This window comes from Rhinolophus sinicus, chromosome 18 (assembly GCF_057876585.1).
Source record: "Rhinolophus sinicus isolate RSI-liver-muscle chromosome 18, RSI-T2T, whole genome shotgun sequence".
NCBI classification, from domain to species: domain Eukaryota; kingdom Metazoa; phylum Chordata; class Mammalia; order Chiroptera; family Rhinolophidae; genus Rhinolophus; species Rhinolophus sinicus.
The window spans coordinates 80946529-81090707 of record NC_142518.1 but is presented as its reverse complement, the minus strand read 5'-3'; the positions used below and the strand labels follow the sequence as shown (position 1 = coordinate 81090707).

The 144179-nt window shown below is 39.5% G+C and overlaps 2 protein-coding genes across 3 annotated transcripts; both read right to left on the bottom strand.

Annotated features, from left to right (window-relative positions):
* Positions 1–23652: 23652 nt before the first annotated feature.
* ZCCHC12 (zinc finger CCHC-type containing 12) lies at positions 23653–26889 on the bottom strand. Of its 2 annotated transcripts, none has more exons than XM_019717019.2 (4): positions 26667–26889; positions 26259–26310; positions 25924–26070; positions 23653–25501 (listed from the first exon to the last, which is right to left on the bottom strand). In XM_019717019.2, exon 4 carries the CDS (start codon positions 25388–25390, stop codon positions 24170–24172), a length of 1221 nt encoding a protein of 406 aa, XP_019572578.2. In that variant the 5' UTR covers positions 25391–25501; positions 25924–26070; positions 26259–26310; positions 26667–26889; the 3' UTR covers positions 23653–24169. The 2 variants fall into 2 exon arrangements, with proteins under 2 accessions (XP_019572578.2, XP_074179828.1); XM_074323727.1 differs by having other exon boundaries at positions 26494–26847.
* A 42278-nt stretch (positions 26890–69167) lies between these two features.
* Positions 69168–143820, bottom strand: IL13RA1 (interleukin 13 receptor subunit alpha 1). The gene is made up of 11 exons (XM_088794732.1): positions 143415–143820; positions 137337–137476; positions 131348–131486; positions 129748–129868; positions 111429–111616; positions 108847–108998; positions 102631–102678; positions 102214–102346; positions 92985–93081; positions 90674–90758; positions 69168–71773 (listed from the first exon to the last, which is right to left on the bottom strand). Exons 1-11 carry the CDS (start codon positions 143491–143493, stop codon positions 71681–71683), a joined length of 1275 nt encoding a protein of 424 aa, XP_088650858.1. The 5' UTR covers positions 143494–143820; the 3' UTR covers positions 69168–71680.
* Positions 143821–144179: the final 359 nt, after the last annotated feature.

The following is a 144179-nucleotide window of genomic DNA, read 5'->3' as shown; positions in this document are numbered from 1 at the left end:
AATGAAGGACTATATGCCACCAAATTCAATAACCTAGAAGAAATGGACAAGTTCTTAGAAACATATAGCCTTCCTAGACTGAACCATGAAGAACTGGAAAATCTAAACAGACTGATCACCAGTAAAGAAATTGAATTAGTCATTCAAAACCTTCACAAAAGCAAAAGTCTGGGACCACATGACTTCACTAGTGAATTCCACCAAACCTTCAAAGAGGCTCTAATACCAATCCTGCCCAAACTCTTCCAAAAAATTGAAGAAGAGACAGTACTCCCTAACTCATTTTATGAGGCCAACATTACCCTGATACCAAAACCTGGCAGGGACAACACAAGAAAAGAGAACTAGAGTCCAATATCTCTGATGAATACAGATGCAAAAATCTTAAACAAAATTCTAGCAAATCGAATGCAACAATGTATTAAAAAAATTATTCATCATGACCAAGTGGGGTTCATCCCAGGGGCACAAGGATGGTTCAACATATGAAAATCCATCAATGTGATACATCACATAAACAAAATAAAGAACAAAAATCATATGATTATATCAATTGATGCAGAAAAATGATTTGACAAGATAAAACATCCAATTATGATTAAAACACTTAATAAAATAGGTATAGAAGGAAAATACCTTAACATAATAAAGGCCATATATGACAAGCCCTCTGCTAATCTCATAATTAATGGAGAAAAACTGAAGCCCTTCGCTCTACGTTCAGGAACACGACAGGTCTGTCCCCATCACCTCTGCTTTTCAACATAGTGTTGGAAGTCCTTGCCAGAGCAATCAGGCAAGAGAAAGAAATAAAAGGCATCCAAATTGGGAATGAAGTAATTAAATTATCACTCTTTTCAGATGACATGATGCTACATATAGAAAACCCTAAAGACTCCACCAAAAAGCTATTAGAAACAATCAACGAATATAGTAATGTGGCTGGCTACAAAATCAACATGCAAAAGTCCATTGCATTCCTATATACTAGCAATGAAATCTCAGAAAAAGAAATACAAAAAACAGTTCCTTTTGCAATTGCAGCAAAAAGAATAAAATACCACGAATAAACTTAACCAAGTATGTGAGAGACCTATGTGCTGAAAACTACAAGACATTTTTTTTTTTAATAATTGAAGAAGACACAAAGAAATGGAAAGGCATTCTGTGCTCATAGATTGGAAGAATCAACATAGTTAAAATGACCATATTACCCAAAGCAATATACAGATTTAATGCAATCCCCATCAAAATTTCAATGGCATTTTTTAAAGAAATATAATAAAAATCATCAGATTTGTTTGGAACCACAAAAAACCCTGAATAGCCAAAGCAATCTTAAGAAAAAAGAATAATACTGGAGGTATCAGACTCCCTGACTTTGGCTTGTACTACAGGGCAACAATATTCAAAACAGCATGGTATTGGCAGTAAAACAGACATATAGACCAATGGAATAGAATTGAGAACCCAGAAATAAAACCACATAAACATGGAGAGTTAATTTTTGACAAAGAAGCGAAAAACATACAATGGAGAAAAGACAGCCTCTTCAATGAAATGGTGCTGGCAGAATTGGAAAGCCACTTGCAAAAGAATGAAACTGGACTGCTATTTGTCACCATGTACCAAAATCAATTCAAAATGGATCAAAGACTTAAGCATAAGACCTGAAACAATAAAATGCATGGAAGGAAACATAGGTACTAAACTTATAGATCTTGGGTTCCAAGAGCATTTTATGAATTTGACTCCAAAGGCAAGGGAAGTAAAAGCTGAAATAAATGAATGGGACTATATCAAACTTAAAAGCTTCTGCACAGCAAAAGAAACCATTGCCAAAATAAAGAGGCAACCAACTGAATGGGAGAAGATTTTTGCAAACAGTGCCTCCGATAAGGGGCTAATATCCAAAATATACAAGAAACTCATGAAACTCAAGAACAAAAAAACCCAATTGAGAAATGGGCAGAGGACCTGAAGAGACATTTCTCCAAAGAGGACATACAAATGCCAAATAGACATACGAAAAAATGTTCATCATCATGAATCATCAGCGAAATGCAAATGAAAACCACAATGAGATATCACCTCGCCCCAGTCAGAATGGCTATCATCAACAAGACAAATAGTAACAAGTGTTGGAGAGGCTGTGGAGAAAAAGGAACCCTCATACACTGTTGGTGGGCATGCAGACTGGTGCAGCCACTGTGGAAGGCAGTTTGGAGGTTCCTCAAAAAACTACAAATAGAATTACCGCATTACCCAGCAACCCCACTCCTAGGTATCTACCAAAAAAAAACTGAAAACATTTATCCACAAAGACATGTGTGCTCCAATGTTCATTGCAGCTTTTTTTACGGTGGCCAAGACATGCAAACAACCAGTATGTCCTTCAATAGATAAATGGATAAAGAAATTGTGGTATATATACACAATGGAATACTATTCAGCGGTAAGAAAAGATGAAATAGGACCATTTGTAACAACATGGTGGATCTTGAGAATGTAATGCTAAGCGAAATAAGTCAGACAGAAAAAGCAGAGACCCATGTGATTTTACTGATATGTGGTATATGAACCAAAAACAGCAAAAGAACAAGACAAACAAATGAGAAACAGAAACTCATAGACACAGACAATAGTTTAGTGGTTACCAGAGGGTAAGGGGGGTGGGGGATGGGAGATGAAGGTAAGGGGGATCAAATATATGGTGATGGAAGGAGAACTGACTCTGGGTGGTGAACACACAATGGGATTTATAGATGATGTAATACAGAATTGTACAACTGAAATCTATGTAATTTTACTAACAATTGTCACCCCAATAAATTAAAAAAAGAGAAAAAAAAAGAGAAAAAAACTGGATTGTAGTAATGGTTGCACAAGTTTACTAAAAACAATTGTACACTTAAAAATGAGTGAATTTTGAGGTATGCAAATTATAAGGCTCTAAAAAAAAAAAAAAATCCCTCAATCTATTACATTAGTTTCTCAACATTTTACCCCCAGTTGGACTATCCCGTTATAAGACCTGGTAAGAACTGTGGTGAATGAAGTTTCTGAAGCACTTTTGTTGGTTGGCGCTTGGGGATGTGCTGGCAGAAAGCAAAGTCAGCATCTATGTGTAACTCTAAGATGTCTTGAGGTTTTCAATGTTTTTCCAGTTGGGTGATCCCAGTGTATAATCTAGATAATCCGTGGCCTTGCTACCAGTTTAAGCATGAGTATGCTTGAGGCCCCTACTCCAAGCAATAAACAAGTCAGGTAACAAATTCACTTCTTGCAACTCTGGAGCCCTATTCATAACCAGGTGAATTGTTCTATCACAGCACATCGGTGAAAATGTTGATTCTTTTTCTTTTTTTGAGGGGGTGGGCAACTTGGTCAGTGCTTACTGGGCAAACATGTCTAGCTAGGACAGTCAAAAGATACAAACTCCATCCCCTAGGCCCGCTCCTGTGGGGTACTCCAGGGGAAAGCACACCTTCTCACGGGAGGTGGGAAGGTGCAACAGAATGTAACAGCACCTCTCCGAGCTAGAGGGAAGACTGGGACTAAATCCCTCCTTCTTTGCAATGCGGGAAGGGCAAAAACTGCCACAAAATCAGGGTGAGATGTCTTTTCCCAGGGCCTCCTGGTGCCCGAGAAACACACGCAGCTTTTTATCAGAATCTCCAGGACGTTCAGATAAGTGCGCCCGGACTTAAGTTGCGTTCGCTACTGCGGCTCCACCGTGTGGTCCACGCAAAGCGAAAGGAGGCAGTGATGGAGTTAGGAAAGCAGTCTGAGTGGGCACAGCCATCCTGGCCTCCAGCTGGCCGCCACCCCCCACACCCCGCGCTCCAATAACCTGCGCCCGGCTCCCTGGTTACTTGGCCGCCATCCGCCGCAGCGCACTCCCCTCCTCCCGACCATTGGCGATTCTGTCCTACCCCCCACCCCCCCACCCCCCGTAACCGGAAGTGGAGAAAGCCGGCGGACACCAGCTGGCCTGAGCTTGAGCCAACGGGTGGACGAGCAGCTTCCAATCCACGTGGTAGTCCTGGCCCAGGCCCAGGCTTCTGTGGTGGAAATGGCCCTGCTGGAGGGACCCAGGCGGCTTCATAAGGTGGAGGGGAGCCGACCCAGACCCAAACGGGAGTAGGTGAAGGCCTCCGGCTTTCACCCTTTGGACAGAATGGCCAAATCATTACCTTGAACCTGGATCCCAGCTTCCTTCTGCAAAAATGGATCAGAATAAGGCAGTTTTGTTGAGGTGGTTTTTCATGATCTTCCCGGAAAAGAAAAAAGTGTATTTGTAGCCACATGAATGTGAGCTAATTATTACCTTCCTGAACCGCAGTTTCCTCCTCTGTAAAATAGGGATAATAATAGTGCCTACTTCACAAGGTGTTTGTAAGGATTATATAAAATATCGACCTAAGGGTTTAGCAGACTGCTGAAAGCTAGCAATTTAATTTGTTTCTCAGGGCTTAGCATACGCCTAAGAGTATGTGTCATCTTTCCTTGGGATTCAGGGAAACTGAAGGATTTTTTTTAACTTTTATTTTATTGGGGGATATTGGGGAATAGTGTGTTTCTCCCGGGCCCATCAGCTCCAAGTCGTTGTCCTTCAGTCTAGTTGTGGAGGGCACAGCTCAGCTCCAAGTTCAGTCACCTTTTTAAATCTTTAGTTGCAGGGGGCACAGCCCACCATCCCATGCAGGAATTGAACCGGCTCCCACTCTAACCAACTGAGCCAACCGGCCACCCCTGGGAAACTGTAGGATTTTGACACCACAAAATAAACACATACCTAAGGTTAATTAGTTATTAAAATGTTATGTATATGATAAGCAAAACAGTCTATCCATATACTCAGCCTGGACACAGAAACAAAACCACCTTAAATTTACATGAATATGACTTTGCTAGTCCACTGTCGTTACTGGCATTTTCCAAGATCCCCCTATCCAGGAAAGTAGTTTCTTCATTACAGTAACTTCCACAAAGACCCACCAAATCTTCAATGGAAAGCATCAGTGGTTTGTATCCTAAAATTCTTTGAATCCCCCTCCTCAAAATCTTCCCTTTGCTGCTTCCACAAATACTAGACTGTTGGTATCATGATCCTTACCCAATCCTAATCAATTTCCCACATTGAAAGATCCTGTGCCTTAAACCAAACATTCATTTCTCAGTAAATGCTGACCTTTCCTTTCTTCCCCGAAACACTACCACAACTTTGAGAAGCAGGGTTCTCCCTTAATGAGGTAAGCAATAAATTCAGCTTTGTCATATCAACAGGTGTGTTGGTGATATTCAGGGGTGGGGGGACAGCATTTGACAGTTTTGAAGACTCCACAGATATCCACAGGAGGCTGAGACCTCACCACCACAGCTCAAGACCTTCAACTTGGAAATAGTGTGCTCTTCTGAGGCCTCTTGAACCTCCTGCTTGGGGCTCTCTGACAGCACTGGTGAAGTACATGGGTTTCACATTGGTTGAAATTCTGATCTCTTTCTTTGAGCTCCCGGTTGCTGAGGATACTAGTCCTATGGCCCACACATCACCACCTATGAGAAGCCATTTCTGACCCTCTGGATTATAGGGCTGTCTGTGTTCCAACTGTCCTGTCTAACCCCTGCCATAGCTATCACCATACTTGTTTTATTCCCGATGAGCTACTGCATATAATGGCAAGCCTAGTGGGGCAAAGGGTACCTGCATTGCAATTGTGCAGTCAACCTGCGATGTGGCTGGGGCTACCACGCCCACCATCCTCTAGCTAAGTTTGAGTTCTCTTCTTTCATTCAAAAGATAAGGAGGCTAAATAGATTTAAAAACCATGATCATTACATATGTTGCATACAAGAGACTCATTTCAGATCAAAAGACAAACAGACTGAGAGTAAAGGGATGGGGAAAAGATATTTCATGAAAATGGAAACAAGAAACAAATAAAGTTGTGGTAGCAATACTTAAAAAAAAAATCTTCTAATAGTGCACTCAAAAGAGTTTTATCATTTTCTTTTCCTAGGCCTTTCAGGTTTTATATTAATGCCTCTCGTTGTTTTATTTTCAGATGTTTCCACCAGTTCTTTTGCTTTTTCTGTGAAAACAATCATACTTACTACAATTAATGATCAGTATTTGTCAGGCAGTAACAACGTAGTGTTTTATCTCTTGTAGGGTTTTGTTTTGTTTTTGGTATGTTTTTATATTTGCTCAAGCTTTATCCCAAACTTTGGCTTTTTGCCAAAATTTATTTTCTGCTCTTGGATTTATTAATAGAAAAAGAACAAAACATTTTATAACCATGTCATATGTAACACTCTATAGAAAGTGTAACCTCAATAAAGTAAATTATACATATATCTACACTTACATACAGAATTAGAAAAAAGACTTAAAAGAAATATGCTGAAATTTCAGTGTTTACCTATGATTTATTTTTTCTTTCTGTATACTTTTATGGCTATTTAAATATTAAACATGTAAAATCTTTTGCATAGCTTTGTTACATTCTAAATATTCTACTTTTATAACAACTCTAAAATTACTTCATGAATAAAATAGTTTTACAAAACATTCTGGCAGACAGAAAAGGAAAAAGTTTACATGTCATTCCTTGAGTTTCAAGTAGCAATTATACTAAAGAGATTCTATTTTCAATTATGTTTTCCATGTCCATCCAGGATATTTAAAATCAACCTTTGTCATGTGCCTTCTAGTAAAATTTAAATTATTTTACTTACCAATTTTCAAACAGCTTCAACCTGTGTTTGAAAAACAGGAAACAATCATATTATCCCTGCCCAAATAACTGATCTTCCACCGTGATACAGTTTCTCTCAGTAATGTCAATATTTTTACTTGAAATATATGATGGAAAGTTCACAGACTTTGGTGCCAGACTTACCATCTGTTTACTGGCTGTATAACCTTAGTCCTGTTACTATCTCTTACTGAGGCTCACCTATGTCCTCTAAAATGAGGTTAATAACAAATACCCTGTACACCTGAACATAATGTAAAATAATACTGAACGTCAACTACAAAAAATAGTCGCAGGAATAGTACAGAATAGGGAATTTGTGAGGTATATAAATGTCTAATCGCTATGTTGTTCTGTATACCTGAAACTAATAAAAAGTTATGTTTACACACAAAAAATAAAAACAAAAGTAAGGAAAATTTTAAATTAAAAAATAAAATGACCGAAATGCCCATCAGTAGATGACTGGATTAAGAAACTGTGGTATATTTATACAATGGAGTATTACGCAGCCATAAAGAAGAAAGAAATCTTACCATTTGCAACAACATGGATGGACCTAGAGAACATTATGTTAAGTGAAATAAGTCAGAAAGAGAAAGACAAATACCATATGATCTCACTTATATGCGGAATCTAAAGAAAAGAATAAGTGAATGAACTAATCAGAGACAGTTTTGGAAACATGGAGGAAAAACAGAGGGTTGCTAGAGGGGCGGGGGGGTGGGGATAAGGGGAAGGTGAGAGGTTTTGGGAACGTACAGAGGGATAGTGGATGGGGGAGGGGGGTTCACACAGTGTGAGGGATATAAATGATAAACGTCTAAGTTTTGCTTTGTCTTGTGCACCTGAAACTAATTAAAAAACAAATAAAAAATAAAAAAAATAAAACGAGGTTAATCATTTTTACTTTATTATTGATATGTTCAACACACAGCCATTGAAAATAATATTCATTATCATTACTCTCAATTATTCTGTAATGGAAGGAAAATAGCAAACAATACCCAAAACATTCATGTTTTATAGGGCAGTTGTTTTTTGTTTTTGCTTTTGTTTTTGTTTTAATTTATTGAGGTGACAATTGTTAGTAAAATTACATAGATTTCAGGTGTACAATTCTGTATTACATCATCTATAAATCCCATTGTGTATTCATCACCCAGAGTCAGTTCTCCTTCCATCACCATATATTCGATCCCCCTTACCCTCATCTCCCACCCCCCACCCCCCTTACCCTCTGGTAACCACTAAACTATTGTCTGTGTCTATGAGTTTTTGTTTCTCATTTGTTTGTCTTGTTCTTTTGTTGTTTTTGGTTTATATACCACGTATCAGTGAAATCATATGGTTCTCTGCTTTTTCTGTCTGACTTATTTTGCTTAGCATTGTACTCTCAAGATCCATCCATGTTGTCACAAATGTTCCTATAACATCTTTTCTTACCGCCGAATAGTATTCCATGGTGTATATATACCGCAACTTCTTTATCCATTCATCTATCAAAGGACATTTTGGTTGTTTCCATGTCTTACCCACCATAAACAAAGCTGCAATGAACATTGGAGCACACGTGTCTTTATGTATAAATGTTTTCATATTTTTTTGGCAGATACCCAGGAGAGGGATTGCTGGGTCGTATGGTAATTCTATTCGTAATTTTTTGAGGAACCTCCACACTAGGGCAGTTGTTTTTAATATTTATAAATGCACGTGGAGTGACCGGGAATTTGAAACACCTAAACCTAAGGTTTCATGATATGACATGGATGAAGCTACAAAGAAACACATGTCTCAGTTTCTGCCATGATAGAAGTGAATGGTCTGGAAGAGTGAGATGCAAGCAATAATCTAGAATGCCCCCAGGTTTCTGATCCTATCAACCAGGTAGATGGAGGTTCAGCAGAGGAAACTGTTCTCTCATTGACTAGCTCCTCTCCAGCAGCAGCTGTTCCTGGAGAGCAGCAATAATAAAGGCTGCCATTCTCTGAGTGCCAAGCACTTCATTCATTCCAGCCACAAACATTTATTGAGAGCCAGCTTATGTTCCCGGCTGTGTTCTAGAGCTGGCAGTCCACCAGTGAACTAAGCAGACGAAAATGTCTGCCCTTGTTACACTTCCTAGTTAGCCTTCCAGAAAGAATGTGTGAATTGTTAGTCCTTTCAAGCAGTGTTGGTAAGCCCAAATGCTTACCAACAGTTTGTTACTTTTAGTATCTTATCCCAGAAATTGGATATAAGAATAAATATGAGCAGAAGATGATTTCAGGCTCTGAGAAGGAAGTTTCCTAAACTAATAATTTTGTTTCTGTCTTGGTCAATAAAAAAATGAGGCTGAGGTCATCCTACTATGCAGAGTTTAGGTTTTGCGTATAACAATTCAGAAACCTGTAACCAGCACAGAGCCAATAGAAGGATCATATATTTTGTACCCATTACCTGAGGACGGACTTTAGAGCACAACAGTAGACTTCCAGCCCTGGGGAGGAGCAGCAGATCTGATGTTCAATTCCAACTCCAATTCTTACTAGCTGTCTGATCTTAAGCAAGTCACTATAACCCTGTGTGACTCAGTGTCCTGGTCTGTAAAATGGGGATGGTGAAATGGCACATATCTGTGCGAGCAGTTGTGAGAGGCCGTAATAAATTGTGAGTTCTGGTCTGAGATGAGATGCCTCAGCTGGGGATCCATATATCATCCCTTCAGGATGAAGTGGGAGACTCAGCCCCACTCTCTCTAACCCATTTTAGTTTGCCCCTGAGATCCTTGGTAATGAAGGATTTCAGCATTACCTGGATTATAAATGACTCCTGAGACCTCAATCGTGTCTCCTTCTCACCACACATTGGGGAGCCTCTGTGTCCCTCTGAGATCAGTTCCCCTCACTCTTAGCTGCCATCTGTTGCTCAGAGAAGTGTTTTGGGTGGGGGACAATTTGGCTGGTCATGAGCTATCTGAAAGGATAGAGGTTCCACTGACAAGTGGGGGAATGAGACAGTCCCTGGGGATACAGAAAACTAGTAGAAATCCAACTCAGCATTCAATAAGTGTTCCCTTATCATCCCATCATTGTTAAACTCTCAGGCATTTTTGAATCCACTCCAGTGCCTGTCAAGGGCCAGCCTTGGTGTAGCTCCTGGAGCCAGACTGTCACATCATCAGATTAACACTAAATAAGCATTGTCCACATGGCATGGACATTTAACTTTTCCACATCCTTCTGTAGTACAGTAATGCATTCTAGGAGAGTAATACTAGCTACCATTTCTTGACAGCGTACAGCGGACCAGCCCTGTGTTATTCACTCATACACAGGGCACACATGGGAAAGACAGGTGTGAATTTACACACCTCAATTTCCTCATGCATCATATGCAGATAATAATGCCTACATCATAGTGTTAGATAGGACAAGGGTCTTAAGGTCTAGACATTTCTTACTAAATGGTATTCCTTCCAAATGTTAAAATGTAGCCCAGTATTTTGCAGACGCAGCTATAATCTGATAAGCCTGACCAGAATCCAGCCAGATCAGTTGCAAAGAAATCAACATGTAATTAACAAAATCCATATAAATCTTTTAAAAAATAAAATAAGAAAGACAAAAATAAGAAAAACAAATCCATATAAGTTTAGCTAACTGCCAAGAAGAAATCAACATGCAATTAACCAAATAGTGTATATAAGCCTCCCTTCGGGAACACAGAGCTTTGAATGTGAATCCTATGTCTCTTTTACTTGCTGCAAGTAAATAAAACTACCTAACGTCAACCACGTCTCATCTTGTTCTTGAATAGAACATCCCAAATGGAGAACCCCTTTAGCTCAGTAACAATAGGGTGCTGTGAACATATGAGAGCTAAGACAAATAAAAAGTTTCGTCTTCCACCCTGGAGTCTGACTTCTGGCCCTATCACTGACTAGCTGCGTGAACCTAGGCACATGTCTTAAATTTCCACCCTATTTTCTCATCTGCAATATGTGCTAATAGTAATACCTATCTTATAAGATTTATATGAGGATTAAAGGAGCTAATGCATTTAAAGGACTTGGTACAGGATGCCTGGCACACAGTAAGCTCTTAATAAATCACAGCTGTAATGATTTTTATTTTTATTACTGTTATGGAGAATCAGAAAGAGGAAGAAGATTCAGTAAAGGAGACTGAGAAGTGGGTACCAAAAAGGTCAAGGAGTGGGAAACATGAGAGAAGGGTGTCATGGAAACCAAGGGAAAAGAATGCCAGGAAACAAGGAGATAGAATGCCAAAGGGTATTCAAAGACCTGTTTCTTCTGACAAAAGAGTGGTTTTCTTCTCTTAGAGACCAATGAGAATGAAAGCAGAAGGGAAGAAAATAAACCCTTAGTTTGAAATGAAGCCATTTTTTAAAAAAATCATATTTTTGTTAGTTTCAGGTGTACAAAGCAATGTATTAGTTAGACATTTAAACCCCTCATAAAGTGATAACCTACCCCCCCAAGCTACTACCCCTCTGACATCCTATATAGCTGGTACAATACCATCAACTCTCTTCCCTATGTTGTACTCCACATCCCATGACTATATATACCCGTGTATTTAGTTATAGTTGACATTCAATATTATTCTACTTCAGCTCTTCGAGAGTATAGTGCATTGGTAAGGCATCTACACAGTCTATGACGTGATCCCCCTGATAAGTCCAGTGCCCATCTGGCACCTTACATGATCTTTACAACATTGTGATTACATTTCCCATACTGTATTAACTATCAATTTGTATTTCTTAATGCCTTCACCTTTTCCACCCTGCCCCCAACCCCATTTTCATCTATCACCCTAATAGACCTAGTATATATCTGGCACCATACCTAGTTATTAGAAGATTATTGACTATATTCCTTATGGTATACCCTACATCCCTATGACTACTGTATAACAACCAATTTGTACTTCTTACTCCCTTCCCCTTTCACCCACCCTTAACCCCCCACCCATCTTAAAGAAGTCCCTCTAAGAGTCCTTGTAATACTGTTTTGGTGATGATGAACTCCTTCAGCTTTTTCTTGTCTGGGAAGCACCTTATCTGTCCTTCTATTCTAAATGACAGCCTTGCTGGGTAGAGCAATCTTGGTGTATGCCATTGCTTTTCATCACTTGAAATACTTCCTGCCATTCACTTCTTGCCTGCAAAGTTTCTGTTGAGCAATCAGCTGACAGTCTTATGGGGGCTCCCTTGTAGGTAACTAACTGCTTTTATCTTGCTGCTTTTAAGATTCTCTCTTTGTATTTAACTGTTGACATTTTAATTATGATGTATCTTGGTATTGGCCTCTTTGGGTTTATCTTGTTTGGGACTCTCTGTGTTTCCTGGGCTTATATGTCCATTTTCTTCACCAGGTTAGGGAAGTTTTCTGTTATTTCTTCAAATAGGTTTTCAATTCCTTGCTCTATCTCTTCTCCTTCTGGTACCCCTATAATGTGAATATTGGTATACTTGATATTGTCCTGGAGGCTCCATAAACTCCTCTCAATTTTTGGATTCTTTTTTTCTTTTTGCTATTCTGGTTGGCTGTTTTTTGCTACCTTATCTTCTACATTGCTGGTTGGATCTTCTGCTTCATATTATCTACTGTTGATTCCCTGTAATATATTCATTTCCATTATTGTATCCTTTATTTCTGACTGGTTCTTTTCTACAGTTTCCATCTCCATTTTTATGCTTCTTATCTCTGTTGAAGTTATCCCTGAGATCATTGAGTATTCTTATAACCGGTGTTTGGAACTCTGCATCTGATAGAATGCTTATCTTCATTTCGCTTAGTTCTTTTTCTGGAGCTTTCTTCTGTTCTTTTATTTGGGACATATTTCTTTGTCTCTCCATTTTGGCTGCCTCCCTGTGTTTGTTTCTATGTATTAGGTAGGGCTGTTCGGTCTTCTAGTCTTAGTAGAGTGGCCTTATGTAGTAGGTGTGCTGTGGGGTTCAGTGGCACAGTCTTTCTGGTCACCTGAGCCATGTGCTCCAGGTGTGTCCCTTGTGTGGGTTATGTGTGCTCTCCTCTTGTAGTTGAGCCTTGGTTGATAAATGCCATCATTGTGAGGGACTGACCCTTGGGCTCACTGGTTATGAGGACAGGCTTTGACTATAGTGGAACAGGTGCTGCGTAGGGTTTGATCCTGCCTCAGGAGGACTCTGGTGCCTGCCCCATCCGCCCTTTGGGTGTGTCATACTTAGAGGTGGCTGGGTGATGCTCCAGCTCATTTTGAAGCTGGCCACTGGGGGCGCCAGCCTCAGGACCACCTTGGAGGGGATCCGCTGTAGGTATACTTTAGCCACAGCCCATGCCCCACCTGGGGCCACCCAGCAGGAGCCAGAAAGAAACCACAGATGGCTGCCAACCATGCTGTACTTGGAAGAGCCTTGAGAGGCCAAGCCGCAAACCAAGGCCGGCTGCCGCTAGTGCCACACTTAGGGCTGCTCAGCCAGAGGCACAGGACATGCTCAAGCCAGATGCTGCTTGTCTGGGTTCCATGAACCTTTGAGAGACCCTAGGAAAATCTGCAGCTTGAGCCAAGGCAGGTGGTCTGTATGAAAAAGCCACTGGAAGCAGCTTGTGTGTGTCTGTAAGTTGGGTGGGGCAGGGTCTCCAATTGCCAGGACATGGCAAACAAACGGCAGAGACTCAGATATGTCTGCTGCCTGTGTTTGCACACCAGGAAGGGGGAGGGCTCAACAAAGAAACAACGGCCTTTGTCAGATCCCACATCCAGAATAAAGCCGCCTCTCCAGGCCCCATCCCAAGCCAGACAACTCAGTTCCCCACCATATGTCCCTGCCGCCTTCCAGCTGTTGCTCCAGTGCTGGAGCTCAGAGCGAGTTATTCTGTTGGTAAGTCCACATGCAGTCCCTTTAAGAGGAGCACCTGTGAGTGCAGATGCACTCAGTCTCACTCAGTCACACTCTCCGCTGATTTTCACGGCCAGATATTATGGGGACTTCTCTCCCTGGCACTGGAACCCTGGACTGGGGTGGGGCTGGTATCTGTTGCTCTTCTAGGGGCTAGGGTGGACCCCCACAGCCGAAATACCCCTCCTGACCTTGATTGGTCACACGTGGGTGTGGGACCAGCCCATTCCACATCTCTAACCTTCCTACCAGTCTGGAGGTGACTTCTTCTGCACGTCCTTAGTTGAAACCTTTCATTTCAGCTTGATTTTAGGCAATTCTCAATAATGGTTGTTTTACAGATTAGTTGTAATTTTGATGTGGTTGTGAGAGAAGGTAAACAGAGCATTTACTTACTGCGCTATATTGGTTGTCTCCCAAAATGAAGACTTTTTTAGGCTAACCCCATTAGCCTGATATGAATGCCCAGGTATTCTATGTCTTCTAATCAGGAAAAAGGTATATTTCTTAAGTAAAGGAAAAGCCAGTGCCACACAAATTAAATTTAAAAAAGAAATTTCAGGAATCAGTCATCAAAATGGCGGCGTGAGGTGAGCCTCTGTAAAGCTCCCCTGGAATTTACAAAGAATCGAACAACAATAACTCCACAAAGGACTCCCTGCACAGCAGACAGGCAAGACGAAGAGGCCCAGTACTGAAATCACCTACAGGTGGGAGAATTGCGCTAGAGGGGGAGGAGGAAAGGGAGAAGTGCGGAGACGGAGCCACGAAGGCACAGGACGCAGACCTAGCTCAGTGCTCCGAGCTCGCTGCATACCGAAACAATCACAGCTGTGGGAGAGGGAAAGACTCGGACTCCTAGGGCTCCGCTTATAGCCCACAGGGCTGAGGGGGCAGCATATAACATGGCTGAACCCAACACTCACGCCAGATACCTTGGAGAAAAGACTGAGTAAAAATGGCTGAAAATGGTGGTTTAAGCCCTCACTGAAGAGCAGAGAACGGAAGCCTTAGGCATTGAGACTAGCCACCCCCTCCTTACCATCCCAGAGCTAGCCTGCCCCCACCTGCCCGGTCCTAGAAACGGAACAGTAGCCGTGTCAGATCAAAAGACTAGAATATTTGCTATTCTGAGAACTCTGGACCGCAGACACAGATTCGCAGTCCAACTAGTTCCAGCAAAGGGGAGGGAGCTGTGGAAGCAGGACTGGCTGTGGTGGTGGTTGCCACCACTGCTCTGGGCCACCTCTCACAACTCACCCTACCCCTGACCCCACCTACCTGGGCGGATCCCTGCAGGAGTAAAAGAACAGCTGAAACATATACGCTCTGAATCTGGTACAGGAAGACCTTTGGAACTTCAAAAGTTCTCCGCATACCCACCGGGACACTGCGCCCTGTGACCCAGAGGAACTATTAACAGAGGAGAAGCCCATCTCCCAGGGAATCCCCCCATTGTATGAGAAGCTGGAATAGTGCAGAGAAAGCACAGCACTACCGTGTGAGAGAGAAAAAAATGGCTGCAGTCGGAGAAAAAATAAAACATTCTACCAACAAGTACTGGAAAACAAAAGAAAGACATCTTCCTATCAACCTGTTGCAGAAGCCCCTCCTATAGATGTCTAGAAAGAGAAATAGTAAATCATTAACTGCCATGAATAACCAAGGCAACAAGACAGCTCAGAAAGAAAGTGAAAAATCTCCAGATAAGGAACTTAAAGATACGGAAATATGTGACTTAAACGACAGAGAATTCAAGATTGCGGCTCTGAAAAAATTCAACGAGATGCAAGAAAACACGGATAGGCAGTTAAATGAACTCAGAACCACAATCAAGAACACCATGAGCATTTTACGAAAAAGATTGAAATTTTAAAAAAGAACCAAATAGAATTTCTGGAGATAAAGAAATCAATAGAAGAAATTAAGAATGAAATAACCAGCTTTGGTAGTAGAGTTGACCAGATGGAGGAAAGAATCAGTGACATAGAAGATAGAAACCTGGAAATGACACAGATGGAAGAAGAAAGAGACTTGAGACTTAAAAGAAATGAAAGAAGTCTACAAGAACTTTCTGACTCCATCAGAAAGAGCAATATAAGAATAATGGGCATACCAGAAAGAGAAGAAAGAGAGAAGGGAACAGAGAATATATTCAAACAAATTGTCGATGAGAACTTCCCAAACTTGTGGACACAACTGGACCCTCGAATCCAAGAAGCAAATAGAACCCCTAATTACCTCTATCCCAACAGGCCTTCTCCAAGGCACATTGTATTGAAGCTGTCTAAAATCAACAAAAAAGAAAGAAAGAAAGAATCCTCAGGCAGCCAGGGAAAAGAAGACTGTAACTTACAAAGGAAACCCCATTAGATTATCAACAGATTTTTTCAGCAGAACTCTACAAGCCAGGAGGGAGTGAAACCAAATATTCAAACTATTGAAAGAGAGAAAATATGAGCCAAGAATAATATATCCAGCAAAGATACCCTTTAGATATGAAGGAGGAATAAAGACCTTTCCAAACATACAGAAGCTGAGGGAATTTTCTAATACACGACCTGCACTACAAGAAATACTAAAGGAGGCTATTCGACCACCATCAACAGGGACAATTTGTGGCAACCAAAACATAAAAAAGGGGAGAGTAAAGGCCTGAACCGGAATATGGGAATGGAGAAAGTAAGCGTGCTGAAGAAAATGGAATACTCTAAATATCAAACCTTCTTTTACATTATCTTATGGATAACCACTCAGAAAAAATCCAGAACTGAAATATATACTGAAATAAAAGAAGAAACAGAGGGAAACATCATAGACTATCACCACACAGAAATAATAACAACAACAAAAAGGCAAAGAAACAATGGAGACAAAGCCTTACCAGAAAACTAAAGATAGAATGACAGGAAATCCTCACATATCAGTAATCACCCTAAATGTAAATGGAGTGAACTCACCAATAAAAAGACACAGAGTAGCAGATTGGATCAAAAAACTAAACCCAACCATATGCTGCTCTAAGACACACAACTCAGGTACAAGACACATCTCAGCTACAAGCATAGACTCAAAGTGAAAGGGTGGAAATTGACATTCCAAGCAAATGGTACCCAGAGAAAATCAGGTGTAGCCATAATGATATCAGATGAAACAGACTTCAGGGTGAAAAAGATAACAAGAGACAAACATGGACATTTCATAATGATAAAAGGGACTATACAACAAGAAGACATAACAGTCATCAATATTTATGCCCCCAGTCAGGGTGCACCAAAATATACCAAGCAACTACTAACAGAACTAAAGGGAGAAATTGAACAAAACACACTTATACTAGGGGACTGAAATACATCATTGACAGCTATGGATAGATCATCCAAACAGAAAACAAATAGCGAAATAGTAGCCCTAAATGACACATTAGATGAAATGGACATAATTGACATTTATAGAGCACTTCATCCTAAAACATCAGACTATACAATTTTTTCTAGTGTACATGGAACATTCTCAAGGATCGACCATACATTGAGACATAAAATCAGCCTCAGCAAATTTAAGAAGATTGAAACCATATCAAGCAACTACTAACAGAACTAAAGGGAGAAATTGAACAAAACAGAATTATACTAGGGGACTTAAATACATCATTGACAGCTATGGATACATCATCCAAACAGAAAATAAAAATGAAATAGCAGCCCTAAATGACACATTAGATGAAATGGACATAATTGATATTTATAGAGCACTTCATCCTATAACATCAGACTATACATTCTTTTCTAGTGTACACGGAACATTCTCAAGAATAGACCATATATTGGGACATAAAATCAGCCTCAGCAAATTTAAGAAGATTGAAATCATACCAAGCATATTCTCTGATCACAAGGCTCTGAAATTGGATATCAATTGCAAAAACAAAGAAGGAAAAAACACAAATACATGGAGATTAAACAACATACTTTTAAAGAACGACTGGGTCAAAGAAGAAATTAGAGGAGAGATCAAAAGATACATAGAAACAAATGACAATGAAAATACATCCTACCAAAATTTTTGGGATGCAGTGAAAGCAGTTTTAAGAGGGAAATTTACCTCATTACAGGCCTATCTCAAAAACAAGAAAAATCCCAAGTAAATAACCTCATGTTACACTTTAAAGAACTAGAAAAAGAAGAACAAGTAAAACCCAAGGTCAGCAGAAGAAAGGAAATAACAAAAATTAGAGCAGAACTAAATGAAATAGAGAACAAAAAGGCAATAGAAAAAATTAATGTGACAAAGAGCTGGTTCTTTGAAAAGGTTAACAAAACTGACAAACCCTTGGCTAGACTTACTAAGATAAAAAGAGAGAAGACACTAAGTAACAAAATCAGAAACGAAAAAGGGGAAGTTATCACGCACACCACAGAAATACAAAGGATCATCCAAGAATACTATGAAGGACTATATGCCACCAAATTCAATAACCTAGAAGAAATGGACAAGTTCTTAGAAACATATAGCCTCCCAAGGCTGAACCACAAAGAACTGGAAAATCTAAACAGACCGATCACCAGTAACGAAATTGAATCAGTCATCCAAAACCTCCCAAAAGCAAAAGTCCGGAACCAGATGGCTTCACTAGTGATTTCTACCAAACCTTCAAAGAGGATGTCATACCAATCCTGCACAAACTCTTCCAAAAAATTGAAGAAGAGACAGTACTCTCTAACTCATTTTATGAGGTCAACATTACCCTGATACCAAAAGTTGGTAAGGAGAGCACAAAAAAGGAAAATTACAGACCAATATCTCTGACGAATACAGATGAAAAAATCCTAAATGAAATTCTAACAAATCGAATGCAACAATGCATTAAAAAGATTATTCATCACGACCAAGTCGGGTCCATCCCCGGGGCACAAGGATGGTTCAACATCCGCAAATCCATCAATGTGATACATCACATAACAAAATAAAGGACAAAAATCATATGATTATCTCAACTGATGCAGAAGAAGCATTTGACAAGATACAACATCCATTTATGATTGAAACACTTAATAAAATAAGTATAGAAGGAAAATACCTCAACATAATAAAGGCCATATATGACAAGCCCTCAGCTAATCTCATAATTAATGGTGAAAAACTGAAGCCCTTTGCTCTACATTCAGGAACATGACAGGGCTATCCCCTATCACTCTGCTTTTCAACATGGTGTTGGAAGTCCTTGCCAGAGCAATCAGGCAAGAGAAAGAAATAAAAGGCATCCAAATTGGGAATGAAGAAGTTAAATTATCACTCTTTGCAGATGACATGATGCTATATATAGAAAACCCTAAAGACTCCACCAAAAAGCTATTAGAAACAATCAATGAATACAGTAAAGCTCATGGCTACAAAATCAACGTACAAAGTCCATTGCTTTCCTATATACTAACAATGAAATCTCAGAAAAAGAAATACAATAAACAATTCCTTTTGCAATTGCAACAAAAAGAATAAAATACTTTGGAATAAACTTAACCAAGGATGTGAAGGACCTATATTCTGAAAACTATAAGACATTTTATAAAGAAATTGAAGAATACACAAAGAAATGGAAAGACATTCCTTGCTCATGGATTGGAAGAATCAACATAGTTAAAATGGCCATATTACCCAAAGCAATATACAGATTTAATGCAATCCCCATAAAAAACCAATGGCATTTTTTAAAGAAATAGAAAAAAATGGGATTTATAGATGATGTAATACAGAATTGTACACCTGAAATCTATGTAATTTTACTAACAATTGTCACCCCAATAAATTTAATAAAATAAAATTTAAAAAAAAAAGAAATAGAACAAAAAATCATCAGATTTGTTTGGAACCGCAAAAGACCCCAAATAGCCAAAGCAATCTTAAGAAAAAAGAATAATACTGGAGGTATCACACTTCCTGACTTTGGCTTGTAATACAGGGCTACAGTAATCAAAACAGCATGGTATTGGCAGAAAAACAGACACATAGACCAATGGAATAGAATTGAGAACCCAGAAATAAAACCACATAAATATGGACAGATAATTTTTGACAAAGAAGCTAAAAACATGCAATGGAGGAAAGACAGCCTCTTCAATAAATGGTGCTGGGAGAATTGGATAGCCACGTGCAAAATAATGAATCTGGAGTGCTATTTGTCACCATGTACCAAAATTAATTCATAATGGATCAAAGACTTAAGCATAAGACCTGACACAATAAACTGCATAGAAGAAAACATAGGTACTAAACTTATGGACCTTGGGTTCAAAGAGCATTTTGTGAATTTGACTCCAAAGGCAAGGGAAGTAAAAGCTAAAATAAACGAATGGGACTATATGAAACTTAAAAGCTTCTGCACAGCAAAGGAAACCATCAAGAAAATAAAGAGGCCACCAACTGAATGGGAGAGGATTTTTGCAAACAGTGCCTCCGATAAGGGGCTAATATCCAAAATATACAAGGAACTCATGCAACTCAACAACAAAAAAACAAACAACCCAATTGAAAAATGGGCAGAGGACCTGAAGAGACATTTCTCCAAAGAGGACATACAAATGGCAAATAGACATATGAAAAAATGCTCAACATCACTAATCATCAGAGAAATGCAAATCAAAACCACAATGAGATATCACCTCACCCCAGTCAGAATGGCTATCATCAACAAGACAAATAGTAACAAGTGTTGGAGAGGTTGTGGAGAAAAAGGAACCCTCATACACTGTTGGTGGGAATGCAGACTGGTGCAGCCGTTATGGAAGGCAGTGTGAAGGTTCCTCAAAAAATTTCGAATAGAATTATCATATGACCCAGCAATCCCTCTCCTGGGTATCTACCCATAAAATCTGAAAACATTTATCCATAAAGACACGTGTGCTCCAATGTTCATTGCAGGTTTATTTACGGTGGCCAAGACAAGGAAACTACCAAAATGTCCTTCGATAGATGAATGGATGAAGAAGTTGTGGTACATATACACAATGGAATACTATTGGCGGTAAGAAAAGATGATATAGGAACATTTGTGACAACATGGATGGATCTTGAGAGTGTAATGCTGAGCAAAATAAGTCAGACAGAAAAATCAGAGAACCATGTGATTTTACTGATATGTGGTATATAAACCAAAAGCAACAAAAGAACAAGACAAACAAATGAGAAACAGAAACTCAGAGACACAGACAATGGTTTGGTGGTTGCCAGAGGGTAAGGGGGGTGGGGGTGGAGGGTGGGAGATGAGGGTAAGGGGGATCGAATATATGGTGATGGAAGGAGAACTGACTCTGGGTGATGAACACACAATGGGATTTATAGATGATGTAATACAGAATTGTACACCTGAAATCTATGTAATTTTACTAACAATTGACACCTCAATAAATTTAATTAAAAAGAAAAAAAAAGAAGTTGTGGTATATATTCACAATGGAATACTCTTCGGTGGTAAGAAAAGATGATATAGGAACATGTGTGACAACATGGATGGATCTTGAGAGTGTAATGCTGAGCGAAATGTGTGAGAAAGAAAAAGCAGAGAACCATATGATTTCACTGATATGTGGTATATGAACCAAAAACCACAAAAGAACAAGACAAACAAATGAGAAACAAAAACTTGTAGACACAGACAATAGTTTAGTGGTTACCAGAGAGTAAGGAGGGTGGGTGGGTGGGAGATGAGGGTAAAGGGGATCAAATATATGGTGATGGAAGGAGAACTGACTCTGGGTGGTGAACACACAATGGGATTTATAGATGATGTAATACAGAATTGTACACCTGAAATCTGTGTAATTTTACTAATAATTGTCACCCCAATAAATTAAAAAGAAAAAAGAAAAGAAATGTTAGCTTGGTGAAATAAAAATTCAGACAATCTCAAATTTATACAACAGAGAGAAGGATGGGGGAGTGAGGAAACGGGATGAATCGCAGAACAGGTTTTCAAAGCAGGGGTCTATAAAAGGAAGTTAGTGGTAAAGATGGAAGTTCTTTATTCTTCATTTCATCTTTCTATACTACCTGGTGTCAAAAACAAATTATGGCAGCATAAACCATGTCATTAGGCAAATATTCAACAAGTGCTTATAGAGTAAAATTGAGAAAAGATGAGCAGGAAGTTAAATGATTTTCTAATCTGGACTAGATAAAGGAGGTAGCTACCTCCTAGGGTAGATTTATGGAGGGTCAGAGAGGAATTAAGCGTTAAAACCTATGTTAGCTGGGAATTGTGAGGGGTGGCCCTGTGCCCTTGGGGGCCTGAGTAGAGCTGCCACTTCCTTGGTGGGTAAGGGAGGGATCCCATTTGGTTCTGGAGAGAACAAGATGGCTGTCAGTGTCTCAGAGGTGCCCTGAAGAGTTGCGAAGTGTGGCCTTTGCTACTGGCCAGTTCTCAGCTAAAGGGTCTGAGGCAAAGGGCCCCTCCCAGTCTCCTGTCTGTGAGGGTTAAGGAGGCTGAGGCTTAAGAAGGCTTGAGGCTTTAAGGCATACATGGAATGTGGGGTGGAGAGGATTCCTGGCAGAGCATGGGAAGTGGAGCCTCCATCCCCATCCACCAAGAGAGAAGAATGGCTGGGGGCAGGGAGCAGGGAGTTGTAAGGTCAAATTGTGGAGTCATGGATGGAACAAGAGCAAGAAGCCAGGGAGGAGCTGAGGGGCTGTTTCTGGAAAGAGAAGCACTTCAAAGCAGGTTCTGGGCATAGCAGCCCAGGGAATGCTCCACTGGCTTCTTATAGCCCCTGGCTTCTCCCCCTCCCTTGGGGCCCTTTGTTCCTATGAATGACACATCAACTGCTAACATAATTAGAACCCCAATACCTCTCCTTGGGCCCCCCAACCTGTGCAATTCCTAATACAACACAGCCCAGAGTTCTGTATGAAACCCTGGAATTTGCAGTGCCTACCAGTCTTCCTGTCCCTGTCAATATTGATGTGTGTCTCAAGGTCACCACTCCCTCTTACCTACACAGCTTTGTGCTTTTCCCCTGAAACACCATCTCCCACTGCTGCACATTCTGTCCCCTCAGTTCTGTGGAACACCAATTTCCTGTCTGACAAACTCCTTCAGGTCCTCAGATCTGCATATTCAATTCACTCCCTAACCCCTGCCTTAAATGCAATCATCTCCACACCACCAGCCTTGTCCTGCTTACAAAGATAGGGATTTATGCACCTACACGAGACTTAGGGACCCACAGGGCCTGAGGTCACACATATCCTTTTTTAATTGCCCTCCAATATGAGATCAGGAGAGGGGACAGCGCAGGTTCCCAGAAAGAGCCCTCTTTTCCTCTCTCCCCCAGAATGCCCTCCACTCTAGAATGGTGTAGAGGGCTTCTTGGCTTTCTGATCCCCATGTTCCTTTACATGGCCTGCTGCTATTCCTAATTCTCAGGTTGAGGTGGGGTTGGCTTGGAGTCCTAGGCTACCTGTGGCCTCTAGAATGTAGCTTCAGGGCTCATGGGTGTGGGGGGGGTGGCTCTGGTGCTATCAGCTGAGCCTCTCCTTTCCTTAACTAGGTAGGAGAGGACAGTTTCAGCCCACAGGAGAGATTACTGGTTGTGACCACAGTGTCATCTAGAAGCAGCAGCAGCAATCTAAGAAATCCACCTAGAGGAGGAAGAGCTGCCCCTCCCCAAATGGACCAGGAAAGGAGCCCCTGGGATCCCCATTTTGGGCTATAACCTCAGCACCAAACTCCCTAGTCATCAGACTCCTCTGAATACATTAGAGAAGAAAACATTAGGGAATTTTCAACTAGCGGGTGCCATAGTTTGGCTCTATGACAAAGGGACAAGTTGTTTACTACTGTCCACTTACCCTTGGGAAATCTTTCAGCCCATTTCTTCTTCCCTTTTCCTCATCTGCAAAATGAGGTTGCTAAAAACCCCACCTCAGGGTACAACTCCACCCCTTTATAGATTTTTGCTGTATTTCTCTTATTCACTTTTCTTAAAATAATACCACAGAGACATTAAAATAGATGCTGATATATATTTATTGACATAGAAAGAAGCCCGCAACATATATTGTTTAGTGAAAAAATACAGACTATAGAACAGCACTTATATTTGATCACTTTTATCTATACATATCTCTATCTGGGTTCACAGGTATAGGGAAATATCTAGAAGGACATTCATCAAAGGGTTAACGATGGTTATATAAGGATAGAGGGTTTGGGGTAATTTGTACTTTAATTTTTGTATTTTATTGTTTAAAGATTTAACAGTGAATTATACCACTTTCACAAAGAGAATAAAGCCATCAAGGAAATGTGCACACACAGAAAATAGATCCTTAGGCAGCAGGGGTGGGTGTGGGTGTGGGGGAGCAAGGACAGAGGTCAGGCCGTCTTCCTCCATTGTGCTGGTATCCAAGACCCTATTTCCTCCACCCCAAAAGAAAGCCGCTTTGTGGATTAAGTCATGCAGTTAGAAGAATGCCTCCTACCTCCCCAGTTTTCCCATCTCTGGACTCTGAATATAGCTTAGGGTTCACTTAAGGCTGGGGACTAGCACTTCACTGTCATTAGGTTCATCAAGGGCCTCTCTTGAACCCTCCTCCTCAGTATGTGTCAGCTCCTGCAGGGTGACAATCAGATTCTCGAACATCTGGGCCTTGTTGCTCTCATTGTCACAGGTTTCCTTCGAGTGGCCCACCTCTCCACAATGTGAACAGCGGATTGTGTATTTTCTCTTCCTGGCTCTACGCATATCCCCAGGACTGTCATTCTTATACCCAGAACCCGCACTTGTGGAAGGAGATTGAGCCTGGGAAGTGTTGGGGGAATCAATGACTAGCACTTGATCCCGAGGCCTGGCCCTGCCTCTGGGGGGCGGAGAACCTGAGAATGAAAGTGGAGGGTCCTGAGCCTCCACCAGGATCACATCCTCATCTGAGTCATCCAGACTATCTTCTATCTCTATCACGTTGCAGTCGGCACTGCTGATCACTATCGGTAGGGAGCCCTGAAATGCCACTGGGCTGGTTGCCCTCTCCACCATTGTGTCAGATCTTTTGGACCGCTTCCATTTAATAAAAGTGTCATCCCAATCCTCTTCTTCCCTTATCATTCTGATTAACTCCAGGAAATTGGGAAGACGCTCCTGCTCATTTGCATACATCCTGAGAAGATGCTTCAGCCTGTAGCGCAGGTCCCCATTCAGCTCAGCTCCTAAAAGGAGCTGGTGCAGGCGAGTCTGGTTTGCATCTTTCTCAGCTATGATCCCTGCCTGAATAGCGTTCTGGAGCTGCACCTCTAAACGGATCACATAAAGGGAGGCTTTCTCCCCTTGTGCCTGCAAAGTGTTAAAAAATTTACCATGAGCGGTCACGCTACTTTCAGACTCCCCGAATACCAATTTCATTGCGTGCAAGAAATCTGCCACACTTAGATTGGGGTTGGCCGCCTGGAGCAAACGCATGACCTCACGGGCAGGGCCCCTAAGGGTTTTCAGCAAGCGTTTGAGCTTTTCCTCCTCAGACATATTCCAATCAGGCAGGACCCCATTGATTTGGATCAGCCAGTTTTCAAAGGTTTCTTCCCCCTGGGCTGGCACCTCCCTCCCCGAGAACAATTTCATGTTTCTCTCTGCCATGTTGGCCATTAAAGGACCAAGACTCCTCCCCAGGGACCTCAGCATAGCATAAGCCCACGGAGGCAAGGGTGCGTTCTGCCGCCGGCTATTACCCACACGTGCAATGATGCTAGCCATGACCAACGATGATCATATATCTGAATATGTTATAACAGATGTTCGGGCTTTTTGGAAAAGCCTACTCTGCAGGCGTGGGAGGGATCCGCCTTCCCCCTATCTCAGTAGGGACTGTGAAAAGGAAAAAATAGCAGAAATGGGATTAATAAGTGTCTGGGGGGAGTAAATAAGGCTGCAGTTGTTTTCTCTCCCTTTCTGAATATCCTGCAGTATATTTTATATCTGCCCACTGCCCTAATAATATCCTCCAGGAGATTGGCAATTACAACCTCATGGAGCCAGCCGGTGTGTCCGTGTTAGCAGGGAGCTTTTGACAGCCCCAACCATCCCTCCCGCCAGTCCTTCAAGAGGGACTGCAACTGTTGCTTCCAATTCTAAGTATAATCGTGGATGGAGCTGATGTTGGGCTCTCAAAATAGAGCAAAGTGGTCACAGATTTGTGGGAATAAATAAGATCTCATTAAACTTACAGTCTCAGGTCGCAACCACACCCCCTTCTAAAAGTTCCCCCCACGTATCTCTCAGATTCTTACAAGAGCTCAGGAACAAGCGCGTCCCTTTATTTCATTTCCAGTCTCTGCAACTGGTAGCCTCCGTGAGAAAGATCGTCTCCGGGGTACAGTCGATCTTTGTCGCGGATCCGGGACCTCAGGGCGTCAAGACTGCGCCGCCGCAGAGGGCTGTGCAGGGAAAGGAAGGGTCAGAAGCAGCCTTATCCCTCATCTGCTCCCTCCCTCCCCACGACCCTCTCCCCCACCCCTCGCTGCCTCTTATGTAGCCAAGAGGAAAATCCCCTCTCCCACCTTCTGAATACAAGGTAAAGCGACCTCTGCCCCATTACATTTCCCCCGGAAAATCGTCAGCCTACCAGCTCTGCAATCAGCTGCACAGAATTCAACTTCGGATTCGGCTTTGATGGCCTGCCACCGAGAAAGGGAATAGGAGTTGAACATGCACACCCACATATTCCTCTCCAGGAAGAGATGAAATGCAAAGGGGGTTCAAGGCAGCCAGCCACCGATGGAGGTTCAAGACAGCCTCCCCCCTCCCTCTTGCCTCCCCACCCCCGAAAACGCCCCCCTTTCAATCCAGGCAAATCCTACCCATTGGGCAGCATCCAGTGGCACCCCCACCTCCTCCCTCAGCGCAGCCGGGCCTTGGGAGTGCTCCTTGCCCAGCCTCGCAGTTACAGATTTTCCAAGCAGGAAGCTGCTGAGTCCTAATTGGGCTTCCCCCTCCTCTCTCCGCGCCAGGCAATCACGCCCCCTTTCTTTACCTGTGAGCGGCCGGTGGCCAGCCGACGTTCAAGTGTGACGGCTGTGGATGCCGCCTTCAGTCTCCGCGGCCCTACAGTGGGAAAGGACGGGAGGCTCCCCGGCCGCTAAGCGACCCGGGGCTGCCCCACGGAGCTGCTCCGTCCGCTAGCCCAGCGAGGGGGAACTGAATAGAGGCAGCACGGTTCCTAAGGCAGCCGCGGCTGCTTTTATCCTCTGCCCACTGAGACAAAAGAGCGTGACGCGTGGCCTGGCGCGGCCAATCAGCGAGGCGGGGGAGCGAGTTATCCGCGGAGCCTTCAGCCCCTTGCAAATTATACCCGAGGCGGAGGCGGGGTTGGGGGAGGCGCAGGTTCGCTGGGCGTTAATGGCTGCAAGAGTTTGCGGCTCTTCCCTTCTCCCTGTCTGTCTCCCTTGGCTCCACTCTGCGCCTTGAGGCCAGGTGTATTAAACACGAGGTGGAATCGAAGGTAAATAAACAATAAAAGTACTTCACCTTTGTATAGGAGAAAGGGAGAAAAAAATGAACATTAGCGCTTTCTTTGTGCAAGTAGACTTGCACAGACATCTCCTCTTTTACTGTGAAGGAGATGGCAGTATGTCCATTTAACAGTGAGGGGAGGTAGGCACCCAGGCTATTAACCAATTATTAACTAAACTATGGGTGCAAGGCTGGCTGCATCAGAATCATTTGAGGGAGCCTGTTAGAAATTAAGATTCCTGGGCCTGGCCTCTGAAGGATTCTGATTCAGGAATAGGGCTGGGGGTGTGATTTAGGATTTTGGAATTTTAACTGGCACTGTAGTTGACTGAGGTATAGAGAAGATCGTGAATCAGTAAATGGACCTACCTCCAATGTGTCTGTTCATAGCATATCTGTGGTGAAAAGCATCTCCAGAGCAGATGTTCCTACCTCGGTTCATGATCTTCCTGAAATTGTATGGAAAGAGTTTGGACTCTGTAGGATGCAGAATAATGGCCATCCAAATACATCAAGTCCTAATCTCTGGAACCTGTAAATGTTACCTTATAAAGTAGAACAGTCTTTGCAGATGTCATTAAACTAAGGCTCTTGACCAGGGAGATTATCTTGGATTGATTATCTGAATGGGCCCTACATCCTATCACAAGTGTCTTTATAAGAGAGAGGAAGAGGGAGAGCTGATGCACCCAGAAAAAGAGCAGGTGGTGTAAAGATAGAGGCAGTGATTGGAGAGATGCAGCCACAATCAAAGGAATGCTGGCAGCCACAAGAAACTGGACAAGGCAAGGAACAGAGTACAGCCCTGACCACACCTTGAATTCAGCCCAGAGAAACTGATCCTCTGGCCTGAACTTCTGGCCTCCAGAACTATGAGAGAATAAATTTATCTTGTTTTCAGCCACCAAGTTTGTGGTAATTTGTTAACTGCAGCCACAAGAAACTAATACTGACTCTGTATTTTTCTGAATCCATAGCTTTGTAGATTTTTAAATAGGTTAGTGGCCCAGTACTAGTTAAAAACCACTCCCCTGCAGTCTTTCTTCATTAATATCTTACTCTTTCAATTTGTACTTAAGGAAGGAGTGTGAGAAATGAAACACAGTTTGACTATAGTGCTGAACCACAGCTTTCTGCAATGAGACATAGCTCTTTCCTTTCCTTGCTCAAGGATAGGTTGCTAGGTGGTTGTTCTGTATGCTCTTGAAGACACTTCACCTCTGCTAGACTTGGCATCACTGGCAGCAGAGAAGGAGCAAGTCCATGAAAATAGCATGTAGAGCTGTCCAAAGTGAATGGGCCGCGAAGCCAGTGGTTCTATGTCTGCCTGAGCTGACATGACAAAGTACCACAGATTGGGGAGGCTTAAACAACAGGTATTGATTTTCTCACAGTTCTGGAGGCTAGTAGTCCAGTTCAGGGTGCTTTTATCTGCTGCTCACTGAGACAAAAGAGCATGCTGCGTTGGCCTGCATGACCCACAGGTTTGGTTTTTCCTGAGGCCTCTCTCCTTTGCTTGCTGCCTCTTCACAGGATCCCACCTCTGTGCACCCACTCCTGATATCCAAATTTCCTCTTCTTATAAGGACTTCAGTCATATTGGATTAAGACCCATCCTAATGGACTCATTTTCATTTAATCACCTCTTTAAAGGCCCTATTCCCAAATACAGTCACATTCTGAGGTACAGGGTTAAGGCTTCCACGTATGAACTTTGGAGGGACACAATTCAGCCCAAAACACTCTATTTTCCCTTACTTCTGGTTCTGGGAAAGCATGTCTCCTTTCCCTCATGTGAAGTGTGACTAGGAGGACCCTGTAGTGCTTTTGGGGGTCAGGGTGGTGGTGTCATTCATTGTACAAGTGAAATGCCCAAGTGCAAAGTTGTTGCTGTTGCTTGTTCTTGACTGCTGATGCTTGGAAGCAAGGAAACGATCCCTTTCGCTGCTTTTGGGGTCGTCTGCAGCTTGCCAAAGTACTTGTTTTGCCTACACTTTTCTGCTTTCTTATTTCCAACCCCAATACTTAGAACTCCTTAGAGTAGACAATCCAAACTTGGAGACAAAGCACCTTCCATCTCAGGATTGTGCATAGAGCAGTGGGATGTGGTGGTAGTGGTGGAGGGTGGTAGAGGTAGAGAGAAGGCAGACTGGTCACTTTGCAGAGTCAGGGGTGATGCTGGCAGTAGCATATGGGTTACCTTTAGACTCTTCCTTTTGCTCCCCAGTACAATGACCTCTGACCCTGGCCTCGAAGCAGATTCTTGTTTTGAAATTTTATGACTTCATTACCAAATCAGGTGATCTACAGTTGGACCAGGTGGCATCAATAAAGACAAAGATACACATTAGATCTCTGACAAAAATGTTCAAAGGAAATGGATTGTGTATCAGGTGCCTGGGTTGGGCCATTAGAAAAAAAAGAGAGTCTCTCCATACACAGCTGAGAGGAGCATTCTCTAAGCTGGCTCCAGTTGGATATCAAGCATCCCTTATCTCTGGCCTCATGTTTTGGGGCATTGGGGGACACTTCAAATTGCAAAGATTCTGGCTATGGTGGCTTTAAGGAGGCCACATTTTATTTTCCAATTGCAAAAGCATAAAACTTAAAAATCTAAAGTTTAGGAGCTATAGCTTTCAGTTAAAACAAAAATAGCTACCTTTGGCTGCCTTCCTCCTTTTTGCTGAGAATTTTTCCTTCATCCTCTCATCATTTAAGTGTCTCTGGCAATCCTTTTGAGATAGACATCATTTTTCCACTGAAGGAGCTGAGGACATGCAGCTACTTCGCACTAGGGCTTTGGCTCATTGGAAGTAAAAGCGCAGATGAGGATGTTTATGGGAGACCCTGCCCACACTAAGCTGGGATCCCAAGTGCGGCATCTTTCAAGAAAACATTCAACAAGAGGGTAAAATAAAGATATTTGTAGACAAACAAATACTAAGAGTTTGTTACGAGCAGACTGAAATAATGGAAATTCTAAAGGATGTACTTTAGGAGGAAATGATCTTAAAAGAAAGAAATGCCAGGAATGAAGAGCAAGGACAGTAATAGTACGTGGGCAACGTAAGTCAAGATTGATGGAAGGAAGAATCATTAAAAAATCTATTCTTTTTTTTAAAGTTCATTAGGGTGTCAGTTGTTAGCAAAGTTACATAGATTTCAGGAGTACAATTCTGTAATACATTATCTATATCACATTGTGTGTTCACCACCCAGAGTCAGTTCTCTTTCCATTACCATATATTAGACCCTGTTTACCCTCTTCTAGAGCCTCCTTCCCCCCTTACCTTCTGGTAACAACTAAACCATTGTTTGTGTCTATGACATTTTGTTTCTTCATTTGTTTGTCTTGTTCTTTTGTTGTTTTCAGTTTTATATACCACATATCAGTGAAATCATATGGTTCTCTGCCTTTTCTGTCTGACATATTTCGCTTAGCATTATAATCTCAAGATCCATGCATGTTGTCACAAATGGTTCTATTTCATCTTTTCTTACCGCCAAATAGTATTCCAATGTGTATATATACCAAAGCTTCTTTATCCATTCATCTATCGAAGGACATTTTGGTTGATTCCATGTCTTGGCAACCATAAATAAAGCTGCAATGAACATTGGAGCACACATGCCTTTATGGATAAATGTTTCCAGATATTTTCTGATAGATACCCAGGAGAGGGATTGCTGGGTCATATGGTAATTCTATTTGTAATTTTTTGAGGAACCTCTGCACTGCCTTCCATAATGGCTGCACAAATCTGCATTCCCACCAAGAGTGTATGAGGGTTCCTTTTTCTCCACAGCCTCTCCAACACTTGTTACTATTTGTCTTGTTGATGATAGCCATTCTTACTGGGGTGGGGTGACATCTCATTGTGGAGGAAGAGAGGTGGTAGATGAGGGTAAAGGGGATCAAACATATGGTGATGGAAGGAGAACTGACTCTGGGTGGTGAACATTCTCATTTGTTTCTATGTATCTTTTTATCTCTCCTCTTATTTCTCCTTTGACCCAGTCATTCTGAAAAAGTGTGTTAAGTCTCCACATATTTGTGGGTTTTCCTTCTTTCTTTTTGCTGTTGATTTCCAATTTCAAAGCCTTGTGATCAGACAATATGCTTGGTATGATTCCAAACTTCTTAAATTTGCTGAGGCTTGTTTTATGTCCCCATATATGGTCTATCATTGAGAATGTTCCATGTACACTAGAAAAAATGTTATAGTCTGATGTTCTAGGATGAAGTGCTCTATAAATGTCAATTATGTCCATTTCATCTAATGTGTCACTTGGGCTGCATTTTCTTTATTTATTTTCTATTTGGATGATCTATCCATAGCTATCAATGATGTATTTAGGTCCCCTACAATAACTGTGTTTTGGTCAATTTCTCACTTTAGTTCTGTTAGTAGTTGCTTGGTATATTTCTGTGCTCCCTGTCTTCTTGTTGTATAGTACCCTTTATCATTATGAAATGTCCATCTTTGTCTCTTGTTACCTTTTTCACCCTGAGGTCTGTTTCATCTGATATCACTATAGCTACACCTGATTTTCTCTGGATACCATTTGCTTGAAGTGTCAATTTCCACCCTTTCACTTTGAGTCTATGCTTGTCCTTGTAGCTGAGATGTGTCTCTTGGAGACAGCGTATGGTTGGGTTTAGTTTTTTGATCCAATCTGCTACTCTGTGCCTTGTTATTGGTGAGTTCAGTCCATTTACATTTAGGGTGATTATTATTTTTTTTTTTAATTTATTTATTTAAGTCAAGTTGTTGTCCTTTCAGTCTTAGTTGTGGAGGGCGCAGCTCAGCTCCAGGTCCAGTTGCCGTTGCTAGTTGCAGGGGGCACAGCCCACCATCCCTTGCGGGAGTCGAACCGGCAACCTTGTGGTTCAGAGGACACGCTCCAACCAACTGAGCCATCCGGGAGCTCAGCGGTAGCTCAGTTCAAGGTGCCATGTTCAATTTTAGTTGCAGGGGGCGCTGCCCACCATCCCTTGCGGGAGTCAAGGAATTGAACTGGCAATAGGGTGATTATTGATATGTGAGGATTTCCTCTCATTCTATCCTTAGTTTTCTGGTAAGGCTGTGTCTCCATTGTCTCTGCCGTTTTGTTTTTGTCTATTATTTCAGTGTGGTGGTATTCTATGATTTTTCCCTCTGTTTCTTCTTTTATTATGTTACATATTTCAGTTCCCAATTTCTTTTTTGAGTGCTTGTCATTAAGTTTATATAAAAGAAAGTTTCATATTTAATGTATTCCATTTTCTTCATCATGCTCGCTTTCTCCATTCCCGTATTCCAGATCAGGCCTTTACTCTCCCCCGTTTTCTGTTTTGGTTGCCACAAATTAACCCCATTTATACTGGTCAAATAGCCTCCTTCAGTATTCCTTGTAGTGCTGGTCATGTGTCAGAAAATACCCTCAGCTTCTGTATGTCTGGAAAGGTCTTTTATCTAAAGGATATCTTTGCTGGATATATTGTTCGTGGTTCATAATTTCTCTCTTACAATAGTTTGAATACTTGGTTCCACTCCCTCCTGGCTTGTAGAGTTTCTGCTGAAAAATCTGATGATAATCTAATGGGCTTTCCTTTGTAAGTTACAGTCTTCTTTTCCCTGGCTGCCTGAAGATTCTTTCGTTGTTGTTGATTTTAGACAGCTTCAATACAATGTGCCTTGGAGAAGGCCTGTTGGGATTGAGGTAATTAGGTGTTCTATTTGCTTCTTGGATTCGAGGGTCCAGTTGTGTCCACAAGTTTGGGAAGTTCTCATCGACAATTTGTTTGAATATATTCTCTGTTCCCTTCTCTCTTTCTTCTCCTTCTGGTATGCCCATTATTCTTATATTGCTCTTTCTGATGGAGTCAGAAAGTTCCTGTAGAGTTCTTTCATTTTTTTTAAGTCTCAAGTCCCTCTCTTCTTCCATCTATGTCATTTCCAGATTTCTATCTTCAATGTAACTGATTCTTTCCTTCTTCTGGTCAACTCTACTGCCTAAGCTGGCTATTTCATTCTTCATTTCTTTTACTGTGTTCTTAATCTCCAGAAATTCTATTTGGTTCCATTTTAAAATTTTAGTCTCTTTGGTAAAATGTTCATTTTGTTCTTTAATTGTGTTTCTGAGTTCATTTGACTGCCTATCTGTGCTTTCTTGAATTTTGTTGAATATTTTTTAGAACTGCAATCTTGAATTCTCTGTCATTTTACTCACATATTCCCATGTCTTTAAGTTCATTTTCTGGAGACTTTTCATTTTCTTCCTGAGCAGTCTTGTTACCTGGTTATTCATGGCAACTAATGATTTAATATTTCTCTTCTTAGATATCTGCAGGAGTGGGTTCTGCAATAGGTTGACAGAAAGAGGTATTTCTTTTGTTTTGCAGTAGGTGTTGGTAGAATGTTTTGTTTTCTCTCCGACTGCAGCCTTTTATTCTCTCTCACACTGCAATGTTATAGTTTCTCTGCACTATTATTCTTCTCATACAATGGGGGAGATTCCCTGGAAGACGGGTTCTCCTCTGTGAATAGTTCGCCTGGATCATAGGGCGCCACATCTGTGGGGAGACGAGGAGAGCTTCTGAAGTTCCGAAGCTGTTCCTGCACCAGATTTAAAACCCATGTGTTTCAGCAGCTTTGTTTACTCCTTCAGGGATCTGCCCAGATAGGTGGGGGAGGGGAGGGGTGAGTGGTGAGAGGTGGCCCAGAGCAATGGTGGCAACCACCACCACAGCCAGTCCTGCTTCCATGGTTTCCCCGTGCCCTTTGCCGGAAGTAGTTGGGCAAGGAGTCTGCTTCTGCGGACCACGGTTCTCAGAACTGCAAATATTCTGTTCTTTTGATCTGACACAGCTACCGTTCCACTCTAGCACTGCGCAGTGGGGGGCAGGGCAAGCTCTGGGAGGGTAGGGAGGGGCAGTTAGGCTCAGTACCTAAGGCTTCCTTTCTCTTCTCTGCAGTGAAGGCCACCGTTTTCAGCCTTTTTCCCCAGTCTTTGCTCTGAGGTATCTGCTGTGAGTGTTGGATTCAGCCATCTTATATGCTGTCCCCTCAACCCTGTGGGCCATGAGCAGAGCCCTAGAAGTCCAAGTTCTCCCTCTCCCACAGCTGCAGTAGTTCTGGAATGCAGCAATCTTGGAGCACCAAACTGGTCTGCATCCTTCACCCAAGCAGCCCTGTCTCACTTCTCCCTTCCCTCCTGCCCCCTTGCGCAATTTGCCCGCCTTTAGATGATTTCAGTAGTGTGCCTCTTAGTGTTCCCTGTCTGTTGCGCAGGGAGTCCTTAGTGGAGTTATAGTTCTTCAATTTGTTGTAAATTCCAGGGGACATTTCAAGAGGCTTATCTCATGCTGCCATTTTTATGACATCGTCCTATTCCGTTTTTTAAAAATAAACTTGAAGAACTGTACAATAAGAAAAGACATCAGGAAGAGCATAAATGGAGTTGAACTTTTCTAAAGGGCTTGTATCATATTGGAATTGATTTAGGTATTTATTAAATATATACTTTGATAAGGTAAATCTATATGTAGGAATTAATAGGATGTAGCTATTAAAATAATAGCATCACATTGTAAATTTCCAAAATAGTAGAGTGGGAAAATAATTGATATTTTTCAATGCTCAATTAAAAAAAATAAATCAAGAAACAAAAAGTGAAAGAAACATACGTAGGACCAAAACAACCAAACAACAAAAATAATAGCTTGAAACACAACCATATAAATAATTTTATTAAACGTTTATGAGCTACATGCTCAAATTAAAATAAAAACAAATATTGTCAAATGTGATTAATAAATACACCCCTATGCTGTTTCAGAGGGGAAAATCCAAAATATAAAGATACAGATAAGTTGACAGTATAAAGATGGAGAGAGATAAATCACACAAATAACATGTAAGTGACAGAAAACTTGTATAGCTATACTCATGTCACACAAAATACACTTAAAAGCTAAAAGCATTATTACAGATATAGAAGGTTATTTCCAAAGACGTCATCAAAATGGAGGCGTGAGGTGAGGCTCTGTAAAGCTCCCCTGGAATTTAAAACTAATCGAACAACAATAACTCCACAAAGGACTCCCTGCACAGCAGACAGGCAAGACGAAGAGGCCGACTACCAAAGTCACCTACAGGTGGGAGAATCCCCCCGGAACTACCGCAGCTGCGGGAGAGGGAGGCACTCGGACTGCTAGGGCTCCGCTTATGGCCGACAGGGCTGAGGGGGCAGCATATGACACAGCTGAACCCAACGCTCACGGCAGAGACCTCACAGCACAGACTGAGGGAAGAAGGCTGAAAATGGTGGTTTAAGCCCTCACTGCCGAGCAGAGAACAGAAGCGTTAAGCACTGAGACTAGCCACCCCCTCCCTACCCTCCCAGAGCTCGCCCCGCCCCCACCTGCCCGGTGCTAGAAACAGAAGAGTAGCAGTGTCAGATCAAAAGAACACAATATTTGCTGTTCTGAGAACTGTGGACTGCAGACACAGATTTACAGCCCAACTAGTCCCGGAAAAGGGGAGGGAGCTGTCAAAGCAGGACCGGCTGTGGTGGTGGTCGCCGCCATTGCTCTCGGCCACCTCTCACAACTCACCCCGCCCCTGACCCCACCTATCTAGGCGGATCCATGCAGGAGTAAACAGAACTGCTGAAACATACGGGCTCTGAATCTGGAGATGGAAGAGCTTTGGAAATTCAAAAGCTCTCCGCATACCCACATGGACACTGGGCCCTGTGACCTAGACGAACTATTAACAGAGGAGAAGCCCGTCTCCCAGGGAATCCCCCCATTGTGTGAGAAGCTGGAACAGTGCAGAGAAAACATAGCATTACCATGTGGGAGAAGAAAAATAAGCTGCAGTCGGAGAAAAAATAAAACATTCTACCAACAAGTACAAGAAAACAAAAGAAAGACTGCTTTATATCAACCTGTTGCAGAAGCCACTCCTGTAGATGTCTAGGAAGAGAAATAGTAAATTGGTAATTGCCATGAATAACCAAGGCAACAAGATAGCTCAGAAAGAAAGTGAAAAATCTCAAGAAAAGGCACTACAGATACAGAAATATGTGACTTAAATGACAGGGAATTCAAAATTGCAGTTCTGAAAACACTCAACGAGATGCAAGAAAACACAGATAGGCAGTTAAATGAACTAGGAAACACAATCAAAGAACAGCATGAGCATTTTACGAAAGAGATTGAAATTTTAAAAAAGAACCAAATAGAAATTCTGGAGATTAAGAACTCAACAGAAGAAACTAAGAATGAAATAACCAGCTTAGGTAGTAGAATTGACCAGAAGAAGGAAAGAATCAGAGACATCGAAGATAGAAACCTGGAAATTACCAAGATGGAAAAAGAAAGAGACTTGAGAATTCAAAGAAATGAAAGAACTCTACAAGGACTTTCTGACTCCATCAGAAAGAGCAATATAAGAATAATGGGCATACCAGAAAGAGAAGAAAGAGAGAAGGGAACAGAGAATATATTCAAACAAATTGTCGATGAGAACTTCCCAAACTTGTGGACACAACTGGACCCTCGAATCCAAGAAGCAAATAGAACACCTAATTACCTCAATCCCAACAGGCCTTCTCCAAGGCACATTGTATTGAAGCTGTCTAAAATCAACGACAAAGAAAGAATCCTCAAGGCAGCCAGGGAAAAGAAGACGGTAACTTACAAAGGAAAGCCCATTAGATTATCATCAGATTTTTCAGCAGAAACTCTACAAGCCAGGAGGGAGTGGAACCAAATATTCACACTATTGAGAGAGAGAAATTATGAGCCAAGAATAACATATCCAGCAAAGATATCCTTTAGATATGAAGGAGGAATAAAGACCTTTCCAGACATACAGAAGCTGAGGGAATTTTCTAATACATGACCTGCACTACAAGAAATACAAAAGGAGGCTATTCGACCACCATCAACAGGGACAATTTGTGGTAACCAAAACATAAAAAGGGGGAGAGTAAAGGCCTGAACCGGAATACTTGAATGGAGAAAGTAAGAGTGCTGAAGAAAACAGAATACTCTAAATATCAAACTTTCTTTTACATAAACTTAAGGTTAACCACTCAAAAAAAATCCAGAACTGAAGTATATACTGTATTCAAAGAAGAAAAAGAGGGAAACGTCATAGAATACCACCACACAGAAATAATAGACAACAACAAAACGGCAAAGAAACAATGGAGACACAGCCCTACCAGAAAACTAAAGATAGAATGACAGGATATCCTCACATATCAATAATCACCCTAAATGTAAATGGACTGAACTCACCAATAAAAGGGCACAGAGTAGCAGATTAGATCAAAAAATTAAACCCAACCATATGCTCTCTCCAAGAGACACACCTCAGCTACAAGGAAAAGCATAGACTCAAAGTGAAAGGGTGGAAATTGACATTCCAAGCAAATAGTACCCAGAGAAAATCAGGTGTAGCCTTAATGATATCAGATGAAACAAACTTCAAGGTGAAAAAGATAACAAGAGACAAAGATGGACATTTCATAATGGTGAAGGGGAATATACAACAAGAAGACATAACAGTCATCAATATTTATGCCCCCAGTCAGGGTGCACCGAAATATACCAAGCAACTACTAACAGAACTAAAGGGAGAAATTGAGCAAAACACACTTATACTAGGGGATTGAAATACATCATTGACAGCTTTGGATAGATCATCCAAACAGAAAACAAATAGCGAAATAGCAGCCCTAAATGACACATGAATGAAATGGACATATTTGACACATATAGAGCTCTTCATCCTAAAACATCAGACTGTACATTATTTTCTAGTGTACATGGAACATTCTCAAGGATAGACCATATATTGGGACATAAAATCAGCCTCAGCAAATATAAGAAGATTGAAACCATACCAAGCATATTCTCTGATCACAAGGCTTTGAAATAGGATATCAGCTACTAAAAGAAAGGAGGAAAAAACACAAATGCATAGAGATTAAACAACATACTTTTAAAGAAGGACTGGGTGAAAGAAGAAATTAGAGGAGAGATCAAAAGATACATAGAAACAAATGACAATGAAAATACATCCTACCAAAATTTTGGGGATGCAGCGAAAGCAGTTTTAAGAGGGAAATTTGTATCATTACAGGCCTATCTCAAGAAACAAGAAAAGTCCCAAATAAGTAACCTCATGTTACACCTTAAAGAACTAGGAAAAGAAGAACAAGTGAAACCCAAGGTCAGCAGAAGAAAGGAAATAACAAAAATCAGAGCACAACTAAATGAAATAGAGAACAAAAAGACAATAGAAAAAAATTAACATGACAAAGACCTGGTTCTTTGAAAAGATTAACAAAATTGACAAACCCTTGGCTAGACTCACTAAGATAAAAAGAGAGAAGACACTAATTAACAAAATCAGAAACGAAAAAGGGGAAGTTATCACGGACACCACAGAAATACAAAGGATCATCCAAGAATACTATGAAGGACTATATGCCACCAAATTCAATAACCTAGGAGATATGGACAAGTTCTTAAAAACATATAGCCATCCTAGCCTGAACCAAGAAGAATTGGAAAATCTAAACAGACCAATCACCAGTAAGGAAATTGAATCAGTCATCCAAAACCTTCCCAAAAGCAAAAGTCCGGGACCAGATGGCTTCACTAGTGAATTCTACCAAACCTTCAAAGAGGATCTAATACCAATCCTGCTCAAACTCTTCCAAAAAACTGAAGAAGAGACAGTACTCCCTAACTCATTTTATGAGGCCAACATTACCCTGATACCAAAACCTGGTAAGGACAACACAAAAAAAGAAAACTGCAAACCAATACCTCTGATGAATACAGATGCAAAAATCCTAAATAAAATTCTAGCAAATCGAATACAACAATGCAATAAAAAGATTATTCATCACGACCAAGTGGGGTTCATCCCCGGGGCACAAGTACAGTTCAACATCCGCAAATCCATCATTGTGATACATCACATAAACAAAATAAAGAACAAAAATCATATGATTATATTAATTGATGCAGAAAAAGCATTTGACAAGATACAACATCCTTTTATGATTAAAACACTTAATAAAATAGGTATAGAAGGAAAATACCTTAACATAATAAAGGCCATACATGACAAACCTTCAGCTAATCTCATAATTAATGGTGAGAATCTGAAGCCCTTTGCTCTACGTTCAGGAAAACGACACGGCTGTCCCCTGTCACCTCTGCTTTTCAACATAGTGTTGGAAGTCCTTGCCAGAGCAATCAGGCAAGAGAAAGAAATAAAAGGCATCCAAATTTGGAATGAAGAAGTTAAATTGTCATTCTTTGCAGATGACATGATGCTATATATAGAAAACCCTAAAGAGTTCACCAAAACGCTTTTAGAAACAATCAACGAGCACAGTAAAGTTGCCGGCTACAAAATCAATGTGCAAAAGTCCATTGCATTCCTATATACTAACAATGAATCTCAGAAAAAGAAATACAAAAACAATTCATTTTGCCATTGCAGCAAAAAGAATAAAATACCTAGGAATAAACTTAACCAAGGATGTGAAAGACCTATATGCTTAAAACTACAAGACATTTTTAAAAGAAACTGAAGAAGACACAAAGAAATGGAGAGACAGTCCGTGCTCATGGATTGGAAGAATCAACATGGTGAAAATTGCCATATTACCCAAAGCAATATATAGATTTAATACAATCCCCATCAAAATCCCAATGTCATTTTTTAAAGAAGTAGAACAAAAAATCATCAGATTTGTTTGGAACCACAAAAGAGCCCAAATACCCAAAGCAATCTTAAGAAAAAAGAACAATACTGGAGGTATCACTCTCCCTGACTTTAGCTTGTACTACAGGGCTACAATCATCAAAACAACATGGTATTGGCAGGAAAACAGACACATAGATCAATGGAATAGAATTGAGAACCCAGAAATAAAACCACATAAATATGGACAGGTAATTTTTGACAAAGAAGCAAAAAAATACAATGGAGAAAAGACAGTCTCTTCAATAAATGGTGCTGGGAGGATTGGATAGCCACGTATAAAGGAATGAAACTGGACTGCTATCTGTCGCCATGTATCAAAATTAATTCAAAATGGATCAAAGACTTAAGCATAAGAACTGACACAATAAACTGCATAGAAGAAAACTTAGGTTCATTAACTTATGGACCTTGGGTTCAAAGAGCATTTTATGAATTTGACTCCAAAGGCAATGGAAGTAAAAGCTAAAATAAATGAGTGGGACTATATGAAACTTAAAATCTTCTGCACAGCAAAAGAAACCATCGACAAAATAAAGCGGCAACCAACTTACTGGGAGAAGATTTTTGCAAACAGTGCCTCCGATAAGGGGCTAATATCAGAAATATACAAGGAATTCATGGAACTCAACAACAAAAAAAACAAACAACCCAATTGAAAAATGGGCAGATGATCTGAAGAGACATTTCTCCAAAGAGGACACACAACTGGCAAATAGACATATGAAAAAAATGCTCAACATCATTAATCATCAGAGAAATGCAAATCAAAACCACAATGAGATATCACCTCACCCCAGTCAGAATGGCTATCATCAACAAAACAAATAGTAACAACTGTTGGAGAGGCTGTGGAAAAAAGGGAACCGTCATACACTGTTGGTGGGAATGCAGACTGGTGCAGCCGTTATGGAAGGCAGTGTGGATGTTCCTCAAAGAATTACGAATAGAATTACCATATCACCCAGCAATCCCTCTCCTGGGTATCTACCAAAAAAATCTGAAAACATTTAGAGATAAAGACACGTGTGCTCCAATGTTCATTGCAGCTTTGTTTACGGTGGCCAAGACATGGAAACAACCAAAATGTCCTTCTATAAATGAATGGATAAAAAATTTGTGGTATATATATACAATGAAATACTACCCTGCGGTAAGAAAAGATGATACAGGAACATTTGTGACAACCTGGATGGATCTTGAGAGTATAATTCTAAGCGAAATAAGTCAGACAGAAAAAGCAGAGAACCATATGATTTCACTGATATTTGGTATATAAACCAAAAACAACAGAACAAGACAAACAAATGAGAAACAAAAACTCATAGACACAGACAATAGTTTAGTGGTTACCATAGGGTAAGGTGGGTGGGGGGTGGGGGGTGGGAGATGAGGGTAAGGGGGATCGAATATATGGTGATGGATGGAGAACTGACTCTGGGTGGTGAACACACTATGGGATTTATAGGTGATGATGTAATACAGAATTGTACACCTGAAATCTGTGTAATTTTACTAATAATTGTCACCCCAATAAATTAGAAAAAAATAACAATTCATGAATGTCTTCTCTTGGTACTTCTTTCAGTATTGTATTGGGGACTCTTGCCAGAGAAACTAGGCAAGAAAAAGAAATAAATGGCATCCAAATTGGAAACAAAGAAATAAATAAAACTATCTCTATTTGTAGATGACACAATTTTGTATATAGGAAATCACTAAAAAGCTACTAAGTGAATAAATTAGTTCAGAAATCACGGAAAAAGTACTAAGTGTATAAATTAAGAAAACAATTCCTGTTCCAGAAAAGTAAAGTATTTATGAATAAATTTTAAATATAGAAATACAAGACTCTTAAAAAACACACAAATCATTGTTGAAAGTAATTAAACATCTAAATAAATGGAAAGATACTTCATCTTCCTGGATTGGAAGACTTAATATTGCCAAAATGGTGATCTATACATTGATCTTATGGTTTCACTGTAATCTCTATCTTAATCCCAGTTGGCTGCTTGGTAGAAATTGACAGGCTGATGTGAAATTCATATTGAAATGCAGGGCACCCAGAATACGCAAAACAAATTTGAAAAAGAAGAACAAAGTTTGAAGTTTCAACACGTCCCAATTTCAAAACTTATAAAAAGCTGCAGAATCAAGACTGTGTGGTACTGGCATGAGAATAGACATATAGATCAGAGCAGAATATAATTAAGAGTCTAAAAATAAACCCACACAATTATGTAAATCAATTTTCAACAAGCGTAACAAGATGATTCAATGGGGGAAAAGAATAGTCTATGCAACAAATGATGCAGGGACAACTGTATATCCACATAAAAAATAATGAAGTTGGACCTCTATCTCATACCATGAACAAAAATTAACACAAAATAAACCATAGACCTAAATATGAGTGCTAAAATTGCAAAACTATTAGAAGAAATCATGGAAGTAAATATTTGTGACCTTGAATTAGGCAAAAACTTCTATGACAGCAAAGCACAAGCAACAAAAGAAAACATAGATAAATTAGACTTAATCAAAGTTTAAAACTTTTGTGCATCAAAGAACACTGTCAGGAAAGTTAAAAAACAATCCACAGAATGAGAGAAAATATGTGCAAATGACATATCTGATAAGGGACTTGTACATAGATTATATAAAGTACATTACAACTCAATAATAAAAAGACCAATATTTTTCCGATTTTTTTTGGTAAATACCAAAGAGAGGGATTGCTGGATCATATGGTAATTCTATTCTTAATTTTTTGAGAAATTTCCACATTGCTTTCCATAGCGACTGCACCAATCTGCATTCCCATGAACACTGTATGAGGGTTCCTTTTTCTCCACAGCCTCTCCAACACTTGTTACTATTTGTCTTGTTGCTGATAGCCATTTCAACTGGGGTGAGGTGATATCTCATTGTGGTATTTATTTGCATTTCTCTGATGATTAGTGATGTTGAACATTTTTTCATATGTATGATGTATCTTGAGATTATTATGCTAAGCAAAGTAAGTCAGACAGGAATATTTGAGAACCACATGATTTCACTGATATGTGGTATATAAAACTGAAAACAACAAAGGAACAAGACAAACAAATGAAGAAATAAAAACTCATAGACAGAGACAGTCGTTTAGAAGTTATCAGAGGGTAAAGGGGGAGGGGGTGGTAGATGAGGGTAAAAGGGATCAAATATATGGTGATGAAAGGAGAACTGACTCTGGGTGGTGAACACACGATGTGATATATAGATGATGTATTACAAAATTGTACACCTGAAATCTATGTCACTTTGCTATCAATTGTCACCCTAATAAACTTTAATTAAAACAAAAACAAATAACCTATTTTTAAAATGGGCAAAGGACCTGAATAGACATTTCTCCAGGAAAGATATGCAAATGAATAATTAACATATGAAAAGATGCTCAACATCATTAACCATCAGGGAAATGCAAATGAAAACCACAATGAGAGTGGCAGCCGGATGGCTCAGTTGGTTAGAGCCCCAGCTCTTAACAACAAGGTTGCCAGTTCAATTCTGGCATGGGATGATGGGCTGTGCCCCCTGCAACTACCCTAAGATTGAAAATGGTGACTGGACTTGGAGCTGAGCTGCACTCTCCACGACTAGATTGAAGGACAACGACTTGGAACTGATGGGCCCTGGAGAAACACATTATTCCCCAATAAAATAAAATTTAAAAAACCACAATGAGATACAATGTTATACCTACTAAGACATCGATAATTTAAAAAGATAGACAATAACAAGTGTTGGCAAAGATATGGAGAAATTGGAATCCTCAAATATTGCTGGTGGGGATATAAAGTGGTGCAGCTGGTTTGGAAAACAGTTTGGTATTTCCACAAAAGTTTAAATACAGAATTACTATATCATTTGACCATTCCATTACTAGGTAAATACCTGAGAGAAATAAAAACATATGTCCATACAAAAACTTGTACACACGTGCTCATAGCAACATTATTAAAAATAGCCAAAATGTGGAAAGAACACAAATGTCCATCAACTGATCGATGGATAACAGGAATGAAGCACTGATGCATGCTTCCACGTGGATGAACATTATGCTACATGAAAGAAGGCAGTCACAAAAGACAGCATATTGTATGCTTCTGTTTATATGAAATGTTTAGAATAGTCAAATCCATTGGGACAGAAAGTAGATTAATGGTTGCCTGGGGCTGGGAGAAAAAAGAATGGTTGTTAATAGATACAAGGTTTCCTTCTGAGGTAATGAAAATGTTCCAAAATTGATTGTGATGTTGACTGTACAACTCGGAATATATTTTATTTTATTTTTTAGAAATTTAATAAATAAATAAATAAATAAATAAATAAATAAATAAATAAATAAATAAATGAAAATTTTTATTGGGGAATAGTATGTTTTTCCAGGACCCATCAGCTCCAAGTCACTACACTGTCCTTCAATCTAGTTGTGGAGGGAGCAGCTCAGCTCCAAGTCCATGGCCGTTTTCAATCTAGTTGCAGGGGGCACAGCCCACCATCCCATGCGGAATCAAACCAGCAACCCTGTTGTTCATAGCTCATGCTCTAACCAACTGAGCCATCTGGCCGCCCTTGGAATATTTTTAAAACCACTGAATTGTACACCTTAAAAGCATGAATTTTATGTGCGCTATATCACAATAAAGCTGTTTAAAAGTAAAAACAAGAGGGATAGTGGATGGGAGAGGGGGGCTGTCACTGTGTGAGGGATATAAATGATAAATGTCTAACTATTACATTGTTTTGTGTACCTGAAACTAATAAAAAAAAGTAAAAAAAAAAAAGAAAAAATAAATAAAAATTTTTTTTAAATACCTGTGATATGGATCCATTTATATAAAGCTCAAACACAGTTGAGACTAAACTATATTGTTCAGACATGCATACAGAGATTATAAAACTATAAAAGAAAGCAAGGAAGTATTATCATAAAAGTCAGCATAGTGGTTACCGTGGAGGTGAGGAAGGAGTTTTGATTGAAAAAGACCTACACAGGGCTTTCATGCCACCCCAGTGTTTAATTTCTGATCTTGATTGGTGGTTATGTGGAGATTTTTGCTCTGTTAAAATGTACACACATGCTTTATGTACATTTCTGTATATATGTTGTATTTTCAGTAAAATGGTAAAATTAAGTTCATTTGTGTGAGTTTGTGTGGATGACACTGAATTGCAAAATGTTAGATTGAGCCAGGCTGTTTATTCCAGATATTTAAAGAAAAGAGTTGCTAAATTAAGTGACCATGAGATTGAAAGGGGGAGTAGAAGTGGAGAGGGATTGGGTAGAGCAGGAAGGAAGATTTGACTTTCCTAAAGGAAGTACTTCTTTCGTTTGGTTTAGTAAAGCACTAAAGATGGGGTAATAGTGGGGAAGTATGCAGGCTCAGCAGCCCAACCAACTAGGTTCAAAATCTGCACCTGCCACTTAGTTTTTAGTTTCTTAATCCTCCTGTGCCTCAGTTTCCACATCTGTAAACAGAGTTTATAATCACATCTAGTACAAATGTTATTGTGAGGATTAAAGAAGATAATCTTTATAAAGTCTCGAAAATGGTTTTTGACACCTAAGTGCTCAATAACTGTCATCTTATTTCTTTCTACAGCTCTTTATAAGGTACATTACATTGATTCTAAGTCCCTCTTGTATGTCTGTTATTGTCCTATTTTCCATTTGTTGTAGATACTTGAAAACATTGAAATTGCATTTTAAACATCTGCATTTTTTACTTTTCACTCTTTCAGACTGGTTCTGCCTCCTCAGCCCAAAGGAAGTTGAAAGGAGTATTTATTGAGTGGTCCAATGTGCTAGGCATTGTGTCAGGAGTTTTACATACACCAACTCCCTTAATCCTCAAAACTCTCATGTGGATTGCTACATTTAATAGAAACTGACACTCAGAGAGGTTAAGTTGGAAGCCTAAGTTTGCACAGCTTGGAAGAGAAAGGGTCATGTTTTGAAAACAGTTCCATCTAACACCAAAGCCCTTGCACTTCCCACTGCACATATTGCCATGGTGTCGAACATAACCATTAATCATAAGGGACTCAAATAATTTTGAAAACAAGCACTGCTTAATTAAGCTATTTATATGTCTTAATATGGAGAAAGCATGTCCAAAAGCCTGGGTGCTTTGTGTCTTGAGAAAGTTTACACAGTGCAAGTGTACCATTTCAGAGCAGACCTAAATCTCTTGCGCTCTGTAAATAGGTGTTCCTAGAAGTTTCTTAAATTGCAACAATCTAGCGGTCTGGCCAAATCTCGTGGATACAGTGGTAGGATTTTCAGGGGGAGTCTATTACTGACAGGAGAGCACAGGCCACCAAATCTGAGGGGGCCCAGTGTCAAACTTCTGATGAGGTACCTGGCATCCAAAACCATTATTTCACCAGTTCTCATTCTGCCCCAGGTCTCTGAACATAGGAAAGTACTCACCCAGACCACCACCATAGAGGGTCTCAGCTAAATGTCCAATCACATCTGTGCAGTGATAACACTTCAGAAAATGTAGACCAGCCCCTCCTTGCTGGTCTTGATTGACTGAGGTGACTGAGATCCGAGTGACCCTTTGGGACCTATTTACTGTGAAGTCACAGTGCTGAGCACTTGGAAAATTCCTGCTGCCTGATTAACTGGGCTGCTGCAGCGCAGACCAGATCTAGAGCAAGAGAGGGAGGAGGGTGGAGTGCAGAGGCAGAAGGCAGGCTGGAAAACCCTGGCTGCCCAACTGGCAAAGGGAGGCTGGAGAGAAGTAGATCAGGCTGGTGGCCATTCCAAATTTGTGCAATGAAGGGAGCACTAAAACAGACTGGAGGCCAGGGCTCAAATGTCAGCTCTTCCACTCTCAGAACAATTAATTAATCTCTGAGTATGTTAGTTTCCTCATCTATAAAATGGACATAATAACAATAGTATCTATCTCATTTGATTGTCATGAGGATCAAATGAAATCATGCGTATGAAAGCATTGTGAAAACTCTCATGATATATAGAGGTTACATGTTTACTTGTTTTCTTTACATGTATATTGCTGGCACCTGGGACAGTGGCACATGGCAAGTACTCAATTCATTCACACTGAATGAATGAATAAAATATGTACTAGATTTTGAGCATTGACTATTTAGAATACTAGGTGCTTGTGATAAGCAAAACTATGAGACAGGCAAAAGTAAGTTCTTGTATGTTTCCACTCTGAGCCCTGTCCCCTCTCCCTTGACAGAGAGGTGCCCTGGAGGTATTAAACATCCAGCGTCCTCATGCTACCAAGTTTTCCCTTACCTGGCCCACTTGACACCAATCATGAAAGCTAGCTGCTATTCATTGAAGGCTTGTTATGTTCTCAGCACGAAGCTTCACATGCACATGCTCAGCTTCATCTTCAGATCTACCCATATTTAATGACTGTTGTTCTTGGGGAAAAATACATGTTGATGGCTTTGAAGCTTAAGTTTTCTCATCTAGGCTGTAAGGCAAATCCTGCTGCAGAAACTGGCATGGTTCCTGTTAGAGTTTCTGTTTCGAGGACTCTTCTGGGCCCAAATCAAACCTGAGCTCAAAATTATGTGGCAAACTGTGCCATCAGGGGCTGTGATTGATGGGGGCAAAAGTATAGGCATGGGAGAAGCTGGGGTCTGGTTCCTGAGGTAGTCCCCCACATTCTGAGAGGTCGGCTAAGGACTCCTACTGTTGATTGATTCCAACCTGAACCATGGCACTGAGGCTATTCGATTTCTTTTACAATTATACTGCTGGGACACAGCAGCTATCATTCAAATGCAGGTAATCGCTTTTCAATGCTCTGTGACATTTAAGGGAGCAGATGGAACAACTTGTCAAATGCTTGTCCGAAGCTGCTCACCTGGACCCACAAATCCTTCCCCTCAGCCAACAGAGTTTTCATAAAGGCGTGCTAATCTCTCTGGCTCATTGCCCTTTGCATCCCTCCAACCTTAGATGCTGGAGCCATTTGCTTGGTTTAGAACATTATGGTAGGCTTCCTCAAAGCACCCCATCCCCACTTTTCCATCCTAATTCTATCACAGAAAGAATATAACTATTTGTGGAGTAATTTGGTGAACTTTGGTCTTGTCTAAGTGCCCCCAACTTCCATGAAAGCAGATGGAATTGACTGATTCTGCTCTATCCACAGAGCATCTGCCTGGCACAAAGCAGTTGCTCTATCAACATCGTTGATGAATGAATGAATGAACGAATGAGTGAATGAACAAGTGAGTGATAGATGAAAATAGAATCAAATAAATGTGGCAACCATTCTCAAGCCTTTAAAGAGCTGTCATATGGAAAAGGGAGGACTTTTTATTACTTTTATTTTGAAATAATTTCAAAGTTACAGAATAACTGCGAGAATACTACAAAGAATTCTTGTATACCATCTATCCAGATCCCACCAATTTAAAACATTTTGGCATTTGTTTTATCTCTTTCTCTCACTAATTATATATTAATGTTCTATTTTCTGAACTATTTGCAGGTATGTTGCATACATCATGACATTTTTCTCCTTAATATTTCAGAGCATAATTTCAAAGGACAAGGACATTCTCATGGATAACCACCATACAGTTATCAAATTCAGGATGTTTAACAGTGATACACTATTGCAGTCTACAGTCCTTATTCCAATTTTGCCAATTGTGAGGGAAGCATTTTTTATTCTGCTTAGCTCTCCAGGGCACAAGGAAAAAGACACATAGGTGGTCATATGAAGACTATGATTTTGGACTACATAATGTAAAGATTGATCTTGGGGTGGCTGGATGGCTCAGTTGGTTGGAGTGTGAGCTCTGAACAGTGGGGTTGCTGGTTCAATTCCCGCATGGGATGTTGGGCTGTGCCCCCTGCAACTAAAGATTGAGGATGGCGACTGGACTTGGAGCTGAGCTGTGCCCTCCACAACTAGATTGAAGGGCGGTGGCTTGGAGCTGGTGGGCCCTGGAGAGGCACACTGTTCCCCAACATTCCCCAATAAAATTTAATTAAAAAAAGAATATCGTGATTATGTTATTTAAAAAAGATTGATCTTAAAAATTAGAATTGTCTACCAATGAACGAAATGGCCTTTCTCCAAGAATAGGGAACTCCCTGTTTCTGGATGTATTTAGGAAGAGACTAAATTCCCTGTTAGGAATGAGTGAAGAGGAAGTCCCTTATGAACATGAACTACAGAGGAACCTTCTCTCTGTATGTACTTCTGCAAACCAGGTGACCTACATGGAATATATTGGACTTGATTTTTTTTCCACTTACCATTTCAGGGTTGGCCCTTTGTGTAGCTGGAACAGCCAGCCTCTTCCATGAGACGGTGTTGAAGCAACCTCAATGTTCCATCAGCCTGAAAGTGTTTCCCGTGACATGTTCTATAAACAGGTCAGCCCTGAAATAATATTATAACATGTATTATGTGCTTATTATGGGCCAGGCACTGGGGTATGTGCTTTGAAATGTTAACTCATTATGTCTCCCAAAACCCCAGGATGTAGCTATTATTATTATCCCCATTTTACCAATGAGGAATCTAAAGTTTGGGTCGATTTTGATGTCTTGATTTGGTTCAGGTCCAACGTGTCAGAATATTTAAGACATTACGGGGGTGACATCATAGGAATGGTGGCAGCGAGGTGGTCTTCTTGAGTTCTCCTCCGGAACTTACCACAAATTGAACATCTGTAACCCATCAAAGGACTCTCTGCTCACCACACACAACAGCTAAGAGACTCGTAGGAGGATTACTTGAAGGTGGGCAAACTGGGCGAGCAGGGGAAGAGGAAAGGGAGCAGAGTGGAGACGCTGCCTGCATCCTGGCTGCAGAGACACAGGGGGTCTCAGGACAGAACAGAGACCACAAGAGCAAAGAGGTGGGCTCTGTCCCTGTGTCCCACAGCTGATCTCTCCTGCTGAGAGCAGCATATCCAGCATATCCATTTCAGGTAGTCACCTCAGCTGAGATGTCCAGCTGGGCCCTAGGTCAGACAAAGGACATAAACACCATACCTGGGACCCTCCCCCCACTCTCCCAATCCTACCCCCGCCCTTCCAGAAAATCAAGCTGGCCCCTGAACTGAGGAGTAGTGTCAGATTACAAAGGAGCCATAGATCTCAGGATCTTGGAGAACCCAGTTTGCAGCTGTGACCTAGGATAGAGTCTGGGAAAAGTGTGACACTGCTGGTCTGGGAGACAAAAGACTCCTCCATCCCCAGCCCCCACCTTTTCTTGCCTGCAGGATGAGTGTGACACTGCTGGGCTGGGAGAGAGAAGACTCCTCCATCTCCAGCCCCCACCTTTTCTGGCCTGCCTGGGGCAGGGCAATTACAACTGTGGAGACACTCCCAGGGGTCAGCAGCAGGTGGCAGACGCAGCTCTGGGCTTTCAGCAGCTCAGAAATCTCACGCCATCCCCAAGAAGGAAGTGCCTTATGACTCAGGAGACTTGGGCACAGAGCTGGCCCAACTCACAGTGCGCGTATGTACAGGAGAGAGCAGAAACTGCACTGACTTTGTATAAACTACCATCCAGACCCCATAGCCCCACTCATCTAGAACTGCAGTGCCAGGGTCACTCTGGGAGCCAGGTGGCTGGTTCTGCCTACACAAGACACAGAGGACTCTTTGGTACAGCAAAGGACAACCTGGAGATTACTTGGTGGACTTAAGCCAAGACTGGTGCTTTTTGTGTGTGTGTGTGTATTTTAGATATTTTTGCCTGTGTTGAGTGTGGGTTATCAGTTGTTTTTACATGTGAGAGTATTTGCTTTTTCTTTGTTGTTGTTGTGCTTGGTGATTGGCTTTGTTCTGCAATTGCCCTACACCAGGGCCCAGTCCAAGAGGAACAACACTCAACAAACCCAGAAGGCAATTCCATACCAAGCCAGAGTATTACCAGGTTTGACCTACAAGTGACACACCCAGAGGGAATTCTTTACAGGCACAAGAACCCATAGAGGCCAAGCCTCATTTAAGCGGTCAACCCTCACGCAGCAGATCATCCACCGTAGGCAGAGCCAAGTCTCACAACAAGTCAGCCTAGGAGTCAATCCCACCTACTCATAAGCCAAAAGCATTTAAAGATCAACTTTAACAGGACAATACACACAACACAAGAATCACATTTGGAGCACATGCACAGGAGAACAGGGAAGTGGTGCAAGTTAAATATAAAGGACACATAATACATAAGATAACCCAACAAAACCCAAGAACCCTAGGGGATCTACCTAATACATCAAAGCAAACACAGAGAGTCAGCCAAAATGGGGAAACAAAGAAACATATCCCAAATAAAAGAACAGAAAAAAACTTCTAGAATTGGAACCAAATGAAATAAAGGTACCAACCTATCAGAGACAGAGTTCAGAACACTGATGATAAGTATGTTTAAGGAGCTTAGTGACGACATAAAGAAGGATAGAGAAATGATAATGAACAACCAGTGAGAACTAAAGAATACAATAACTGAAATAAAGAACACACTTGAAAGAATTACCAGCAGGTTAGATGAGGCAGAGAATCGAATCAGCGACTTAGAAGACAAGTTAGCAGAGATCACTCAAGCGGAATGACAAAAAGAAAAAAGAACAAAAAACAATGAAGATGGCTTAAGAGACCTCTGGGATAACATCAAGTACAATAACATGTGCATCATAGGAATACCAGAAGGTGAAGAGAGGGAGCAAGGGATCAAGAACATATTTGAAGTAATAATGACTGAAAACTTCCCTAGCCTGGTGAAGGAAACCGACATACAAGCCCAGGAAGTGCAGAGAGTTCCAACCAGGATAAACCTAAACAGCTCCACACCAAGACACGTTATAGTTAAAATGGCAAAGGTTAAAGACAAAGAGAGAATCCTAAAAGCAGCAAGAGAAAGACAGAGGGTTACATACAAGGGAACTCCCATAAGACTATCAAATGACTTTTCTGCAGAAACATTGAAGGCCAGGAGGGAGTGGCAGGAGGTACTCAAAGTGATAAAAAAACAAAGCCCTACAACCTAGACTGCTTTGTCCAGCAAGGCTATCATTTAAAATTGACGGAGAGATAAAGAGCTTCCCAGAAAAGACTAAGCTAAAGGAATTCATTACCACGAAGCCAGCACTGTAGGAAATATTAAAAGGGCTTCTGAAAGCAGAAGAAAGATGAAAGCAATCTAACTACAAATAAAAAAATGGCAATAACCATGTACCTATCAATAATCACTTTAAATGTAAATGGATTAAATGCTCCAATCAAAAGATGTAGGGTGGCTGAGTGGATAAGAAAACAAGACTCTTGCATATGATGTATACAAGAGACTCACCTCAGATCAAAAGATACACAAAGGCTGAAAGTGAAGGGTTAGAGTAAGATATTTCATGCAAATGGCAATAAGAAAAAAGCTGGAGCAGCAGTACTTATATCTGACAAAATAGACTTTAAAATGAAGAACATATTAAAAACAAAGATGGGCACTACATAATAATAAAGGGATCGATCCAACAAGAGGACATAACCCTAGGAAAAATCTATGCACCCAACATAGGAGCACCTAAATATATAAAACAGATATTGACTGACATAAAGACAGAGATCAACAGTAACACTATCATAGTAGGGGACTTGACCAAACCTCTGACAACAAGGGACAGGTCTTCCAGACAGAAAATAAATATGGAAACAGTGGTTTTAAATGACACATTAGACCACTTGGATTTAATCGACATTTTCAGAACATTTCATCCCAAATCTGTAGAATACACATTCTTCTCAAGAGCACAACTAACATTTATCAAGATAAACCACATGTTATGCCACAAAACAAGTCTCAATAAATTTAAGAAAATTGAAATCAGACCAAGTGTCTTCTCTTACCACAGTGCTATGAAATTAGAAATCAACTACAGGAAAAAAAAAACAGAAGACACATGAATACATGGAGGCTGAATAACGAGTTACTAAATAATGAATGGTTCAACCATGAGATCAAGAAAGAAATCAAAAGATATCTCAAGACAAATGAAAATGAAAACACAACAACCCAAAATCTATGGGATGCAGCAAAAGCTGTCCTAAGAGGGAAATTCATAGCAATGGAGGCCTACCTAAAGAAACAAGAAAAATCACAAATCAACAGTTTATCCTCACAGTTAAGGGATCTGGAAAAAGAACAGCAAAATAAGCCCAAAGGGAGTACAAGGAAGGAGATAATAAAGATCAGAGCGGAAATCAATGAAATAGAGACCAAAAAAACAATACAAAGGATCAATGAATCCAAGAGCTGTTTTTCAGAGAAGTTAAGCAAAATTGACAATCCTTTAGCCAGACTCATCAACAAAAGGAGAGGACCCAAATTAATAAAATCAGAAATGAAAGAGGAGAACTGATAACAAACACCACAGAACTCTGAAAAATTTTAAGAAATTATTATGAGCTACTATATGCCAACAAATTAGACAATCTGGAAGAAATCTACAATTTTCTAGACGCATACAACCTTCCAAGACTAACTCAAGAGGAAACAGAAAACCTGAATAGACTGATTACCACCAGGGAAATTGAATCAGTAATCAACAAGCTCCCAACAAGCAAAAGCCCTGGACTGGATGGCTTTACAGGTGAATTTAACAAAACATTCAAAATGGAATTATCACTTATTCTCCTCAAACTATTCCAAAAAATCCAGGAGGGAAGGCTCCCAAACACTTTTTACGAGGCCACTGTCACCCTGATCCGAAAATCAGACAAAGACATTACAAAAAAAGAAAACTATAGGCTGATATCCCTAATGAACATAGATGCAAAAATCCTCAACCAAATATTAGCGAACAGAATTCAGCAATACATTAAAAAGATCATGCACCATGATCAAGTGGGATTCATTCCTGGTGTGCAAGGGTGGTTTAACATCTGCAAATCAATTAATGTGACACACCACAGTAACAAAATGAAAAAACAAAAGTCATATGATCATATCAATAGACGCAGAAAAGCATCTGACAAAATCCAGCAGCCACTGATGTTAAAAACTCTTAAGAAAGTGGAAATAGAGGGACCATATCTCAACATAATAAAGGCCATATATGATAAACCCACAACTAACATCATACTCAATGGGGAAAAGCTAAAGCCATTCCACTTAAGATCAGGAGCAAGGCAAGAATGGCCACCTTTTCCACTTCTGTTCAACATAGTTCTGGAAATTCTAGCCACAACAATCAGACAAGAAAAAGAAACGAAAGGCATCCAAATTGGTAAGGAGGAAGTAAAATTGTCATTATATGCAGATGAAATGATACTATAGAGAGAGAATCCTAAAGACTCCACCAAAAAAACTATTAGAACTGATAAATGAATTTAGCAAAGTAGCAGGATACAAAATTAATATTCAGAAATCAGTTGCATTTGTATATACCAATAATAAAATATCAGAGGAGAAATTAAGAAAACAGTCCCACTTACAATTGCTTCAAAGACTATAAAATACCTAGCAATAAATTTAACCAAAGAAGCAAAAGACCTGTACTCAAAAAATTATAAGACACTGAAGAGATAAAATTAAAGAAGATACAAATAGATGGAAACACATACCATGCTCATGGATAGGAAGAATCAACATCGTTAAAATGTCCATACTGCCTAAGGCAATACACCGAGTCAACACAATTCCTATCAAGCTACCAAGGACACTTTTCACAGAAATAGAACATATAATCCTAAAATTTATATGGAAACATAAAAGACCCTGGGTAGCCTCGGCAATCTTGAGAAATAAGAACAAAGTGGGAGGTATCACGATACCTGACATCAAATTATACTACAAGAACACAGTAATCAAAACAGCATGGTACTGGCATAGAAACAGAGAGCTAGATCAATGGAACAGAATAGAGAGTCCAGAAATAAATCCATGCTTATATGGTCATTGAATCTATGACAATGGAAGAACTAATTTATGGTGGGGTAAAGATAGTCTATTCAATAAATAGTGCTGGGAAACCTGGACAGACATGTGCAAAAAATGAAGCTGAACCACCTCCTTACACCATATACAAGAATAAATTGAAAATGGATTAAAGACTTAAATGTAAGATCTGAGAACATAAAACTCCTAGAAGAAAATATAGGAAGAAATTTTACAGACATTACCCAGAGTAAGATTTTTACTGATATATCCCCTTGGGAAAGGGAAGTAAGAGAAACAATAAACATATGGGATTATGTCAAACTAAAAATTTTTTCACAGGAAAGGAAACCATCAATAAAACAAAAAGGGATCCTACTGAATGGGAAAAGATATTTTTCAATGATATATTCAGTAAGTGGCTAATGTCCAAAATTTATTGAAAATTCACTCAACTCAACTCCGAAAAAAAAGAAACAACCCAATTAAAAAATGGGCAGAGGACATAAAGACACATTTTTCTAAAGAGGACATACAGATGACAAACAGACATATGAAAAAATGCTCAACCTCACAAATCATTAGAGAAATGCAAATAAAAACCACAAGGAGATACCACCTCAGCCCAGTTGAAATGGTTATCATCAATAAATCAACAAACTAGAAGTGCTGGCGAGGATATGGAGAAAAGGGAACCCTTGGGCAATGTTGGTAGGATTGCAGATTGGTGCAGCCACTATGGAAATCAGTATGGAGGTATCTCAAAATTATGAAAATGGAACTAACTTATGACCCAGCAATTCCACTCCTAGGTATCTATCCAAAGAAATCCAAAACTCTAATTCGAAAAAAATTATGCACCTCTGTGTTTATTGCAGCACTATACACAATAGCCAAGGCATAGAAACAACCAAAATGCCCATCGGTAGACGACTGGATTAAGAAACTGTGGTACATTTATACAGTGGAGTATTATGCAGCCATAAAGAATGAAATCTTACCATTTGCAACAATATGGATGGACCCAAGAACATTGTGCTAAGTGAAATAAGTCAGACAGAGAAAGACAAATACCTTAAGATCTCACTTATATGTGGAATCTAAAGAAAAGAATAAATGAACGAACTAATCAGAAACAGTCTCAGAGATATAGAGGAAAAACTGATGGTTGCTAGATGTAAGGGGGGTTAGGGATGAGGTAGAAGGTGAGGGGATTAGAAAGCACAATCGGTAACCACAAGATTGCCACGGGGATATGAAAGTCAGTTTGGGGAATATAATCAATAACGTAAAATTTTTTAGGGTATCCGATGGACACTTGTCTTATTAGGGAGACCACTTCAGGGATGGTGTGGATGCTTAATCACTGCACTATACACCTGAAGCTGAAGCTGAATAATAATGAATGTGAGCTACAATTTATATATAGTTTATTTATTTATTTATTTATTTTTTCAAAAGAAGTGGAGTCAAGATTAGGAATAGAGACAGTGGAAATGTAATGGCTGTATGCGATATCAGAGGGGTAGTAGATTGGGTGAGGGAGTTATCACTGTGTGAGGGATATAAATGATAAATGTCTAACTATTACATTGTTTTGTACACCTGAATCTAATAAAAATAAATATAAATAAAAAATAAAATAAAGTACAAAAAAAGACATTATGTTCCAGTTCAAGTGACTGTATATGGAGATTTAAAAAATTGGTTCAATTCAAACTGATGGTTGCCAGAGTGGAGTGAAGTTGGGGAGCTGGGTGACAAAGGTGAAGGTATTAAGAAGTACAAATTGGTAGTTACAAAATAGTCATGGGGATGTAAAGTAAAGCATAAGGAATATTGTAAGTAATGTTGCAACAACTATACATAGTTGTATATAAATGTCTATATAAAGTATATAAATGTCTAACCAATACACTGTAGACCTGAAACTAATATAAAATAATATTGAATGTCAATTGTAACTGAAAAAAAAAAATATATATATATATATATATTTAAATCTTGGTAGTTTGGATTTTAAAAAAATCTATTCAAAAGTGGCCTCAGGTAACCAATACTACCTATTCTTAAAAATACACAGCTCTTTTTTTAACATTTGGAAATTTACATTTTTCAATTGACTTGCATTTCTATTCCACGTCACCACTGAAGTTTATCTTAATGTAATGTATTTTTATGCTTGGATGTCTTTTATTAATCACCCTATATTTTCTGTTACAGAAATGTATATGTAATTATAAATTACAATACATTTTTTCTTGTGCTTTTATGATTCTGAGGGTTAAAATTTTTTTTATTTACAAATTATTTAATGACTCTTTTAAATCGTAATTTAAATATTACTAATTTTTGTTAAATCTAATTACTATTATATTGCTTACTACTAAATTACTATTGATCAAAAACTAAATACATTGAAAGTTTTTATACTTAAATGTAAAAATATAAAACTTTATTGGAAATGCATCTTTTCATGAAATAAATGGGATAAGGTTTTTTCATTTAGGTCATGTATCCAAATATGAATATTGCTCATTGCTAAAGTTAAACAGGTCTCATTGTAAATTAACAACAAAATAAAAAGAATGAGGCCAGTAGTATTAAATATATATGTATATATGTGTGTGTGTGTGTGTGTGTGTGTGTGTGTGTATTCTTAGAAAGAAAACTAAAAATGAAAGAAAGAAACCAAAACAGCATTTCAAGGCTTCAAGAAAATTCATATTTCCTTATCTAGTTATATCTATTCCTTTCCAAAAGGGGCAGTCTAATTTGGAATTATTTTTTTCAGTTTTCTATTTCTATGTTTCTTGTTTTTATTGTTTTTTTGTAATTATTTTTATTTATGACACATACTTTTCACTTTAATTGACATGCCACCTCAGGATTAAAAATTCTCCTCCAAACTGCATGTGTAAAGCTGTTGAATCTCCCTACTTCATTGTCATCCTAGAAGACAGAAGAACTAGGAAGATTTTTTTTTTTTCACCGTTCCATCTTTTCTCGGCTTTGCAGGTTTCTTATTTTTCCAGAACAGTTAACTCCTAGGTAATTTCCTATTATATTACTCCTTTAAATTTCAGCTTAAATGTCACATCCTCAGAAAAGTTTTTGCTTTCAAAATTACGTCAGATTCCCCCCTTAACCTGCTCTCACTACATCATAACCTTTCTTTCATAGCAATGATCACATTTCATATGATTGGTTTTCTGTCTTTACAGTTAGACTGTAATGCAACTTTTTGAGGGAGCCCATCTGTTTTTGCTCCCCAATGTCTCCTCAGTACCTAGCACACTGTAGCCACTCAATAAATGTTTGTTGAATGACTGAACAAAAAGGTGAAGATCCAATTCCACTCCAAAAAAGGAGGCTGGCAAAGAGACCATCAATGATAAGTGGTGCCCCTGGAGGCAAAAAGTAGGATATTCTAGTATCAAAAGTCAGAACCAGCTAGTGACTCACTCAAAACAAGGGATTTGGTGGGTCCAGCAGTGAGTTGCAGTCCTGGATAGAACCTTGCTTAGTATCTACAGGACAGCAGGAGCAGCATGAAAGATCTCAATTCAGTGCTAGGATGCCATAGCTGACCAGAAGTAGTCTGCTGTTCAGAGTTAAACTGTTCTTGAGAAAGAGGCTACTACAGAACACGTGCCCTCATGGTTTTCTTCACCGGGGACAGAGAAATAGAGCTAGGCTAAAAAGAGTTCTAAGAAGACCTATAAAAAGGCGTTTGAGAGGCGGGGTCTTCCTGGTTCCAAAATAATGTCCCCTCTTGCTAAGTGGATTTCACAACTTTACGATTACAATTTTTACATGCAGCCCCCAGGTGGCAGCAGTGTGTTACTCTTGAGCTGCAAGTTCTTGATAAGTGCTCTGCCTTGACAAAGTCTTGCTTGCCATCTCATGATGTCCCCATAGGCTTAGATCTAGGATTTCTTCACCCTGTGCCAAGAAGACTTTTAATGTATCTTTTTTCTGGGAATGACCTCACTGGTCTTTTCCTGGTAACTGGCTCCCATGACACTGACTCTTAAAGTTGCTCTCCTCTCATTGCCACCTCTGCGCCTTCCAACCCTGTTAGAAATCATGACCCATAGGTTCCCTCCAACAATCCAGTCAACATGTCCAAAACGGAATTCATATTTCTCACCTACCCCATCTTCCACTCCCAACTGAAAGCTTCACGTCTCTATATTATCAAGAACATTTCTCATCCATTCAAGTCATGGTGAAGCCACCCCTAAAATATTTCACATCTGCATCCTTCTCTTCAATTTGTTTGGCACAGGAGATCCTCCTGACTAAGCTCCTAACTCATCTGCTTATCTGCATCATTTTCCTCCCACAATCCATTCTGTCACCATGATCTGTGTTTTTACTTAAACTCCACCAAGGACAGGAATGCCCCCTTTTGTTGTTAATCTATTCAGATTCTACTCACACTTCAAAATGCAAATCAACTAGCACCTTTTTCAAGAAATTTTTCTGGGTCTTCTCCGAGCACCGACACCCCCATCATTCTTTCCACTGCCTATCTACAGCACTTTATTTAGACCTCCTTTTACAGCTCTGATTTTTAACATTCTGCCTTGCAGATTATTCATTATTTATACACATGAGTATCTCTCTCCATCCCTTAGCCCAGATGGCAACTATGTGGCACAAATGCTTCAAGTCATCCCTCCACCAGCATCCATTGAGAGACATCAGTAATACATCTTAGCTATCTTCCTACTAAGCCCAAACTCAATCTCAAAATCTTCGAATCAGGCAGACCTGGTTCACAAGATGAAATTAATTTTCTATCCTTCCCCTGGGCTATAAAAATAAATAAGAAAAAGCATGTCCTATTCTTCCTTGAATCCATCACAGCATCTTGCACATAATCTATACTCATGTAAAGACTTCTTAAATGAATAAATTAAAAGGTAACGTGAAACAGAGCAGACCATGACAGCAGGAATGCTGCCCCCAGACTCCGATATATCTACTATATCCTGCTGCTGCTAGTTACATGGTGTATGTCAATATTTCCCAATAGTATTTAAGGCAGCAACTTGCCAAAAGCTGCATAACTAAGTGTACACTCAGCAGATTTAAAGAGCACATACTTAACCACGCATAATTTTTCTCAACCTAACATTCAGAGTCGTAAGTCTGTTTTTCCACCCTGTTTGAATCAGGATCTAACAAGGCTCGTGGTAGAATTTTGAGTACTGGTGCTTTGTAATATAAGGGGCAAGAATTTGGGAACAAACAATTATTTGGCCCTCAAAACCACACTGCGTTGGCATCTCGTAATGAATATGGTCCTGTTACCACAAAATACCTTTTTTTCCCTCTTTCAGATTTCTGTGACTAAACATTAGTTTAGTATTTCATTGGACTCTGGAAATTCTTTATAAGAACAGTAAGACATCTGTGAAACAAGCGAAAACTAAAGTTTGGCTTTGAAATTTGAAAATTCTTATACAACAAACACATAGTTTTCCTTGGAAAAATAAACCCTTGCATGCACGTGCACACACGCACATACATACAACCAAATGCCAAAGTTTAGTATGTCTAGGAATGTTTTAGCAAATGTCAATACAAAGCATATTTGTGATGTATCATTTTTTTCTAAAAACAACCAACAGTTACCATTTTATTGATTGCGAACGTTAGAGCTGAAGAGGCCCCTGGAATTCATACTCCTTTTTCCACAGGTGAGAAAACTTAAAGTAGGAGAAAGGAATTGACTTGCCCAGTATCGTACAGTGCGGGCACATGATAGGCACTTAAGAAATACCTATTGAATCCAGGATTGACAAATACTAGTATAACCTTACCAAGAAATTATAGCTGGTACCAGATCTGATTGGTTGGTGTTCATGTAATATAGTTTTAATATCACTCCTGGTTGAAAAAAATGAACAAATAAATATGAGTAAATAGAGAAAACAAAGTTAGACTCTATCTGACTTATGGACCTTGTTACTCTGTAATTCTAGCTCTGGTCTCCATTGGGAACCTATGTTCACACCCTATGGATCTTGGCAGTGAAGCTCACAGCTAACCCAGGTCTCCTTTTGGGGCTGAGGTTTATGAATTGTCTGTTAGCCTTCACAGAGGAACCAGGTACTGGGCAGACTTATTTTGGACTGCATGGCAGAATATTCATTAATCCTCATAAATTAAAGATTTGGACTACACTCGCATTCTGAGAAATGGTTAATTTGGGCGCCAAACTACCTATTTTACTATCAAGGAGAAGCTATACAGCATTATTTTTCCAGTTTTTATCTACCCAAGGGGTAAGGAGATAGAGGAGATCTATGTTTGTTTGTTTCCAGATAACTTAAAAAGTAAAAAACAAAAATAAAATGGAAAGGAAAGAAGAAGAAAAAAACGACTTTTGATATTTTTTTAATTTCTTAGGGTGACAATTGTTACTGAAATTACACAGATTTCAGGTGTACAATTCTGTATTACATCATCTATAAATCCCATTGTGTGTTCACCACCCAGAGACAGTTCTCCTTGCATCACCATATATTTGATCCCCTTACTCTCATCTCCCAAACCCACACCCCTTACCCTCTGGTAACCACTAAACTATTGTCTGTGTCTATGAGGTTTTCTCATTTGTCTTGTTCTTTTGGTTTTTTTTGTTTGTTTGTTTATATACCACATATCAGTGAAATCATATGGTTCTCTGCTTTTTCTATCTGACTTATTTTGCTTAGCATTATACTCTCAAGATCCATCCATGTTGCCACAAATGTTCCTATATCATCTTTTCTTACTGCCGAACAGTATTCCCTTGTGTATATACACCACAACTTCTTTATCCATTCATCTATCGAAGGAAACTTTGGTTGTTTCCATGTCTTGGCCACTGTAAACAAAGCTGCAATGAACATTGGAGCACACGTGTCTTTATGTATAAATGTTTTCAGATTTTTTGGGTAGACACCCAGGAGACGGATTGCTGGGTCATATGGTAATACTATTCGTAATTTTTTGAGGAACCTCCACACGACCTTCCATAACGGCTTCTCCAGTCTGCATTCCCACGAACAGTGTATATGGGTTCCTTTTTCTCCACAGCCTCTCCAACACTTGTTACTATTTGTCTTGTTGATGACAGCCATTGTGACTGGGGTGAGGTGATTATCTCATTGGGGTTTTTATTTGCATTTCTCTGATGATTAGTGATGTTGAGCATTTTTTCATATGTCTATTTCCCATTTGTATGTCCTCTTTGGAGAAATGTCTCTTCAGGTCATCTGCCCATTTTTCAATTGGGTTGTTTGCTTTTCTGTTCTTGAGTTTCATGAGTTCCTTGTATATTTTGGATATTAGCCCCTTATCGGAGGCACTGTTTAAAAAAATCTTCTCCCATTCAATTGGTTTCCTCTTTATTTTGTCGATGGTTTCTTTTGCTGTGCAGAAGCTTTTAAGTTTCATATAGTCCCATTCGTTTAATTTAGCTTTTACTTCCCTTGCCTTTGGAGTCAAATTCACAAAATGCTCTTTGAACCCAAGGTCCATAAGTTTAGTACCTATGTTTTCTTCTATGCAGTTTATTGTGTCAGGTCTTATGCTTAAGTCTTTGATCCATTTTGAATTCATTTTGATACATGGTGACAAAGAGCAGTCCAGTTTCATTCTTTTGCACGTGGCTATCCAATTCTCCCAGCACCATTTATTGAAGAGACTGTCTTTCCTCCATTGTATGTTTTTAGATTCTTTGCCAAAAGTTATCTGTCATATTTATGTGGTTTTATTTCTGGGTTCTCAATTCTATTCCATTGGTCTATGTGTCTGTTTTTCTGCCAATACCATGCTGTTTTGATTATTGTAGCCCTGTAGTACAAGCTAAAGTCAGGGAGTGTGATACCGCCAGTATTTTTCATTTTTCTTAAGATTGCTTTGGTTATTCGGGGTCTTTTGTGGTCCCAAATAAATCTGATGATTTTTTGTTCTATTACTTTAAAAAATGCCATTGGGATTTTGATGGGGATTGCATTAAATCTGTATATTGCTTTGGGTAATATGGCCATTTTAACTATGTTAGTTCTTCCAATCCATGAGCACGGAATGTCTTTCCATTTTTTGTGTCTTCTTCAATTTCTTTCAAAAATGTCTTATAGTTTTCAGCATATAGGTCCTTCACATCCTTGGTTAAGGTAATTCCTAGGTATTTTATTCATTTTGCTGCAATTGCAAACGGAATTGTGTTCTGTATTTCTTTTTCTGAGATTTCATTGTTAGTATATAGGAATTCAACAGAGTTTTGCACATTGATTTTGTAGCCAGCAACTTTACTGCATTCGTTGATTGTTTCTAATAGCTTTTTGGTGGAGTCTTTAGGGTTTTCTATATATAGCATCATGTCATCTGCAAAGAGTGATAATTTAACTTCTTCATTCCCAAATTGGATGCCTTTTATTTCTTTCTCTTGCCTGATTGCTCTGGCAAGGACTTCCAACACTATGTTGAAAATCAGAGGTGAGAGGGGACAGCCCTGTCATGTTCCTGAACATAGAGCAAAGGGCTTCAGTTTTTCAAGATTAATTATGAGATTAGCTGAGTATTTGTCACATATGGCCTTTATTATGTTAAGGTATTTTCTTTCAATACCTATTTTATTAAGTGTTTTAATCATAAATGGATGTTGTATCTTGTCAAATGCTTTTTATGCATCAATTGATATAATCATATGATTTTTGTCCTTTATTTTGTTTATGTGATGTATCACATTGATGGATTTGCGGATGTTGAACCATGCTTGTGCCCCGGGGATGAACCCCACTTGGTCGTGATGAATAATCTTTTAAATGCACTGTTGTATTCGATTTGATAGAATTTTGTTTAGGATTTTTGCATCTGTATTCATCAGAGACATTGGTCTGTAGTTTTCTTTTTTTTGTGTTGTACTTACCAGGTTTTGGTATCAGGGTAATGTTGGCCTCATAAAATGAGTTAGGGAGTACTGTCTCTTCTTCAATTTTTTGGAAGAGTTTGAGCAGGATTCGCATTAGATTGTCTTTGAAGATTTCGTAAAATTCACTAGTGTAGCCATCTGGTCCCGGACTTTTGCTTTTGGGAAGGTTTTGGATGACAGATTCAATTTCGTTACTGGTGATCAGTCTGTTTAGATTTTCCAGTTCTTCATGGTTCAGCCTTGGAAGGCTATATGTTTCTAAGAACTTGTCCATTTCTTCTAGGTTATTGAATTTGGTGGCATATAGTCCTTCATAGTATTCTTGGATGATCCTTTGTATTCCTGTGGTGTCCGTGGTAACTTCCCTTTTCATTTCTGATTTTATTAATTAGTGTCTTCTCTCTTTTTGTCTTAGTGAGTCTAGCTAAGGGTTTGTCAATTTTGTTAATCTTTTCAAAGAACCAGCTCATTGTCACATTACATTTTTCTATTGTCCTTTTGTTCTCTATTTCATTTAGTTCTGCTCTGATTTTTGTTATTTCCTTTCTTCTGCTGACCTTGGGTTTCACTTGTTCTTCTTTTTCTAGTTCTTTAAAGTGTAACATGAGGTTATTTATTTGGGATTTTTCTTGTTTCTTGAGATAGGCCTAGTAATCATATAAATTTCCCTCTTAAAACTGCTTTTGCTGCATCCCCAAAATTTTGGTAGAATGTGTTTTCATTGTCATTTGTTTCTATGTTCTTTTGATGTCTTTTCTAATTTCTTCTTTGACCCAGTTGTTCTTTAAAAGTATGTTGTTTAATCTCCATGTATTTGTGTTTTTTCCTGCTTTCTTTTTGCAGGTGATATCCAATTTCAAAGCCTTGTGATCAGAGAATATGTTTGGTATCATTTCAATCTTCTTAAATTTGCTGAGGCTGATTTTATGTCCCTATATGTGGTCTATCCTTGAGAATGTTACGTGTACACTAGAGAAGAATGTATAGTCTGATGTTGTAGGATGAAATGCTCTATGTATGTGAATGATGTCCATTTCATCTAATGTGTCATTTAGGGCTGCTATTTCGTTATTTATTTTCTGTTTGGGTGATCTATCCATAGCTGTCAATGATGTATTTAAGTCCCCTAGTGTAATTGCGTTTTGGTCAATTTATCTTTTTAGTTCTGTTAGTAGTTGCTTGGTATATTTCGGTGCTCCTTGATTGGGGGCATAAATATTGATGACTGTTATGTCTTCTTGCTGTATAGTCCCCTTTACCATTATGAAATATCCATCTTTGTCTCTTGTTATCTTTTTCACCCTGAAGTCTGTTTCATCTGATATCATTATGGCTACACCTGATTTTCTCTGGATACCATTTGCTTGGAGTGTCAATTTCCACCCTTTCACTTTGAGTCTATGCTTGTCCTTGTAGCTGAGATGTGTCTCTTGGAGACAGCATGTGGTTGGGTTTAGTTTTTTGATCAAGTCTGCTACTCTGTGCCTTTTTATGGGTGAGTTCAATCCATTTACATTTAGGGTGAGTATTGATATGTGAGGATTTCCTGTCATTCAGTCTTTAGTTTTCTGGTAAGGCTGTGTCTCCATTGATTCTTGGCCTTTTTGTTGTTGTCTGTTTTATTTGTGAGGTGGTACTTTATGATGTTTCCCTCTGTTTCTTCTTTTATTACAGTATTTATTGCAATCTCTTACGTAAAATGCTCATGTTGTTCTTTGATTGTGTTTCTGAGTTCATTAAACTGCCTTTCTGTGTTTTCTTGCACCTCGTTGAGGTTTTTCAGAACTGCAATCTTGAATTCTCTGTCGTTTAAGTCACATATTTCCATATCTTTTAAGTTCCTTTTCTGGAGACTTTCCACTTTCTTTCTGAGCTGTCTTTTTGCCTTGGTTATTCATGGCAATTACTGATTTATTATTTCTCCTCTTAGACATCTACAGGAGTGGCTTCTGCAACAGGTTGATAGGAAGAAGTCTTTCCTTTTCCAGTACTTGTTGGTAGAATGTTTTATTTTCTCTCCGACTGCAGCCTTTTTTTTCTCTCCCACACAGTAGTGCTATGTTTTCTCTGCACTATTCCAGCTTCTCACACAATGGGGGGATTCCCTGGGAGACGGGCTTCTCCTCTGTTAATAGTTCACCTTGGTCACAGGGCACAGTGTCTGTGTGGGTATGCAGAGAGCTTTTGAATTTCCAAAGCTCTTCCTGTACCAGATTCAGAGCCTGTATGTTTCAGCAGTTCTGTGTACTCCTGCAGGGATCTGCCCAGATAGGTGGTGCCAGGGGCGGGGTGAGGTGTGAGAGGTGGCCCAGACCAATGGTGGCGACCACCACCACAGCAGGTCCTGCTTACACAGCTCCCTCCCCTTTGCCGGAACTAGTTGGGCTTCCAATTTGTGTCTGTGGTCCACAAGTCTCAGAACAGCAAATATTCTGTTCTTTTGATCTGACACTGCTACTGTTCTGCTTCTAGCACCGGGCAGGTGGGGACCCGGCGAGCTCTGGGAGGGTCCAGAGGGGGTGGCTAGTCTCAGTGCCTAAGGCTTCGGTTCTCTGCTCTGCAGTGAGGGCTTAAACCACCGTTTTCAGCCTTCTTCCCTCAGTTTTTTCTCCAAGGTGTCTGCTGTGAGCGTTGGGTTCAGGCGTGTTATATGCTGCCCCCTCAGCCCTGTGGGCCCTAAGCAGAGCCCTAGCAGTCCGAGTTCTTCTCTCTCCCGCAGCTGCGGTAGTTTTGGGAAGCAGCGAGCTCGAAGCACTGAGCTAGGTCCGTGTCCTGCGCCTCCACGGTTCCGTCTCCGCACTTCTCCCTCCCATCCTTCCCCGTTCCTGCGATCCACCCACCTTTAGGTGAATTCAGCAGTGGCCCTCTTCGTCTTGCCTGTCTGCTGTGCAGGGAGTCCTTTGTGGAGTTATTGTTGTTCAATTAGTTGTAAATTACAGGGGAGCTTTACAGAGGCTCACCTCATGCCACCATTTTGATGACATCAATCCCCAATTCCTTTTATTGAAGGGACTACTCTGGTTATTTTTGGCAGTTGCTGCTAATAGCTATTTACTTCCTGTAGTAAGCGTAGGAGATAACTATAAACATACTTTCTTGATATGTCAAACAGAAGTCATCTTAATTTTTGATGGATGTCGGAATAGAACTAATCTAGTACAACTGTCTCATTTACAGAGGAGAACACTGATGCCCAGGTAGAGGAAGGGACCTGCTCATGGTATTGCTACAATGCATGTAAAAGATCCTTACTTCCAGATTAGCTCCACAATTTATGGCCACTGATATGAGCCTTGGATGCGATGAAAAATTGCTAAGTTTAACATCTTCATTATATAAATGGGAAAGAGGATACAGACAAGAAATACCTACCCAAAGTCATCTGGAACTCATTAATTCGAATCTATGTTTTCTTTTTCCTGAACAAAGTAGCCTCCCCCTGACTAACCACCTGACACCGTGTTTCCCCGGAAATAAGACCTAGCCAGACAATCAGCTCTAATGCATCTTTTGGAGCAAAAATTAATATAAGAGTCGGTCTTATTTTAGTATAAGACCGAGTCTTATATAATAACATAATATAATATAATATAATTAATATAATTAATGTAATGTAATATAATATAATATAATATAATATAATATAATATAATATAATATAATACCGGGTCTTATATAAGACCCAGGGTCTTATATATTAATTTTTGCTCCAAAAGACGCATTAGAGCTGATTGTCCGGCTAGGTATTATTTTCAGGCAAACTGGGTACTAAGCCGAATCTTATTCACTTCTAAATTCCTGGTACCTAGCACATTGCCTGGCACATAGATGAATAAATGAATCTTAAGACAGTGTAAAAAGCTCACTTAACAATTAAATAATTTAAATCCTCAGTCTTCCAGATGATAAGGAATTTGGCAATAATGTGAAATGTTTCCTCTTTAGGTAGTTGCCTCCTTAGGACAAATATATACATCACTGGCTGTATTACATAAGCTGTAAAGTTGGGCTAATTTGTTTTCCAATTCTGTCTCAGTCACTTACTAGCTGTGTGATCTTGCACACATAAATCAATCATTTTATGCCTGCTTCTTCATCTATAAAATGAATATAATAATGCAACCTATCTCATGGGACTCATGTGGGGATTTAGTGAAATAATACATTTAACTTGTCATATAGTAGCCACTCAATAACTATTAATTTTCTCTTTTTATATAATAGTCTACCTGAAAAATGTTGAAAACTAGCAGTGAGATATTTTCCTATTGTTAATGGTAAACTAAAAGTGTGGCCATTAAGAAAGAGAGTTAAAGACCAAAGAACTGTCAGGAAGAAATCATCTTGGAGATTGATATCGAAAATAGCTAACATATCCAAATATCAGTAAAACGCCTCCCTTGCTTAAACTAAAAGTATGCCATGATTTACCTACAGTATTTATATATATACATACACACACACACATATATGTGTGTGTATGTATATATATATATATATATATATATATATATATATATATATATATATATATATATATATATGGCTTGATATAATCATTAGGGTTTAAAAGAAAAGAGATTCTGGAAATCAATGTGCTTATTAGATCATTCTGGCTCCGTTCCCACTGAGATAAAGTGAACGTGTTTGTGGCTACAGGAATTTGTGTTCCATCGGTCTCAGATATACAATCTCAAGGGTCTTCAGTAAAATGTTTTCTGTCATAATATTCAGTGTGTTGATATATTAAGAATAAAAAGGAAGTTTTTTATTAAAAATAAAACAAAACTATACTCATACTTACCTGGAGGTAGATTTCCAGAATTTTCTTGGATCATTCTAGATAGTTAACAGGAGTTACCTGACCAAGAGTAGCACCCACTACCCACACCCTAGGGTTTGGATCCTGTGAAGATTCAGAGTAAGTAACAAATGTGGTCTGGCTATAGACCTACTCCTAGAGCTTAACACAAATGAGAAAAAACCCTCTGTGACATTCAAATCACGTTGCTGTAGTTATAGAAAATATGAAACTGCATCACCATCTCTATTGAGAATTTATTTTCTTAGTCTCAAATCTGAACTGATAATGTGATTAATTTGTAACTAGGGGTCCCCCTTCATGTATACCATGACAGTTTCCTTAAGTATATTACACTAGTTTAAGCCTAGTTATTAGAAAGGACCAGTTCTCCATTTCCCTTAATTATCATAGCTATACTTTATCAAATACTTATGTTGCTTTAGGTACTGCTTGCAAAGGCTGTACTAATATTAAACTAAGTGCATGCACTTATCAGAAAACAGCCACAATGAGAACAGCAGGGAAGCTTATAATAAATGATTGCCAGATAAAACAATTCTCTTAGAATTTTTCACATTTATTCTTTTAATTCCAATTTTTTCTGCCACCCACTCCTCACAACACTTTCCCCAAAATAAAACCCAAAGAAAACATTTGGGTGACATACAAAAAGACAAAATTTATTTTACTGAAGCTTTCCTATAAGAAGTTAAACAAAATGATCCCTAGGTGAAGGCATTACCAAAAAAGTTCTTAAACATTGTTTCACATATCCCTTTAGTGCCCAGATGAAGAAAACACTTAATCGAAATTAAAGAATAAGCATGGACATTCTTACAGTAGGTTTGCTTAGGTATGTGTAGAAAAAAAATCCATATGGATTAGACATAAAACAGTAAATGGACCTACTAGTTTCCTATAGGTGATGAGAATCCCACTGATTAAAGTCTCCAAGAGTTCCCAGCACCCTGGGGATCACTTTTCAGCAATTATGAAACTGCCATAGTTACTCCCATAACTCACTGTCCCCTTTTCCCTTAACTATTTTACTGCTAAAAGAGGAGGATGGAAACAAAATACAATTTCCCCACTCCCAGGCTGCATGTTAGCATCAGTAGTTCTTGGGTAAACAGAATATCAAAGCACCCCGCACCAATTACCATCTAAATAGGGTAACAGAAAAAATGCCCTTGGGTGAGGCATTTAGGTGTTTTGCTTCCCAGAATTATAAAACACCTGGCTAGGAAGTAATCTCGTTCCTACAAATGAAAACCAAATATTCTTTTTACAGAACAGTAGAACAAAGTGGAACATCCACTATGCCTGTCTCCCAGCCTCAATCTGACCTCAAAACTAAAAGCACAGGGAGGCAACACCTTGACATCTATCTACCCTAGCTCTGAACCCCAATTTTCTCAGAAAAACTTGGGCACAGTGCTCCTCCTCTGCAGTGCTAACAGGTTGCCACTTTTGCTCAAACCTGTGAAGAGCAGGGATCTCTGATCTCCCTCCCTTTATGAGCAGGAACTGCAAGTAGCACCATCTTATTTAATACAAATGGGTGAATGTTTGCAGAACTGGTGATACAAATTTCTCAAGTTCCTACCAGTAATCTGAGTCTATGTGTGTAAGAAAAACACTGGGGTGGAGGTGGGACATCTCATTGCCATACTTCTTTCAATTTGGAGGAAGTAGGAGTAGAGGGAATATATATGTCGTGGGGATACGTGAGGATAGAACCCTAACATATGCAAAAAAAAAAAAAAGGGGCATACAAACACTGGACCTTTGGATGCTGGTTATCAATATAAGACACAAAACCTACTAATAACTATTTGTGGCAGTAAGGGAAAAGAAGAAAAAATACAACTGTTCTTTTTATCAAGCAAATAGCAAAGTTCTAAGTAAAGATAATATCTCCTTTCTGTTTAGAAAATATGTAGTTATAGTAAATGCTGAAAATATTCAAACAAATCTTCAAACTTCACATAGAAGTTACAAAATATACAAGAATTTGTCATCATTTCTCAGTCTACTCACACTTTACCTGAGATGCTAATCACTCCCTGCTCCTCTAGATGCTCTGAGCAGATTTATACTCTAATATCTAACGAAAGGTGAAAGAATACAATGAGGGAGAACTTAAAAGGGGAAACTGGTGTGGGAATTGGGGAGATGAAAGGTCTGAAAAATGACTGGTGGAGAAAAATAAAGTGGTGAGAACTGAGGAGTCCCAACCAGACTGTGGACACCTGGAGGGAGTCTGCCTCACACGTGGGGGGACCCCCAGCACAATTTGGACACATAGTAAATACTTGACCTGAGTAGCACAGGTAAAGAAAAAACAATGCATCACTAGAGACTGCCGTGGTTCAAACTCTAATATCCAATAAGTCATTCTGTCTCTGCTGCCCTTAAAAGACTGCAATGGCTTTGAAAGGTCTTGGTAAAAGAAGTTGCCTCTGCCTTTGCTGTAGTTGTCATTATCATAGCCAACTCTGCTGTTCTGGGCCTTTCAAAGCAGAGGGAAATGCTGATGAAGGGATGAGGATTCGGACTCTGAAGTTTTAATAGCCACAAACATTACTTAATGGCATGTCGAACAGAGAACAGATTTTGTCAATTTTGTTTGTTAGGTGTTCTCTGTGACACAAGTTTGGCATGAGCATTTGCACCCAAAATGAGTTCCCCCACAAATAAAATTTGTTGGTACTGTTTGACATAAAGAATACAAAGCAGGCATAGATCGCTCAGGAAGTTGTCACAACTCTTGATAAGATTAACTCTACTGTGATCATCACTTTTTTCTTTGTCCCCTAGTTCGAAGCTTTCAAAAAAGACATCTGCTTTTATAATTCAATGGGAATGACTCCACTCACTTCTCCAAAGGGCCCATTATTTTTGTTTTTTTGGCACATGACTCAACATAAAGACGTTTGGCTCTTTGAGCTGCTTGTTTTTAAATGCTCCAGTAGTTTCCGTTTCCATTTAACAAGTTACCAGTTAACAAATGGAGAATGGGATGAGTCTTCACAAGGTCACATTGAAGGTTAAGATAAATTATCCCCATCACTGAGAGGCTCTCTTCAGGTTTTCTATCAGCACTATAGAGTCAGTTTCTTCTTTGGTTTGTTTCTCATAGATGTCATATTTCTTCCAGTGCTGGAAGAAAGGAAAAAACACATACACAATGACTTTTCTAAATAATGTTCTTTCCCTGAGTACTCACAGCCAATGCTTATTTTTAGGATTGCGTGCATGGAGCCATGAGTATATGTTTCCTGTTATGTTTTTATTTTTTGACCTAAGAATCTTCATGTATTTGAACAACTAATGAAACAAAAGAATCAGGAATTAACTTTAAAGAGAGAAAAAGCATGGGATTGTTATGTGACATTTAATGGCTATCTTAAGAGAGAAACAAATTTGGACATCTCCAAAATTGAAAACAGAGTCTTTGGAAGAAAAATAAAAGAGTTGTATACTTTTTTTTACCTTTATTTTCTCACCACTCAAATTTGACCATTGCTTGGGAGATATATAATAGGTTCAAAAAGTCAACTAGCATCTGAATGGCAACATAAAATGTCCCAAAAGTCTTAGTGCAGTTAAGACTTTTGAAAGACCTTGTATTAACAATTTCATATAACACCATTTGCTAGTACAGGGAATTATGCATATGTTAAGCCCATCTTGAACTCTTATAGTGAAACCCAATATCTTGGTCCTTGCCTTCTTATAAATCAAGGAAAAGGGTAAAACCTTAGCTCAGTCCCCTCATCTGTAAAATAAAAGTTGTTAGACTAAATCAGAGGTTGGCAAATTATGGTCTAAAGACCAAACCAGCAGGCTGCCTGGTTTTGTAAATAAAGTTTTACTGGAACACAGCCATGCCCACTTGTTACTGTACTGTCTATGGCTGCTTTCATGCAACAACAGCAGAGTTGAACTGACAAATTGCTTACTAAACCAAAACTATTTATAGATGGTCCTCTGGATCTGTGGGTTTCACATTTACGGATTCAACCAACCACAGATCAAAGGCAGTATTTTTTATCTGAGGTTGGGAATCCATGGATGTGTAAGGCCAATTGTATGCATTGTTCTAAACCATCTTATATAAGGGACTTAAGCATTCCCGGAGTTTGGTATCCACGGAGGGCACTGGAACCAATCCCCCATGGACACAGTGCTATCTGGCCATTTCCAAAAAAGTTTGCCAACTCCTGCACTAGATTATTTCTAAACTCCCTTTCTGCTCTTCTGTTTTATGGTTCTATAAGCCTAGGAAAGGAAATGGAAAGAAAGAAAACATAAGCAAGAGCAACAATGGATATTCAGCCACTTTAGGTTGACTAACTGGAGATGGACTGAGCAAATCAGGAGCATCCAGTCTTATAAAGCCTATGGAAAGATGAGTTGTGAAACACTGCTTAAAACATCCAAATAATTCTAAATAAATTACTTAATTCTGATTCTCCTAGCAGAATGGCTAAAATAATAAATACTGACAATTCTAAGTGCTTCCAGGGATACAGGGTAACTGGATCTCTCATATATTGTTGGAGGAAACAAAATAGTACAGTCACTATGGAAAACAGTTAGACCGTTTCTTATAAAACAAAACATATGCTTACCGACTGACCCAGAAATCCCACTCCCATGTATTTACACAACAGAAAAATATCCACACAAAGACCTCTACATAAATGTTTATAGCAGCTTTATTCCTAAAAGCCAAAAACTGGAGATAAGCTCAAAGTTCTTGAATAAATGCACGGTTAAATAAACCACGGTACAGCCATATCATAGAATATTGCTCATCAATAAAAATAAATGAACTATTGATATATGCAACATGGATACCTCTTAAATGCATATGCTAAGAAAGAAGGCAGACTTAAAAACTCTGTGTACTTATAATTCCATTTATATGGCATTCTGGAAAAGGCAAAACTTTACAGACAGAAAACAGATCAGCGATTGCAAGGGTATAGGGTCAGGGGGTAGGAGTTGACTGCAGAGGGGCACAAGGGAACTTTATAGAGAATGATGGAAATGTTCTGTATCTTGATTGAAGTGGTGGCTATAAAACTGCATACATTTGCTAAAACTCTTCTAACTATGCACTTAAAAACAGTAAATTTTACTGAATGTAAATCAAACCAAGAAACCTGATATTAAAAATGAGAAATGCAGATTTCTAATAAAAAAATATCTGAAAAAATTACATAACTTTAAAATAATGCTTCATTCAAGAAATTTCACTAGGACAACTGGCTTAGCATTTGAAGAATAAAGTTAAGCCATACCTCACAGCTTACATGGATAAATTCCCTATGGATAAAAGACTGAAATCTAAAATACAAAATCACACAAGTAATAGGAAAATATATTGGGCAACACTTATATAAATCTGAGGTAGGAAAGCACTTTCTACACATAAAAAAAATTAAGGAAGATTTATTTTTTAAAAAAGAAAAAAGATTTGTACATCATTAATCACCTTAAATACAATACAAAAGCAAACACAGATGACAAGCCAAAGGATTAATATCTGATATATAAAAAGAGTTTTATAAACCACCAAGGAAAAGATGAATATTGCAGGGAAAGCATGGACAATGAACAAGAAATGCACAAAAGAATTAATTCAAGCCAATGAACATATGAAAAAATACAAAAGTTGATATGTAAAAACAAAACAAGATGCCCTTTCCTCATTTATCAAATTGGCAATAATTTTTAAAATTAGATACATTCACACAAAAGCATGGTAAAACAACCATTCAGACAGATTACTGGTACGTATATAAATTGGTACAACCTAATTGTAATCTATGCTTCTTCTGAAATGTTTCTATGTGTTCCAGGGCCCCATTGCCTTAATATGAAAGAATCACACCTTACATATGTAACCAGAGTGTTTAATTCAACAGCATATATTATATTTTTTTATACATCTGTAAAACAGAGCTACCTCATTTTCTTTAACCTCTGCATAATATTTCATTGCATGAATGCATGATAACTTATTTAACCAGTATCATTAATAGATATTTAACCTCTAGATCCTTTCCGGATGACAATTTCTCAATATCAATAAAACAGTTTAAAATGTATATATTCTCCTTTGATCCAGCAATCTTACTTGTAACAATCTATCCCAAGAAAATAATAAAATATATATGATAATATTAGCTATGAAACGATATCTATAGAATTGACGTCATCAAAATGGCGGCGTGAGGTGAGCCTCTATAAAGCTCCCCTGGAATTTATGCCTAATCGAAAAACAATGACTCCACAAAGGACTCCCTGCACAGCAGACAGGCAAGACGAAGAGGCCGACTACTGAATTCAACTAAAGGTGGGGGAATCGCAGGAGCAGGGGAGAAGGGAAGGGAGAAGTGCAGAGACGGAGCCGCACAGGAGCAGGACGCAGACCTAGCTCAGTGCTCCGAGCACGCTGCATCCCAGAACTACCGCAGCTGCAGGAGAGGGAAAAACTCGGACTGCTAGGGCTCCACTTATGGCCCACAGGGTTGAGGGGGCAGCATGTAACACGGCTGAACCCAACGCTCACGGCAGAAACCTCGGAGAAAAGATTGAGGGAAGAAGGCTTAAAATGGTGGTTTAAGCCCTCACTGCTGAGCAGAGAACACAAGCCTTAGGCACTGAGACTAGCCACCCCCTCCCTACCCTCCCAGAGCTCGGCCGGCTCCCACCTGCCCTGTGCTAGAAGCCTAACAGTAGCAGTATCAGATCAAAAGAACAAAATATTTGCTATTCTGAGAACTGGGGAACGCAGACACAGATTCACAGCCCAACTAGTTCCAGCAAAGAGGAGGCAGCTGTGTAAGCAGGACCTGCTGTGCTGGTGGTCACCACCATTGCTCTGGGCCACCTCTCACACCTCACCTCGCCCCTGGCACCAACTATCTGGGCAGATCCCTGCAGGAGTACACAGAACTGCTGAAACATACAGGCTCTGAAAATGGTGCAGGAAGACCTTTGGAATTTCAAAAACTCTCCACATACCCACACGGACACTGCGCCCTGTGACCCAGGCAAACTATTAACAGAGGAGAAGCCCGTATACCAAGGGATCCCCCCATTGTGTGAGAAGCTGGAATAGTGCAGAGAAAACATAGCACTACCGTCTGTGATGAGAAAAAAAAGGCTGCAGTTGGAGAGAAAATGAAACATTCTACCAACAAGTACTGGAAAACGAAAGACCTCTTCCTATCAACCCGTTGCAGAAGCCCCTCCTGTAGACGTCTAGGAAGAGAAACAATAAATCAGTCATTGCCATGAATAACCAAGGCAACAAGACAGGTCACAAAGAAAGTAAAAAGTCTCCAGAAAAGGAACTTAAAGATATGGAAATATGTGACTTAAATGACAGAGAATTCAAGATGGCAGTTCTTAAAAAACTCAATGATATGCAAGAAAACACAGAAAGGCAGTTTAATGAACTCAGAAACACAATCAAAGAACAACATGAGCAATTTACGAAAGAGATTGAAATTTTCAAAAAGAATCAAATAGAATTTCTGGAGATTAAGGACTCAATAGAAGAAATTAAGAAAGAAATAAGCAGCTTAGGTAATAGAGTTGACTAGATGGAGGAAACAATGAGTGACATTGAAGATAGAAACCTGAAAATTACACAGATGGAAGAAGAAAGAGACTTGAGACTTAAAAGCAATGAAAGAACTCTACAAGAACTTTCTGACTCCATCAGAAAGAGCAATATAAGAATAATGGGCATACCAGAAAGAGAAGAAAGAGAGAAGGGAACAGACAATATATTCAAACAAATTGTCGATGAGAACTTCCCAAACTTGTGGACAGAATTGGATCCTCGAATCCAAGAAGCAAATAGAACACCTAGTTACCTCAATCCCAACAGGCCTTCTCCAAGGCACATTGTATTGAAGCTGTCTAAAATCAACAACAAAGAAAGAATCCTCAAGGCAGCCAGGGAAAAGAAGACGGTAACCTACAAAGGAAAGCCCATTAGATTGTCATCAGATTTTTCAGCAGAAACTCTATAAGCCAGGAAGGAGTGAAACCAAATATTCAAACTATTGAAAGAAAGAAATGAGGAGCCAAGAATAATATACCGAGTAAAGATATCCTTTAGAGATGAAGGAGGAATAAAGACCTTTCCAGACATGCAGAAGCTGAGGGAATTTTCTAATACAAAACCTGCACTACAAGAAATACTAAAGGAGGCTATTCGACCACCATCAACAGGGACAATTTGTGGCAACCAAAACATAAAAAGGAAGAGAGTAAAGGTCTGAACCGGAATATGGGAATGGAGAAGAAAGCGTGCTGAAGAAAATGGAATACTCTAAATATCAAACTTTCTTTAACATAAACTTAAGGGTAACCACTCAAAAAAAATCCAGAACTGAAATACATATTGTAATAAAAGAAGAAACAGAGGGAAACATCATAGAACACCACCACACAGAAATAATACACAACAACAAAGAGGTAAAGAAACAATGGAGACACAGCCTTACCAGACAACTAAAGACAGAATAACAGGAAATCCTCACATATCAATAATCACCCTAAATGCAAATGGACTGAACTCACCAATAAAAAGGCACAGAGTTGAAGACTTGATCAAAAAACTAAACCCAACCATATGCTGTCTCCAAGAGACACATCTCAGCTACAAGGGCAAGCATAGACTCAAAGTGAAAAGGTGGAAATTGACACTCCAAGCAAATGGTACCCAGAGAAAATCAGGTGTAGCCATAATGATATCAGATGAAACAGACTTCAGGGTGAAAAAGATAACAAGAGACAAATATGGACATTTCATAACGGTGAAGGGAACTATACAACAAGAAGACATAACAGTCATCAATATTTATGCCCCCAATCAGGGAGCACCGAAATATACCAAGCAACTACTAACAGAACTAAAGGGAGAAACTCACCAAAACACAATTATACTAGGGGAATTAAATACATCATTGACAGCTATGGATAGACCATCCAAACAGAAAATAAATAACAAAATAGCAGCCCTAAATGACACATTAGTTGAAATGGACATCATTCACATACATAGAGCATTTCATCCTAAAACATCAGACTATATAATCTTTTCTAGTGCACACAGAACATTCTCAAGGATAGACCATATATTGGGACATAAAATCAGCCACAGCAAATTTAAGAAGATTGATATCATACCAGGCATATTCTCTGATCACAAGGCTTTGAAATTAGATATCAACTGCAAAAAGGAAGCAGTAAAACACACAAATACATGGAGATTAAACAACATACTTTTAAAGAACGACCGGGTAAAAGAAGAAATTAGAGAAGAGATCAAAAGATCCATAGAAACAAATGACAATGAAAATACATCCTACCAAAATTTCTGGGATGCCGCGAAAGCAGTTTTAAGAGGGAAATTTATATCATTACAGGCCTATCTCAAGAAATAAGAAAACTCCCAAATAAATAACCTCATGTTACACCTTAAAGAACTAGAAAAAGAAGAACAAGTGAAACCCATGTCAGCTGAAGAAAGGAAATAACAAAAATCAGAGTAGAACTAAATGACATAGAGAACAAAAAGACAATAGAAAAAAATTAATGTGACAAAGAGCTGGTTCTTTGAAAAGATTAACAAAATTGACAAACCCATGGGTACACTCACTAAGATAAAAAGAGAGAAGACACTAGTTAACAAAATCAGAAACGAAAAAGGGGAAGTTACTCGGACACCACAGAAATACAAAGGATCATCCAAGAATACTATGAAGGACTATATGCCACCAAATTCAATAACCTAGAAGAAATGGACAAGTTCTCTAGAAACATATAGCCTTCCAAGGCTGAATCACAAAGAACTGGAAAATCTAAACAGTCTGATCACCAGTAACAAAATTGAATCAGTCATCCAAAACCTTCCCAAAAGCAAAAGTCCGGGACCGGATGGCTTCAATGGTGAATTCTACCAAACCTTCTAAGAGGATCTAACACCAACCCTGCTCAAACTCTTCCAAAAAAACTGCAGAAGAGGCAGTACTCCCTAACTCATTTTATGAGGCCAACATTACCCTGATACCAAAACCTGGTAAGGACAGCACAAAAAAAGAAAACTACAGACCAATATCTCTGCTGAATACGGATGCAAAACTCCTAAAGAAAATTCTAGCTAATCAAATACAACAATGCATTAGAAAGATTATTCATCACGACCAAGTGGGATTCATCCCCAGGGCAAAAGGATGGTTCAACATCCGCAAATCCATCAATGTGATATATCACATAAACAAAATAAAGGACAAAAATCATATCATTATATCAATTGATGCAGAAAAAGCATTTGACAAGATGTAACATCCATTTATGATTAAAACACTTATTAAAATGGGTATAGAAGGAAAATACCTTAACATCTTAAAGGCCATATATGACAAGCCCTCTGCTAATCTCATAATTAATGGTGAAAAACTGAAGCCCTTTGCTCTACGTTCAGGAACACGACAGGGCTGTCCCCTATCACCTCTGCTTTTCAACATAGTGTTGAAAGTCCTTGCCAGAGCAATCAGGCAAGAGAAAGAAATAAAAGGCATCCAAATAGGGAACGAAGAAGTTAAATTATCTCTCTTTGCAGATGACATGATGGTATATATGTTTAGAAAACCCTAAAGACTCCACCAAAAAGTTATTAGAAACACTCAACGAATACAGTCAAGTTGCTGGCTACAAAATCAGTGTACAAAAGTCCACTGCATTCCTATATACTAACAATGAAATCTCAGAAAAAGAAACACACAAAAAATTCCTGTTGCAATTGCAACAAAAGAATAAAATACCTAGGAATAAACTTAACCAAGGACATGAAAGACCTATATGCTGAAAACTACAAGACATTTTTGAAAGAAATTGAAGAAGACACATAGAAATGGAAAGACATTCCGTCCTCATGGATTGGAAGAATCAACAAACTTAAAATGGCCATATTACCCAAAGCAATATGCAGATTTAATGCAATCCCCATCAAAATCCCAATGGCATTTTTTAAAAGAAATAGAACACAGAATCATCAGATTTGTTTAGAACCACAAAAGATCCCGAATAACCAAAGCAATCTTTAAAAAAAAAGAACAATACTGGAGGTATCACACTCCCTGACTTTAGCTTATACTACAGGGCTACAATAATCAAAACAGCATGGTATTGGCAGAAAATCAGACACATAGACCAATGGAATAGAATTGAGAACCCAGAAATAAAACCACATAAATATGGACAGATAAGTTTTGACAAAGAAGCTAAAAACATACAATGGAGGAAAGGCAGTCTCTTCAATAAATAGTGCTGGGAGAATTGGACAGCCTCGTGCAAAAGAATGAAACTGGACTGCTATCTGTCACCATGTACCACAATTAATTTAAAATGGATCAAAGACTTAAGCATAAGACCTGACACAATAAACTGCATAGAAGAAAACATAGGTACTAAACTTATGGACCTTGTGTTCAAAGAGCATTTTATGAATTTGACTCCAAAGGGAAGGGAAGTAAAATCTAAAATAAACGAATGGGACTATATGAAACTTAAAAGCTTCTGCACAGCAAAAGAAACCATCGACAAAATAAAGAGGCCACCAACTGGAGAAGATTTTTGCAAACAGTGCCTCAGAGAAGGGGCTAATATCCAAAATATACAAGAAACTCATGAAACTCAACAACAGAAAAACAAACAACCCAACTGAAAAATGGGGAGACGACCTGAAGAGACATTTCTCCACAGAGGACATACAAATGGCAAATAGACATATGAAAAAATGCTCAACATCACTAATCATCAGAGAAATGCAAATCAAAACCACAATGAGATATCACCTCACCCCAGTCAGAATGGCTATCATCAACAAGACAAATAGGAACAAGTGTTGGAGAGGCTGTGGAAAAAAAGGAACCCTCATACACTGTTGGTGGGAATGCAGACTGGTGCAGCCGTTATGGAAGGCAGTGTGAAGGTTCCTCAAAAAATTACGAATATACCCAGAATTACCCATCTGACCCAGCAATCCCTCTCCTGGGTATCTACCCAAAAAATCTGAAAACATTTATACATAAAGACACGTGTGCTCCAATGTTCATTGCAGCTTTATTTACGGTGGCCAAGACATGGAAACAACCAAAATGTCCTTTGATAGATGGATACAGAAGTTGTGGTATATATACACAATGGAATAGTATTCGGCAGTAAGAAAAGATGATATAGGAACATTTTTGACAATATCGATGGATCTTGAGAGTGTAATGCTGAGCGAAATAAGTCAGACAGTTAAAGCAGAGAATCACGTGATTTCACTGATATGTGGTATATGAACCAAAAACAACAAAAGAACAAGACAAACAAATGAGAAAGAAAAACTCATAGGCACAGACAATAGTTTAGTGGTTACCAGAGGGGAAGGGGGGTGGGGGGTGGGAGATGAGGGTAAGGGGGATCAAATATATGGTGATGGAAGGAGAACTGACTCTGGGTGGTGAACACACAACGGGATTTATAGATGATGTAATACAGAATTGTACTCCTGAAATCTATGTAATTTTACTAACAATTTTCACCCCGATGAATTTAAAAAAAAAAAAGAAATGATATCTATAATAACAAAACTTAGAATTTATTTATCTAAATGCCCAATAATAGAATTTTGGTTAAGTATATTATGACATATTTACATAAAGGAATAATAATAGGAATTTGGTTAAGTATATTATGACATATTTACATAAAGGAATACTATTTATTATTATCCCAAGAAAATTATATATGCTAATATTAGCTATGAAATGATATCTATAATAATGAAACTTAGAATGTATTTATCTAAATGCCCAATAATAGGAATTTGGTTAAGTACATTATGACATATTTACTTAAAAGGAATACTATTTAGCCATTATAAAGCATATTCTATAACCAGGGTTGGCCAACTTTTTCTGTAAATGGCCAGATAATAAATATTTTCAGCTTTGAGGGCCATATACTGTCTGTTCCAATTACTCAACTCTGCTTTTGTAGCATGAAAGCAGCCTTAGATAATACATAAATGAATAGGCGTGGCTATGTTCCAACAAAACTTTACTTACGGACATTGAAATTTGAATTTCATATACTTTTAATATGCCGTGACAGAGTCTTCTTCTTTAGATTTTGTTCAATTATTTTAAAACATGAAGATCATTCTTAGCTTGTGGGTTGTACACAAACAAGTGGCAGGTGGGATTTGACCTGTGTCTATCATTTACAGAGACATCCTGGGAGGAAGGCTCTGGTTGGCAGCATGTTTTTTTCAATCTCCCCAAATACCACCATAAAAACCACAAGTAGGGAAGGCAAGTAGGAAAGCAAAACCGAAATCCATGGACACAATGTAGAACAAAATCAAATGAAAATGATTCCCCGGGGCCGGCCCAGTGGCTCAGGCGGTTAGAGCTCCGTGCTCCTAACTCCGAAGGCTGCCGGTTCGATTCTCACATGGGCCAGTGAGCTCTCAACCACAGGGTTGCCGGTTCAACTCCTCGACTCCCACAAGGGATGATGGGCAGCACCCCTTGCAACTAAATTGAACACAGCACCTTGAGCTGAGCTGCCGCTGAGCTCCCAGATGGCTCAGTTGGTTGGAGCGTGGGCTCTCAACCACAAGATTGCCGGTTCGATTCTCGCAAGGGATGGTGGGCTGTGCCCCCTGCAACTAGCAACGGCAACAGGACCTGGAGCTGAGCTGCGCCCTCCACAGCTAAGACTGAAAGGACAACAACTTGAAGCTGAACGGCACCCTCCACAATTAAGACTGAAAGGACAACAACTTGACTTGGAAAAAAGCCCTGGAAGTACACACTGTTGCCCAATAAAGTCCTGTTCCCCTTCCCCAATAAAATTTTAAAAGAAAAAAAAAGAAAATGATTCCCCCATAAACCCTGAAATCTGAGTGGATGGTGACAAATTAGAGATAGCTACAAGAGCAAAATGGTATCAGCTATGGAAGAGTCTGCAGTGAGAATCACCAAGTTATCTGTGAGATCTGAGAACTAAAATAATTCACTCAAACCTCAGCAAGCTAATTTATGAACAACTGACACTAGCAGGGGTTTGCACTTTCAAAGAGTGACTGAGTGCAAGGAGTCAATTGTACAGCCGGGAGCCGCCTGGGCCACGTGAACTCTCAAAACCATCCAAAACTCCCTTCCAGGGCGAAGTCTCACTCTGAGGAGAAACTGGTGGGAACGGACTCCACACTGGCCAGGAAAGGGACAAGAGAGACAAAATAGAACATCCAGATAAAAGTAGAAGAGATAGAAAGGAATTAACTATAATTTTGAACAATTCTCAAAAACAATAGAAGATGGAACTCTATAGCCATGACATTAGGGGGGAAAAAAAAAACCTATCCTAAATCAAGCCTCCTTCTAAAACTTCAGGTAAATTAATTTCACGTAAAAATAAGCAACAGAATAATATACTTAGAGAATTAAAACATGCCAGAAAGATACATCTACAAAAAAAATGATGAAAATTAAAATATAATATTTCAAAACTAGCTAAAATATATTAAGAAAGAGTTATATGATATTAAAAATGTACATGATATGGAAGACTATAAAATTCAGAGTAAGAACAACTCAGAAATGACAGAATAAAACTCAGGGAAGAATTAGAAGAAAACAATCATTTCAGAAATAAAGACAAAGCTAATTGGAACACAGGAGTAAATAAACACAACAGATAATACCTTAAGAGAAACAGGTGAAAAGGAAGCTTTTTTAATCAAAAAGAAATTGAAGGTGGATGAAAATTATCAAGAGGATGTGATAAACATCGAAGACAGGCAAAGAAAACAAGGGGACATAGCTAACGTGCATAAGTGAAGAAGTTTTTACTGAAATTAGAAAAAAAAAAGATCTGCAATTACATACTGAAAGGGCACACCATATACCTTGGAAAATCAACCCAGAATGACCAACAATAGCAAGTCATATTTTAGTAAAATGATTGGACTTTGAAGAAAAAAATCATCTTTTGAAAACACCAAGTGTTTTAATACAGAAAGAAAATTATATTGTCAGCTGACTTTGACAACATTTTATGACAGGGGAAAATGGATGACATATTTATTATACCCAAGGCAAGACCATGTGAGCCTTGGATTTTATATTTAGCTAAAATGATTTTCAATTATTAATGTAGCAAACTCCATCAACGTGTAAATAATTTGGGAAATACTGGTCCCATGAATCCTTCCTGAGAAAACTTTTAGAGCTTCAAACCACCAAAATGACTGGAGAGACATAAAGACCAGTAGTGAGCATAGAATATATACACACACAGAATTAAGACTAAATGAGGGCTAAAAGGGAGACAATATAGTATATAATGTCCTTATGCACTGACAATATAGATACTGGACAACTTTAAAAATGGAGAGAAGAGGGAGAACACATGGAAAAATTGCTCTTTTCAATAATCATTAAAAATTATTTTATAATTTGTCAAAAGTTCAGAAATTCCTTCAGTTTCACCTATTTCCCATCTGTTAAGTTCAAATAAAATAAAATATGAGCATTTTATTAAAACATATTATGTAGTATGACTGGTTAAAAGTGTGGAGTGGAGAATCAGGATGCCTGGCTTCAGATCCCAGCTCTGATAGTTAAGTTTGGATCCTAGCTCTGCTATGTACTAGCAGGTATAGCCTTGAGCAAGTTACACATAATCCCTCTGGTACCTCATTTTCTTCATCTGTGTAATGAAGATAATTCTGCAGGATGGGGACATATTAATTAGGGAAGTAAGTGCTTAGAAAAGTGTCTGATAATAGTAAAAGTTCAGTAAGTATGAACTATTACTGTTGTTATTGCTATTATATTATTCCATTTACCAATAAAAGTATTTCCATTTCTCTATGTTGTTTACATAACATTAAATATGGTTATGTTTGGGTGATAGGATTAAGTGTGATTTTATTTTTCTCTTTTGATTATCTGTAGTGCTAATTTCTCTACAATAAATATGTATTGCTTTTAAAAGAAAACATTTTAATTTTTTTAAATGTACCCTGAACATTACACTTTCATTGTTTTCTGGTCATAGACCCAATGCTTAGCTATGTTGGACAGGAAAAAAGCAATCTGTTTTAATGAGGTGAACACTGCAGCAGAAATGGCTTCTAAGTATACATTTATTTTTTCAGTTGCCTTTTTTCATTTCTGAAACTTGAATTACTCTCATATCCACCCATCATGTGCATCATGACCTTTTTCTGAGTGCTGGTTCTATGACTATGGCCATGTAAGGTAAAAGGAACAAATGGAAAGGCTCTGACCTACTCTTCAATTTTGTGAGTTTTAAGTCAGTGTAATTTTAAAATCACTTGTAGAAAAAAACAAACCCACAAAATTACCAGTCCATAATTCAATTTTCATACTGCCAATTTTTTAAACAAGGTAATCAACAACAGAATAATGGCCAAGGATGAAAAACATCATAGATGGAAAATAGTGTTCAGGAGGCTAACACAAGTGGCTTTTTAGTTGTTAGTCATCTAATCAGAGAAAAACAGAGTGTTATACAGGCTTTTGTGTTTTCAAGAAATAAACAAATTTCATAGTATAATGAAACATACAGCTTCAATTTAAGAGTACTTTCAAGATCTGGTTATTTCCCATAGGAATTTTCTATAGGAGTGAAGTGGCTTTCATGCACCTGAATGCCACACAAAACATTGGCCTTTTGTACACAAGTCAACCGATTGTATTCCCCAGTCTTCTTCAGACCAACATTCACAATAGAAAGTTGTACAATATGAATTGTAGGTCCCCCATGCCTTCATCACTGCAGCTTCAAAAATAACTAGTTGAATGTGATGTGGAGGGGACTAATTTGGTACCACCTGAGGCGGTTAATAATCCAACTCTTCACTTTAAAAACTGATAATTAAAGGGAAAGAATTAAACATGTATCCTGCCTTTCTAGCAGAAACTGAATTTCAGAACAACCAAAGAAGTTAGTTGATGACTGAAAGCAGTGCTTTATATTAAAGTGCCAGCTTATAAATGTAGATTAAATGTAGAAAAAAACCATCATTCCACAGCCTTTAATGAAATTAGTGATTCAAGCAAGGATACCAACTGGCATAAAAAGCATTAGCTGAACAGTTGTCAGGGTGCTAACATAATACCACACAGATTATCTTCAAATGGCAAGGGGGGAAAAAGTGTAGCTGGCAGGAGGGGATATGCTATTACCACCTTAAATTCAGTGGTCAATCTTAGCCTCACTAACAGTGGGACAACTGGGTATTATCTGCCTCTTGACAACTGAGACAGTTGGAAAAATTTAAATATGGACTGAGCATTAGGGGATATTAAGAAATGAATAATTTTTAAAGTATGATCATGCTATTTTTGCCATATAGGAAAGCATTGTTAGTTTTTAAGGAGATATACTGAAGTAAAAAAACATCAGCAATATTTGGAAGTCAACTCCAAGTTAAAAAGCTGCTTTCCAATCAGGAATGCAAAACTGGCACAGTACTGAAAATATAATTGGCTTCCAAGAAGCAGGGGAAGAATAGATAATTTTTTGTGGATGAAAGAAGAAACACAGATGCAAAGGAGGAACAATTCCCTGTGTGCACCTCCCCCCCCACCCCAATATGGCCAGCAGCCCAATTAGTCACAAAGAAAAGGCAAACAGCAAAGCAACAGAAAGAAATGCTGTTGGCCAAAATGTTACTACAGCGATGAACAAAACATTGTCAAAACACTAGAAACCTTAAGGAAAACTATACAGATGATTAAATTTATTTGTGGACACACCTAAATGAGCTTTTTAAAGAAATATTACTGACGGTTCAGTGTGGAAGAAGAAAGTGTTTAGAAAGGGCACGGATTATTTCTTTGTATTATGAATCAGTAACTTGGGCTACAATGGGTTCTAGTTCAGGTTCTGCAATTTGAGTATACTAGCTCTCGAGAAATTTCTCTGTGGTCCCCAAAGTCCCCATCTCTCAAATGAGGGAGTAGGACTAGAATCTAAAGTTCTGAAAATTTATAATATTAAGAAATATAAATTAACTTTGCTAAACTCCACCTCACTAGATGATCTCTAGGGCCATGTTCATTCTACAATTCGACGATTCTAGAAGTAAAACGTTAGTCTTCCTGCTGCATACACAGTTGAATTTGGGAGATGCGCTGCCGTGTAGAGAAAGGGGATTGTTCATTTGGTTAAAAAGAAAACATGAAAATTTGTTCTATTATCCTTTCCCCTGTCTGGCATTTTTGTTATACTTTTAGTTTGAAACACTGATTTTATTTAATGGTCTGCAACCATCACAAAAACTTCGTATGCTTTTAGTGGTCCATTTTGTCAGTGTATCCGCCTCACTAAATTATAGAATTATCTGACTCATTGGGACAACATATTATCCTCCAGACAGCAAATTGAAAAAAAAAAAGCAATTTTCCCATCTCTGAGAAAGATAATTGATCTGATTTTGCTGTTAGTGTTACCATCATTCACTTTATTACTCAGGCTTGATACCCTGAAATTATTTTTTACTCTCTCCACCTTTCATCAGCCACACAGTCACCAAGTCTAATGAGTTTCCTTTAATAATGTCTCTTGCGTCAATTTCCTCTGCTACCACCCAAGTTCAAGTCCCTATTATCTAATTCTCAGACCTAGATGACTACAATATTCTCTTTTTCCTTAATGACTTGTATAGGGTTTCTTTTTATCATAAAAGTAATATATTCTCATTATAGGCAATTTGGAAATTTCAGAAAGGTAGAGGGAGAATGATATCAATTATCCACAATCCTTCTGCCCAAGAGATTGTCATTTTGATCCACTTCCTGCCACTCATTGTTCTATGTATATATTCATTCTTTTTTAAAAAAAATTAGGATTGTAATATACTACACATTTGTGATGTTTCTTACTTTTATATCAAGAATATTTTGCTATGACAGTAAATGTTTTGAAAACCTAACTTTTTAAAACTAATTTTCGATTGTTGATGTTTCATTGGTTTCTAATTTTTCATGTTAGAAACAAATGCAGCATTGACCATCCTTGTGCCATTATTGGATTATTTCTTTAAAATAGATTCCTAAAAGTATAATTAAGATCAAAGATTCTTGTTACATTTTACCAAGTTGCTCTCCAGCAAGGATATATCCCATTTTAAAGCCCCCCCAGTAGTGCATGAAAAGTGCCAGTTCCCTGTCCACTTGTAAATACTGAATATTATCACTTTTTTAAAACATATTAGGCTGGAAATTTATATCTCATCAATACTTTGGTTGGCATGTCTTGTGTATATTAGTGAGTCCAAATATGTTTTCACAGGTATTGGGCATTTGTATCACGGCACTTTGGCCTTATTCTGCTAAAGGGGTAGCAAATTCAAACGCCTTCCAGGAGTCTGCATGTTAGGTCAACGTGTGAAACCACAGTGGCAATTGGGAATGGTAGGGCCTGAAATGAATTGGAGAGTATGTGCCCTGCTTAAGACTTCAAATTGAAAAATTTTAAACATACCATGCTGGCAAAACAAAACATCTTTGGGGCAAATTCAGGACTAGGTTCCCAGTTTGCTACCATGCCAGTGCCTCCGTTCTCTAATCCATTCCCTCCAAGCTGCTATCAGAATGATATTCCTAATACCTTCCCATAAAAGGCCAGCCATAATGTGACTCCCCACATCTTTTTCTCAGAACTCCCCTGTCCCAACCTTCTACTTTTGTCATACAGAACTCTTTGGAGGGGGCAAAGTTCTTGAGGATAAGCATTCTATCTTACAAGAGGCAAAGAGAGAACTCGGGATCAGACAGTTCTGGGTCAAATCCCACCTACCTACCTACTAGCTGTGTGACTTCAGTCAAGTTACTTAACCTCACTGAGGTTGCATTTCCTCATCTGTAAAATGGTACTAACAGCAGCTATAGTGCAGGATTCAATAAGGGACTATCAGCAAAGCACTTAGTACAATGCCTGGCACATAGTAGACTTTTAATAGCGGGTTAGAGTTGTTGTTAAGTACTTGCACAATTCCCAACCTCCAGGATCTATCACAGTAGCTGGTGAAATGAAGAAAGAGATAGTAGTAATCCTAAGGCAAATATCTATATGATTTTCAAACTCAGGTCCACAGACTATCATGCCAGGATAGGAATCACCTGTGGGCTCCTGTTAAATATGCAGACTCCTGGGCCGCATCCTAGAACTGCCGAATCAGAATTTCTGGAGCTAGATATAGCCCAGGATTCTACATTTGTACAAGCATTCCAATTGATTGTGACTCAACTAAAGTTAAAGAACTACTGGTTGCCATATTCACCTCAGTTACAGTGTACTATCTCCTTCTCACGTAGCTGACTTCTGCCTAGTTGTGCCCTATCCCCCAGGGTCTGGCAGATACCCACTGTCTGTGACCATGACTTGGTGAAAAAATGATCCATATGAATCATTATAAGAATTGTTTGGGGCCTAAAGATAAATAGAAAGTAGTATTAATAGTAATACTAATCACTAACACTTAACATGTTTCCCTGAAAATAAGACCTAGCCGGATCATCAGCTCTAATGCGTCTCATGCAGCAAAAATTAATATAAGACCCAGTCTTATTTTACTATAATGTAAGACCAGGTATAATATAATATAATATAATATAATATAATATAATATAATATAATATAATATAATATAATATAATACCGGGACTTAAATTAATTTTTGCTCCAAAAGATGCATTGGAGCTGATGGTTCGGCTAGGTCTTATTTTTGGGGAAACATGATACTAAACACCTATAATATGCCAGGCACGCTAAGCAGTTTTTATGTATTAAATGAATTTAATCCACATAACAACACTATGAGACACATGCTATCATTACCTGCAGTTAACAAATGGGAAAACTGAGGCACAGAGAGGTTAAGAAAGTTACTGAGGTCAAATAGATGGTAAATGACACAACAGAAATCTGAATCCAGACAGTCTGACTCCAGAGCCCAGGCTATTATCTACTATGCTGAACTACTTCCCTAAATTAACTGTCCTATGCCTGTTATTACTAATTTAAGACATATACAATAATACTGGTATTCATTTTCATTTAATGTCTTTATTATTTTATGAGTGAATGTATCTATCAGGGAAACTTCAAATTCCTTTGTTCCCACAAAGTCTTAGGTTTTCCAACCACAAATTCTAGCATGAGAGTCTGCAGCAAGCTAACTATAACAGTTGGGGTGGGTTTATTTTACTTCCATGAATTCAGAGGCCAGCTTTCCAGGCAATAACATGAACAAAATCTATTGCTATAGTTACCCTTCTCTTTTTGTTTCCCCAAATCAAGTTGTAAAAGTTATCCAAGAGTCAGAAGCCCTGCCTATTAGGTTATTTTCATAAAGCAGACTCCTCCCCTGCATGTTTGCATCAAATTATGTTCCCTACCCCAGAGAGAGAATGAAGCCCAGCGATACAAGATGGACGAAGTTCTTAAAAGCTATGCTTGGCCTGAAATACAACATTTTCAATCAGCACTTCTTTAATCTTTTAGATAAAATGTAGTTTCAAAGAACCAATTTTGAAATGAAATTCTGACATATGTTACAACATGGATGAACCTTGAAAACATTGAAAACATTAGGCTAAGTGAAAGCAGCCAAACACAAAAAGATACATATTGTAGGATTCCACTTATAATTAAGATTCTCTCTAAATAGGCAAATTCAGCGAGACAGAAAATAGAACAGAGATTACCAGAGGCTGGGGAGAACGGGGAGTTATTGTTTCTGTTCAGAATGATGAAAACTTTCTAGAAATAGTGATGATATTTGCACATTATAAATGTACTTAATGCCATTGAACTATACACTTAAAATGGTTTAAATGGTAAATATTATGTTATGTATATTTTACCAAGCTTTTTATAAATTCCAAAGCCTCCAAAAAAACAATTTTTTTTTAGTCTCACAGAGTCAGTGCTTACCAGGGTATCATCATTCTGGTCTCCAAACATTTCTTTAAAAATCTTGCCAGGATCAGGAATTGGAGGGAATATAATGATCTTGAGCCTTTAAGAAAACAGACATTTTTAATCAAATCTTCCACCCAATAGGAACATCCCACTTAAATACAGCCATATTAAAAGGAGGCTTGAACAAGAGACATGGTACAATAAGTCATCTTTAGTGACAGCAGTTATGAAGAAATTTCTAAAACAAGCTGAAAAATCGATGTCCAAAGAGCATCAAGTCTGTGTGGAGCAAAAGGGCCATCAGGACAAGTAGGCCACTTACACACTTTCATTTAAAAAAATGTTTCCAGCTTTATTGAGATATACTTGACAAATAAAATTGTATGCATTTGAGGTATACAATGTGATGATTTGCTATGAATATATCGTGAAATGATCACCACAATCAAGCTAATTAACACATCCATCACCTCACATAATTATGACTGTGTGTGTGATACCCTTCATTTAAACAATAATAATGCTTTAGTTATCACAGACCAGATGGGAGCCTACTGTTTGTAATTTTGAAAAAAATAATCTGAGAACAGGGTACATTCCTCTTTTATTTTGCTTTATTTTTCTTACTTCTCTCCTCTATTTTTGCATCTTATAGAACCCTTTGGTGGACCTACCTCATCTCCTAGGTCTCTACACATTGGTGTGCTCCGGGGTTCAGCCTTTTGTCCTCTTTATCTCACACACTTAATGAGCGATCTCTTCCTTTTTTGGAGCTTTAAATCCATTTACATGCTGAGGACTCCCAAAATTCTATCTCCAGCCCAGACCTCTCCCTTAAACTCCAGATTCATGTATACAACTACCCATTCACATCTCTACTTGAACATCTAACAGGAGTCTCAAGCTTATCATGTTCAAAACTGAAGTTCTCACCTTTACACAAAAATCTGTTCTCCTCAGTCTCCCCCAACCTCAGTAAATGATCCCAGCATTCACTCAATTGCTGAAGCCAAAAATCTAAGAGTTATCTTTGAATCCTCAATTTCCCCCACACCTCCACAGAGAAGCAACTATCTGCTAGTGCTATCAATTCTATCTTCAAAATATATCTCACACAGACTACTTCTTACTACCTCCACTGCCAACCACCTAGCCTAGGCCACTCTCATCTTCTACCACCCACCCACCCCCAGATACTGTACTGCCTCATAAACTAATGTACTTATTTCCATTCTTGCCCATTCTTCACTCAGCAACCACAATGATCTTTCATGATCATAAATCAGATTCTGTCCCTCCCCTGCTTAAAACCCTCCATCATGCTTAGGATAAAAATCTCCATTCCTTGCCATAGCCTACATGATCTGATCCTGCTAACCTCTCCAGATTCATCTCCTGGCACTCTCTCCCTTGCACACTCTACGTCAGTAAGACACACTTGGAGCTTTGCATTTACTGTTCCCTTGGCCTGGGATGCTCTTTCTCTGAATACCTGAATATCTCACGCCTTTATTTTAAGACTCTCCTCATATGTCACTTACTCAGAGAGGCCTTCCCTGGCCATCCTATGTAGGATGAACCCCATATCACTTCCTAGACTTTCTCCCCACCACCCCCAACAACTTTACTGTATACTATGTGAAGTCGTAATATTTATTTTTGTTTTATAGATACAGGTAGCTATGGAGATGTGGATATAGATCCCTCCCACTAGAACTCTGTCCTGTCACTACTATGCCAGCAATTAGGACAGTGACTGGCACATAAACAGGCATTCAATAAATGTATGTTGAATGACTATTGATATAATAAAATATTGGTTCTAGACCCAGCTTAATAACCTTATTCCAACCATAGGTATTTACTGAAAGAGCAAATAATAGCACTAGACTAGTCCATATTGTGAGACAGAGAAAGTAAAACATTCTCAAGGAAGGAGTACTATATATTACAGATAACTTGGTGAAGTTCTCTTTCCAGCATTAAGTAGCAAGCTACTTTGCATTCATATCAGACAAGTCATTTAATTAGTAATGGTCTCCATTTTTAAAACTTTATTCCAACAGCTACCAACTAACTGTCGATAAATTAAGCATTTGAAAGAGTAGAAGGAACAACGGTCCTACTAACAATTCTAAACACATGCAAAGAGAATAGTAGCTAAGCAGGGCCTTGGGAAACAAATCTAATACTTTCTGCACCAAAAAATGGGCACAAACATACTTCTTTGCTATGCCATACTACCAAAAGCCAGTTGTAGCTGAAATAAGCATAGCAGCCAGGCTAGCAGAAAGTGTCAAGCCTGCCTGGACAGCGGCCTTACCTTTTTAAATAAAGAAGAAGGACTATGATTGCACCTGCAACAATTACTGGAATGATGAGTAACATGGTTATGTAGAATGTCGGATTGGCCTTCTTACCTAGAAAATGGAAAGCAAACAAAAAGATATGAGAAATAAAATCCTTTTACAAATAAACCAAGCAGCAGCTCTATTAGATTAGTGAGGTCACAGATATTTCTGCCCTCTACCCCAACCTATTTTCCAAAACTCTTCAATGATCTTATGTAAAGTTATCTTTTTTTTTTTTTTATCCCTTGTCCCTCATAGTTCTCATTTGTCCCTTGAAATACCTGTGTTTCCCCTTAGCAGACCCTTCCTCATTTTTTTTTGTTTGTTTGTTTGTTTTTTACAGGACTTTATTGGGTAATAGTATGTACTTCCAGGGCTTTTTTCCAAGTCAAGTTGTTGTCCTTTCAGTCTTAGTTGTGGAGGGCGCAGCTCAGTTCCAGGTCCAGTTGCTGTTGCTAGTTGCAGGGGGCACAGCCCACCATCCCTTGCGGGAGTAGAACTGGCAACTTTGTGGTTGAGAGCCCACTGGCCCATGTGGGAATTGAACCGCAGCCTTCGGAGTTAGGAGCACGGAGCTCTAACCGCCTGAGCCACCAGGCCGGCCCCATAATGTTATCTTAATAATGAAAAAATAAATAAAAGACCTGCTCTGGTGCCTAAAATTCCATGGATGAATAAACATTTTAAAGACTTTCTGAAACCAGGATATGTTAACTGGTTTCAGACACTATTAACAACGATGTTATATGTGTTAAATATGTCACCTCATTAACAGTGACTATCTTTTCTTATTGGTTACTTAATACTATTAGAACACTTGAAATAATCCTAACAACTGTTACTACTATTTTCAATTGAGTACCTACTATTATGTCTGATACCATACAAGTGCTTTTACATACATATATATGTTATGGAAATAAATAATATTATCTCACATTTATACAGATGAGAACGATAAGGCTCAGAGCAGTTTACTGACTTGTCCAGAAGGGTGTAGTAAGTGATGAAGTCAAACCTTACATCCAGCACTACTTCCAAAGTCTTTCATTAACTGCTTTGCTACACCTAACACATGGAATGTCCTATGTCTACTTATTCCCTTATGCTTTTCACTGGGGCATTAATATCCAGAAAGTGTCATCGGAGCCTAGCATCATTATGGTAGGCAGCCTCTAAGATGACCCCAAATGATCCCTGCTTCCTGATATTCACATGCTTCCATAATCCCCTCCCCTTGAGAGTGGGCTGGACTAATTGACTCATTTGTAAAGAATTCAATAGCAGACATCTTAGAAATGGCAGCATAAGGTGAGCCTCTTGAAATCTCCTCTGAAATTTACAACAAATTGAACAACTATAATTCCACAAAGGACTCCCTGCGCAGCAGACAGGCACGATTAAGAGACGCACAACTGACATCATGTAAAGATGGGCAAATTTGGAGAGCAGGGGATGAGTAGGAGGAGGGGGAGGAGAGAAGCACAGAGACGAGTGCCTCTCAGGAGCAGGACGCAGACCTGAGCTCGGAGCTCCCAGTTCCCTGCACTCCGCAGCTACCACAGGCACAGGAGAGAGAATAACTCCATATGCTACTGCTCCCCTCATGGCCCAGAGTCCCGCCTGTGGGATCAACATATAACATGGCTGAACGCAACAATCACGGCAGAGACCTTGGAGTAAAGACTGAGGGAAGAAGGGTGAAAATGCAGTTTAAGCCCTCACTGCTGAGAAGAGGATGGAAGGCTTAGATATGGAACCTAGCTGGCCCTCTCAACCTGCCCTCACTCTCCCAGTGCTAGAAGATGAACAGTAGCAGTTTCAGATCAAAACAACAGAACATTTGCAGTTCTGAGAACTGCAGCCCACAGCCACGGACTGGCAGACCAACTAGTTCTGGCAAAGGGCAGGGAGCCCTGGGTGCAGGACAGGCAGTGATGGTGGTTTCCGCCATTGCTCTGGGCCACCTCTCACAACCCACCCCGCCCCTGCCCCCACCTATTGGGGTGCATCCCTGTAGGGATAAACAGAGCTGCTGAAACATACAGAACGTGAATCTGGTGCAAGAAGAGCTTCAGAACTTCAGAAGCTCTCCACATATGCCAATGGAAGTGGTGAATGAGACCCAGGCAATCGTCTCACAACGGAAAAGCTCACCTGCCAGGGAATCCCTGTGTTGAGTGAGAAGCCAGAATATTACAGAGAAAATACAACACTACAGAGTGAGAGAGAGAATTAAATACTGCAGTTGGAAAGAAAATAAAGCATTCTACCAACACCTACAGTAAAGCAAATGAAAGACGTCTTTCTACAAACCTGTTGCTGACCCTACTGCTGTAGATGCCTAGAAAGAGAAATAATACACTAATTCTCATAATGAAGGTAACAAGGCAGCTCAGAAAGAAAACAAAAAGTCTCCAGAAAATGAACTTAAAGACATGGAAATATGTGACTTAAATGAAAGGGCACTAAAGATTGCATTTCTGAAAAAACTCAATAAAAAGCAAGAAAACACAGACAGGCAGTTTAATTAATGCAGAAACACAATCAGAGAATGAAATAAACATTTTACCAAAGCGATTGAACTTTAAAACAGAACCAAATAGAATTTCTAGAGATTAAGAATTCAAAAAAAAAAAAAAGAAAAAAGAAATGAAGAACGTAAGAGACAGCTTCGGTACTAGAGCTGACCAGATGGAAGAAAAAACCAGTGACATTGAAGATAGAAAGCTGGAATGGACACAGATCAAAGAAGAGAGAGAAAGGAGAATTAAAAGAAATGAAAACTCGAATGGGTCATCAAAATGGCGGCGTGAGGTGAGCCTCTGGAAATCTCCCCTGGAATTTACAACAAATGGAACTATAACTCCACAAAGGACTCCCAGCACAGCAGACAGGCAAGACGAAGACTCTCACTACTGAATTCACCTAAAGGTGAGCAAATTGCGCAGGTGGGGGGGGGAGGGAAGGGAGAAGTGCGCAGAAGGAGCCGCGCAGGTGCAGGACACAGACCCAGCTCAGTGCTACGAGCTCGCTGCATCCAGGAATTACCGCAGCTGAGGGAGACGGAAGAACTCAGACTGTTAGGGCTCTGCATATGGCCCACAGGGCTAAGGGGGCAGCATGTAACACGACTGAACCCAACGCTCATGTAGAAAAGACTGAGGGAAGAAGGCTGAAAACAGTGGTTTAAGGCCTCACTGCCGAGCAGAGAACGGAAGCCTTAGGCACTGAGACTACCCGCCCCCTCCCTACCCTCCCAGAGCTCGCCCCGCCCCCACCTGCCGGTGCTAGAAGTAGAACAGTAGTAGTGTAAGATCAAAAGAACTGAATATTTGCTGTTCTGAGAACTGTGGACTGCAGACACAGATTCGCAGCCCAACTAGTTTTGGCAAATGTGACGGAGCTGTGGAAGCAGGACCAGCTGTGGTGGTGGTCACAGCCATTGCTCTGGGCCACCTCTCACAAATCACCCCGACCCTGGCCACACCAATCTGGGCGGATCCCTGCAGGAGTAAACAACTGCTGAAACATAGACACACTGAATCTGCTGCAGGAAGAGCTTTGGAACTTCAAAAGCTCTATGCATCCCCATGCAGACGTGGTGCCCTATGACCCAGGTGAACAGTTAACAGAGGAGAAGCCCGCCTTCCAGGGAATCGCCCCATTGTGTGAGAAGCTTGAATAGTGCAGAGAAAACATAACACTACAGTGTGAGACAGAAAAAAGGCTGCAGTCGAAAAGAAAAGAAAACATCCTACAAACACATAATGGAAAACAAAAGAAAGACATCTTCTTATTAACCTGTTGCAGAACCCACTCCTGTAGATGCCTAGAAAGAGAAATAATAATTCATTAATTGCCATGAATAACCAAGGAAACAAGACAGCTCAGAAAGAAAGTGAAAAGTCTCCAGAAAACGAACTTAAAGATATGGAAATATGTAACATAAATGATAGAGAATTCAAGATTGCAGTTCTGAAAAAAGTCAACGAGATGCAAGAAAACGCAAAAAGGCAGTTTAATGAACTCAGAAACACAATCAAACAACAACATGAACATTTTACCAAAGAGATTGAAATTTTAAAAAAGAACCCAATATAATTTCTTGAGATTAAGAACTCAATAGAAGAAATGAAGAACGAAATAGCCAGCTTAGTTAGTAGAGTTGACCAGATGGAGGAAAGAATCAGTGACATTGAAGACAGAAACCTGGAAATGACACACATGGAAGAAGAGAGGGACTGAGACTTAAAAGAAATGAAAGAACTCTATAAGAACTTTGTGACTCCATCAGAAAGAGCAATATAAGAATAATGGGCATACCAGCAGGAGAAAAAGGAGAGAAGGGAACAGAGAGTATATTCAAACAAATAGTCGACGAGAACCTCCCAAACTTGTGGAAAGAATTGGATACACGAATACAAGAAGAAAATAGAACACCTAAATACCTAAACCCAAACAGGCCTTCTCCAAGGCACATTGTATTGAAGCTGTCTAAAATCAATGACGAAGAAATAATCATCAAGGCAGCCAGGGAAAAGAAGATGGTAACCTACAAAGGAAAGCCCATTAGATTATCATCAGATTTCTCAGCAGAAACTCGACAAGCCAGGAGGAAGTTGAAACAAATATTCAAACTATTGAAAGAGAGATATTAAGAGCCAAGAATAATACACCCAGCAAAGATATCCTTTAGAGATGAAGGAGGAATAAAGACCTTTCCAGACATACAGAAGCAGAGGGCATTTTCTAATACATGGCCTGAACTACAAGAAAAACTAAAGGAGGTTATTCGACCACCATCAACAGGGTCAATTTGTGGCAAACAAAACATAAAATGGAGGAGAGTAAGGCCTGAACCGGAATATGGGAATGGGGAAAGTAGGCATGCTGAAGAAAATGGAATACTCTAAATATCAAACATTCTTTTACATAAACTTAAGGATAACCACTAAAAAAAATCCAAAACGGAAATATATACTATAATAAAAGAAGAAACAAAGGGAAACAGCATAGAATACCACCACACAGAAATAACAGACTACAAGAAAATGAAAAGAAACAATGGAGACATAGCCTTACCAGAAACCTAAAGATAGAATGACAGGAAATCCTCACATATCAATACTCACCCTAAATGTAAATGGAGTGAACTCACCAATAAAAAGGCACAGAGTAGCAGATTTGATCAAAAAACTAAACCCAACCATATGCTGTCTCCAAGAGACACATCTCAGCTACAAGGACAAGCATAGACTCAAAGTGAAAGGGTGGAAATTGACACTCCAAGCAAATGGTCCCCAAAGAAAATCAGGTGTAGTCATACTGATATCAGATGAAACAGACTTCAGGGTGAAAAAGATAACAAGAGACAAAGAGGGACATTTCATAATAGTAAAGGGGACTATACAACAAGAAGACATAACAGTCATCAATATTTATGCCCCCAATAAGGGAGCACCGAAATATACCAAGCAACTACTAACAGAACTAAAAAGAGAAATTGACCAAAACGCAATTATACTAGGGGACTTAAATACATCATTGACAGCTATGGATAGATCATCCAAACAGAAAATAAATAATGAATAGCAGCCCTAAATGACACATTAGATGAAATGGACATCATTGACATACATAGAGCACTTCATCCTAAATATCAGACTACTCATTTTTTTCTAGTGTACATGGAACATTCTCAAGGATAGAGCATATAATGGGACATAAAACTAACCTGAGCAAACTTAAGAAGACTGAAATCATACCAAGCGTATTCTCTGATCACAAGGCTTTGAAATTGGATATCAACTGCAAAAAGAAAGCAGGAAAACCACAAATACATGGAGATTAAACAACATACATTTAAAGAATGACCGGGTCAAAGAAGAAATTAGAGGAAAGATCAAAAGATACATAGAAACAAATGACAATAAAAATGCGTATTACCAAAATTTTGGGGATGCACCGAAAGCAGTTTTAAGAGGGAAATTTATATCATTACAGAGCTATCACAAGAAACAAGAAAAATCCCAAATAAATAACCTCACAGTATACCTTAAAGAACTAAGAAAAGAGGAACAAATGAAACCCAAGCTTAGCAGAAGAAAGGAAATCATAAAAATCAGAGCAGAACTAAAATAAATAGAGAACCAAAAGATGATAGAAAAAACTAATGTGAAAAAGAGCCGGTTCTTTGAAAAGATTAACAAAATGGACAAACCCTTGGCTAGACTCACTAAGATAAAAAGAGAGAAGACACTAATAAGCAAAATCAGAAATGAAAAAGGGGAAGTTATTACGGATGCCACAGAAATACAAAGGATCATCCAAGAATACTATGAAGGAATATAGGCCACCAAATTCAATAACCTAGAAGAAATGGGAAAGTTCTTAGAAACATATAGCCTTCCTAGGCTGAACCATGCAGAACTGGAAAATCTGAACAGACCGATCACCAGTAACGAATCAGTCATCCAAAACCTTCCCAAAGCAAAAGTCTGGGACCAGATTGCTTCACTAGTGAATTCTACCAAACCTTCAAAGAGGATCTAATACCAATTCTGCACAAACTCTTCCAAAAAATTGAAGAAGAGACAGTGCTCCCTAACTCATTTTCTGAGGCCAACATTACCCTGAAACCAAAATCTGGTAAGGACAACACAAAAAAAGAGAATTACAGACCAATATCTCTGATGCTTACGGATGCAAAACTCCTAAACAAAATTCTAGCAAATCGAATGCAACAATGCATTGAAAAGATTACACATCATGATCAAGTGGGGTTCATCCCCGGGGCACAAGGATGTTTCAACATACGCAAATCAATCAACGTGATATACCACATAACCATATAAAGGACAAAAATCATGATTATATCAATAGATGCAAAATAATGTTTGATGAGATACAACATCCATTTATGATTAAAACGCTTAATAAAATAGGTATAGAAGGAAAACATCTCAACATATTAAAGGCCACATATGACAGACACTCAGCTAATCTCATAATTAATGGTGAAAAACTGAAGCCCTTTGCTCGAAATTCAGGTACAGGACTTGGCTGTCCCCTATCAACTCTGTTTTCAACACAGTATTGGAAGTCCTAGCCAGAGCAATCCAGCAAGAGAAAGAAATAGAAGGCATCCAAATAGGGAATGAAAAAGTCAAATTGTAACTTTTTGCAGATGACGTGATGCTATATATAGAAAACCCTAAAGACTCCACCAGAAAGCTATTAGAAACAATCAACGAATACAGTAAAGTTGCTGGCTACAAAATCAATGTAGAAAAGTCCACTGCATTCCTATATACTAACAATGAAATCTCAGAAAAAGAAATTAAAATAAAAAACAATTCCTTTTGCAATTGCAGAAAAGAATAAAATACCTAGGAATAAACTTCAGCAAGGATGTGAAAGACCTATATACTGAAAATTATAAGACATTTTTGAAAGAAATTGAAGAAGACACAAAGAAATAGAAAGACATTCCATGCTCATGGATTGGAAGAATCAACATAGTTAAAATGGCCATATTTCCCAAAGCAATATACAGATTTAATGCAATCCCCATCAAAATCCCAATGGCATTTTTTAAGGAAAGAGAACAAAAAATCATCAGATTTGTTTGGAACCACAAAGACCCCGAATAGCCAAAGCAATCTTAAGAAAAAAGAACAATAATGGAGGTATCACACTCCCTGACTTTAGCTTGTACTACAGGGCTACAATAATCAAAACGGCATGGTATTGGGAGAAAAACAGACATATAGACCAAAGGAATAGAATTGAGAACCGAGAAATTAAACCACATAAATACGGACAGACAATTTTTGACAAAGAAGCAAAAAACATACAATGGAGGAAAGACAGCTTCTTCAATAAATGGCGCTGGGAGAATTGGATAGCCACATGCAAAAGAATGAAACTGGACTGCTATCTGTCACCATGTACCAAAGTTAATTCAAAATGGATCAAAGACTTAAGCATAAGACCTGACACAATAAACTGCATAGAAGAAAACATAGGTACTAAACTTATGGACCTTGGGTTCAAAGAGCATTTTATGAATTTGACTCCAAAGGCAAGGGAAGTAAAAGCTAAAATAAACGAATGGGACCATATGAATCTTAAAATCTTCTGCACAGTAAAAGAAACCTCGACAAAATAAAGAGGCAACCAACTCAATGGGAGTAGATTTTTCTGAACAGTGCCTCCAATAAGGGGCTTAAATCCAAAATATACAAGGATCTCATGCAACTCAACAACAAAAAAGCAAACAACCCAATTGAAAAATGGGCAGAGGACCTGAAGAGACATTTCTCCAACGAGGACATACAAATGGCAAATAAACATATGAAAAAATGCTCAACATCACTAATCATCAGAGAAATGCAAATAAAACCCACAATGAGATATCACCTCACACCAGTTAAAATGGCTACCATCAACAAGACAAACAGCAACAAGTGTTGGAGAGGCTGTGGAGAAAAAGGAAACCTCATACACTGTTGGTGGGAATGTAGATTGGTGCAGCCGCTATGGAAGGCAGTGTGTAGGTTCCTCAAAAAACTAAGAATAGAATCACCATATGACCCAGCAATCCCTCTCCTGGGTATTACCCAAAAAATCTGAAAACATTTATACATAAAGACACGTGTGCTCCAATGTTCATTGCAGCTTTGTTTACGGTGGCCAAGACATGGAAACAACCAAAATGTCCTTTGATAGATGAATGGATAAAGAAGTTGTGGTATATATACACAATGGAATACTATTTGGCGGTAAGAAAAGATGATACAGGAACATTTGTGACAACATGGATGGATCTTGAGAGTGTAATGCTAAGTAAAATAAGTCAGACATAAAAAGCAGAGAATCATATGATTTCATTGATATGTGGTATATGAACCAAAAACAACAAAAGAACAAACAAACAAATGAGAAACAAAAACTCACAGACACAGACAATAGTTTAGTGGTTACCAGAGGTGAAGGGGGGTGGCGGGTGGGAGATGAGGGTAAGGGGTCAAATTTATGGTGATGGAAGGAGAACTGACTCTGGGTGGTGAACACACAATGGGATTTATAGGTGATGTAATACAGAATTGTGTACATGAAATCTATGTAATTTTGCTAACAATTGTCACCCCAATAAATAAATAAATAAAAAATTTTAGTGAAATCCTGTTCTCTTACCTATACTCATTGCTGGACTCCAATTACTCCAGAGTTTGTCATCCTCATAGCAAAACTTGTTTGTTTTGACTCTTATTCTGACTGTGTTCAAAGTATCAGGAAAAACACCAGGGACCCGGAAACAAATTGTACCCTTAGAAAGAAAATAAAAACACAGAAGACATATTACCAATTTATTCTCCTTCTCTGCTTCTGAATCCTAAATGTAATTATCTTCCAAATTCTCTATATGATTAAGACTTGGACTATAATCCAAATTTTCTGACTTTAACTTCTGAAAAAAATTGGCAATAACACACAGAAAACAGTAGTTTGTTTTTCTCAGAGCAGTTTAAATTTAGGCTATGCTTGGCCCTGCCCCACCCCCAATTACTCTTATGAGTTCAAGCCCAAATAGCTAAAGTTGAATTTACTGACCTCCAGGTTTCCCTCAAATTCTAAATTATCACATTTGGGTTCTTCAACCTTGAAAATGTAAAAAAAAAAATTTAAAATTTTAAAAAGACCATATTTCACATCATTTAACCATTTCTAACAAGGTTTCCTTTCATCCTATTAAAAGAGAACTAGGTACAGTGATAAAAGGTTGGTTTTTAAATAAATTGTGCTGGGTCAATTATCTATCCATATGGGAGAAAGGGAAAAAAAAGAATATTGACCCCTACCTCACACTATTTACAAAGTCAATTCCAGACAGATTACAGATCGAAGTGTGAACGTTAAAATAAATGAAAAATAAATACATAAATACAGCAAGCTTTTAGATGAAAACGTAGAATATCTTCATGATCTTGAAGCAGGAATATATTTCTTTAAATAGACCAAAAAATATTAACCATAAAGGAAAAAATTTTTAAATGCCATCTATATTAAAATTAAAAGCTTCAGTTCATTAAAAAGATATCCTATTAAGGAAATAAAAAGGTAAGCCATCGAGTGAGAGAAGATATTTGCAATTTCTGACAAAAGACTTGCATGTATATATTATATAACATATATTTATATTTATACATAATACACACATATACATATATCCCACAAATTAATAAGGAAAAGACAGACAATCCAATAGAAAAACTGTTAAAAGACTTTAGCAGGTATTTCACAAGATATTCAAATTGCCAAAAACATGAAAAAGTGCTCAACTTCATTAGTCATCAGGGAAATGCAAATTAAACCCACAAGGTAATAATACACACACCTACCATATAACACCTAGTGTTGGTGAGGATGTAAAGGATCTAGCACTCTCAGTTTCTGCTCTCGGTGTAAACTGGCACAGCCACTTAGGAAAACTGTTATTTACTAGAGAGAATCAGAGGTAACCCTATGACCCATATACGCCCAAACGAAATGTATGCACATGTGTACCAAGAGACAAGTACGCCAATGTTCATAAAAACTCTATTCATAAAACTCCAAACTGAAAACTATCCAAATGTCCATCAATGGGAGGACAGAGAAATCAAATGTGGTATGTTGGCATGATGGAATGAATGCAATGAGAATGAACCATCTATAACTATAGGCAACAATATCAGTCAATCTCATAAACATAACACTGAATGAAAGAAGGCAGACACCCAAAAAAGTAAATTCTCTATAATTCATTTATATAAAGTTTAAAAAGAGGCAACAAAACTAACCTATGGGATTAGAATTCAGGATAATAAGTTGCTTTTTGGGAGAGTAGAGACCAAAAGTGATTATGATGGGGCTTGTGGGATGCTGGTTACATCACTTGTGAAAAATCACTCGTGAAAAATCATTGAAATCTACACAAAGACTTGTGCAATTTTTCTTGCTATCTGATGTAAAGAGAATAATCAGTTCCTGAAATGCAAATATTTCAATATCGAGTAAAAAAATCAACACATGAAAATCTGTTGCTTAGTCTACTTCTGCCCAACAGGTATATGAAGAGATGGTTCAACATCACTAATCGTCCGAGAAATGTAAATCAAAACCACAATGAGATGTCACCTCATACCTGTTAGAATGACTATCATCAGAAAGATAAGACATAATAAATGCTGGCAAAGGTGTAGAGAAAATGGAACCCTTGCACACTGTTGGTGGGAACATAAATGGTGCAGCCATTATGGAAAACAGTATGGAGATCCATCAAAAAATTAAAAAATAGAACTAGTATATGATCTAGCAATCCCACTTCTGTGTATAATAATCCAAAGGAAATGATACCAAGGTCTCAAAGAGATATGCATTCCCATGTTCACTGAAGCATTATTTACAAGAGCCAAGATATGGAAACAACTTAAGTATCCATCAATGGATGAATGGATAAAGAAGATATAGCATTCATACACACACACACACACACACACACACACACACACACACACCCTATGGAATATCATTCAGCCATGAGAAAGAAAGAGATCCTGCCATTTGTAACAACATGGATGAAAGTTGAGGGCATTATGTTAAGTGAAATAAGTCAGACAGAGAAAGACAAATACCATACGATTTCACTTATATGTGGAATCTAAAAAAGTCAAATTCATAGAAGCAGAGAGTTAAATGGTGGTTGCCAGATGCTAGGTAATAGGGAAAATGGGAAGATGTTGGTTAAGGGCTACAAACTTTCAGTTATAAGTTCTGGGGATCTAATGTACAGCCTGGTGATTATAGTTAATAATACTGTATTATGTACTTGAAATTTGCTAAGAGAGTAGATGTTAAACGTTCTCACCACACCAAAAAAAAAGGAAAAAAAAGTAACTTTGTGAGGTGATGAATGTGTTAATTAACTTGATTGTGGTAATCATTTCACAATATAAATGTATATTAAATCATCACGTACATCTTAAAAATAATCACTATACAACATAAATATATACAATGTTACTTGTCAATCATACCTCCATAAAGCTGGGAAAAATAGTCAACTTCTATCAAAGAGATATTTAAACATGGGACAGAAACCAGAACACATAGCTATGAATTTTGGCATTCAATGTAATTCATTAAATGGTTCCTACCAGCATTTGTGAAGAGCTGAAAGGCCAACTGAATGATGAAAGGCCATCCTATCAATACTTCATATAGGGGCAGAGAAAAAGGCACTCAGGGGCTACTGTACCCCATTGTTGGCCATTTGGAATCAGAGGCTTGCTGGAGAATCACAAGTGTCAACTACTAATTGAGGGATCAACTTGCAGGCTGATGTCCCCCACCCCCTGGGCCATCTCCCAGACACACACACACACACACACACACACACACACACACACGCAGAGGGTGCCAAAAAATATATACACATTTTAAGAAAGAAAAAAACTGTATTAAAATTACACTGATGGTAACTACTTTGAGCACCTCTTGTAATTGAAGAAGTCAAACATGACTTGTATTCATCTTTTGTTATTGGTATAATCGGTTTTAATACAGTTTTCCTTTCTTAAAATGGGTATACATTTTTTGGCACCGTGTGTGTGTGTGTGTGTGTGTGTGTGTGTGTGTGTGTGTGTATTCAAAAGTCAGCAAATCATCATGTCAGTTGAAGGTTCTGGGCTCTTGTTCAAATGTAAATCCTCTTGTGTTGTTTATCAGCTGCTCAGATACCTCTGTGAGAGAAGGCAAACAAGGGCACAGAGCACCAAATAGATCGTTTGCAGGGATGGGGTTGGTCAAAGACAAGTAATTCCTTTATGATTCTAACCACAGTCCCCATGTGATGGCACCAGTTCATGTTCAAGCCTACTTCCCCCTCTTAACTGGAACACCAGGCAAAATAATTCCTCAAAAAGTCTTGAAAAAGACAAAAAAAAGGGTCTAACCAACAGAGTTCAAGATCAGTGAACACACAAAAGGCTGATGACATTCTAGGAGAGGAAGCAGCTGGTGACCATCTGCTAGAAGACAGAACATTAAACTCAAGTGTATAAACAAAGTTAATTCCACATAGACTACAGTTCTGATTTAGGTGGATAAATTCCATAGTACATGTGTTCTCTTCAGTTCTGAAATTTATTTTTTTTTAAAAGATAACTCAATTCAATAAAAATGTATTAAATGATGACTATGCAAGTATTATTGGTCAAAGTTTAGTACTCGCAGGCCAACTTTTATTAGCTGTATTGCCTATAAGTTAGTTAACCTCTCTGAGACTTAGTTTCTCAATAAAATGTAATCTATTTTGTGAATTGTTATGAGCCACTGTATAATAAGTACACAGATATTATACCATGAACAATAAATGATGGCTGTTACTATTAAGAGCAAGTATTGAGATGGCTCCCAGTGGTTCAGAAGAAAAGCTTTGGAGTTACGCTTTTGCTGAAATCTTGGTTCTACCACTTTCTAGAAAAGTGATCTTAGGAGTAACCTCTGAGACTGAGTTTCCTCATCTGTAAAATGGGGACAAAATAACAGGATCTATATCCTTGGGGTTACTATGAGGACTACATGGGACAATTCAGATGAAATGTTTATTAAAATACTAATACATGGTAATTGCTCAATACATGTTAGCAGTTATTAATAGCAGAAACAGCAAAAAGTAAACATCACTCAACTCCTCCCTATAGGAGCTAATATTTTTAGCATAGAGAAAAGGCCTACAAATGTGATCAGGGTAACTAGCAGGACATAATTCAGTGCTAAATGAGTAATACAAATAGCATGTGTCTCATGATTTGACAGAAGAGAGCTGTAAAGGCTGGAGTACTCAAGTATATTTCAGCTTTCTGATAGCTCTCTTAGTTGGAATTCCAAGCTGCACCTCTTCCCCACTTGGAAGCCCTTTGCTTTTTCCCTTTGCGGTATTATATGGGGACACTGGTTTCTGGTTCGGAAAATGGTTATTCTATTTCAGAAACAGATTCAAGAGCTCTGCTCAGCTGTGGACTTGGTCACTCCTTCTGGAGTTACAGCTTGTCAACACTGGCTTATTTTAGTAAGTTCAGAAGCTCCTCAACTTATGATGGGGTTACATTCTGATAAAACCCTCATAAGTTGAAAATATCATAAGTTGAAAACGCATTTTATACACCTAACCTTCTGAACACCATAGCTTAGTCTAGCCTACCTTAAACGTGCTCAGAACATTCACATTAGCCTACAGTTGGGCAAAATCATCTAACACAAAGTTTCTTTTATAATAAAGTATTGAATATCTCATGTAATTTATTGACTACTGTACTGAAAGTGCAAAACAGAATGGTTGTATGGCTACTTACCATTAATGTACACAGCTGAAAGCACACTGGGCCTGATGAATGTTTGAAGCACTGAACTAAAATTAATTACACACAAGAGAGTATTGTACCGCATATCACTAGCCCAGGAAAAGATCAAATTGAAAATCTGAAGTACAGTTTCTACTGATTGCATATCGCTTTCACACCATCGTAAAGTCGAAATATCATAAATCGAAATATCATAAGTCGAAATATCGTAAGTCGAATCATGGTAAGTCGGGGACCGCCTGCATTTTGAAACTTCCATGATGAGCTAAGACAAGTGAACCAAGGAATTTGCCCACATGTGTGATGCTGTGCTCCTTTAAAAGCCAATATAAAACACTTGGTCATTCTAACCTCTAAAACTCCAATGCACACAATGCCTGGGCAGGTGGCACACAAGTGAGTGGTACAGTCCCTCCCCATGGCCTTGAAGCACCACCTTATGGAAACTACACTTCTCAGGTACTACCACCATTTTAAATCTGGGCAAAAATTCAAATTTAATAAACAAACAAACAAAACCCTTCTTTGATTGTGGTCCAAACAAAAATGTTTGAGGCCCAGTTTGTGACCTCAATTTTAAAGCGTAATAATGAGACTGATGCCCTGAGGTTATGCCCGGTGCTCCACAGGGACCTCTAATAAGCATGTTTTGTATTAGATTCCAAATAGTGAAACTGTACATAATCCAATCGATGCTGACTACTCAAATTTGACTACTTTAGTTGCCACAAACTCCAAGAAAACTGAATGGCAATACCAGAGCCTCCACGTAGCTACCTGATCTGACCCCAGCCTCCTGCTCAGACATCTTTTCCTATTGTATTTAGGCCACACCAGTCTCCTTTCTGCTTCTCCCACATGCCATAGTCATTGTACTTGCTGTCTCCCAGACCTTCACATGGCTGTCTACTCCCAGACCTTCACATGGCTGTCTACTCCCAGACCTTCACATGGCTAGCTCCTTCTCATCATTCTGGTCTCATCTCAAATGCCATCACTTTGGATGACTGCCCTGCCTAATATTCCCTCAAGCTCTCCCCTCACTCTACTATATCACCCCGTTTCATTTTCTTCACAACATCCATTTTCTGAAATTAACTTGCTTATTTACATACTTATCTTCTAGTAGGTAAGCTCCATAGAAAAACAAATTTTTTTTTGTCAGGTGTCATGTGCCTGGCACCTGGCAGACACATGGTAAAAATTTGTTGAGCAAATGAATTAATGTATAGCTTGAATCTTGCAGTCATTACTACCATAAACCCTCAAACGTTCCACCACCCTATTTCAGACAAGACATTTCATTATCATCATATGAAAAATCTAAGAGCTAAATTTCATGGATATTTCAATTTATTGTACTGTAAGAAATTCAAATGAAAGAAAAATATCAAATAAAAACAATGATTTAAAAAAAACTTACGGATAAAATATAATGTGTCTCAGTTTGGCTGTTATTGAATTCTACTTCATAAGATAAGCATCTGCTATAAAAATTCTGTGGATTCTTCCCTAGTATGTATAAGTCACCATGTTGAAAGAAGAGATTTTTAATATGTGGAGGATCAGGTTGCACTGAAAGACAGAAATAGAAGAATACAAATTAGCTTCCAGAGTTTATATTGGAGAAATATGTATATGGGCAGAGATAACGAAGGTCATAAATTTAAATCAAAATAGGGCTGATACTTCTAATGGCCTTACATGACCAGACATATAGTTCTCAATTTCTGATTCGCCACAATTAATGTAGGAAGCTTCTTTTAAACTGCCTAGAAAAATGCATCTAAAGAACATCTCTGGGGTTTCTGGCAAATGACATGAATTCTGACCTGCATCTGGTTAGAACATGGCTGGGGTATAATCAGGACTCCCAGTTGCAACATAGAGAATAAAGAAATGCTTGGGTCCAGATGTGCCTCCACCTGGTGGGTAATGAGGGGCACCAGGTACAAGGGTTCCCAAGCTATCACTCATTTGTGCCAATCAAAAACTGCAATTAAAATATTAGTTTACTCTCTGTCACATGCACAACATGGATGAACCTCAAGGACATCATGCTAAGTGAAATAAGCCCATCACAAAAGGACAAGTACTATATGATTCCACTCATGTGAGGCATCTAAAGTAGTCAAAATCACAGAAACAGAAAGAAGGAGGATGGTTATCAAGAGCTGTGGGAGGGGTGGGGGAATTAGTGTTTTGGTTTTACAAGATGAAAAAAAGTTGTAGAGATCTGCTGCACAACAATATGAACATACTTTATTGCACAGTACACTTGAAAATTTTTAAGACAGTAAATTTAATGTTATGTTACTCTAACTACAATTTAAAGTAAAAAAAATTAGCTTAGCCAATTTAGTTTTGGAGGAGTCAACTATGCTTAAGACTGCACAACAGAAGAGAACAGATAATTAACAGAAAACAACTTGAAGATGTCATCTTCTAGCTGAGAAGGATCTCCCTTTATGTCACCACTAACCTCTGGGAAGAAAAGTAGCAAAATGAGCTTTAAAAGGTCTACGGAGGACAACCTGCCAAGCAAGGGAGAAGACAGAGATGGGCTTTGCTTCAGATTATCCCACCTGGCAAGTTACCGTGACCTCACTTCCTTGGCCTACAAACCAAGCTGCCTTTGGTCCACTCTTAGAATTCACTTCCATGACCATCTGAAGGGGCGGTAAATCTGAAAGTGCTCTACTCTCAGACTTGGGAGCCTCTGTTAATTCATGGTTATTTGCCTATAAATTTTCTGTATACCACTTAGCCAGAATCTGAGTTCCCATTGGGGTATTATAACAGATAAATAAACAAGATGCTTATAGTAGTCTGCTTTAGAGATTTACAAACACTTTTATACACCTCACATTATTTGGACCTTACTACAGCTGACCCTTGAACAACACGGGTTAGGGGAGCCAACTTCCTGTGCAGTCGAAAATCTACATATAACTTTTGATTTCTCCAAAACTTAACTGCTGTGTTTCCCCAAAAATAAGACCGGGTCTTATATTAATTTTTGCTCCAAAAGACGCATTAGGGCTCATGTTCAGGGGATGTCATCCTGAAAAATCATGCAAGGGCTTATTTTCAGGTTAGGTCTTATTTGTGGGAAAACACGGTAGTCTACTGTTGACCAGAAGCCTTCCTGATAACATAAACAGTAGACTAATGGATATTTTGCATATGTACTTTATATTATATTCTTACAATAAAGTAAGCCAGAGAAAGAAAATGTTATTAAGAAAATTATAAGGAAGAGAAAATACATTTACAGTACTAAACGGATTCACTGAAAAAAAACCATGTATATAAGTGGACCCACACAGTTCAAACTCATGTTCAAGGGTCAACTGCACAATCCTTTGAGGTTAAGGACTATGTACCCCGTTTTATAGGTAAGGAAACACTTAAAAAGAATTTATACACCTTTTCCAAAGTGAAGAAGCTAAGACCTCAAACAGATATTTTGTTTTCAAGTGGAGGACTCTTTCTAATAGCTAACACTTGGCTGCACTGGTTGTTCTGATTGATCAGTGCCTGGGCACCCAGAATGGCAGGTAGTTTGAGTATCACCCCATGATCACTCAACCGCCAGTCTAAGCTTTTTTAAACTAAGAGGTAGATTATTCAGGAGCTATATTTGATCATATTTATTCTGCAGCAGCATCCTGTCAAATATTACAAATAAAAGAGAGTAGATCTTATGAGTCAGAGAGCCTGGGTTCACATCTTGGTTCTAAAACTAACTGCTTGCTTTCAGGCTCAGTGTACTCATAAGTAAATAAGGAGAAAGCATGTGGCACGTGCTCAATAAATATAGAATTCCCAAGCTTGCTTCTTTAAAAAGGATCAAAGAAAGGTATATAAACACAACAGGTTTTTTTTGTTTTTTTGTTTTGTTTCTGTGTGTGTGTGTGTGTGTGTGTGTGTGTGTGTTTCTGGAAAGATCTTAAAACCAAAATCATCATTTTTTTATTATTTGTGTTGATTGCCCAAACTTACCATGAGAAGTTAAAGGTACTATATTGAAGGATGGTCTAATTTTTCCTGCATTATCCTTGACCATTACTTGGACACTGTGTTGGTCGAAACTGGAATCCTTCAACTTATTCAGAGCAAAGGAACAACCAATGTGTTGACCTGCTGTATAGATGTCTTCACATTGAAGAATTTTTCCCAGGCTGCTGTGCCTACAAGATAAAACGAGACAATCTTCTGCATTAATTTTTTTTAAATTTTATTTTATTAAATTTATTGGGGTCTGCATTATTTTTAACAAGGCATTCAAGAAACAAAAGCAGAAGTTTGTTTGTTCTTAATGACTGAAGATGTCCATGAAAAGCAGTATTTGCAATATGGTAAGATAGCTTTTCCTAAACCCGATTTTATGTGGCACCATTTCATACTCTAGGCAGAAATGAATGTTCCTTTTTGAGGAACATTGGTACTTTCAATAGCTATGGAAACTATAGGGATCCTGACTCTTTTTCCTCTTCTGTATACAAGATGTTATGAGGCCAGGATGAGAAATTTTGCACTTCTTGAAAATGCCCCATCTGCTGAAGTCCATGGTTCTCCTCTGGTCCCTATGTCTGCTCCTTCCTTGTTTTCTTGTCTTGCCCCTGTCCTTTCTCCTCTTCTCAGAGGGTTCCCATTCAATCCTCAGCCCTCTGCACATTCCTCTCTATTTCTAACTCCCTCATCTCTTCACCCCCAGCTTATCACTTCCATCTCTCGACTAGACTTTCTATGCTGGGGATTCCTAGTCCTGCTCTCTCACCTTGGATCCAGTCCCAGATTTCTAAGTGCTCCATCTGAGTGTTCCACTCTTGCCACAAATTCAACATCCAAAACATGTGTCCCCTCTCCCTTGACAAACTGCCTTTTCTTCTAACCTTCCCAATTTCCATCAGTTACAGCTCATTTTTTCTGGGCTCCTCGATTAGAGCCTTTGAAATCACCTTTCCTCCCTCCTTTCCCTACATTCTAGTAACAAATTCTGTTATTTCATCCTTTGCAAAGCTTCTTGCATTCTCTCCTACAATATTTCCATTGCCCTAACCCTGTTTCATGTCCTAATCACTTCAGGCTTCATATCTTCTCCAGATTGACCTCTTGGACCTTCATTATTAGTTCCCTCCGATCACTGCCAGAACAGTGTTCCAGAACACACTGGCTTTCTAAGTGTCTTACTTCACTGTGTGGCTTTAAAAGTGTTCCATAACCAGTACTACTGGTATCTTATTTCCTGTTTCGAAAACCTCTACACATACCTTTCCTCAATGATCACTGACACCTAGCACAGTGCAGGCAGATAGCATGTGCTCATTACACTATTTTTTCTAGGCTATCTGTTTTGTAATAACTGGCAGAAGACACAGAGTCAAGCCTTACATCATCAACCACAATGGGAGGTGTGCAAAAGTTCTGCAGAAAAGGGAAACGATTTAAAAAATGAACTAAGGGTAAAGAATTCCAAACCCTTGACCTGTTGCCTCACAATCATCTGTAGTCATTTAAAATGCAGATTCCTCAACCCTTCTCCCAGAGGATCCTACTTAGAAGGCTTTGCCCAGGGCCTAAGAATCATCATTTTGACAGCAATTCTCCAGGGGATTCTGCTACAAATCAGGTTTTATAAAACTCAGATCTACTTCCATGAATATAGTCAGCCTATCTTTGAAAAAGGAGCAAAGGCCATATAAGGGAGCAGACAGTCTTCAAAAAATGGTGCTGGAACAACTGGACATCCACATGCAAAAAAACAAACAAACAAACAAAAAACACCAGAATAATCTAGTCACAGATCTTATACTCATCACAAAACTAAACTCACAAAGGATCACAGACCTAAATGGAAAATTCAAACCTATAAAACACCTAGGAGAAAACCTAGATGAATTTGGGTAGAATAATGACTTTTTAGCTATGACACCAAAGGTATGATCTATAAAAGAAATAATTCATAAGCTAGGCTTCATTAAAATTAAAAACTTCTGCTCTGCAAAAGACAATATCAAAAGAATAAGAAAACAAGCCACAGGTTGCAAGAAAATATTTGTAAAAGATACATCTGATAAAGGACTGTTATCCAAAATATACAAAGAACACTTAAAACTCAACACTAAGAAAACAAACAACCCAAATGAAAAATGGACCAAAGGCCTTTACAGACTCCTCACCAAAGATACACAGAAGGTGGACTCCGGAAGAAAAATGGCGGCGTGAGGTGAGCCTCTGTAAAGCTCCACTGGAACTTACAACAATTCGAACAACAAGAACTCCACAAAGGACTCCCTGCACAGCAGACAGGCAAGACAAAGAGGCCGACTATCGACTGAAATCACCTACAGGTGGGAGAATCATGCGAGCAGGGGAGGAGGAGAGGGAGAAGTGCGGAGACGGAGCAGCGCGGGAGCAGGATGCAGACCTAGCTCAGTGCTCCGAGCTTGATGCTTCCCGCAACTACCGCAGCTGCGGGAGAGGGAAGAACTCGGACTGCTTGGGCTCCACTAGGGCTCCACAGGGCTGAGGGGGCAGCATATAACACGGCTGAACCCAACGCTCATAGCAGAGGCCTCGGAGAAAAGACTGAGGGAAAAAGGCTGAAAACGGTGGTTTAAGCCCTCACGGCCGAACAGAGAAGGGAGCCTTAGGCACTGAGACTAGCCGCCCCCTCACTCCCCTCCCAGAGCTCGCCCCGCCCCCACCTGCCCAATGCTAGAAACAGAACAGTAGCAGTGTCAGAGCAAAGAACAGAATATTTGCTGTTCTGAGAACTGTGGACCACAGACACAACTTCGCAGCCCAACTAGTTCTGGTAAAACGGAGGGAGCTGTGGAAGCAGGACCAGCTGTGGTGGTGGTCGGCGCCATTGCTCTGGGCCACCTCTCACAACTCACCCAGCCCCTGGCCCCACCTATCCGGGCGGATCCCTGCAGGAGTAAACAGAACTGCTGAAACATACGGGCTCTGAATCAGGAGCTGGAAGAGCTTTGGAACATCAAAAGCTCTCCGCATACCCACCGGGACACTGCGCGCTGTGACATAGATGAACTATTAACAGAGGAGAAGCCCGTCTCCAAGGGAATCCCCCCATTGTGTGAGAAGCTGGAATAGTGCAGAGAAAACATAGCACTACCGTGTGGGAGAAGAAAAATAAGCTGCAGTTGGAGAAAAAATAAAACATTCTACCAACAACTACTGGAAAAGAAAAGAAACACAGCTTCTTATCAACCTGTTGCAGAAGCCACTCCTGTAGATGTCTAGGAAGAGAAATAGTAAACCAGTAATCGCCATGAATAACCAAGGCAACAAGATAGCTCAGAAAGAAAGTAAAAAATCTCCAGAAAAGGCACTTAAAGATACAGAAATATGTGACTTAAATGACAGAGAATTCAGGACTGTAGTTGTGAAAAAACTCAACGAGATACAAGAAAACACAGATAGGCAGTTAAATGAACTCAGACAGACAATCAAAGAACAGCATGAGCATTTTACGAAAGAGATTGAAATTTTAAAAAAGAACGAAATAGAATTTCTGGAGATTAAGAACTCAATAGAAGAAATTAAGAATGAAATAACCAGCTTAGGTAGTAGAGTTGACCAGATGGAGGAAAGAATCAGTGACATCGAAGATGGAATCCTGGAAATTACCCAGATGGAAGAAGAAAGAGACTTGAGACTTAAAAGAAATGAAAGAACTCTACAAGAACTTTCTGACTCCATCAGAAAGAGCAATATAAGAATAATGGGCATACCAGAAAGAGAAGAAAGAGAGAAGGGAACAGAGAATATATTCAAACAAATTGTCGATGAGAACTTCCCAAACTTGGGGAGAGAACTGGACCCTCGAATCCAAGAAGCAAATAGAACACCTAATTACCTCAATCCCAACAGGCCTTCTCCAAGGCACATTGTATTGAAGCTGTCTAAAATCAACGACAAAGAAAGAATCCTCAAGGCAGCCAGGGAAAAGAAGACGGTAACTTACAAAGGAAACCCCATTAGATTATCATCAGATTTTTCAGCAGAAACTCTACAAGCCAGGAGGGAGTGGAACCAAATATTCAAACTATTGAAAGAGAGAAATCATGAGCCAAGCATAACATATCCAGCAAAGATATCCTTTAGATATGAAGGAGGAATAAAGACCTTTGCAGACATACAGAAGCTGAGGGAATTTTCTAATGCACTACCTGCACTACAAGAAATACAAAAGGAGGCTATTCGACCACCATCAACAGAGACAATTTATGGCAACCAAAACATAAAAAAGGGGAGAGTAAAGGCCTGAACCGGAATATGGGAATGGAGAAAGTAAGCGTGCTGAAGAAAACGGAATACTCTAAATATCAAACTTTCTTTTACATTATCTTATGGATAACCACTCAGAAAAAATCCAGAACTGAAATATATACTGAAATAAAAGAAGAAACAGAGGGAAACATCATAGACTATCACCACACAGAAATAATAACAACAACAAAAAGGCAAAGAAACAATTGAGACAAAGCCTTACCAGAAAACTAAAGATACAATGACAGGAAATCCTCACATATCAATAATCACCCTAAATGTAAATGGAGTGAACTCACCAATACAAAGACACAGAGTAGCAGATTGGATCAAAAAACTAAAACCAACCATATGCTGCTCTAAGACACACATCTCAGGTACAAGACACATCTCAGCTACAAGCATAGACTCAAAGTGAAAGGGTGGAAATTGACACTCCAAGCAAACGGTACCCAGAGAAAATCAGGTGTAGCCATAATGATATCAGATGAAACAGACTTCAGGGTGAAAAAGATAACAAGAGACAAAGATGGACATTTCATAATGGTGAAGGGGACTGCACAACAAGAAGACATAACAGTCATCAATATGTATGCCCCCAATCAGGGAGCACCGAAATATACCAAGCAACTACTAATAGAACTAAAGGGAGAAATTGACCAAAACACAATTATACTAGGGGAATTAAATACATCATTGACAGCTATGGATAGATCATCCAAACAGAAAATAAACTATGAAATAGCAGCCCTAAATGACACATTAGATGAAATGGACATTATTTACATTTATGGAGCACTTCATCCTGAAACATCAGACTATACATTATTTTCTAGTGTACACGGAACATTCTCAAGGATAGACCATATATTGGCCCATAAAATCAGTCTAAACAAATTCAGGAAGATTGAAATCATTCCAAGCATATTCTCTGATCAAAAGGCTTTGAAGTTGGATATGAACTGCAAAACAAAAGCGGGAAAAACACAAATACATGGAGATTAAACAACATACTTTTAAAGAATGACTGGGTCAAAGAAGAAGTTAGAGGAGAGATCAAAAGATACATAGAAACAAATGACAATGAAAATATATCCTACCAAAATTTTTGGGATGCAGCGAAAGCAGTTTTAAGAGGGAAATTTACCTCATTACAGGCCTATCTCAAGAAACAAGAAAACTCCCAAATAAATAACCTCATGTTACACCTTAAAGAACTAGAAAAAGAAGAACAAGTAAAACCCAAGGTCAGCAGAAGAAAGCAAATAACAAAAATTAGAGCAGAACTAAATGAAATAGAGAACAAAAAGACAATAGAAAAAATTAATGTGACAAAGATCTGGTTCTTTGAAAAGATTAACAAATCTGACAAACCCTTGGCTAGACTTACTAAGATAAAAAGAGAGAAGACACTGATTAACAAAATCAGAAACGTAAAAGGGGAAGTTATCACCAACACCGCAGAAATACAAAGGATCATCCAAGAATACTATGAAGGACTATATGACACCAAATTCAATAACCTAGAAGAAATCGACAAGTTCTTAGAAACATATAGCCTTCCGAGGCTGAACCACGAAGAACTGGAAAATCTAAACAGACCGATCACCAGTAACGAAATTGAATCAGTCATCCAAAACCTTCCCAAAAGCAAAAGTCCGGGACCAGATGGCTTCACTAGTGAATTCTACCAAACCTTCAAAGAGGCTCTAATACCATTTTGTACACCTGAAATCTATGTAATTTTACTAACAATTGTCACCCCAATAAATTTAATTAAAAAAAAAATTTGAAGAAGAGACAGTACTCCCTAACTCATTTTATGAGGCCAACATTACCCTGATACCAAAACCTGGTAAGGACAGCACAAAAAAGAAAACTACAGACCAATATCTCTGATGAATACCGATGCAAAAATCCTAAATAAAATTCTAGCAAATCGAATACAACAATGCATTAAAAAGATTATTTATCACGACCAACTGGGGTTCATCCCTGAGGCACAAGGATGGTTCAACATCCGCAAATCCATCAATGTGATATATCACATAAACAAAATAAAGGACAAAAATCATATGATTATATCAATTGATACAGAAAAAGCATTTGACAAGATACAACATCTATTTATGATTAAAACACTTAATAAAATAGGTATAGAAGGAAAACACCTTAACATAATAAAGGCCATATATGACAAGCCCTCTGCTAATCTCATAATTAATGGTGAAAAATTGAAGCCCTTTGTTCTACATTCAGGAACACGACAGGGCTGTCCCCTATCACCTCTGCTTTTCAACATAGTGTTGGAAGTCCTTGCCAGAGCAATCAGGCAAGAGAAAGAAATAAAAGGCATCCAAATTGGGAATGAAGAAGTTAAATTATCACTCTTTGCATATGACATGATGCTAGATATAGAAAACCCTAACGACTCCACCAAAAAGCTATTAGAAACAATCAACGAATATAGTAAAGTTGCTGGCTACAAAATCAACGTACAAAAGTCCATTGCTTTCCTATATAGTAACAATGAAACCTCAGAAAAAGAAATACAAAAAACAATTCATTTTGCAATTGTAGCAAAAAGAATAAAATACCTAGGAATAAACTTAACCAAGGACGTGAAAGACCTATATGCTGAAAACTATAAGACATTTTTGAAAGACATTGAAGAAGACACAAAGAAATGGAAAGACATTCCATACTCATGGATTGGAAGAATCAACATAGTTGAAATGGCCATACTACCCAAAGCAATATACAGATTCAATGCAATCCCCATCAAAATCCCAATGGCATATTTTAAAGAAATAGAACGAAAAATCATCAGATTTGTTTGGAACCACAAAAGACCCCGAATAGGCAAAGCAATCTTTGGAAAAAAGAACAGTAATGGAGGTATCACACTTCCTGACTTTGGCTTGTACTACAGGGCTACAATAATCAAAACAGGATGGTATTGGTAGAAAAACAGACACATAGACCAATGGAATAGAATTGAGAACCCAGAAATAAAACCACATAAATATGGACAGATAATTTTTTACAAAGAAGCTAAAAACATACAATGGAGCAAAGAAAGCCTCTTCAATAAATGGTGCTGGGAGAATTGGATAGCCACGTGCAAAAGAATGAAACTAGACTGCTATTTGTCACCATGTTCCAAAGTTAATTCAAAATGGATCAAAGACTTAAGCATAAGACCTGACACAATAAACTTCACAGAAGAAAACATAGGAACTAAACTTATGGGTCTTGGGTTCAATGAGCATTTTATGAATTTGACTCCAAAGGCAATGGAAGTAAAAGCTAAAATAAACGAATGGGACTACATGAAACTTAAAAGCTTCTGCACAGCAAAAGAAACCATCGACAAAATAAAGAGGCCACCAACTGAATGGGAGAAGATTTTTGCAAACAGTGCCTCAGAGAAGGGGCTAATATCCAGAAAATACAAGGAACTCATGCAACTCAACAACAAAAAAACAAACAACCCAATTGAAAAATGGGCAGAGGACTTGAAGAGACATTTCTCCAAAGAGGACATACAAATGGCAAATAGACATATGAAAAAATGCTCAACATCACTAATCATCAGAGAAATGCAAATCAAAACCACAATGAGATATCACCTCACCCCAGTCAGAATGGCTATCATCAACAAGACCAATAGTAACAAGTGTTGGAGAGGCTGTGGAGAAAAAGGAACCCTCATACACTGTTGGTGGGAATGCAGACTGGTGCAGCCGTTATGGAAGGCAGTGTGAAGGTTCCTCAAAAAATTACCAATAGAATTGCTATATAACCAGCCATCCCTCTCCTGGGTATCTACCCAAAAAATCTGAAAACATTTATACATAAAGACCCGTGTGCTCCAATGTTCATTGCAGCTTTGTTTACAGTGGCCAAGACATGGAAACAACCAAAATGTCCTTCGATAGATGAATGGATAAAGAAGTTGTGGTATATATACACAATGGAATACTATTCGGCGGTAAGAAAAGATGATATAGGAACGTTTGTGACAACATGGATGGATCTTGAGAGTGTAATATTGAGCGAAATAAGTCAGACAGAAAAAGCAGAGAACCATGTGATTTCACTGATATGTGGTACATAAACCAAAAACAACAAAAGAACAAGACAAACAAATGAGAAACAAAAACTCATAGACACAGACAATAGTTTAGTGGTTACCAGAGTGTAAGGGGGGTGGGGGGTGGGATATGAGGGTAAAGGGGATCAAATATATGGTGATGGAAGGAGAACTGACTCTGGGTGATGAACACACAATGGGATTTATAGATGATGTAATACAGAATTGTACACCTGAAATCTATGTAATTTTACTAACAATTGTCACCCCAATAAATTTAATAAAGTAAAATTTAAAAAAAAAGATACACAAAAGGTAAATAAACTTGAAAAGATGTTCCACATCATATGTCATCAGGAAAATGTAAATGAAAACAACTATGAGATACCAGTACACACCTATTAGAATGGTTAAATCCGGACCTCTGACAACACCAAATGCTGGCGAGGATGTGCAGCAGCAGGAACTCTCCTTCACTGCTGGTGGGGATGCAAAATGCTACCGCCACTTTGGAAGACAGTTTGGTGGTTTCTTACAAAACCAAACATCCTCTCACCATACGATCCAGCAATCCCACTCCTTGATACTTACCTAAAGGAGTTGAAAACTTATGTCCACACAAAACCCTGCATACGAATGTTTATAGCACCTTTATTCATCCATTACCAGAGCTTGGAAGCAACCAAGATGTCCTTCAGTAGGTGAATAGATAAATAAACTGTGGTACATTCAGACAGTGGAATATTATTCAGCACTAATTAAAAATGAGCTGTCAAGCCATTAAAAGACATGGAGGAAACTTAAATGCATATTCTTAAGTGAAAAAAGCCAATCTGTGAAGGCTACATACTGTATGAGTCCAACTATATGACATTTTAGTAAAGGTAAAAATATAGAAAAAAAATCAGTGATTTCCAGAGGTTGGAGTGGAGGAGAGATGAATAGGCAAAGCCCAGAGGATTTTTAGGGCAGTGAAAATACTCTGCATGATACTATAATCATGTATACATGTCATTATACATGTGTGCAAACCCACAGAATGTGCACCACCAAGAGTGAACCCTAAGGTACACTATGGACTTTGGGTGACCATGATGAACCAATGCAGGTTCATCCTCTGTAACAAATGTGCCCTCTGGTGAGTGATGCTGATAATGGGGAGGCTATGCGTGTGTGTGGGGGGGGCGGAGAGATATATGGGCAATCTCTGTACCTTCCTCTCCATTTTGTTGTAAACCCAAAACTGCTCTTAAAAGGTCTTTAAAAAGAGAGAAGAAAAATTTAGGTCCAATATATTTAATCCTTCAAAGGCTGTGCAAAGAAAGGCTTCAATATAGAAAATGCTCTTGTCCCTTTAAAAAAAAAAACACTGTACATCAAGTTTTCTTCCTAGTTGTAGGCCCTACTGGTTCGTGAATGACAACAGTTTTTTAAAAACTAAGTTACTACCCTGGCTAGTTTTCAGATCACACAGGCCTGGAATGTTTTCCATCCACAGCCAGAAACAGAAACTGAAGACACTCATGACATTTCTGTTACATAACTAAAGAAAACTATGTAGAAAATTAATTTTTGTTTCAAATAATGAAAAGCACTCCTCTACTGAGCAATCTTTGAGATTCCTTTTTCATTTTTGTACCCTATTTCACATATTGTCACGGACCCCATACATAAAATTAAAAAAAAAATTGTTGTAATTTAGAAAAAATAAGAAAAGGGAAATATATTGGTTTTGAATAGATGATTTTTTGGGGACTTTTTGTGAAAGATTGGATGATGACCTAAGACAGAATGCATTAAGGTGCTTCCTGTTAAAATTTACACACTGAAATCCTCCCCAGACTCACCCTGCAGACATGAGGATATGGACAAATGAAAGGCTGTTTCCTAAACTCTGAAGATGATTAATGTGGTAAGAAATTCCCTAAAATTCATTGGCATGGCTAGTCTGTAGCTATTAAGGTCAGGCTTCTTCAATGCCAGACTGTCCCTGCAGAGCCACAGGTCGCTGCCCTGGGGCTTCAAAATGACCCTCCACTTTTTGATTGGGGATTAGGGAAATAGTCTGGCAGTTTGACATGGTTTAAACTGGTACTGAATCCAATTCTGAGTGCCTGGCAATGAGCCAAATGTGTCCCTTTCTTTTGCATTTTTGATTGGAAAGAATCTCTCTAGGGAAGAGCAGAGGAGCAGGAAGTATGGGCTAGGTACTAGTCCTGTGAGGTGGGGGAAGAGGCCAGCAATGTATACTGGCTAATCTGCAAGGGAGTGGGGATGAATAATCAAAAACAATATAGCTTACTCTATCCATGTTAGGGGTTAGGCACAGTTCCTTCCAAATACTTTCCATACAATAGCAGCCCTCACAACAACCTTAAGTAGTACTATTACTATACCCATTTTACAGATTACAAAAATGAGTCTCAGAGGGAAGGCACTTACCCCAAATCACACTTGCTAGTAAGAGAGCCAGGATTTGAACCCAGGCAGTGTGCCTCCAAAAAAGTAAAAGCTATGGGATGGTGAGGACAGAAGATATAGAATCTATATTACACTGTCCAACAGAGTTTTCTGGGATTATGGAAATGGTCGGTATCTGTGCTAACACAGGAGCCACTAGCCATCTGCAAAACAGGCTAATAAGATTGAGCAACTGGAGCTTTAATTTGCTTTAACTTAAATTCAAATGTAAATAGTCACATGTGGCTAGTGGCTCCTGTATTGGACAGCACAGGTCTACACTACAGCAAGAGCCCGTGCTGATGACCAACTCCGGGAATGTGTATGACAAGAAATACGATCCCTGCCCCCGAGGGTGCCAGCGAACTGCCCCTCTCTTGGGATGGCTTCTAGAACCACCTCCAGTAATGGTAGACTGTGCCTTGCACAATGGCGTCAACTAAGGGCTGAAAGCCAGCCCAAGCACCTTCTGCTGTTAGCTTTGGCAAGACGCTGCATCAGCCCAGAGCAAGAGGAATACTTCAACCCAGAGGAAGAAGAATGCTGTTTTGAATTGGTTGGTCCAGTGTTTTGTAATTTAGTCACCCAAGAGGGCGATCATTTTGCACTTTGCTCTAAGACTTGGTTTGTGCTAGTACATGCCCGAACACACTTCCCCATTTTTGTGTTACAAGAACTCCAATGACTAGGCCACCATCTACCGCTAGTGTCACCCCGATTCCTATCCCACACAATTGGCCATGGAATAAGACACAGTTTTAAGATTTCTTCCCTTCCTTTCCCTGCCCCCTCTATAGACACAGACTCTTTAAAGGCGTTGCCTGTGATTTTACCAGTAACAACTCCAGGGAAAGCAAGAGGAGTTAGCAGCATAATAAACACAGGGATGCTACCAGTTTTAAGAACCCCTTAAAGCCTATAGTAACAGCTCTCTCCAGACTTCACTGCAACATTATCAGAGCCAAGCTACTCCTTTTAAGGCTCTTCTGGCCCCTTCACTCCCAATTCTTTGGGGAGTCAGATCAACCCAATCCTCCTCTCTTTTTATTTCTGAAGTATAATTCTCCTGAGTTGTTTATCCCTCCTCAGTCCTCACGCCAGTCCCAAATGTTCTCTAGCTTTGGATCTTACCAAACATTCAAGATTTATTTATGGAGCACCCACCACGTGTCAGGCACTGGGGAAAACAAGATACAGACCCTGTTCTCAAGGGAGACCACAGTCTAGGGAGGCTACCTCTTAGCAAACAGGAAATGACAACACAATGTGCTGAGTACTAAGTCACGGGAAAGTGCAAGGTACCATGGGACACGATGATGATGGGGGAACATATGTAGACTTGAGAGGTCAAGGAAGGCTTTCTGGAGAGGAAGTGATATCTGAGCTAAGATAAGGACAAATAAGAGGCATCCAGGTGAGAGGGCAAGACATAGGCTGCAAAGGGACACAAATGCTTCCACTGTTCAGTTTGAATTCCATTATTCTGTTTGAGTGTTTGAAGAGTCAGACTGAGGAGCTGAAAGTAGTGTGGGCTGGACAGTTGGGTGCAAGAGGGGTGGGGTGCACGGATAGAGGTGAGACTGAGGCTAGAGACTGACAGAAGCCAGGTCATAAAGGGCTTTTTCTGTCATACTGAAGATTTGGACTTTATCCTGAAGTCACGAGCAAGCCACTGAAGGGTTTTAACACGTTGCATACGGATCACGAGAATCTTCGTTTTTTTCTGAGCCATGCGTTAAGGACGGATAACGAGAATTTCAAAAGACTGGGCAGAGAGCAGTGAGAGGCCAAGACAGGGAGGTGAGATGAGTGGCGATAGGGAACCAGCTGTGAAAGTGCCTACGCAGCAGGCCCCCAAGGAAGACAATCCGGCCAGGCTCTCGGGAGATTTGGCCACGCATCATCTGGAGCCCATAGTGGGAAGAGGAAAGAAAAAACATCACACACGGGTGTGTAAAGTGTGCGCATCAAAAAAAGTGAGAAGTGAAACTTGGTACATATGCAATTTTTGCCGTGTCCCACTGCACAAAGGAAGCTGCTTTCTGCAGTATCACACCAGGAGGGATTACTAACATCATAGGTGAGTAAATCCTAAAAAATTCCATAGAAAAATAATAAATGACATAGAAGCATTTACGCTTTAAAGAGAAGAGTGCATTTTAAAGTAGTTTCTTTTAAAAACCTGCCGGAACAGAGGGGTATGAGGGATTTAAACCCCGCCGTACGCAACGTGTTAAGGACAGATGAAACAACAGGTCACACAAGTGGGCAGTGAAACTACAAAACCTCCAAGGACAATTCTTCATATCAGAAAAACCCCTCCAGACTCAACCACACCATCTCAGTGCCACCTGGCTTCACCTGCAAGGCTTCTCAACTTTGCCAGGAATACCCTGTGGAACAGGGAAGGAGAATGAATGCAAACCCCCAGGTAACTCTGGAGGTTTTCCTTCAAAAATTCATGTGATTTTTGCATTTTTTAAAAATAATTTTTTATTTTTCAATTACAGTTGACATACAATATTCTATTCGTTTCAGGTGTAAAACATAGTGATTAAACATTTGTATGACTTGCAAGGTGATCACCCCGATAAATCTAGTACCCATCTGACACCACACATATTTATTACCATATTATTGACTATATTCCCTAATGCTTCAAATTGCATCCCCATGACTATGTTTTAACTACCAATTTGTACTTAATCCTTTCCCCCTTTTCTACCTATCCCACAACCCCCCCTCCAATCTGGCAACCATCAAAATGTTCTCTGTTTTGTTTGTTCATTTACTTTGTTCTTTAGATTCCACATATAAGTGAAATTATATGGCATTTGTCTTTCTCTGACTTACTCCACTCAGTACAGTACCCTCTAGGTCCATCCATGTTCTTGCAAATGGCAGATTTCATTCTTTATGGTGTAGTACTATTCCATTGCACATGTGTACCACCTCTTCTTTATCCATTCATCCATTTGTGGACACCCAGGTTCCCTCCATATCTTGTAAATAATGCTGCAATGCAAATATGATGCACATGTCCCTTCAAAGTAGTGCTTTGGGTTTCTTTGGATAAATACCCAGAAGTGGGATTACTGGGTTCTTCTTTGTCTCTTGCTATATAGCCTTTGTTTTAAAGTCCATTTTGTCTGGTACAAGTACTGCCCCCGTTTTTGTTTTGTTTTGTTTTTTCCATTTTCAAGGAGTATCTTTTTCCATCCCTTTATTTTCAGTCTGTGTGTGTCTGTCAATCTGAAGTGAGTCTCTTGTAGGCAGCATATGTAAGGGTCTTGTTTTCTTATCCATTCAGCCGCCCTATGTCTTTTGATTGGAACATTTAACCATTTACATTTAAAGCAATTATTGATATGTAGTTATTGCCATTTTATTATTTTTATTTTTTATCTTTTTTCCTTCCTCTTCTTAAAGAAGTCTCTTTAACATTTCTTGTAATACTGGTTTGGTTATAATGAACTCCTTTACCTTTTCCTTGTCTGGAAAGCTCCTTAGACTTGAAATGATAGGTTTTCCTGGGTAGAGTAATCTTGGTTGTAGGTCTTGCTTTTCATCACTGAATATTTTGTGCCAGTGTCTTCTGGCCTGCAACGTTTCTGTTGAGAAATCAGCTGATAGTCTTATGGGGGATCCCTTATAGGTAACTAACTGCTTTTCTCTTGCTACTTTTAAGAATCTCTTTGTCTTTAACGTTTGATTAGGATGTATCTTGGCTTCTTTGGGTTCATCTTGTTTGGGACTCTTGTTTGTTTCCTGGGCTTGTACGTCTATTTCCTTCACCAGGTTAGGGTACTTTTCCATCATTATTTCTTCAAATAGGTTTTCAATTCCTTGCTGTATCTCTTCTCCTTCTGGTACCCCTATAATGCAAATGTTGGTACACTTGATGTTGTCCCAGAGGCCTCTTAAACTATCCTTTTTTGGATTCTTTTTTTTTCTTTTTGCTGTTCTGATTGGGTGTTTTATGCTGCCTTATCTTTTAAATCACTGATTCGATCCTCTGCTTCATCTAATCTACTGTTGATTCCCTCTAATGTATTCTTCATTTCAGTTATTGTATTCTTGATTTCTGACTGGTTCCTTTTAATGTCTCCTATCTCTTTGTTGAAGTTCTCCCTGAGATCACTGAGCATCTTTATAACCTGTATTTTGAACTCTGCATCTGGTAGATTGCTTATCTTCATTTCGTTTAGTTCTTTTTCTGGAGCTTTGTTCTGTTGTTTCATTTGGGACATGTTTCTTTGTCTCCCCATTTTGGCTGCCTCCCTGTGTTTGTTTCTATGTATTAGGTAGGGGTGCTACGTCTTCTGTTCTTAGTAGAGTGGTATTATGTAGTAGGTGAACTAAGGACTTAGTAGTGCAGTCTCCCCAGTCACCTAAGCTGGGTGCTCCAGGCGTGTACCTTTTATGGGATGTATATGCCCTCCCATTGTAGTTGAGCCTTGGTTGCTGTTTGCACATCAATGGGAGGGATTGACCTTCATCTGATTGGTTGTGAGGACTGGCTGTGACTACAGTGGAGGAGCTGTTGTGCAGGGGCTGACTCTACAGAGCAGGGTTCAGATTACTGGGGCTCTGGTACCTGCCAAGTCTGCCCTTTGGGTGTGCCATTTGTGGAGGTAGTTGGGTGGGGCTCTGGTGTGGTCTGAAGTGGGCCACCAGGTGTGTTGGTCCTGGGGCCTCTTGTGAGGGGCTCTACTGCTCGCCAAGGTCAGCTGCTGCCTGTGCCTTGTTCTGGGCCACTTGGTATGAGCTACAGTGTGATCTGCCAATGGTCGCCACTTGTGCTGAGCTTGGTGGTACCTGGAAGAAATGCAAACCGAGACCAACTGCCACTAGTGCTAGGCATGGGGCTGCTTAGAAAGAGGTACAGGGCATGCTGAGGCCAGATGCTGCTTGTTTGCAGTTGGTAAATCTTTCAGACGTTTTAAGAAAGTCTGAAGCATGAGCCAAGACAGGCCATTTGTATGGAAAAGCCACTACAAGTGGCTTGGGTGGGTCCACAAGTTGGGTAGGATGGGGTACCAGGGTGGGGCAAATGGTGTCAGCTAGGTTGATGTAGACTCTGCACTCTGGGTGGCAGGGAGGGCTCAACAAAGGTATAATGGCTTCTGCCAACACTTCTGTGTGGGAAAAAGCTGCCCTTCCAGCCCTTGTCCTGAAGCTAGACAATTCAGTTTGTCCCCATGTATCCCTGGCGCCCTTTTAGCTGCTGCCCCAGTGCTGGAGCTCTGAACAAGTATGTCACTGAGCAAATCCATGTGTGGGCCCTTTAAGAGGAGCTCCTGGGAGTGCAGCCATTCCCCATCTCACTCAGCCCCAATCTCTGCTGGTTTTCAGAGCCAGAAGTTATGGGGACTTTTCTTTCCAGCACTGGAGCCACGGGCTGGGGAGTCTGATGTGGGGCAGGGACACCTCGCTCCTAATTTTTAACCACCACATATGGGTGTGGCACCAGTCTGTTCTGTGCCTCCGCCACTCCTACCAGTCTCCCCGTGGCTTCTTCTGTATGTCCTTAGTTGTAGGAATTTGGTTCAGGGAGACTTCAGGCAATTCTCAATAAAGGTTGTTTTATAGTTTAGTTGTAAGTTTGATGTGGTCATGAAAGAGGCAAGCACAGCATTTACCTACTCTGCCATCTTGAGCAGAACCCTAACTTTTGCAAGCAATTCATGATCTAGCCACGAGTGCTTTAATATGCCAAAAATATTTTTCAAGTCATTGGGCAAAATGGACACTCCAGGATGAAAAGCCATGTTTATCTTATAGCTTCACAAGTCCTGGACACGGTCCTTTACACTCCATTCTCTCAGAAGTGGTTTGAAAGAATGATAGAAAGGAGGACAAGGCCCTGTGGAGAACAGATTGCCAACACTAGATTTCCCACCCTGACATCACACTGACTAAATATCCCCATTCCGCAGAATGCTCCTCCTCAAAAGCCAGCCTCTTAGAAACCCTCCATCCATGCTGTTCACCCCTTCATCAAAACCTCCCCTTGCTACTACCCCAAGATCCACACTAGCTACTCACAAGAGTTTTTCTATACCTCACGAGAGTTTGTCTAGACCTCTGCAACTGCCTTCATCACATACTCATGTTTTATATATATATATATATATATATATATATATATATATATATATATATATATGTAATTGTGTTGGGCACTGTCTCCCCCTCTACATTTTAAGCTTTAGGAGCGAAGAGACATGTTTCTTATCTCAGCTGCCTATTGAGTGGTTTACCCATAATATGCACTAATTAAAGTTTTATTGAATTGATTAACCTGGTCCTTTCTTCCTTGTTCTATTGCTAATAATTCTAGGCTCTAAAGGAAAGGGAATGATTAAAGATTAATTTAGAAATTTAACAAATTTTGCAGTTATAGTCACAAATGTCACATATAAGTTATTTTGTGGGGAGCTAAATTACTTTTTAACCCTGGACATGATAATAATTTTCCTTTTTTAAGGTAGGCACCAGTGACTCATACACAGCTGGTGGGAATGTAAAATGGTATAGCCACACTGAACAACAGTTTGGCAGTTTGTTATAAAACTAAATATGCAATTAGCATATAATCCAGCAACTGCACTCTTAGGCATTATTCCAGAGAAATGAAAAATTATGTTTACATAAAAACCTGAATGCGAATATTTACATCAGCTCCATTCATAATAGCAAAAAATAGGAAATTGATATATCCTTCAATAAATGAATGGTTAAACAAAGTAGTACATCCATGTCATGGAATACTACCCAGCAATAAAAAGGAGTAAACTGTTGATACATACAACAACTTAGATGGATCTCAAGGGTATCATGCAGTTAAAAACAAAACAAAACAACTTTAGCCTCAAATAGTTATATGCTGTATGATTTCATTTCAGTAGAACTCTTGAAATGACAAAATTATAGAGATGGAGAACAGATTTGAGGTTGCCAGAGGTTAGAGACTTGGGGAAGAGAATGTGGGTAGGGGGGAATGCAGAGGGAGGTAGGTATGGCCATGAAAGGGCAACTTGAGGTAATAGAACTATTCTGTATCTACACATGTAATAAAATTGCATAGAAACACACACACACACACACAAATGAGTGCATGTTACCTGGTAAAAGTTGAGTAAGTTTGGTGGATTGTACCAATGCCAATTTTCTGGTTTGATATCGTTACCATTGGGAGAAGCTGGGTGAAGGGTACATGAGATCTCCCTGTACGGTTTTTTTGCAGAATCCTGTGGACCTATAATTATTATTTTCCTAAAAGTAGACACCAAAAGCAGATGCATTTTCCACTGAAGCAAACTGCCCATCTTCTTGGGGGTGCCAAAAATAGGCTTTTGCTTTTTAAAAAAAAAAAAAAAAAAAAAAACAAGCTATGCTAGATCCAAAGATTCCCAGCATCATCACAATCAGTGTTTCCCCTGTAAGTCTCCTGTCCATACTCACCAGTAGTAGAGAGTATAGTTAGTGTCAGGTCTTGTGTTCCTTCCAGGGAGCCAAGTACAATTCATGTAGCTCAGGTTGTGCCAAATGCATTGTAGCTCAGTCACAGCCGACTCAGGATCACCTAGAATATGCACCCAAGAGTTTAGGATGTTTTTCTCCTTGTAAGGCAAACTAGCCAATCACTCCAGGGCATGGGGATGGTGAGGGTGTTTCATGCTGCTTTACCCAAATCTAAAATGTTCACATTCACAACTTTCTCTCTTAACTCCTGATACTAAGAAAACATTCTTATTATCATAAAGAGATCCCAAATCTTATATCCCTAACTGGAGAGGGAGTTTAAAGATGAAATATATTTCACTCATAGGAAATGACTACAGGATTCCTAAATCAATGTGACTCTTAGTAGTTGCCTATTATGTGTTATGACTTTAGGAGCCCTAACATCTTTATGATCTAAAATCTCTACCTTTATAAAGTTTTTTGAGTTAAGGCATCATGTCTCTAAATTAAATGCCTCTGTTTAAGATGCAAACATGTTATCCCTAAGAATCCTTGAAGTGGTACTATACTGAGTCATCATCAACCAATTTACTATCATAATACAATTTAGGTTTCTTTTGTTATTTATCAAACTCCTAAACTAATGAGAACAGGGGAGGTAAGTTGTTTTAAACCATGCTCCCAGCCTCCTAGCAGTACTGAATTTTACAATTTTACAAATATTACTTCATATACTTTTGATTAGTACAAGGCAAGTAGATAGAATGGTCTATAGAGCAAGCCATGTAGTGCTAAGGTTTGGAGGTAAGAGAAGAGGCCCTGCACAATCAAGGGGCAACATAATATTAATAGATAATATGTATAGAGCACTTTCTCTTTGCCAGGCACTATTCTAAGGTCCTCACTTATACTGACATGTAATCCTTTTCAACAGTCCTGGGAGGCAGGTACTATCATCATCCCCATTTTACAGATGAGGAAACTGAAGGGAAGAGGAGCTAAGTGATCTGCCTAGGGTCATACAACTAGAAGCTAGCCAAGCTGAGATTTAAACTTGAACATCTGGGTCCTAGTAGCCCTGCTCTTAATCAGTATATGCTACTCCCTGCATGTAACATAAAAGCCAAAGGACACTGGATAATGGGTGGGAAGGCAGCTGGTGGACAATGATCAACCTGACTACTTGACAGCTTTTCCTAGGGGTAGTCTTGAACTGGAACCAGGCCACCATGCCCATTTTCCTTTTTACACATCTTTCCCCAAATAATCCTGTATATCAAACTAATCTCTATATATAATGAGGAAGATGGTACATATTTTGGGGTTTTCTGAGGCACTGGACCTGGAATCTGAAGACTTACAACAACTCATTCAGTTCCCTTCTTCCTCATAAAATGAATCAAGACATTGGTATTCATCAGGACTTCGAAGGCAGGGATGACCTCATATTGATCACTGTGTTGCTACCACCTAGTTAAGTGCTGAAAACTTATTAGACTCAGCAAATGTTTGAAAATGAAATTAACACCGAACATAAGCACATGGATAATTGAGATTTATTCTCCAAATACCAAGAGAAACTGCTTTCAGTTATTACCTTCAGGGGGTGAGATGCACTTTTCCACCAAAGTGCTAGGATTGTCACTTTCATTGGTGCTACATTGGGACCCCACTTGCAAACAAACCCTCTCATTCAAGGGCACTTCTTTCGAACGATGAGTTTCTGGAGCAATTTTCTAAAGTTTGGAAATAAAAATAGGCATTGCTGTAGCAAACATACAGAAATACACCTATGTAATAAAACATTAGCATGTCGACGAATGTTATAAGACAAAAAAAAACCAGGAAAGTTATCCAATGATATGAATAAGTCATCTCAACCTGGGGTGATTTTGCTCCCCTGCTCCCCAGGGGACATTTAGTAATGTCTAAGAATACTTTTGGTTGCCCTAACTTGAAGGGAGCTGCTACTGGCATTTAGTGGGTAGAGGCCAAGGATGCTGCTAAACATCCTACAATGCACAGGACAACCTTCCTTTCCCCCTACAACAAGAATTATCCTGCGCCAAATGTCAATGGTGCTACCACTGAGAAACCCCGGTATAGATAAAAGACAATTTCCCACATTTTAAATGTAGAAACATCATGACCTTTACCTATAAGCCTACCATACTAAAACATTCAACTGTCTAAAAGCCATTCTAAAGGAAACACAGTAAGATTCTCAAAATTCAATTACAAGCAGACACAGTATGCCATCAAGATCAAGGTAAACGGGACTGCTTTAAGAATCCAGTGATCCTAGTTACCTCTGAGGAAAGGAAGTAAAGAAGGGGGACCTGAGGGCCAAAGAGAGACTTTTCATTAAGCATCTTTCTGTACTGTTTGACCATTTTGACTACCTCACGTCTACATATAAATTTTAAGGGTCGCTATGTGCACTGAGTATACCACACTCTTATTCTGAAAAGTAGATAAGCTTTGTGGAACCACAACAGAAAGCCAACTCATAGACAGCACACAGACATAAATCATAAATCTGGTTATTATGATTTAGAATAATGAGATTAAAGGGCTCTTCAGGAAATTAACATTTCCCATGGTGACAGAGTTGGAATTAAGAATGGAGCTGCTTTTAATCAGAGCTCCAAGGAGTTTCCTGTTTTGCAATAGTTTCTGACTCAAGATGGAGACAGCATTTCCTTTTATATACGTGCTAATGGACATGAAGGGGAAAATTTGTCATAGCTACCTCTACCACCCTGAGGGGATACTCTGCCATTTTACATGCCTGCTGCCAGCTGAACATGAAAGCAACTCCCAAAACCAGGACATAGGATGCCCTCTGAGAGGTAGCTAGCCAAGAATTCATGAATTCAAGAATTCAAGAATTCATGAACCATAGCAAAGACATGAAAAAAAAATCACTTTCTAGATACTGAACAGCTCTTAGACCCAGGCAAGACAGCAATCTGAAAAGGGAGTTATTTGGTTAGCCCTGCAGGAAAAGAAAAAAATGTCTGTGAGCAAAATTCTGGCCAGGAGACAAGACTCCATGAACATTGAGTATTTCTGTCCCATCTGCAAAGCTATGCCTACCCGGAATGGGGCCTCCAGCTATTCTTAGCCAAGTACATTTTCACACCTAATTCCTGATTCCTTGCTAAGAAACCTACTTATCATTTGGCTTTCCATACAGTTGCTGCTTACAGGGATGGAATGCACCAGTTTTGCCAACAGAGGGCTTTCTAGAATGTATCACCTTTACAATTTTCATGGCAAAGTAAGAAAGTGGCCCTTGAGAGGTGAATGTGTGCTGAGCAAATGAGGTTTCTCAGCCTGTGAAGCTGAAGACCAGAATCATAGTTATTGGTGGCAGGAAAGCTCCAAATGCAAATTTCACCAACCTCATAATTTTATTAAGCACAAGTCCTACACAGTAAATCCTCACTTAACGTTGTTAGTAGGTTCTGTGACTTTAAGTGAAACGACATATAAGGAAACCAACTGCACCACAGGCTAGTTGATGTAAACAAGAGTTAAGTTCCTAGGGCATCTCATCAACGTTACAACAAAACATTGAAAGAAATGTCGTCATTTGAGGACATGTTGAATACCCCTGAATGAGCCACCATGACCTAGGGATCCTTGATAATTCTTGTTTGAAAGCTGCATTTGACTTTTGAGGACACCAGGGGAAAAATATACAGTCAAATGCCATAAATTAGAATCACCATGGAAAAATCCCAGTTTTCTTATTATATTAGATGTTCCAGTGAGAGGGCTGAGTTTTATTATACAAATATGTTTATTATAAGGAATTGTCTGAATTGAAAAGATACTTTAGTACCTTAATTTGAACCTTGTTTTGGGCATATGAATAATAAAATTACTTGGAAAAGAGACAGTAGGGGAAAAGATAGAAAATTTTTTTTTCAATCTTCTTCAAAGCTCAAAGTAAATAATATTAAATTGGCATGAATAAAATAGGAACCCGAATTGTCAATGACTGCCAAGTAAAGTGCATCTCTTTCTATCAGGCGAGGAGCTAAAGCCCTCCCAGCAGATCTTGATGAGGTATGTGTGATGGCTCCCATGTGACTTTTGGCTACAGTGACTCATTCCACTGGTAGCTAGCTGCTGTATGGTATTGTTCCACATCTCAGTGAATCAGGCCTCCTTTGAAAATTTATCAAAAACCAAGGCCAGAGTCCTGAACTGACCCCTACCCCTCAGGAACAATGTTCATTTGGCTGGATCAAACTCCTCCCAATTACAGATGTCTTTCTCAGAAGAAAAGGGGTGTCAGCTTCAGCTCTGCCTCTCTGGATGCCTTTTAATTTACTCACCTGGTGAGACCTGCCTATCTCTTGGTGATGAAAGCTATCTAAAATCTAATGCCAGATCCTTCTTCTACTTGCCAGACTGTGAAACTATTAGAGATTGCTTAAACAGTGGTGGAGGGCAACCACTTAAGATAATTTTTTTTTAAATCATCTATGAATCCTTGACTCATCTTATGGTCTTCCAATCTGAAGATTGAAAATGACCTCAAAGGTTTATCTCACTTAGCAACTTGGGACCTTTAGACATTCGCATAAGCCCCTTAACATTTACAAACTATTATAATGCCACTGCTTCAATATGCTTCAAAGGATATATGCACCCCAGTTTTGTCTGATGATGTTAATGCTGTGTCCAAAGAACAAAATGAAAAAAGGAAAGTCACTCCTGCCATTCATTCTTAGCCTCAAGATTGTAACCTTCAAAAGGTCCAGACAGGAAATCTACCCCCAGCACTGACTGGAAGGAATAATCCATATTTATCACAACTGAGGGACTGATAGCCACCAATGCTGTCAAATGGCTGGAATAAATGACTTTAAGCAGAGGTCACCCTTTATGTTCTCCATCTGGTCTCTTCAGAGGCAAAATGGAGGGAACAAGATTAAATGACATTAGGTTACACCATAGAATATGACCTATAAAAGTGACAATTGCTTATGGTTCAACCTAATAATAGTAATAATAAAAGCTAACAACTATTGAATATTAATTCTGTGCCAGGTGCATTATAAACATCACCTCCTTTTAATACACATGCCCTTCACGTGAAGTAGGTACAGTTGGCCCTTGAACAACAAGGGGGTTGGGGCAACTACTCTCCCCCAACGCAGTAGAAAATACTCATATAACTTTGATCTACAGCTGACCCTTTGAATACGCAGATTCAACCAACCACTGACTGAAAACAGTATTTTCTTTTCTTTTTCTTTTTTTATTAAATTTATTGGGGTGACAATTGTCAGTAAAATTACATAGATTTCAGGTGTACAATTCTGTATTACATCATCTATAAATCCCATTGTGTGTTCATCACCCACAGTCAGTTCTCCTTCCATCACCATATATTCGATCCCCCTTACCCTCATCTCCCACCCCCCCACCCCCCTTACCCTCTGGCAACCACCAAACCATTGTCTGTGTCTATGAGTTTCTGTTTCTCATTTGTTTGTCTTGTTCTTTTGTTGTTTTTGGTTTATATACCACATATCAGTGAAATCACATGGTTCTCTGCTTTTTCTGTCTGACTTATTTCGCTCAGCATTACACTCTCAAGATCCATCCATGTTGTCACAAATGTTCCTATATCATCTTTTCTTACCGCCGAATAGTATTCCATTGTGTATATATACCAGTATTTTCAATCCAAAACAATATTTTCAATTCGCAGTTGCAAAACCGCGGTTGGGAATATAAAAATACTATTTTTGATCAGTGGTTGGTTGAATCCGCGGATACAAAAACCGGCACATATCAAGAGCCTACTGTATTTATTGAAAAACATTCATGTATAAGTGAACCTGTGTGGTTAGAACTTGAGTTGTTCAAGGGTCCTCTGTACTATTATTAGCTCATCCCACCCCACCCCACCCCCGACTTTTACAAACAAGGAAATGGAGACTCAGAGAGGTTAAGTGACTTGCCCAAGATCACAGCTTGAAAGGGGAAGAGACAAAATTCCAAATCCAATTCTATCTGATTCCACTGCCTCCTAAAGTTACTTTTAAGTCTAAATTTCTGTAAGTATACTGAGGAATTAGATCCATTTATAGGCTAGAATATCAGCATGTCTACCTGACTGATCCTTGAGCATGGTTGACAGGCTAATGAATAGGGACCTGTTAGAAAAAAGGTGACCTCTCATCAGAGTTTTGATTAGATACTTAGTGGACACTTAAGGGTCTTTCTCGGAATTTCTCAAGACTGAACTACCAAAAGCTGCTACTGACTCCAAATGCCTAAAGCCCCTCCTTAGGAAGAAGAGGAAGCCAACATAGTGAAAAGGGGAACTCAACTACTCAAGTTTTTTCCTGCTAGAAATATTGCAGGCTTCTGCATTTAGAGGACATCTTTTAAAATGCAAATACTTTTACTAGCCTCAATTCTTTATCCATTAACACCTACACTTTAATTAACATCTCAGCAAGAAAAGGGCAGGAAGGCAGATTAGCAAATTTCCCACAAGAGAAAAAGCCTGTTCCATCCTCACTTTATTAAGCCTTCGCATACATTAGTTTCCATGTCCCAGCAAGCCAGGGAAGTGAGTAGAGCCACACTTTACACACAAGGACACTGAGGCTCAGAGAGGTCTTTTCAATTAAGTAATTTACCACAGGCCACTGAGCTAGTTGAGTGGTGCACTAGCTACCAAGAACCTAGTTCTCCTGACTTTCTGCCACCAAGCTACTTGAATATGGCGATTTCACAATTCCCTACTCCAAAGTAGTCACTAATAACAACTTCTCATTCGGTCTCCACAAAATCCTGGACAAAGTCAACCCCAAACATCTCCCACCTCCACCCCACACACCCCCACTGAAAGAAAGTATAAAGATATAAAACAGATTTGAACAGATGATCTGATGTTTTGAAGAACCCATCAATTAGAAGGGGCTACAAACTAGTAAGGTCCAAGAGAAAATTCCGTTGAATAAGATTATCATAAAGAACCCAAAATTATCCAATCTTGTTAACAAAAATTCACATAAATCGGTCAACTACATCTGACTGGATAGGATGAAAGCTCCCCTCATTTTTCCTCAGGCATCAGGAAACCTAGTCTAGTCAACCCCACCTGCCATTGACATCTTTTTTTTTCCACTTTCCATATGGACATTTGCTTTGCATCACTAGTTCTTGCATACCTATCAATGCATATAATTAGCAAGATGGTGAATGTGAAAATCCCCTGAGAAATTAAAAGTGTTGTACAAATACAAGGCTACAGGCAGGAACACAGGAACCAATTTTAACATAATTATTTACTGAGTGCCTAATAGATAAAGATATCTAGCATTTCCTATCAGAGGATCTCAAACTGCATTTGATTGTCAAATAATTAGCAAATATCCTCAAATGTTCAATTTTGTCAACAGTTGTTTCTGTAATTTTGCCAGTTAAAATTTGAACACAACCCAAAATAAAATTCCCATTTTGAAGTAAGATTAGATTTGGCTTATTCTTGACTCTAATTCATAGTGTTCCCTTTATCTCATCAATGAGATATGTTCCAGAAAACTTACCTTATCCTGCTTGTTGCCAAAATGACTAAAATACCATAGACTACAATTCGGGCTGGCTCCCTCTGGAGGATTCCATGTCCATATTACCGTGCAGAGGTTTTCAACAGAAACACTCAAATTCGTCACTGGTGGCTGAGTTTCTGTTCAAATCAAGCACAAGAAATAAATATATCAACATCAGCCAGTGTTTTTAGTGGTTCATTTAATCCGTTCCTCCAAGTCCTAGAGGCCAAGAATAAGAAAACTGAGTAGAAATATCTAATATTCAATGATCCAGGCACCGTTCTAAGTACTCTCTACATATTCAACCACTGAATCCTCACAACAACCTTAAATATGAGGCAACTGAGGTACAGGGACTTTGCGTCACTTGTCCCATATCCCAAGGCTGGTAAATGGCAGAGCTGGGATGCAAACCCAAACAGTGTGGCTCCAAAGGCTCCATATTCGTAACTACTTGCTATACTGTGAACACAGAGAGGAGTATATTCCCAAATTTTTAAGTTTTCGTTCTGCAGGAATTTGGGGTCCCCTACACTTGGAATCCACATCTCCCTCAATAGACACTTCACTCTCAGCAGTTCTGCCAGTGAGCTTAAGCAGCTCATCTTTAATCGTCCTTGCTAACTTAACCTGGTAATTGTTTTTATAACTTTTCCCTAGAAGCACTGAGAAAGAAACTTAACAGCCCTTGCTGCTCCGCTGAGGCCTGACACTAAACAGCTGGAACTGTAGCTTCGACTCATCTGAAGAGGGAGGAAAAGAGGAGAAACTGTGAACCAGTGTCTTAAAAATAATTCATCTGGAGAAAACCCACCACTGTCTCCACCAAATATTTACTGACTATTATTTTGGACGCAGCTCTGAATATCAGAGAAAGGAGTTTCACTGCTTCTTCCAAATACAGGGAAATACATTGGTGGCGGGTGGGGGGAGAAAACATCATTTCAGTCTTTCCTGAGAACTTCTCCTGAGGCCAGGACTATCAAAACCATCCCCTTAGACACTGGGTGAGGGATGTACAGGAATGCTCTGTCCTACCTTTGCAACTTTTCTGTAAATCAAACATTATTCCAAAATAAAGTTTATTAAACTAATTTAAAAAAACAACCCCCTCAAACTGTCTAAAGTGGGAAACTTAATCATTATTAATTACTAAGGACTACAGTTGTATTAATTTATTAGTCAATAGTTACATTTTATACTCTATACCAACGCTTTAGAGTACACTGGGCCTCTTATATAATCTGCAATACTTAAAACATTACCTTCCTCTTTAACTGAACAAAAAAGTTCTACGTGTCCCAAAAATATCAACCACACAGGCACTACGTAGTTGGGATTTCCCCAACAGTCAGTTTACTACACAGCAGCTTGCAGAGGCCCTTGACTCAATGTTCATTCCCTCTTTCCCGACTCCAGTACCATTAGCTTTTCTGCAAGGTAGACCAGAGGCCCAACTGTGAGGGGGAACAGCCCACAGCAGGCCAAGTTCTTGTGGAAACAGGGAATCCCAACTGCATTCACACCCAGCTAGTGCCAGAGAGCACCAATGGCTCTGGCAACAGTGCTGGCGTTAGGATATGAAGCGATTACAGTAGTATACCACTATTCCATTTTGGCCCTATCAATGATGTTTTTGAAGACAAATCATTGGTCAGGTATAGAGCCTCCAATAAAACCTTGCTCCTACTGAAGACTACAATCTACTTTAGGATTACCTAACGCATTCTGCACGTTCCAGAACCACATTGCAACAAACTTCCTGGCACTATCTTCCCACCTACCTCCCACTCCCACACAAAAATTAAAGCCCTGATAATAAAAAATATTATCTAGCTATGGTTCACTTAAATTGGACCCCAATTTTCAAGGTATAAGACCTTTTTAGTCCATTTTTTAACCTCAGTATTTTAATAGAACAATAAATAACCTAACCTATTTCCAATCTCCAAATGGGTTTGCTTTTCCCCCCATCTGTTTTAAAGTGTCCTTTAGTCAGATCGTCTAATTGTTTTGCATTTTAGGCTACTTGTGGCTATCTGCCATCCATTTTCTTTCTAATGGTTCCTTCCATTTCTCTTGAGATTTTTCTACTTCCTATACTTTAACACACGCGCGCACACACACAGAAATTTTAAATACAATCTCCAGATGTTTAAATATATGTAAATACATGTGTATGTGTGTATAATACATTGTGACATCTACATAAATAAGTGGAGACTGTACTTCTTATAAAAGTCTCTAACAACTGCTCGATGTAGTAGGACAGATAATTTCAGTATAGTGTAGTGACTAAGAACATGGACTCTGGAGCCAGACTGCCTGAGTTCATATGCCAGCTATGCTACTCACTAGCTGGCAAGTCACTTAACCTCCCTATGCCTGTTTATGCATCTATAACATGAGGATGATCACGATAATCTAATGATTGTTATGAGGATTAAATAAATTAACATAGATAAAATGCTCAGAACAGTGCCTGGCACCGGGCAGTGCTAGACAAATGTTAGCTAGCTGCTTTCTTTCTTTTTGAAGAGACAAAAGAATTCTAAATGATTGTTTTGGAAGTGATATGTGCCCATGGCATTTGAGACAGAACATATATCTATTCTGCCTGATAAGCTTTCCTTAGTTACCTAATTTCACCCAGGTCTTAGAGATTGATCACTGACTTCAGAGAGCGAAGTGGGAAGGAGAGGGACTCACGTAACTTCCCAAATTAAACTTCAAACCTCAAGTGATCATCTAGCACAATATCCTATTCTAACTAGGAATTAACATGAGCAATGCTCTTTCTCATAATAAGACATATTGCTTAGCTCATAGTTTTGCATGCATATTTTGGGAAAAGTTAAGGAAATCATAAGAATCACATATAAGTCATCCATCTCCCTCCCTTTGTCTACTCAGTCATCGACCTCGGTCCATTCTTTCTTGCAATACCTCTCTCGTGATCGCAATCACACTAATGTGCTTTGCTGGGCCCCGCGAGGCAGGCAGAAACCAGTAAGCCATTGTTCTGAACAGAAGGCATTCACAACACATCTTTCTAGTGGACACCTTCGAGCCTAAATTCCTGCATAGCATCTGTGGGGACAGAGTCCCAGAGAGCAGTTTCCAGGCTCTCAGCCTCGCCTCCCCTGGCTCGGGTAGTGAATGACCATCAACTGTGACTGGTTGGCCATCAGCTGTAACCGGTTAGCCAATTGACTACTGATGTAACTGCGGGGCTGTGTTGACTGGTTGGTTGGTTGGCAGGCAGAGAAGTGAACGGCGGACTGTGGATTGTGTGGCTATTACTACTGTGTGTGTCTCGCATGGCCGCCAGAGAGACTATAGTGGTATGACTCCCCTATATATGGCTCCGTGGGTGTTCCTTTTTGGACTAGCCACATCCTGCGTTCTTATGTGGGGAGCGGGACCAGAGGCCCCACAGGCCGCCCCGCAAGACAAATGGCGCAGCGAGCAAGGTCTCCCGCACAACAGCATCATACTCCAGCAATTCCCCTCACCCAGTCCAGTTTCCCTGCTGGCTTCTCCTCCAGTGTCATTTCCCCCGCGCTGGCCCTCCCTCAGGGCCTTCAAGGGCAAATGAGGCTCTACTGCTTGGACTGACTTTACCAATGCACCCTCCTTGCTGACCACAAAGGAAGACTCACCCTCTCTCTTCAAGGTCTCTGCTCCTGCTATCCCCCCACATCGGGAATAACTTCTCTCCTCCGCCTACTCAAATTCCACCCATTCTGAAGGTCTAAATCTAGTTTTACCTCTTCCACGAAACTACCAGCCCTCGGTTTCCACTTTTCTGAACGCCTACAGTGCTTACTGTTTGGACCACACATTCTGGCAATTATAAAGCGAGTCTCCTATCTATGATTATTCACTTCATAACAAATGGCCTGTACGTACTTTCATGGGTTCCAACCAGTCCTGCCCTGCTACTATGGGAGGTGCCCAGCTCCTTTCCCAGCCAAGGACTCCCCTCACTTCTAAACAGAGAGGTGCCGAATACCATGGTTAAGGGCCTGGCCTCTGGAATCAGGCTGCTAGTGTCAGAAGCCTGGCTCCTCCACTCTACCAGCTATGAGACTTTGAGCAAGATTCTTAGCCTCACTGTGCCTCAGCTTCCTCATGTACAAAATGGAACTAATAACAGCACCTACAAGATAGGTTTTGTGTAAAGATTAAATGAAATAGTACAAGTGAAAAACTTAGAACACTGCCTGGCATAAACACTACATAAATGCTAGATGGTTATTAAGACATGTCACAATGTGGACTATCAGCCTAAACAGACTAAACTAAGCTGGTAACGTAATCATTTTATAAACTTTCAGATGATTAGAGCTAGAGAGCCTTTAGAACTTACGGAGCTCAATCCCCTCCTTTTACAGATGAGAAAACTGCTGCATAAGGAAGGGGAAATGACTAGCCCAGAGTCCCACAGCTGGGAAATGTCAGACCACTAAAACTCAAGCCCCCCCCCCTTTCCTTCCTCATACCTCAATGCAATTTTATCAATATTTCTAATAGGGAAAAAAGTTTCTGTATTCTAAGTAATCAAGTTACCAATGAACCCATGTGACAAAACTGATTAAGTTGGGGGTTGCCAGTATTGTCTAGAACACCAGCTGTTGTTTCAGGTGTGTGTGGGAGGGAATCTATAGGAGGGAGGGTGCTGGAGCAGCACTGTGAAAATCAGGAGACTAATGAGATGGGTGACCCTAGACAAGTCGTTTCCCATCTCTGGACCTCCGTTTCCCCAAATTATTATGGGAATCGAATCTCAACTAAACTTAGAGGCACATTGGAGACAAGGATGATGCTGTAAATGCTCAGGTTCTAAGAGAACCTACAGAGTCTGGCTCAGTATTAAACAAGGCAGACACTTGAATAATTACAGACTGACAAACTTCAAACCTCCTTCAGGTCTCTACTCAAATGTCACCTTTTCAGTGAGCCTTCCCACTGTACCCTCGTTACAATGGCAAACCCCTCCCCTCTTAGTTTATCTGTGCATTACTCAGGGCCATATGACATACCTTAATATTTTACTTTTTCCCCCCTCTGTGACTCTACCCACAGGGTGGGGACTTGGTCTGTTTTGCTCACCGCTGCATTCTCAGCCCCTAAACACTGCGTGGCACAGAGCAGACTTTGCATACGTATTGTTGACTGAATCAATAGAGGACGTCAAGGTTTCCTAATCAGCATTCAACTTGGGTTTCAAAGCACAACACGATGGTGAAAATGCAGTAAGCAAATTGTGGGTGTTTGTGTCGATATGCTAATAAAACCTATCAAATTTGGAGATAGTATCATGGCCCAAAATGTCTGCAAGGTCACTCATGCCAAGAGCTGTTGGTGAGGAAGTCATTAACCCCCAAGTTTTCACAGAAACTCTGACGAGCTGAATAAAAGTTGCAGCAGAGGGTGAAAGGTACACAGGATCTCTGTACTTTGTTTGCAACTTTTTCTGTAAATAGAAAATTATTCCAAAATATAAAGGTTATTAAAGAAAATAAAAAGGCATCTGCCTGGATGCTGCTCCGGATTTCCCAACGGATTTCTTGGACTGCGGAGGAGGCCATGACCATCACGTCCTTATTCTACGAGGACGAGGCTCTGTAGAGGTTCCCTTCACACCCACCCCTTCATTGGACCCGGCTCGCCGGGACATCGGTCGCCGTCCCCCACTGGCTTCTGGCCCCTCATCCCCAGAGCCCACACAGGACATTCAGGATTCCAACCAGCCCCCCCGCCCCCGGACGACGCCGCGGGCATGTTTCGGTCCCGCGCCCCGGCGCCGGGCTCCTTGGCTCTTCCCGACAGCGCAAGGGAAGTGCGGCGGCGAGTCGTCCTCCCGCTCCGCCGCCGCCGTCGCCGCCCGGAATCCGGGCAAGCCCCACCGCTCCAGGGTCCCCCACCTCGAACCCTGCCCCGGAGGCTGCCGTCGCCCAGCGCTGGGTATCAAGAGAAAACCGCCGGCGCCCACCCCCGCCGCGGCTCTCGGCCCCGCGGAGCTGTCGCCAGTCCCTCGGCCGCCGCCCCGGGCCCAGGGGCTGCACTCACCCGTGGGCGCGGCGTCCCCGCCGTCGGCGAAGCAGAGCAGCAGCACCCACAGCCCGCAGAGCCGCGCCGGCAGCTCCATGCAGCCCCTCGCCTTGGATCCCGGCGGGCGGTGGCAGCCTCGCCAGTCTCCGCCTCCCTCGCTCCCGCTCCCACTTCCCGGCTCCGCCGCCCTGGAGGCTGGGGGACGGCGCAGACGGGAAGGGCCGCCCCGCCCACCGGCCGCAGGTAACCCGAGCCCGCGAGCGCGGGCGGGGGCGGGAGCGGGGGTGGGGCGGGGGCAGGGGGCGGGACGCTGCGGTTCCGCGGCTTCGCGGCGCGACACCTGGTCTCGCCGCCCCTATCCCCTCCCGAGTCCGGTCGCCGGCCCAACAGAACTTCCTCGACCACGTCGAGGCCCAGCCCCAGTGCCTGCCGTCCCCGCCCCGGCCTGCGTCGCCGCTGCGTGCCGACTGGGAGGCCTCAGGAATGCCGAGGATAGGGCCAGCTACGGAAAGAACCTTGGCCTGGGAGTCTGGGCTTCCAATCTTGACCTCTGAGCCCTTGTTTCCTAAACTGTGACATCAGGGTGAATAATCGCAGACCGACCTCACAGGGTGGATTTGGAAGGTCAGAAAGGGGACTTGGCAGAGCGGCTCTGTGACAAGGAAGAGAGGTGTATTTGAATAATACATAATGTCGAATGGGAAAGAAAAAGCGCAACTCTAAATGTGAGGGTCATTGAGGCTGGGGATGGAGGAAAGCCGGAAGCCTTATTAGTTTCCTATT

Bases quoted from the DNA above. Each gene is read 5' to 3' on its own strand.
- ZCCHC12 (XM_019717019.2), bottom strand. From the start codon at position 25,390: ATGGCTAGCATCATTGCACGTGTGGGTAATAGCCGGCGGCAGAACGCA.
- IL13RA1 (XM_088794732.1), bottom strand. From the start codon at position 143,493: ATGGAGCTGCCGGCGCGGCTCTGCGGGCTGTGGGTGCTGCTGCTCTGC. The intron at 102,347-102,630 runs GTCAGTAAATTC...TTTCTTTCTAAG, and splicing joins AATTTGAGGGAAACCTGGAG to GGTACAATTTGTTTCCGGGT. The intron at 71,774-90,673 runs GTAAGCACTGAC...CCTTTCTTCCAG, and splicing joins ACCAGAATGATGATACCCTG to CACTGGAAGAAATATGACAT.